Source organism: Aquarana catesbeiana, linkage group LG02 (assembly GCF_042186555.1).
Source record: "Aquarana catesbeiana isolate 2022-GZ linkage group LG02, ASM4218655v1, whole genome shotgun sequence".
Classification (NCBI taxonomy): domain Eukaryota; kingdom Metazoa; phylum Chordata; class Amphibia; order Anura; family Ranidae; genus Aquarana; species Aquarana catesbeiana.
The window spans coordinates 71,202,060-71,346,238 of NC_133325.1; the positions used below are offsets into that span (position 1 = coordinate 71,202,060).

General features: G+C 43.6%; 1 pseudogene; it reads right to left on the minus strand.

The window, feature by feature from the left end:
- Nucleotides 1–18,963: 18,963 nt before the first annotated feature.
- Nucleotides 18,964–103,052, minus strand: LOC141126956 (phosphatidylinositol-3,5-bisphosphate 3-phosphatase MTMR2-like; annotated as a pseudogene).
- Nucleotides 103,053–144,179: the final 41,127 nt, after the last annotated feature.

Below are 144,179 nucleotides of genomic sequence, written 5' to 3' on the forward strand. Positions count from 1 at the left end.
TAAACACACCTCCAAGACGACCACTGCCTTGCTAAAGAAGCTGAGGGTAAAGGTAATGGACTGGCCAAGCATGTCTCCAGACCTAAACGCTATTGAGCATCTGTGGGGCATCCTCAAACTGAGGGTGGAGAAGCGCAAGGTCTCTGACATCCACCAGCTCTGTGATGTCATCATGGAGAAGTGGAAGAGGACTCCAGTGGCAACCTGTGAAGCTCTGGTGAACTCCACGCCCAAGAGGTTTAAGGCAGTGCTGGAAAATAATGGTGGCCACCCAAAATATTGGCACTTTGGGCCCAATTTTGCCATTTTCACTTAGGGGTGTACTCACTTTTGTTGCCAGCGGTTTAGACATTAATGGCTGTGTGTTGAGTTATTTTGAGGGGACAACAAATTTACACTGTTATACAAGCTGTACACTCACTACTTTACATTGTAGCAAAGTGTAATTTCTTCAGTGTTGTCACATGAAAAGATTTAACCGCTTCCCGTCGAGCGTACGCAGATGTGCGTACTTGGCTTTCTGGGGTTATACCGGGATGATGTCCGCAGCTGCAGGCATTATCCCGGTACTGTTGTTTAGAGCAGGCGATCGGCTATCCAAGAATAACAACCGATGCGGCTAAAAGCCGCTCAGCTGTTATACCGGAGGAGCGGGAGGGGACGTCTCCGCCTCCAGCCGCTCTTACCGGGCCTCCCGTTCGATCGGGAGGCCCGGTGACCAATCGGCTGCCTCCGGTGGCCCACGCCTTTGTTCCAGGCTCCTAATCGTAAACATGGAAGCAACGTCATGACGTCACTTCCCGTTTACTCGGGGCGCCAATGGCGCCGGTTTTAAAAAAATACACAGTATTCAGAATCGCCGTTTTCGGCGATCTGAATACTTTGAAGTGCAAAGGAGGGATCAGGGGTCTTTGACCCCCGATCCCGCCATAAAGAGTACCTGTCACCACCTATTACGGTCACAAGGGATGTTTACATTCCTTGTGACAGCAGTAAAAGTCATCAAAAAAAAATTTTTTTTTTAAACACAATTTATAAATATATAATTAAATTAAATAAATAAGAAAAAAAATTTCTTTAAAGCGCCCCCGTCCACGCGAGCTCACGCAGCAAAGACAACGCATACAGAAGTCGCGCCCGCATATGTAAACGGTGTTCAAATCACACATGTGAGGTATCGCCACGATCATCAGAGCGAGAGCAATAATTCTAGCACTAGACCTCCTCTGTAACTCTAACCTGGTAACTGTAAAAAAAAAAAAAATGTAAGGACTCACCTATGGAAATTCTTAGGTACCGTAGTTTGTTGCCATTCCACGAGTGCGTGCAATTATAAAGCGTGACATGTTTGGTATCTATTTACTCGGTGTAAATCATCTTTCACATTATACAAAAAAAATGGGGTAACTTTACTGTTTGGATTTTTTAAAATTCATGAAAGTGTCCCTTTTCCCAAAAATTTGTGTTTAAAACACCGCTGCACAAATACGGTGTGATATAAAATATTGCAACAATCTCCATTTTATTCTCTAGATTCTCTGCTAAAAAAATATATATAATGTTTGGGGGTTCTAAGTAATTTTCTAGCAAAAAATACGGATTTTAACTTTTAAACACCAAATTTCAAAAATAGGCTTAGTCATGAAAGAGATAATAAAATATTTACAAAAATGTGAGGGGTGTACTCACTTTTGTGAGATACTGTAAGTGTTGGTGTCATGTAAAAATGCAGCATGTCTCCATTTTTATCACAGTCCAACACATGTCTCCATAGCACATGTAGCTGAATGAATTGTTTTTCAATAATATTGAGTGAATCTTAAAAAAAAAAAAAAAAAAAGAGAAAAGTAAACTGTGCAATGCCCTTCTATAATACATACCAGCAGGCACACATCAAATGGACCATAACGTGTGCTCACTGGTGTGAATGGGCTCTAAGTGCTAGTACCACCTTATTTTCTCTCCACCAGTTAAAGCATCTCCCACCCACCTCTCTCTCGCTGGCCACGGTGCCTCTCTGCCAACTACTTTACCTTAGAGATCACAGCACCTGAACTCAAACATCGCCTCCTTATTCCACCTCCATTCTACCCACCTTTTAACTCTCCAGAATTTCCCTCTTACCCATCTCCCCCCCACCCAATTTCATTACCGCCCCCCTATGTCATTCACCTCTCACCCCTCAGATCATAGCACATACCTTTCACCTCATATACCCTCTTCCCTGTAACCACCATTCCCCTTGAACCCCAACACTACCATCTCCCTTCCCTTTGGCAGAGGGGGGGGGGGACAGCTTGGCAGCTTCACCCTGGGCACCAGCTGACTTTGTCCCAGCACTGCTTCCTTTTCCTAATGCCGAGTCCTCTCTCTCACCGGGCTCAGCATAGAAGTTTTAGTTTGCCTCACCCGCCAGCTGCCCATAGCCAGTGAGGGGAGACAGGGAGTGCATAACCCGGCCCCCCTTTCTACACTGCCATTTAGTGGAAGTTCAGTACAGCTCAAATTTTCAATGCTGTGTGACGTCCTGCATGCTGCACCCCATCACATTATGAGTGCAACGTGAAGGCGGTACCAGTGCGACTGCAGACAAGTGAGGGGACGTGGGGAGGGAATAAACCCAGTTTGCATTGAGGAGGGGAGTGGGGTGGCAGGAGGATGGCAGTAGTGGTTGGAATGGGGGGGGGGGGGGGTTGTGGCAAATGCACCTTCGCCTGTGTGGAAAGAGATCCTTGCACTGGCCCTGCCTGGGTGGGCAGTTTCCCGTTTGGCGGGGGCCATGTTGGCTGTGAGAGGAGTCAGTTTCAGCTCTGTGCACTTGGGCAGTAATACCCTGACCCTGGGCACTGATGAGGTGGCATGGATAGGCTGCACTGATGGGCACTGATGAGGTGGCATGGATAGGCTGCACTGATGAATTCGAGCTGATGAGGTAGGACTGATGAGACTACACTGATGGGCACTAATGAGGCTGCACTGATAAGTTGGCACCGATGAGGCGGCACCGATACAAGATATACATTGAAAAGTTTTTTTCTCTATCTTATCGTCTTTTTTTTTTAATCTGATGGACAAAATCTGAGAAATACCGTATGTATCATACAATCATTCCATAAACACATACACTGCATATATATAATTTGCGGAAAATATGCTTATAAAATAGTAATACGGGACAATTCCCCCAAGGGTTTTTTTTAGCAGTAAAGTATTAACTTAAAAAAATAGTGATTTAGTAAAATCTTTTTATTTCACAAAATAGAATTCAAATACCAATGGGGTATTCATATGGATGGCAATTCTGTAATGTTCAATTTGCTCCACTGTATGACTTTCGCTATGTATGATGGAAAATGATTTTTAAGTCTGTAACCAGAGCGCATATATTTTGAATTCTATTTGTGAAATAAAAAGATTTTACTAAAATTACAATTTTTTTTTCCTTTAATACTTTGCTGCTAAAAAAAAACCCTTTGGGGGAATCATCCCATATTGCAAGTTCTATGGGGTGTGCAGCTATACTGACTCTAACATATGTGTTTTTCTACTTTTGCTTATAAAATAGTTTACTGTTTGCCAATAAAAAAATAAATATGTCCCCAGATTTTCTTTTGAAAATCCGATCACCTTACTTAAAGTGTTACTAAACCCACAACAGTAAAATCAGTCTGTATATGCAGTAAAGCATGCTGGTTATACTCAATGTAGAACCTAAGCGGTTAATCCTCTGCATTGTGTAAAAAGACTGTTTGATCCTGTCTTTGCTGATCCTCCCCTTCTTCCACTGTCCCCAATTCATCTGATCTAGCTGATAGTACAGAGCCCCCGAGACACTCTGCACATGCTCAGTTTGCTGTGTATTGCTAGAGTGTTTTTTCTTTCCTGGAAGAGTGCATGTGATCAGCACAGGGCCAATCAGCACTGTCCAGAGGGTCAGGGGTCCTGCAGCTTCATAGGACAATCAGGAGAATGAAAACTCCTCCTACAAGCTTTAAAGTGGTTGTAAACTCACATTTGTAGGTTTTACCTATAGGTAAGCCTATAATAAGGCTTACCTATAGGTAGTGCAAATATCTCCTAAACGTGCGCCGTTTAGAAGATATTTCCTGTACACTGCACCGATGATGTCATCCGTTCCGTTTCTTCACTCGTATGTGCTGTGACTGACTGCTCCCGCGCGCAGGGATGACACCACAAGGCTATGGCCAGAGCTGGAGTCTGCAGCCCCGGAAGTAGGAGGGCAGAAGATGGATGTGATGATGTGCAGGTGTGGGGTTGGTGGCGCTACCTACTGGCTAACTTATGAGGATGATTATAGTGGCAATGTGGATGCCAGTGGTGAATGCGTGTACGGAAGGGTTAGTTACCCGATAATGCAGGCTCCATGCATCCATACCAATGTGCAAAAAAATTAAAAAATGTGCAATACACAGATAAAAATAAATATTAAGTGAATCCCAATAAACCTCACATATACAGTGGGGACGGAAAGTATTCAGACCCCATTACATTTTTCACTCTTTGTTAAATGCAGCCATTTGCTAAAATCATTTAAGTTATTTTTTTTCCTCATCAATGTACACACAGCACCCCATATTGACAGAAAAACACAGAATTGTTGACATTTTTGCAGATTTATTAAAAAAGAAAACTGAATTTAACAAAGACGGAAAAATTTAAGGGGGTCTGAATACTTTCCGTCCCCACTGTATATGTGTGCATAGGAATAACCTTGAGAGATAAACCTCATGGGATCCATGTACCATCAAAAAAACCTTAATGTCCAAAAGATAAAAAATATATATAAATTATGTGCAAAAATGTATAAAACCCAAAACCAGCAAAATCCAGTGACACATATGTGTAGTCATAAACCGTAATAGAAAAATCAGCATGAAGATATAAAATATATATAAAAAATGATTTGTGAAGCTCCAAAAATTCCCAGTGAAAAACAAAAAAAGTCCAAAGTGCTCAAGTGACTCTTGTGTTCAGAGAATCGAGTGATTTCTGTGCTCCCCCTGATGGGTCCCCACTCACCAGCTCTCTGCACCCCTGCAGGGGTAATGGGCATGTAAAGACGGGATGGTTCCTGGTATCTCTCCTAGTGGTCCACACGTGGTATCTGTGGTCTGTAGGGCCTCAGCAGCTCACTCCACCCAGTAAGGGTATCCAAGGGAGTCTTCCTGGTCACTTTTCCCAAAGTTGATTCGTCAGCTGTTCATAGTTAGAGCCTCATAGAAAGAGATAGGGCTTCCATTGTGTAGTATTTTAAAAAAGTATTTATTAAAAGTTATAAGCAATAACAAAAGGTGTTCCAGTACAGGGAGACCTATAAGCACAATGAAACAGGCAATCTGTAAGGGCACTGGTTCACAGCCCCAGAAGATGGATGCGGCCACCAGTGGGGACACCACGGGCTTAGCTTGCAGGTAAGTGGCACATGATGGGCTAGTATGCGATGCACACTAGCCCATTATGCTTTTACTTTGCAGGGTTTGCAGGGGAACAAAGAGGAAGTAAAACCCATTAGGGTTTACTTACTCTTTAACCAGACACTGATAGAAGTCACAAGACTGCTCTAACTGACAATGAGAAAAGGTATTTAGCAGTTTATATTTACTAAAACTGTTGCATTTCTATGTTCTGTGTACCGTGGGAGAGAAGATATAGTGAATGCAGGGTCCTGGGTTTAGTAACATTTTAACTCACCACCATGGCTCTGGTCCACAATGTGTAGTTTCTCGCTCATGCAGATTCCCTATAGGCCAAGAAAGCTTTTACATGACGTGCATGAACAATCAGCAGCCTGAAAGGGGACATTTAGACAATCACAGGCTAAGATGTAGAATTGGGTCAGTCCAAAGTTGGCCATTCGCTGATGAAAATTCGACCAGTTCAGCAGAGACTGGCTCTATTTCTATCAGTGTGGCCATCCCTGCTCAACAGAAGTCGATAGTTTGAGCAACTCCTGTTGAATGGACATTCTGGATAACTTTTATTGATCAGCAGCTGCAGCCGCTGATTGCTGTATTCTTAAAACTAAAGAACTGGGGGGGGGGGGATTCCTCCACCCACCTCATTTGTGTGGATGGACCAGTTAGGTTTTTTTTTTCCTCTGCATTCAGTAACATGAACAGTGTATGGCCAGCACCACACTACTGACACCATTCACCTTTCATCCACTGAACACTGCCCACTATAGATCGCCATCAAGGAAGGCTGGATAACCGCAGCCCAGTGCTTCCCAAGGAACAGCTAGTTTCATGATCATCATATATGTAAACCTATATGCATACATACTGTACACCCATACATACATACAAAAATAATTCAGTCAACACAGAAAGAATATACTTTTTAGGATAATCAGTTGTAAATGGTTTTATTCTGGTTGTTTTTTCCATTTTAGAAAATCAACATTTCTGCTATATTAAAAATATATCATCATTCGTACATTATAAAAGTAATTACAGTATTTTTAGTTAATGTAATTACTACAGTACATTGTACAGTGCTATTTCATAAACATTCACTTTAGTGCTTTTAATAAATACCGAACAATTACCTTAAAGTCCAATTGAACATTTTTATTACTGTAATTTACCTGTTTTTTTTTTTACACTCTTATATAACTGGTAGCCCTATGTGAAGGCTGTGTTTACTCACAAGCGGATGCACAGGTGTTGCATGCAACGCAGTGTAGGCAATCCCATTCAAGTCAATTAGGACGCAGCTGCAGGACGAACACAGCCGCTGCTTACAATATGACAGCCATGTGGGTTCAGGTGCATGGCTCCAAACATACATCTGCGTTTTGGGACCATGCATTTGCACAGATTTTAAATTGGAAGCAGCGGATGTGTCTATGCAGTGCCTGCACCCCAACTGATATGAATGGGACTGCCTGCATGCATCTAGGTGTGGGAAAACACAGCCCTCACACGGGTGTACACTGTAGTATGCCCATGTTAATGAGGCCATAAATGCTGCAGTAATCTGGAGAGTCAGGCTGCCCAGCTCTCCTGCTATCCAATGTTCCCCACCTCCCCCCCTGAACGGTGCATTATTTAACACTGCTCAGGTAGTAAGAGGGGTTTGCTATGGGGCTTCTGTTGGATAGCAGGAACGCAGGGCTGCTGCTTTGTGTGAGAGAGCCGGGGTCAGACAATTGAAATATCGGCACTTTCCAATTAAATAAAGAGTAAAAAAAAAATTTAAAAATAATAATTACTGTATATGCAGCTTGTCTGACTTATGCCCCGTACACACGGTCGGACATTGATCGGACATTCCGACAACAAAATCCTAGGATTTTTTCTGACGGATGTTGGCTCAAACTTGTCTTGCATACACACGGTCACACAAAGTTGTCGGAAAATCCGATCATTCTGAACGCGGTGACGTAAAACACGTACGTCGGGACTATAAACGGGGCAGTAGCCAATAGCTTTCATCTCTTTATTTATTCTGAGCATGTGTGGCACTTTGTGCGTCGGATTTGTGTACACACGATCGGAAATTCCGACAACGGATTTTGTTGTCGGAAAATTTTATATCCTGCTCTCAAACTTTGTGTGTCGGAAAATCCGATGGAAAATGTGTGATGGAGCCTACACACGGTCAGAATTTCCGACAACAAGGTCCTATCACACATTTTCCGTCGGAAAATCCGACCGTGTGTACGGGGCATTACAGTAACAAATTGTGGGCATTCAATAGAGATTTACAGTGTACATATGGCCAAATATTTTAAAGTTTTGGATGGAGTAGGGAAGGGTTGTAAACCTAATTTTTTTCTGTATTTTGGCAACAAATGTCACCAGTTGTACCCAAAGCAAAGGTCCACATTGGAAGTTTTCCGCTTTATTTTCATTACGTGACAACTCAAAAGACCTGACAGAGGGTCTAACACTTCCCTATTCCATCACTATCTATATATATAAAAAAGTGGTCTCAAAATAATTATTATTTTTCTTGCAGTGTAAGGCACCTTGGGAAAAAAAACAAAGCATGCAGCTTTCTGTATCTTCTTTTAATCAGATATCAAAAACTTGCCATCACCCTCTGGCAGTTAAGTATGAGCAGTAAGGCCCCTTTTCACAATGGCTTTCCGATCAGGACCGCCTGTCAGTTTTTCTGATCAGAGCCTCCTTTCACTCCTATGGAGCGCTGGATGTCAGCGGTGACATGTCCGCTGACACCCGCTGCTATCTGATCCTGTCTGTGAAATCCAGACGGATGGAGACCCTATTTTCCATCCGCCTGTCAGATCGGATGAAAACGGACAGGTGGTCCATATTCATCTCATCTCCCCATAGAGAAGAGCGGCGCTCTGACAGGTCTGTCTCTGCACAGTGAGTGGAGACGGACCTGTCATCTGCCTGCTCAGAGGGGGATCAGTGGAGTTATCCCCCGCTGAGCAAGCAGAATCCGCTGGACGGATCGCCCGTGTGAAAGGACCCTAACTGAACAAAGCTCATACTTCCTATCAGGCATTAACATTCTGAAAGAATGTCCTTAACAACAAATCAGCTTCCAACAAATGTGAATGGAATGCAATTTGTTGATTAGTCCAGCACTGACAGTTGTTCTTTCATACACCAATAAATAAGGCCTATAATGGGTACCTCCTTGCATATTCATTCTTTTATCAAACATACCATACCGCTGTACATACTGGCAATTATAAGACATCTAACATTAAAGGATAAGTGCAATTTAATACAAAGTGCATTTATCCTTTTTGCCCTGACCAAAATCAACCAACTCTACTAACCTTACAGTGATAATTCCGCTGTTTGTTTACAACCGTCGCACAAGTCTTCAGTGTCCTGGCCTCGCATTACAGCCCCATTGACTTCTATAGGACTGTGAGGCTGGAGATGAAGGGAGATGGAAGGAACCAGCCCTGAAGAAGTCTATGGTGCTGTAATGCACAGATGTGGCCAGGATGTAAACAAACACCAGCAACCACGGCTGTCAGATCCGAGTATGAAGATGGGTTAGTTTACATCAGGGCAAAGAGGAAGGGGAGGGAGGGGGGAGATGCACATAAAAGGTTTTAAATGCAGAGAATGCATTAAGGTAAAATACCTTTAGCCTTTGCAATCACTTTAACCACTTAAGGACCGCCCCACCCAGATATACTGAGGCGGGGCGGCCCTCCTGCACGAAATCACGTATAGGTACAGGATTTCGTGCAGTGGGTCTGGGGCGCACACCGCCAGCGACACGCTCCCGCTGTGATTGGACGCAGTGGGTGGCAATCAGCAGGCCACCCGCGATCGTTCACAGAAGAGGCAGAACGGAGTTCTGCCTATTTAAACAAGGCAGACCGCCGTTTGTGAAGGAGGAAGATGGAGATCTTGTGTTTCTGCTAAGCAAAAACACGGATCTCTGTGTTCCTCCAGTCACAGGATTCCCCCCCCCCCCCCCAGTTAGAAAGCATTATCTAGGAGCACACTTAACCCTTTGATGGCCCCTAATGTTAACCCCTTCCCTGCCAGTGCCATTAGTACAGTTACAGTGTATGTTATTTAGCACTGATCACTGCATTAGTGTCACTGGTCCCCAAAAAGTGTCAGGTGTCTGATCTGTCCGCCACAATCCCGCTAAAAATCGATGATCACCGCCATTACTAGTAATAAATAAATAAATAAAAATTCCATAAAAATATCCTCTAGTTTGTAGACGCTATAACTTTTGCACAAACTAATCAATATACGCTTATTGCGTTTTGTTTTTTTTTACCAAAAAATATCTAGCAGAATACATATTGGCCTAAACTAATGAAGAAATTAGATTTTTTTACATTTTTTTAATTGGATATGTTTTATAGCAGAAAGTAAAAAATCTAGTTTTTTTCCCCATTATTGTCGCTCTTTTTTTGTTTATAGCCCAAAAAAGAAAAACTGATCAAATACCACCAAAAGAAATCTCTATTTCAGGGGAAAAAAAGGACATCAATTTTATTTGGGTACAGCGTCGCACGACTGCGCAATTGTCAGTTAAAGAAACACAGTGCTGCCGTATCGCAAAAAATGGCCTGGTCACGAAGGGGGGGGGGGGGGGGTTGTTGGGGTAAACCTTCTGGGGGGCTGAAGTGGTTCAGGTAAATGCTTAATGTATAGGGGGGAAAAAACGCGCTTATTAAAAATGATATGATAAATAAAATCCAATAGATCAAAAAAGAGCAGCAACTCTCATGTGTGATATCCCTAAAGGATCAATAAGTATAAAAACAGAATCGCGCTTAGACATTTAGTGAAGCATACTATTCATACACATATCAACATAATATTGAAAAAAATTATATGTAAGGAAGACGCTCTTCCATTTTTAAACAACTGTGTGTTGGATCTTACACTATGTGGAGCATCTTTTTTCCGAGTGGGATATCCCTGAGTCTATGAAAACGAGAGAGTGTCTGCAGGATTCTGGTTTACCGAGCATCCCAAAGGCCCTGGCGGGGTAAAACAGTCACAGGCGTTTTTGACCTTTTGCAGGTCAGATCTATCTGGTAAGCGGTAAGCAGACATCCTTCCTTGGGTGATGGTCGCATGCGGTGTTGATGTTATATGGGACTTGGAATAACTGGAATATCCTATGAACTGTGATTTAAGGATCTTAGTGTATGAGGTTTCTATTTTTGCACCATCCTTTGTCCTGCACCTGCCTCTCTTTACCCCACGAGACTGTGTCTAATTGGATGCTCATCCTCTCTTGTGAAAATTCACTGTTAAATGCTTAATGTGTCTGAGATTATTTTTAGTCTCACAGATGGTTTCACTGCTCCCACTACAAGAAGTGAAGGCACAGGAAAACAAAATTTAGAGTTCACTAAAACCCGTTATTTCAGGTCTTAGAAGGCACTGGTAGGTTCAATTTAATATCCTTTGCTATTGCACCTCAGTAGTTTAAAGCTATGCATCTTTGCAAAAGGCAGGAATCTCTTCTGCAGCTGGATTTCCCAACCGCTTTATTCTATGTACACACTAGCGAGAATCCTTCAGAGGACAGTAACACCCTCATCTCACTTTGTTATAGTGTTGGTTGTGTTGAGGTTAGGATTGTCTAATCATAAGAGTCCATGAAAGATGCACTAGAATGTCAAAAGTATGTGGACACCTTTTCAAAATTATTGAGTCCAGGTGTTTAACGTGAACAGTACTGATACAGCGTACAAATAGATTTTAGACAATCGTGCATTTCCAACCTTGTAGCAACAATCGGGAGGAGGTCATTTTCTGTTCCAGCATGACTGTGCCCCTCTGCACAAAGCCAGATCCATAAAGACATGGTTTGAGGAGCTTGGTGTGAAGGCACTTAAGTGGCCTAAAGCAGAGCCCTGACCTCAGTCCTAATGAACAGGAACACCAACTGTGAGCCAAAAATTCGGAGGAAATTAGTACTAAATTGAGAACAAATTCACACAGACACACAATAAAAGCATGGAGTGGAGGCTGTTACAGCCACAAAGGTAAAGTGCGGTATCTTCATATTAATGCCTATGGTTAGACTTTTGGCAGTGTTGGGGTTTAACAAGGTCATTAAAGTGGTTCTAAAGGCAGAAGTTTTTTTTTAATCTTAATGCATTCTATGCATTAAAATAAAAAACCTTATGTATGCAGCACCCCCCCACAGCCCCCCTAATACTAACCTGAGCCTCCTCCAATCCAGCGATGTTACACAAGAGACTTGGCTGACTGGCACTCTCCCTCCTGATTGGCTGAGACAGCAGCGGAGCTCGGTCAGTGAGCCAATGAGGAAAGAGGGAGCGGGGCCGCAGTTCTGTGTCTAAATGGACACAGAGCAGCGGCCCAGCTCGGACGCCCCCATAGCAAGCTGCTTGCTGTGGGGGCGCTCAGCAGGGGGGGGGGAAGTGCCAGATGCGCCAAAGAGGGACCCAAGAAGAAGAGGATCTGGGCTGCTCTATGCAAAACCACTGCACAGAGTAGGCAAGTATAAAAAAAAAAAATCTTTTTTCCATTAAAAAATAATAAACAAGACTTTAGTATCACTTTAAGTGTAATAGTAAGGTGTTCCCAAATTTGTGGCCACATAGGAAGCTAGCCTATGATTCAACTTGCTAGCAATCATTTAGAACTGAAACATATGTTTTGTGGAAGTTGTTTTTTTTAAGTGTTACCCTTTACAATTACAAAGAAAATAATTTAAAACACACAGAAAATTAGCAAACATTTTGGTAACTTTAAACTAGTAACTTCAAGTAGTTCAAACCTTGTAGTAATAAAATAAAATCACTCATTTGAGGCAAAGCAATTAAAGATAAAGCCCCAATAACCAAAACACAATATGTAAGGAGCAGCAGTGCTAAACAATTATTGCTCTTGTGCTAGTGCTAAAATTAAGGCTTCTCTCAATGTTACTGGTAAGTGATCCCATGCAAGGTGACTGACAAAGCACCTTTGAACATTAAGACCTTAGTGCTGCTATGAAACAGTCTAGCTTGATATACATGTCAATGCAATGATAGCCTCAGCACATTACAGCTGTACTCAGAAAGGCACATTTAGAAGTAGGAAAGTTATAGAATAGAAGCCTGCACAGGTACAGAGGTCTCCAATTTACTCACAGTAAAGTGGTTGCAGCAAAGGCCCAGTCTGGCCTTTTCAGCTCCTGCTCTATACTGCCCATGTCAACTACACGCAATGATGTCAAAACATTTTAAAGCACATTCTGTCTCTCAATTTTATTTCTCATTTGTCACATGCACCCCTGATGTAGACTACAAAAGGTCAGGAAGCCAGTCCAAAGCATTGATTGGCAGCAGATGCTGGATTAAATAAATGCATATAGACAAGAAGTTATTGGGAAAAAAAAAAAAGGATGGATAATATGCGAGAACAGTATTTCATAAAAGAACATGGCAGTTGTTTATGATATACTGTACACAGAGCAAATTAAATGTCATCCAGTTATTGTTTACATCTCCTTTAACCTAGGTTCATACAGCTATGCAGTAACCAGCGCGATTCCAGTTCCCACATCGCATCTCTCCCACAAGCAGTTCACACTGCCGTCTGCGAACCGCTGCGGGTGCCAATACAAAGTTAATGACACCCCCAGATCGATTCACAGATCGCAGTGCGAACTGTGAATTCGGACAGGAATCAGATCGCATGGGTGTGAACACCCATGCAATCCAATTCCAGTGCGGGAAAAAAAAAGTCCCTGTACCTTTTTTTGCAAATCCAATGCGAGTTCAGCCATACAAACTGTATGACTGAACTCCCATTGCACAGACATCGCATGTGATCAGCACAAAAATGTGGGTGAGAATCGCATGTGATGTCTGTGTTTGTATATGTGTGAACCCAGGCTTTAGGATGAAATAATAGAAGTACTCAACATAAAATACTTTCCTTAAGAGTCCACTGAGGGACAGAGAAAGTCTTAAATCTTTGGGTTATACTTCCACCCAAATGAAGATTAGCTAAAAAAAAAGAAAAAAAAACTGTAGGCCAGCCCAGGGTATTATCTCTTTTACTACTGACATGCCTTAGTTTTGTAGGAAAGCAGTACATGATCTTAAATCTTGGAGGGATGGAACCTGTGTCCCTTAATGGACTTGAAGAAATGGATTTTACACAGAAAGTTTTAAACTTTTGTGATGTCCGAAAGCAGTCCACATGTTGCTCAGCCCACATGTGTGGGCTGAGCAACGACAAACAATCTCTAACAGGCCCAACGTAATGATAAGAACTAGGGCCTAGCTGCAACTTAAACAGCTGCCTAAAAGGACCTTATGCCTGAAGTCGGTAAATCATGAGGCAGAAAGGCCCACCTGGTTGAACTTATGGAACGTGTGAACAGAAGACCAGGTGGCAGCCTTGCAGGTCTGGGAAACAGAGGCTTGAAAAGTCCAAAAGGTGCTCACAGCTCTAGTGAAGTAAGCCTTTACAGTAAGGCCCCTTTCACATGAGGCGGACTCCGTTTCTACGGAGCCCACCTCGGTCCGCCGGCTCAGCGGAAGATCTGTCCGTTGATCTCCGCTGAGCCGGCGGATGACAGGTCCCTCTCTGCTCACTGAGCGGGGAGGGGCTTGTCAGGCGCCGCTGCCGCCTATGGAGGGATCGGACGAAAACGGACAGCGTGTCCGTTTTCGTCAGATCTCACCCGATCCGATCCGCCAGCGACGGATCTGGACGTAGCGCCATCCGTCTGCTTTTAGCGGATTGGACGGGTCGGATGTCAGCGGACATGTCTCCGCTGACATCCGACGCTCCATAGGCTAACATGGATCGCCCGTTCAGGTCCGCCGTCAAAACTGACAGGCGGACCTGAACGGTCCGATCGTGTGAAAGGGGCCTTACTAATCCTTGAGACCATAACGATGGTCTGTCTGCCACCTGGAGATGGTGGAACAAGAAGCACCCTTCCAGGCTCATGTGGAATGACAAATGAGAATCAGTCTATCGGAAAGAAGCAGTGGCTGAGAGATAGATTTGCATAGCCTGAACCACATCAAGACAACAGAATTTCCTATTGATAAACTGGAGCCTGACAAAAGGACTGATCAACAATATCCTGGTTAAGGTGAAAGGCAGAGACTTACCATGACAAGATGGAAGTTCTGGCCTGCAACACCACCTTGTCCCCACGTAGAAGCGCTGTCCGGATGAATCCAATGGAGGGCCCTTCAAAAAGGTTGGTCCAAAGCTGAAGGGACAGCCAAATAGCCCAAAGCTCCAAGATTTTTAATCTGGTGACAAGATTTCTCTGACTACCAAGTCCCCTGTACCAACAAGATGCCCAGGACTCCCATCCCAGCCCAAAAAGCTGGCATCCATCCATCCATCCATCATAAGAATCTTCCAAAAGATGCAAAAAAGGACTTCCCCGACGCCACAGCTGGATTACAGAGCCATGAAACCAGGGGTAGCTTGTCCAGGACCAGACTAAATTTCTTTACAATGGCTGAAGATGGTGTTGCAGATGTCTAGAGTGAAATTAGGCAAAGAGAAAAGCCTTGAAGAAGGCTACTATCAGTCCACAGTTTCTCATACAAAAGCAAAGAATTGGATGTCTTTGATTTTGAAGGGTTCAAGCTTGACACGGGAAAGGCTAAAGCCACTCCTGAAGAAGGAACACTGTGGCCTGAGACGTGTCCAGGACTGCACCAAGCAATGTTTCAGTTCTAGCAACGATTTCTAAAAGTTCGGGATCCACCTGAACCTCTGCATTGTCTGGATATGTAGATACGATGTCCGACAAAACACTTGCGGACTGTTCCCCCACAATGGGGATATCCCGAGAACAAAATTGGAGCCAGCACTTTGTTGTACACACAAGGTGTAGTAGATAAGCCAAAGATTATACCCATGAACTGGTAGTATGGTAGTGTAGTGGCCCTACAGCATACCACAGAAAAGGTTGGTGCTCTGGAAAGATGGGTACATGCAAGTAAGCATCTTTTATGTCCATAAAAAGCCAGAAAGTCTCCCTTGTGAAAGGGGCCAATGAGAGAGCTTGTGGATTTCAACTGGGAATTTTGGGCCTGAATGCAAATATCTGGGGCTTTAGGGTGTAAGATAGGGCAGATGTCCCCTTTTTGGTTTTTGAACATTTAACAACTTGGAAAAAACAAAATAAATGGGGAATTATTTAATTTAGGTGTTTTAGACTAAATATTGATTGGTCTTAGTACCTTCTTTTTCTAGGTTGGGGTTTAGCAGTGAGAAAACAAGGAGGGGCAGGGGAAAAAAACTTGACTTTGTAGCCCTGGGACATTACCTATTGAACTAAGGCATCTGCAATGCAGGCTGTCCAAGTATCTTAAAATGTTAACCGCCACTGTGAAAAGTGTGTGTGGGGGTGGGGGAGGGGTACACTCTCTTGTGAGGAAGGCTTGTCTGAAGATTTGGCCAACTTGGAATGCTATATTTGCAGGTGATTGGACGGCCTTGCCACGTTAAAGGAGTGGAGAAATTAAAGGGATGCTTCTTGATGTTCAGAGAGAAAGATGATTTGACAGTCTACTTCTGAGGCTTCTTCCACTGGGGAAGATGAGTGCTTATCCCACCAGTAACATATTTAATGAGAACATCTACAACTAGAGGTACTGTCCTTGAAGGCCATACGGTTCAAACGCTTCTTACAAGGCAGTTCCACAGTCCCTACACATATGTACTGACATGAGACATATGCAAGAAATAAGCCAGGAGGCTTTCAGTAAGCCATCACAACTGAAATTAACTCCACAGCAATCTGCTCCATGCGTTGAACGAGCAGAGGATCCAGCAACCAAAGAAAATGAAGAAACTCCTGATGCTGAGCCCAACCAGTGTACAAACACAGGGCAAGCCCTGAGGCAAAGCCAGCAGCTCTGTGCCTGGAAAGCAGTCCACAGTCAAAGCGGACCTTCAGTCATTTTTTCAACTTTCCATCTATTAAATCTTCTGCCCTTGTTGTTTTAACTTTGGAAAGGTAAAACATTTTTTTCTGCCAGTAAAAACCTTATACAGCCCACTTCCTGTTTCTTGTCTGGTAAAAAGTCTTGGCTTATGACATCATGCACAGCTCTCACTCTCTGAGAGTTTGCCATGAATGGAGGGGGGATGAGTCATAAAGGGTGCAATGAGAGATGGCTGCAGATCTGGAGGTGTGTCTGTGTAAATCCAGGAAGTGAACAGGCAGCAGCTTCAGCTGCCCACAGTTAAAATGGTTGCAGCCAGACTTTTTTTTTTTTTTTTTAACAGAAGGAAAGGTTGCAGCCAGACTCAGTGGAGGGAGATTTCTGAAGCATATTTAGCAAGTACAGAATCACAGTATATATGAAATAATATGCAAAGTGGTTGGAGGGAAGCTTCAGAATGGCAAAGATGTTTTTATTACAAATTATGTGAGCAGACTGCAGTTCTTCTTTAATTTACCCAGCCTGGAAAACACCCCACATGGAACCCAGTGCCGGAAAGTCATTTCTAGGCTAGCCCCACAACATCCAGTCCAATGTGCTCTGTATACAGTATGGTCCAAAAGCCAGGCTGAGGACAACCATGTTGGATAGCTGAAATTTGGAGGTAAAACCTCCAGCAGCAGTGTAGAGAAGAAAAAATTTGTAGAAAAATGAAAAAAGTATTTAATACAATAGAGCGTATGAAAGGATGCCGATCCTCCTAAGACACTAGCAAAAAACTGAGGCGAGCTGGTAATTGAACGGGTAATACTCTGGGATAAACTACATTTTTTTTGTTTGTCAGTGTCCAACCCTTCTGTAGGCGGCAGCATAATTCAAAGGTTAAGACTTCTTATGTCCTTCAATGGACGAGAAAAAAAAAAATGGTTGCATACCAACAGTGCTTTGGGAAGAAAGTGGTTAAGTGTTATATAGAGTGATTCATGTAGAAATAACAGTACATGTATACACGTCTTCAAAAAGAGTAGAGCAAAGGGAGGCTCCATTCTAAACAGTACATACAGCAGCAACCTAATACCTAGACGTGTTTCATGCTGTTGCACTTAGTCGAAAGGCCTTGCAAAACTGGAGAGTCGGCAATCAAAATAGTGTAGTTGCATGTGGCAGCGGTCTTTGTGTCTCTGTTCTAGAAATAACAGTAACTGCTACCTTTAGGCATTCTATTAAAAGCATTGGTGTTGAGTGAATGACATCCTCTGGTCAGCAGGAAGAGGCAAGCCATTTGCACAGAACCTGAGGATCTGGAAGGCCACAGCTATCACTGTAGTAGCACCTACTAGTACAAATAATTTCCAGCTGCCCCAACTGTCCATCAGTTATAAGATTTGCATTTTTACAATGTGCCAAGATGGACCAAAGTAAGTATGCAATACAAATAATGGAGCTGAGCTTTAAGCAGCTCAGGTTCTCCTTCTTACCTGATGCTGATGGGCACACTGTCTGAAAAAGAATAATCAGTAGGCAGTGGGAAGAAGCTGCAAAATCTCTCTTTAAGCACTGATTAACTGATTCCCTGTCTCAAGCCCAGCACATGGGTCAGTTTTTTTTTTTTCCAGCCTGCTGGGTTGAACGAAAAAAAAAAAAAAAAAAACCTGAGGAGCTTGCTCTACTAATAATCCGATAGTAGTTCAGCAGTCTTCCTGCTGAGTTTTTGTATTCTGACATGGGGATTGCAACAGAAGCCACGGTGGGCAGTTCAGTTGCTGGTCTGCAGGATGCCCAGTGCAGAACATACAGGAAATGGGCACAGGATAGACTTGCACTTACTGTGCTGCACTGAAGTCCCAAATTCAGTTTTCAGCACACACGCTATTAGCATTGTTTGCAAGTTTTTCCTATGTTTGTTTGTGTGGGTTTACTCAGTCTTCCTTCTGCAACCAAGGGAGCGAGGAGAGATAGACAGAGTACATTATTATAGAGACATTCGATCGTAAGCTCCTTTCAGAGAAGGCTGAAGTAAATGGTCCATGTACTCTGTAAAACAGGATATACCGTATTTATCGGCGTATAACACGCACTTTTTTCCCCTTAAAATAAGGGGAAAATCGTGGGTGCGTGTTATACGCCGATCCCCGCTATTTTGTGATCTGTCGGAGCGATCGCTGCCGACATTCGCATAGCTTGTATTTTTAAACATGGCGCCGCGGAGTTCGGAGGGGCTCGGCGGCGCTCGTTCAGCTGAACGAGCGCCGCCGAGGACACAGTGACTGGGCGGAGCCGAGATACACATAGCCGAGGCTTCTCGGCTATTCTCGGCGCCGTTCACAGTCACGCCCAGTCCCGCCATTGGACCTGTGTTATGTCCATCATAGGGACTGGGCGTGACTGTGAACGGCGCAGAGAATAGCCGAGAAGCCTCGGCTATGTGTATCTCGGCTCCGCCCAGTCACTGTGTCCTCGGCGGCGCTCGTTCAGCTGAACGAGCGCCCCCGAGTCCCTCCGAACTCCGCGGCGCCATGTTTAAAAATACAAACTAAACGTTTGTATGTCGGCGGCGACAAGGCTGCACTGGGGCAAAGCTGAACTGGGGCAAAGCTGCACTGGGGACAAGGCTGCACTGGGGCAAAGCTGAACTGGGGACAAGGCTGCACTGGGGACAAGGCTGCACTGGGGACAAGGCTGCACTGGGGACAAGGCTGCACTGGGGACAAGGCTGCACTGGGGACAAGCTGAACTGGGGACAAGGCTGCACTGGGGACAAGGCTGCACTGGGGACAAGGCTGCACTGGGGACAAGGCTGCACTGGGGCAAAGCTGCACTGGGGCAAAGCTGCACTGACAAGACTGCACTGGGGCAAAGCTGCACTGACAAGACTGCACTGGGGCAAAGCTGCACTGACAAGGCTGCACTGGGGCAAAGCTGCACTGACAAGGCTGCACTGGGGCAAAGCTGCACTGACAAGGCTGCACTGGACACTGGGGAAAGGCTGCAGATGAACACTGATGAGGCTGCATTGATGGGCATTTAAATGTAAGTTTTTTTTCCTTAAACTTCCCTCCTAAAAGTTTTTTTCCTTAAAATTCCCTCCTAAACTTGGGGTGCGTGTTATACGCCGGCGCGTGTTATACGCCGATAAATACGGTAAATACTGAAAGTGATAACATTAGTTAACTTGCAAACAACTTACATTAGGAAGGTACAAAACTAGCATTAATCTGATTGGAAAATTTAAGGATATCTAAAGTCATATCTTCTTTGTAGGTTCAGACGGGAGTAGGGAGGGGTAAAACCACTTATGTTTTTTTTTTTTTTCCGTTTTTTTGTGTCACATTGGGGAGATTCCCTTTCACTCCAATAGACACATTAGAAACAGCAAGCCAGTTGTAACCGCAACAAATGTCCCAATTGAAAGACTCATTCCCCCTTCCTGTTCGGTTGACAACATAAAATTTAGAATTTTCCCTCACTTTAGGTCTCAATAACAGTGGCTATAGGGAAAAATTGGGAGGGTAAGAATCCCCAGTGGGGACACAGACAGCAGTACAAATTTGACAGAGTTCTAACCCCTCTATCCAATTAAAAATAAGTCAGGGCTTTAGACATACTTAAGTATTTCAGCACATCTTGAAATATCATTTAGTGAAAGACTGCTGGAGCTGTAGACTGTAAAGCTCACAACACATGTTACAATCTGACTGTACAACCTCCTTTAAACCTACCAACAACTCTGTAGTGTAAGGGCCTGCCTGACTGATACAAATTGAATAGTTTAGGTAGGTGCTCATATAACATGCTTTAGGTAAATCTAAAGGAAACTGTGCAGTCAGATAGTAACATCTATGGGAATAAAAAGCAGAACCCCAGGTATGGATTTTATTGTATAGTTATATTGGTCAAGCACGGACTAATGTAAGCATACACAGTCTATACCTGTGGGACTACTGTTGCTGTGGAAGTGGGGAATCACTGTAGTGGTTGCTGCTGTCTTCCAGGTCCCATGCTGAGCGGCTGCCCTGATGCGTAATAACCACAGCGGGTCACTTGCTTGGCACAGTCTCCATTCGCAACAGAGAAGACATTGTACTAATTGGGAAAAATGCAAGGCATTCTGTGAACAAGCAAGCGACCACCTGTGTTTACTATGCAGCCACTCAGCACAGGACCCGGAAAACAGCGGTGATCACTGTAAAACGGCTACTAGTGATTTTCTGCTTTCACAGTGGTCCCACGGGTATGGTATATGGATACCTTCATTAGTCAAAGCTGGACCAATATAACTATGCAATAAACTCTATACCTGGAGTTAAGCTTAAAGATTACCAGGTAATTCATATTTAAAGCCAACAGAACAAGTTATTTCCATTAAAGTCAATAGCTGATGATTAGTGTACACAATAATAATGGGGTGATCACTTCAAGATCTGAATTGCTACCCTTCATGTTAAACTGAGAAGATAAAGTCCACTGCAATTCCAGACATGAAGTCTAATCAGTGCATATAGAACTATTTTGGAGCACAGGACCCTACAGACAATGGTGAGCAACCTAACCACCAAATGCATGAGGTGCTCTTAAGACATAAGGTTATTATTAGTTCCAGATGAATAGAACAGGTTAAACGACGGTCTGGGTGACAGAATGCACAGACCCTCCCCAGTCAGAGGACAGAGAGCGGTTACTCATCTCCTGCTTGAGCTCTTCCAATTTCTTCTGTAGCTCCGCTCGCTTGACAAGCAAGTCCTTACACTGACTCTTGACAGCATCCTACAAGAAATAACCAGGTGCTCAGTGGCTGGGTTTCCAAGAAATATAGTACAAGGAGATAACAAAACCTATATATACATGCAGTAAACCAACCAAAACAAAGGCTAATGCACTATTATTTGGTGTATTTTATATAATGGAAAAAATAAGCCATATAATGAAGCATGTGTAATACTGTAGTGAGGGCACCCTGTCCATATTTAGCAGTGACCTCATTGTAGAAAGCACAAGATCCAAATGTTTCCTAAAGTCGGCAACCAGTCTTTCTATTCTGGCTCTAAAAATATTTTCCTTTGCAGAATGTTCCTAGTTCAGAAATAGGCTCAGGATATCTAGCAAACACTAAATTTCTGACAGCTTCCTACACGTGTTAAAAAAAAGTATATATTAAAAATTAAATATATATATACACACACACATACATATATATACATACATACTCACACACATATAGATATATCTATATCTATAAGCTTTTTTCATTTCCAGCATGACTTCCCCAATGCACAAAGTCGGGTTCATAAAGACATGGTTTGGTGTGGAGAAACTCGATTGGCCTACACAGATTCCAAACCTCAACCTTACTGAACATCTTTGGGATGCATTGGAATGCCTATTGTGAGTTAGGTCTTCATCAGTACCAAACCTCACAAATATTTTTTTTGCTGACCGCCAACACACTCCAAAATCTTCTGGAATACATTTGCAAAAAAGTGGAAGCTATTGTAGGTACAAAAGGAGGCCAACTCCATATTAATGTCTGTGGCTTTGGAATGGGATGTTTAATAAGTTCATAGGGCCAGGCATCCACAAACTTTTAGGGAAAATAGGATTTTTTTTTTTTTGTCATACTTACCTGTAAAATCCTTTTCTTTGAATACACACCGTTGGGCTAATATTCATTACCTACTGGGTTATACGCCATCTCTAGGTGAATGGACGCTGGTAGACAGGAAGTCCGCCCCTATATAACCCCTCCCATACAGGAAGTACTTCAGTTTTGTAGCAACACTGAATCCTCAAAAGAGGGGAGGGACCTCTGTGTCCTGTGATGTATGGGATTTTACTGGCAAGCATGACGAAAAAAATACTATTTTCTTTATCATACATCACGGGACACAGAGTTAGGCTAATATTCATTACCTACTGGGACATCCCAGAGCAATATCCTTGAGGGGAGGGAGACACCCTGCCAAACAAAAATAGCCATCAGACTTTAAACGGCAGCCAGTAGTACACTACAGCCAAAAGGCGAATCTTCGGCTGCTCTAACATCTACCTGATAAAATCGCGTGAACGTATGCACTGAAGACCAGGTAGCAGCCTTACAAATCTGAGCCACAGATACCTGATGCCGAAAAAAGCCCAGGAGGTTCCTACACCCCTGGTAGAATGCGCTCTCACCCTAAAGGGAGGAGCCTTACGTTTCAGACCAAAGGCCTGAATGACCAACTGGCAGACCCAATTGGCAATGGAAGCTTTGGAAGTTGCCTGCCCCTTCTGGTAAAACAAAAAAGGAGTCTGATCCTCGAATTTCCGCAGATCTAGACAAATAAACTCTGACTGCCCGAACGACGTCCAAGGAATGCAGTTATCTCTCTTCCGCCAAACGAGGCTGAGAGAAAAAAGCCAAGCAAAACAATGTCCTGATTTAAATGAAAGGCCGACACCACCTTTGGCAAGAAGGATGAAATAGGATGCAACACCACCTTGTCGTGGTGAAGAATTAGGTATGATTATAAAAGTGATTCCGCGCTACAGTGTAAAAGTGTAATATCAAATAAAATAATCATTCAATTAATAGATCATTAAAGCGTCAAAGCTTACTAAATGGTTAAATTAGTGTACATAGTGTTAAAAATAAAAAATATATATTCAAACAAAGCCAGGGCAGGTGATTTAGAGTATGTTCAGTCTCTTGACCACATTATCAAAAAGATAAAAAGTTTTTATCCACAAACAGTATTATAAAGAAGGGATTTGAATGTCTGATAAGATGCACAAGTAGGGGTTAAAAAAAAAAAAAAAAAAAAGGGGGTTGAAAAAAGCCCACAAGTATTGGTCACAGAGCCCTCACCTTCATACACTGTTCAAAACTGCATATATTGGTGATCTAAAGTCCGTTGTCTGACGTTATTTCAACTTCCACCACTAGGGGGTCCTCCGTGCCAGCATAAGTGAAATTGCAATTAGCCAAAGTGTCAGCATATAACCATAAATATAAATGTCATCAGTTATATTTATTTCCACCACCAGGGGGTCCTCTCCTTCGTCCACCAAATCTCTCAGATATTACTGCACATCCAACGTCTTCTTATACCTCGTATCCTCCGCAAAACGGGGGGGACGGCAGCAAACAAGGGTGGAAGAGAGAGAGAAAAAAAGCCCCAATAGTGTAGTAAGGTTAGAATACACAAATTTTATTATAAGGTTTAAAATGGACTCTTACAATGATAAAAAAGAAATAGGCATAAACAGTTGCTAAGGCGTCTGAGCACCGCTCTCACATCACTTCCTGGTATCGCTCAGTCTCTACGGCCACTCCCTACGCGTTACGTCATCACGTGACTTCTTCCCTACATGAAAGGGCCACCAATTCCGACACCCTTCTAGCCGAGGTGATGGCCATCAGGAAGGCTAGCTTGCGTGACAGCAAGGCTAATGGAATTTACTTGATAGGCTCAAATGGTTGTTTCTGTAACACAGACAGCACCAAGTTCAAGTCCGAAAGACACATAGGTGACCTAATAGGGGGTAGCAAATGAGTTGCCCCATGCATAAAGGTTGGGACCAGTGAATGGGATGCTAAAGGCCTTTGGACGGCCGAAATCTGACCTCCGATTGTACTCAAAGCAAATCTGATTTCTACAGCCGACTGTAGAAAAGAGTGAGAATTCTCCCAATCACGTATTTCCGAGGATGCCATTTTCTGGCTTCACACTAAGCCTCCCAGACCTTATAATAGATAATAGATGTTCCTAGTGACCACTTTCCTAGCATCCACTAGGGTAGACACCACTAGTCCCGAGATGTCACGATCCTTCAGCACCCTGGCTTCAATAACCATGCCTATCAAATTTAGAGATTGTAAATTGGGGTGGAATATAGGACCTTGAGATAGTAGATCGAGGCAGCGTGGAAGCATCCATGGCCCGGCTGTTGCCAATCTCACAATCTCCAGGAACGACTGGAACCCCCTCTCACCGAATCCTGCGCAACAAAATGTGGAAGGAGAGGGATCGGGGTAAAGCATAAACCAGGGAGTAATGGCTCCATGGAGCTACCAGATCATCTGGTCCGATTGCCAGGGGATCCCTTGTTCGGGACACAAACTAGTTTGTTGTTGAACCTGGATGCCAAAAGATTGACATCTGGCCATCCCCAATGCTGGCAAATTTCCTGGAACACCCTCGGGTGTAGGGACCATTCCCCCTTGCAGATCTGCTGGCGGCTGAGATAATCTGCCTTCCAGTTCTCTACCTCCGGGATATGAACCGCCGACGGGTTCAAATAAAACCCTGCGTCCCTTTTGGATACAGGAACCTATATAAATCACTCTCATTATGATCTAGTGCCTGAAACAATAAATTTCTCTTTGGAGGATCCGCGGGAACGCTGGGTCTCAGAAACCTCTGAGGGGGAGCTTGTAACCGCGGGATACTGTCGAGGTGACCCACTCGTCGTGAACCATTGTTCTCCAAATGTCCGCAAAGTGCAGTAGCCTTCCCCCCCACCCGATAGAGTGGGGGCGTTTCCTCAAAAGGAGGGCTTGGTGCCAGGTTTAGAAGAGTTTTGGACCCAGGGTTTCTTCTGGCCCTGTGACTTGCCCCCCGGCTCTAGCGCCCTGTTGACAGTGGAACTGCCTTGGCGCTGAGACACCTGAAGAAGCGGTCCCTGAGGTTTTAAACGAGGGAGGTCTGGTCCTTCTCTTCACAGGAAGTAGAGAGCGCATCCCTCTGGAAATCTTTTGGACATATTTGTCCAAATCATCACCAAACGTTCCTCATGAAAGGGGAATCCTGCCAATAACTTCTTGCAAGGAAGCTCGGCTGACCAGTTCTTAAGCCACAAAAGTCTGCATATGTGTACAGACAGGAGAGCCAAACGAGAAACCTGCTGCATTGAATCCTTCAAGGCATCAACATCAAAACAAAATATTTGAGGTATATATTCTCTGCTTTCAGCAGGACCATCCTCCTGGTTAGGCCTGTCAGGCCATGGGATATAAAAGGGATGGGATATAAAAGGAAAAACCTCTTAGGAAGAACGAAAATCCTGTCAGGATGTCCCCAATCAGCATACACCACCTGTTCCAATAGTGGGTGTAAGGGGAAAGCCTGTGCGGCCTGAGGCCTCAGGGACCCCAAAGAGAACCAAGGGGGCTCAGAAACCTCTGCAGGAGGCAACTTAAAGGCAAAATGAACCATCTCGGTAAGAGTCTGGATCAAAAGCCTTTGCGACTGAGAGGCTCATACCAACTAGACATCATCTGGCCCAGATTGCTCAGAAGCAGACTCATCTGCCAGGCCCTTCACAGAATCCTTGCCCTTTAGCTCTTCCCCATCCTTAACCCATTCCTGCTCCAAGATAGGAGGCTCAGAGGAGGGGGATCTGTCACGGTTCTTACCATCCTGCGAGATAGAGGCAATTATGCCAGCAATCCTGTCCTCTAACCCAGCTAGGGCTGAGGACAGGTCATCCCTGGTGATAAAGGCTGAAGCAGCAGCGTTGAATGTAGGCACCGTACCATACCAGACAGGCACAGCGGCTCAGATTGCCCGGAAGCCTCTGGTCTTTCAGGGGATACAACACCAGGGTTTCAACTAGGCTCCTCAGGAGCTACTGACGACATAGATGTGCCCTTCCCTGTAGTGTTAGTCCTGCTCCACTTTTTTGAAGCCATTGCAAGCCACAAAAAAGGGAGTACCTGGGTTTAGTATTTACACACCCCAGAAGGAAGACCCTTTAATAGAGCTCAACAAGCCCCTATGTAACAATCCTGCTAAGCACCTTAGCCTGCCAAGCAACTCCTGGTCACTCACATGACCCGGGTAAGGAGAAATGAACCACTGAAAAATGACTGGTTCAGAGCCTGGTCTGTGTCCCACAGCTGTCCCCTGGAAGCACCGCATGTCTGCAATACTCAGCTTAAATAAGCTGGCTGTGCGCTGGGACTTCTGCGCATACATGCGTGGTCCCAGCAAATTGGCGTGGCAGTATTGGCATATGACGCAAATCTGTGCACCAATATTAGGCTATGGCGCATGCGTAGCTTCATGTGCGCACAATGCCTGTGGAAAAGCTGCGTGCGCCATGGCCGCCAAACAGCCACGAACATTCGTGCACTTTGGTGAACCAAGATGCGCAATGGCGCACGCTCATGCGTGGACCAGCCATAAGAGAAAACAGCCAAGACAACAGGAAAAAAGGTACTCTTAGCAAACACCCACAGCTAGCCCAAACTCTCCCCCTGTGGTCACCGCACACAGGTGTCCAGCCTCTAGCTAGCTTGACATTGTTACAATCACTGGGGCACCCCACCATAAGTAAATAAGGGAGTTTCACTTACCCGACCGGGCGCAGGGCAGCCTTAGAAATGAAGAGCCCAATCTTCACCCATCACAGCGGGTTCCGTCACTTGGGGTCCTTCAAGGACTGGGTACCCTTTCATGTTTTAAGGTCCACTCCCTTGGATATGTACAGCACCCTGCAGGAATGCCTTAGCTCTGTGGTGTCCAGGATTCTACTACACAGTGACGAGCGCCAGAGGGTCGCATTAGAGGCAAAACCTCGCAGGATCCTTGCCTCTCCTTTGCAAGGCTCGGGTACCATTTAGGCATAAAAGCTTTTCTTCAAATGGATCCGATCGGTCAATGCCTTGATTCATTTAAGAACCGTTTTTGGCACTAAAGTCTTGGAGCTCCGACAGTTCAACAAACGTGCCCATCCACCTTGCAGACACTGGTAAAAAAAAAACTGAAGTACTTCCTGTATGGGAGGGGTTATATAGGGGCAGACTTCCTGTCTAAGACTTTGTCTACCAGTGTCCATTCACATAGAGATGGCGTATAACCCAGTAGGTAATGAATATTAGCCTAACTCGGTGTTCCGTGATGTATGATAAGGAAATAGTATACCCTGTGCTAATCTTATCAAGAAACACTGCAAATGTTTTGTTAGATTGTTTGTTAAATGGTTTCAATGATAACAAAACCACCCAAACATGCAATTTGACAGGCGTTTTCTAAACTTTGCATAAGACCAAAAAAAATAGTACATACGTACATGCGGCTTAGTCCTTGGGTTCCACCTTATGTAATATTCTGCCCAGAGCTGCAGCTGCCTAGTGCTGGTCACCGGGTACAAGACGTGGTCAGAGTAATCCACAAACAGTGGATTAGTAAAGTCTTCAAGTTGGCTGTTAATGTATGACCACAAGGAGACAGACTCTTCCAGAACGGACTAAATTCAGACACAACAAAAGAAAATTAAGATGAATAACTGTGAGGTCCACATTTTAACTTAACGCTGAACTCTAGGCAAGCAGCTAAATACATACAGTTTAATGGTTTCAGTTGGCAAAGGATTTGTACAGGCAAGCACAGTGGCTAAGTGGTTAGCACTTCTACCTAGTAGTGCAAGGTTGTCAGTTCGAATCCCAACCAGGTCACTACCTGCCTGGAGTTTGCATGTTTTCCCTGTGCCTGCGTGGGTTTCCTCCGGGTACTCCAGTTTATTGGCTCCTGTCTAAATTGGCCCTAGTATGTGTATGTACAGTATCTTACAAAAGTGAGTACACCCCTAAATATTTTATTATATCTTTTCATGTGACAACACTGAAGAAATTACACTTTGCTACAATGTAAAGTAGTGAGTGTACAGCTTGTATAACAGTGTAAATTTTCTGTCCCCTCAAAAAAACTCAACACACAGCCATTAATGTCTAATCCGCTGGCAACAAAAGTGAGTACACCCCTAAGTGAAAATGTCCAAATTGGGCCCAATTAAAGATTTTCCCTTCCCAATGTCATGTGTTACAAGGTCTCCGGTGTGAATGGGGAGCAGGTGTGTTAAATTTGGGGTTATTGCTCTCACTCTTTCATACTGGTCACTGGAAGTTCAACATGGCACCTCATGGCAAAGAACTCTCTGAGGATCTGAAAAAAGAAATGTTGCTCTACATAAAGATGGCCTAGGCTATAAGAAGATTGTCAAGACGCTGAAACTGAGCTGCAGCACGGTGGCCAAGACCATACAGCGGTTTGTTTACACACACAGATCCCCGTTCCTGCTCTGTCATGAGCGATCGTGGGTGGCCGGTGGGTATTGCGGCCGCCGGGCACGCTCATCGTCTCCTCAGTGATGCGGCGGCGCACGCACAACCTCTATACTTGCGGGAAGCTGAGGACGTCATATGACGCCCGCCCAGGATGGGAGATCCCATCTGCGGAGGTCATTTGACTATAACCGGGATGTAAAGTGGTTAATGGCTGCGTGTTGAGTTATTTTGAGGGGACAGCAAATTTACACTGTTATACAAGCTGTACACTCAGGGTGGATATAAATCAATGAGTTAAAAAAAAAAAAAAAACTGATTTTTTTGATTTGGACCGATTTTTTTGATCTGTATCAAATTTATTTTAATAAAATGCTTTTGGAGTGAAAAACTAAAAATCTGGTTTTCTATTTAAGATAAATTAATAACTTAGTTTATTCAGCATGAAATGGAGCTTTGTTGTGTAGCATGAGGCTGTATATGCTGCAATATTTACATTTTTGGTAAACTCATTCAATGAATCCAAGCTCTGCAAGCTGAGATAACATGCACTGCATTGATGTATAGTTTCACAGTAACAATGAGATAAACCAAAGTTCAGGAATATTCCTTTATCCCATTGTTTTGCAAATCTATGTACACTACAAACTGTATAATTGAATCGGTTCTTATATTGCTGTTTTACTGACCTGACAGCTTATTATTCTAAATAGGAAACCTTCATTTTGTTGGCAAATATTAAGGATTCAAACTACCAGCAAGAACGAGTCCTTGCATTTAAAGAGCACCTGTCATTTCAGATCCATCATGGCAGCGCCTGTTAACGGGCATTCACTCACCTGCTGCCGCCACGTACCTCACCTTGTTGTGTCACTGCCACATCACCAGCCTCCCATTAAAGTGAATGGGACTGTCGGTAAGTCAACAGCGGGTCAGAGGAGGAGCCACTGCGGGACAGAGATGACAGTTGCTCTTTAAAAATTATGATCTAAATCAAGCCTTTTTACTAGTGATTTAAATCAAATCCACCCAAGAGGTACTTAAATTTGCCAATGTACATACAGTACTGTGCAAACGTTTTAGGGAAGGTGTGAAAAAATGCTATAAATTAAGAATGCTTTCAGAAATAGAAGTGGAAATAGTTTATGTTTATGAATTAACAAAATGGAAAGTAAATGAACACAAAAGAAATCCAAATCAAATCAATATTTGGTGTGACCACCCTTTGCCTTCAAAACAGCATCAATTCTTCTAGGTAAAAATGCACCGAAATTTCGGCCGCTGAAAATTATCAGCCGAAAAAAGAGTTATTGGCATTTAGCCGATAGAGAAAAAGGTGCCGATAATAGCTCCGAAAACACACGCGATTTTACCGTGCTTACAGTGTGGTTTTTATAGGTCACGTGACTCAAAAACGGCAACAAATCTAACACAGGTGCGTTATTGATGCCCTCTTGCTGCATTTTTAATGCATTTTAACGAGGAGGTGCATTTTTGGTGCGTTTTTAACTGGCCAAAAATGCAGCAAGCAAGATTTTTAACACCACAACGGAAGTGCAACGCGGACCAGTGTGAAGACATACATAGAATTTAAAGGGATGCATTTTTCTTGAACTTTTCTTGCGCTAAAGGTGCAGATAATGACCGTCACTAAATTCATATTCATTTAAATTCATTATATTATTTTAAAAAAGTCGAATATAATACAATCATATATAAAAATATATATATATAATTTTAAAACTGTCATTTTCAGTTTCGGTCTCGGCCAAGTGAATCTTGAATTTTCATTTCGGTGCACCTTTACTTCTAGGTACACATACACACAGTTTTTGAAGGAACTCGGCAGGTAGGTTGTTCTAAACATCTTGGAGAACTAACCACAGATCTTCTGTGCATGTAGGCTGCCTCAGATCCTTCTGTCTCTTCATGTAATTTCAGACAGATTCGTTAATGTTGAAATCAGGGCTCTGTGGGGGTCAAACCATCACTTCCAGGACTCCTTGTTCTTCTTTACACTGAAGATAGTTCTTAACCAGTTGCCGACCGCCGCACGACGATGTACGTCGACAGAGCGGCACGGGCAGGCAAAAGGGCTTACCTGTATGTCCTTGCCTGCCCGCGGTTGGGGAACCGATTGGACCCCCCCCCCCGGTGCCTGCGGCGGTTGGCAAATCTCCCCCGGCGATCGGTGGTGAGGGGGAGGCCATCCATTCGTGGCCCCCCCCCCCGCGATCGCTCCCAGCCAATGGGATCATTTCCCTGCCTCTGTATTGTACACAGAGGCAGAGGAAATGATGTCATCTCTCCTCGGCTCGGTATTTTCCGTTCCGGGCCGAGGAGAGAAGACTGTAATGTGAGTGCACAACACTACACACACACACACACACACACACACAGTAGAACATGCCAGGCACATAAAACACCCCGATCCCCCCCCCATCACCCCCCCCCCCGTCACCAACTGACACCAAGCAGGTTTTTTTTTTTTTTTTTCTGATTACTGTATTGGTGTCAGTTAGTGACAGTTACAGTGTTAGGGCAGTGAGTATTAGCCCCCTTTAGGTCTAGGATACCCCCCCTAACCCCCCCTAATAAAGTTTTAACCCCTTGATCACCCCCCGTCACCAGTGTCGCTAAGCGATCATTTTTCTGATCGCTGTATTAGTGTCGCTGGTTAAGGACGTAAATATTTAGGTTCGCCGTCAGCGTTTTATAGCGACAGGGACCCCCATATACTACCTAATAAATGTTTTAACCCCTTGATTGCCCCCTAGTTAACCCTTTCACCACTGATCACCGTATAACCGTTACGGGTGACGCTGGTTAGTTCGTTTATTTTTTATAGTGTCAGGGAACCCGCCGTTTATTACCGAATAAAGGTTTAGCCCCCCGATCGCCCGGCGGTGATATGCGTCGCCCCAGGCAGCGTTAGATTAGCGCCAGTACCGCTAACACCCACGCACGCAGCATACGCCTCCCTTAGTGGTATAGTATCTGAACGGATCAATATCTGATCCGATCAGATCTATACTAGCGTCCCCAGCAGTTTAGGGTTCCCAAAAACGCAGTGTTAGCGGGATCAGCCCAGATACCTGCTAGCACCTGCGTTTTGCCCCTCCGCCCGGCCTAGCCCAGCCCACCCAAGTGCAGTATCGATCGATCACTGTCACTTACAAAACACTAAACGCATAACTGCAGCGTTCGCAGAGTCAGGCCTGATCCCTGCGATCGTTAACAGTTTTGGTGAACTGGCAAGCGCCAGCGGCCTAGTACACCCCAGTCGTTGTCAAACCAGCACTGCAGTAACACTTGGTGACGTGGCGAGTCCCATAAGTGCAGTTCAAGCTGGTGAGGTGGCAAGCACAAATAGTGTCCCGCTGCCACCAAAAAGACAAACACAGGCCCGTCGTGCCCATAATGCCCTTCCTGCTGCATTCGCCAATCCTAATTGGGAACCCACCACTTCTGCAGCGCCCGTACTTCCCCCATTCACATCCCCAACCAAATGCAGTCGGCTGCATGAGAGGCATTTTTATGTCCTCCCGAGTACCCCTACCCAACGAACCCCCCCAAAAAAGATGTCGTGTCTGCAGCAAGCGCGGATATAGGCGTGACACCCGCTATTATTGTCCCTCCTGTCAATCCTGGTCTTTGCATTGGTGAATGTTTTGAACGCTACCATTCACTAGTTGAGTATTAGCGTAGGGTACAGCATTGCACAGACTAGGACACACTTTCACAGGGTCTCCCAAGATGCCATCGCATTTTGAGAGACCCGAACCTGGAACCGGTTGCAGTTATAAAAGTTAGTTACAAAAAAAGTGTAAAAAAAAAAAAAAAAAAAACACAAACAAAAATATAAAATAAAAAATAATAGTTGTCGTTTTATTGTTCTCTCTCTATTCTCTCTCTCTATTGTTCTGCTCTTTTTTACTGTATTCTATTCTGCAATGTTTTATTGTTATTATGTTTTATCATGTTTGCTTTTCAGGTATGCAATTTTTTATACTTTACCGTTTACTGTGCTTTATTGTTAACCATTTTTTTGTCTTCAGGTACACCATTCACGACTTTGAGTGGTTATACCAGAATGATGCTTGCAGGTTTAGGTATCTTGGTATCATTCTTTTCAGCCAGCGGTCGGCTTTCATGTAAAAGCAATCCTAGTGGCTAATTAGCCTCTAGACTGCTTTTACAAGCAGTGGGAGAGAATGCCCCCCCCCACCACCGTCTTCCGTGTTTTTCTCTGGCTCTCCTGTCTCAACAGGGAACCTGAGAATGCAGCCGGTGATTCAGCCAGCTGACCATAGAGCTGATCAGAGACCAGAGTGGCTCCAAACATCTCTATGGCCTAAGGAACCGGAAGCTACGAGCATTTTATGACTTAGATTTTGCCGGATGTAAATAGCGCCATTGGGAAATTGGGGAAGCATTTTATCACACCGATCTTGGTGTGGTCAGATGCTTTGAGGGCAGAGGAGAAATCTAGGGTCTAATAGACCCCAATTTTTTCAAAAAAGAGTACCTGTCACTACCTATTGCTATCATAGGGGATATTTACATTCCCTGAGATAACAATAAAAATGATTAAAAAAAAAAAAAAAATGAAAGGAACAGTTTTAAAATAAGATAAAAAAGAAAAAAAATAATAAAGAAAAAAAAGAAAAAAAAAAAAAAGCACCCCTGTCCCCCCTGCTCTCGCACTAAGGCGAACGCAAGCGTCGGTCTGGCGTCAAATGTAAACAGCAATTGCACCATGCATGTGAGGTATCACCGCGACGGTCAGATCGAGGGCAGTAATTTTAGCAGTAGACCTCCTCTGTAAATCTAAAGTGGTAACCTGTAAAGGCTTTTAAAGGCTTTTAAAAATGTATTTATTTTGTTGCCACTGCACGTTTGTGCGCAATTGTAAAGCATGTCATGTTTGGTATCCATGTACTCGGCCTAAGATCATCTTTTTTATTTCATCAAACATTTGGGCAATATAGTGTGTTTTAATGCATTAAAATGTAAAAAAGTGTGTTTTTTCCCCAAAAAATGCGTTTGAAAATCGCTGCGCAAATACTGTGTGAAAAAAAAAAAAATGAAACACCCACCATTTTAATCTGTAGGGCATTTGCTTTAAAAAAATATATAATGTTTGGGGGTTCAAAGTAATTTTCTTGCAAAAAAAAATAATTTTTTCATGTAATCAAAAAGTGTCAGAAAGGGCTTTGTCTTCAAGTGGTTAGAAGAGTGGGTGATGTGTGACATAAGCTTCTAAATGTTGTGCATAAAATGCCAGGACAGTTCAAACCCCCCCCAAATGACCCCATTTTGGAAAGTAGACACCCCAAGCTATTTGCTGAGAGGCATGTCGAGTCCATGGAATATTTTATATTGTGACACAAGTTGCGGGAAAGAGACAAATTTTTTTTTTTTTTTTTGCACAAAGTTGTCACTAAATGATATATTGCTCAAACATGCCATGGGAATATGTGAAATTACACCCCAAAATACATTCTGTTGCTTCTCCTGAGTACGGGGATACCACATGTGTGAGACTTTTTGGGAGCCTAGCCGCGTATGGGACCCCGAAAACCAAGCACCGCCTTCAGGCTTTCTAAGGGCGTAAATTTTTGATTTCACTCTTCACTGCCTATCACAGTCTCGGAGGCCATGGAATGCCCAGGTGGCACAAAACCCCCCCAAATTACCCCATTTTGGAAAGTAGACACCCAAAGCTATTTGCTGAGCGGTATAGTGAGTATTTTGCAGACCTCACTTTTTGTCACAAAGTTTTGAAAATTAAAAAAAGAAAAAAAAAATTTTTTTTTTTGTCTTTCTTTATTTTCAAAAACAAATGAGAGCTGCAAAATACTCACCATGCCTCTCAGCAAATAGCTTGGGGTGTCTACTTTCCAAAATGGGGTCATTTGGGGGGGGTTTGTGCCACCTGGGCATTCAATGGCCTCCGAAACTGTGATAGGCAGTGAAGAGTGAAATAAAAAATGTACACCCTTAGAAATCCTGAAGGCGGTGATTGGTTTTCGGGGCCCCGTACGCGGCTAGGCTCCTAAAAAGTCCCACACATGTGGTATCCCCGTACTCAAGAGAAGCAGCAGAATGTATTTTGGGGTGCAATTCCACATATGCCCATGACCTGTGTGAGCAATATATCATTTAGTGACAACTTTGTGCAAAAAATAAATAAATAAATAGTCACTTTCCCGCAACTTGTGTCAAAATATAAAATATTCCATGGACTCAACATGCCTCTCAGCAAATATCTTGGGGTGTCTACTTTCCAAAATGGGGTCATTTGGGGGGGTTTGTGCCATCTGGGCATTTTATGGCCTTCAAAACTGTGATAGGTAGTGAGGAGTAAAATCAAAAATGTACGCCCTTAGAAATCCTGAAGGCAGTGATTGGTTTTCGGGGCCCCGTATGCGGCTAGGCTCCCAAAAAGTCCCACACATGTGGTATCCCCATACTCAGGAGAAGCAGCTAAATGTATTTTGGGGTGCAATTCCACATATGCCCATGGCCTGTGTGAGCAATATATCATTTAGTGACAACTTTTTGTAATTTTTTTTTTTTTTTTGTCATTATTCAATCACTTGGGACAAAAAAAATGAATATTCAATGGGCTCAAAATGCCTCTCAGCAATTTCCTTGGGGTGTCTACTTTCCAAAATGGGGTCATTTGTGGGGGTTTTGTACTGCCCTGCCATTTTAGCACCTCAAGAAACGACATAAGCAGTCATAAATTAAAAGCTGTGTAAATTCCAGAAAATGTACCCTAGTTTGTAGGCGCTATAACTTTTGCGCAAACCAATAAATATACACTTATTGACATTTTTTTTACCAAAGACATGTGGCCAAATACATTTTGACCTAAATGTATGACTAAAATTGAGTTTATTGGATTTTTTTTAGAACAAAAAGTAGAAAATATCATTTTTTTTCAAAATTTTCGGTCTTTTTCCGTGTATAGCGCAAAAAATAAAAACGGCAGAGGTGATCAAATACCATCAAAAGAAAGCTCTATTTGTAGGAAGAAAAGGACGCAAATTTCGTTTGGGTACAGCATTGCATGACCGCGCAATTAGCAGTTAAAGCGACGCAGTGCCAAATTGGAAAAAGTGCTCTGGTCAGGAAGGGGGTAAATCCTTCCGGGGCTGAAGTGGATAATGACATTGGCTGTATGTTTAGGGTCATTGTCCTGTTGCAGAATACATCTGCCCCAATTGCACGCCTCCCTGATGGTATGGCATGATGGATAAGTATCTGTCTGTGTTTCTCATCGTTGAGGACATCATTGATCCTGACCAAATCTCCAACTCCATTTGCAGAAATGCAGCCTCAAACTTACCAGGAACCTCCACCATGCTTGACTGTTGCCTGCACACACACTCATTATTGTACCACTTTACAGTCCTTTGGTAAACAAACTGCCTCCTGTTACAGTCAAATATTTCAAATTTTGACTCATCAGTCCAGAGCACCTGCTGCCATTTTTCTGCACCAACATATACATGTGAGCGCTAACATTCAACCAGTATGAAACAGCTGGAGCCCCCTAAAAGATACATATATTGCTCTAATACAAAGAGAATAAATGACTGAAGGGTGATTACATAACTTAAAATAAATCATACAATAACAATAAAAATTATGAATTTGTGCTGATCAGCTGGAGACTGAAATGCTAAAGTCCAAAATAAAACTAAACTGAAAATGAATTAGTCCATGATAAGCTACTGTAGAAGGCAGCCCTGTAGATCAGGATGAAGCAATCCTCTGGGTACTGAAGAAAAGAAACAACAATGGCGCCACTCTAAGTGCAGTATTAAAAACAGATTTAATAAATCTTTAAAATCAAGTACTCACAAAGGTACAAGTAAAGCAGGCGTACAAAGGGTGAGAAAATCATGCCAGGTGTCCCAGTTGAGGTGTAGAGTCACATCATGCGGTGGCGTTCTATACTGCTGACAGGATGCGCTGCTGGATACTCGCTGTGTCCTGTCACTGGAACGCGCTGTGTATAATCCGGGAAACAGAGTCACTTCCGGGTCTGTGTTGGGATAGGCGACGCGTTTGCGGAGCTACGCTCCTTCCTCAGGCCTAACGTGACCTATGATAGGTCGAAATATATGTAGTCTAAGGCGAGCCATGATTGGAGGGGGAAGAAGTCTGTCAAACTCGGACAAAGAGCTGTGTACTGCAGCTGCGTGCTGCAGTGTCAGATAAGAAAGTGAAAGAGATATTGTGAGCAACAATAACTGATTTACTTGAATGAGACAGGAGAAAAAGAAGAAAAGAAAGGATGATGTATGAATAAGCGTGCAAATGTAAGAGAGATGCTGGAGTGAAGGATAAGAGGACAATATTGATAATGAAAGTATTGCAGACAATGAAAAAAGTCATCATAAAAATGTTTTATGGTTGGGAAAGAGAGAGAGTGAATGTGTTGGGTCTATAAAGGGATTATATAGAAATAAATCAAATTAAATTTAAATAATAAAAATAATAAAAATAAAAATGAAATAGTTGGAAAATAAAAATAAAAATAAAAATAAAAATAAAATTAAAATTAAATTTGAATTTAGATACAAATAAAATTGTGAAAATAGTCAGATGACATTAAATATACGCAGGATCATGTGAAAGAATAAAAATATGTTTGAAGAACTATATGTGTTTATGTACAATTATGGCCATACAAATCAGGAGTACCCTGAAGATTGCTAAGTGGAGTTTTACTAACTGTTGTATGATTATGGGATCATGTTTGTAGGTTAAAAAATGTATTTAAAAAGGATAATGAAGGCGTAATACATATATATGTGCATATATATATATATATATATATATATATATATATACATACACACACACGGACACGCACACATGCAGGTGTACATGCAGCCACATGCAGCCACATGCACACACGCGCATTTACTATTTACTATTTTCTACTAATTATCCAACCTTTATTAGAAAATACACAAGAATGTCCATATATTTGGGTATGTGTGCATGCGCGTGTGTGCATGTGGCTGCATGTACACCTGCATGTGTGCGTGTCCGTGTGTGTGTATGTATATATATATATATATGTGTGTGTGTGTATGTATATATATATGTATATATATATACATAGTTGCTATGTTTTCATGCATAGTTGAGTCACTTAGCCTTGTTTTCATGTCCTATGCATGAAAACATAGCAACTGGGGTGCAGAAAAATGTCAAACATTTTTTCACACCTGCCTAAGACTTTTGCACAGTACTGTGCTGGGGGAAATTTCTGAGAAAAACTTTATCTCCACTGGAGCACAACCAATCATCTATTAAATGTTCATTTTACAAGCTGTGTGTAAAAAAAAGATAGAAACTAATTGGGCACTATAGCCCCCCCCCCCCCCCCCATTATGTGAGTATATAATTTCACCAATAAATCATACATAAAACCAACCAGAGGAAGTAATGTGAAGTAATGTCTTAAGCATACAGTACTTTAACCCAAAACCAGAAATTTGATATTTGCTATCATTTGGCCCGTTAAATATGCAATTGAAAATGTTTTGTTATATCTGTTTGAGAAGTTTAAAAGAATCTGTTGATCCTGCCATAAATTTTTTGAGCTGAATGTTGGCTTGCTAGGACAGGGAGGGGGTTACTGCCAAGATCATCAGGTGAAAAAAAAATTTAAAAAAGGTCTGAATAGGAAACTATTGCAGCCACCACATCTAAGGACTGCTAAGCTGCAATATAGAACGTTTTTGTTTTTGGGTTTAGATACACTTTAACTACCTATAAGCACAATGTATTTCCTAGAAAATAATAATATCCCAGCCAGGACACTATCTGCATGTAGTTTTCAAGTCGTTTCTGTGCCTGCGTGAGTTTCCTCTGGGTATGCCGGTTTCCTTCTACACTTTAAAGATATGCTGGTAAGTTAATTGACTCCTGTCTAATTTGGCTCTATTATGTATAGGAGATAGGGACTATAGATTGTAAGCTCCTCGAGGGCAGGGACTGATGTGAATGTACAGTAAGTACAGCACTGAGTAAATTGTCAGGGCTATGTAAATAAAGAAGAGGTACATAAGATACAGTAAATCACAGCAGTGGGTACATAAACTTTGGCCATCATAAACAAATACCTACTTTAATAAAGTTAGGAAACAATTCCATCAATATGACTATAGTCAGAGAGGACCGTCTTAGGGGACTTACCTCTTGTAGTCTTTGCTGCTCGCTGTCACACAGGAATGTTCCAAACAAGCAGCTGTAAAGGTGATCCAGAATAGTCAGCAGAAAATGTTCATTGAATTCAAATGCATGAGGAAACTGTGGAGAATATCGGCACAAATTACTTATAAACTTCACAAAGAAAAAGACCAAAGTGCAACAATCTAGAGGAAACAGAGGAATACGTTTTAACGTTTTTCCTACAATAAGAGAGCTGTTATTGAGCAGACCAAGACCTAACACCTAAAATAGAAAAAAAAAAAAAAGTTGTTTGCCTCTTTCTACTAAATCAGGCTGATATACAGCAGAATGCAGAAAGAGCCTCATCCATCATGGGAGTTTTTTTTCTAAAATAATATTGGGGATGTGTTGTCATTATGCCATATAAGAAATACTGAACAATATACAGTATAGCATATTCTAACACTAATGTATTTTGAGTTTCTAACCCAGAACAAGCATACATACCAGGGGTGCTAACCCTTTGACCGTGGGGCACATGAAGGACAGATCAAGTCCCTTCCTTGCCGACCCCTGGGACCTAGACAGGAGCAGGTTTGGCATTTACTGGAACAGATTCCCTGTAATTGCCTCCTGCAGAAAGGCGGCTTCTCCTTCTCTATCTCCCGCCAGCATTCAGCTGCTGCAGGAGGAAAATACAGGGAATTGGTTCCAATAAATGCCACCCCCACCTCCCCTCCTGTCCAGGATCCCTACCCCAAGTGCTCCCCAGATCCCCTCCTCTCATAGCACTACCAGTTTTCCCCCTTTTCTCTCCCGTCAGCTGCTGCAGGGGATCGTTTCAGATGAAGAGCGAGGAAAGGGGCCATTACTGGCCCCTCCTTTTCTGAATGAACACAGTAAATGGTCGGTAACGGTTACTGACACGATCCTCTGCCCTACTGACACCATCCACACACAGTCCACTGCCATACTGACACACTGTCCATTGCTTTACTGACTGACACTGTCCACTCTTAAGCTAGGCCAAGTTTATATTATTACAGTGACATTTGTTTTATTAAGTTTTTCTAAATTTTCCTTACCATTTAGTTAGGCTATGCCAATTTCCTAAATAAACAAATAAATTTAAAAAGTACTGAACCCTCTTTGACCTCTTTAATGTTGTTTATGTAGATCTCTCACAGGTTGCTACACTGACCTAGAGTCTCTCAGGTTTTATCAAATGGACCCTAAAGCCATACAACAAAGCATAGTTTTGGATCTCTCTCCACAAACACAGAATAAAAAGTCAGAACACTACTAACATTACATATTACTGAAGCTCTAGAATGTAATTAAAAACAAAACTTTTTTTTTTTTAAATCCTGCAAGGTAAAAACATAATGTGCCAATATGCATTGCATATTAGCATATTATGTGAAACTTACCTTAGAACGAAGCCAGTCAGCTAAAGGCGCACTGTCACTGCTTCCATCTTCACCCGGTCTTCATTCTGGGATCGCGGACTTCGGCTCTGTGAGTGGTCGAAGCCGCGATGATGTCACTACTGTGCATGCGCATGGGAGCTGCTGTTCATGGCACAGGACTCTGAAGGAATAGCACAGTATGCCGTTCCTTCAAAAGCGCATGTGTGGGTGACGTCACCGGCTAAATCCAAAGTACATATCTCTTAAACAGTGCACATTTAGGAGATATTTACTGTACCTATACGTAAGGCTTACTATAGGCTTACCTATAGGTAAAAGTCATGCATGGGAGTTTACTCCCACTTTAAGGAATTTTCCCCTATTTTGAGAGATTTCCTTTCACTTCCTGCTGTGTCTACTGCACCAAATAAAAGAGGGAATGTCCCAGTGGTGGCTGGTGCTGGATATTTAGGAGGGGGGGGGGGGCAAACAAACCTGCCACTCCCTCACTCGCACCACCACCAGCGATGCCACTTGCCGGGCTTCTGACTGGGAGGACCCGCTCCAACAGGCGTTGCTTCTCTTCCCAGCCCATTTCCTGATTGGCCAGGAGGAGAAGCAGGAAGACATTAGCGAATATTATTTTGCTAATGTCACACAAGTGGGTGGGCTCGGGGTGCAGTGCCCTGCGCCCCGAGCCCACCCTTTTTTTAAGCCAATTAGAGCCTCAGGCTCCAATCATGTTAAAAAAAAAAAAACCCATTGAAATCCATGCGTCCGTCACCCTGTATGTAGATTAGGGACTGGGACCCCTGCGCCCCGTATGGAGCAACTGCCACTGGAATGCCCCGAAATTTGGACAAAGAAGGGCAAAAAAAAAACAAAAAAATGCATTCACTCCCTGTATAAAAATGAAAACAACATATAGAAATCAATCTTTCTGCCACAGTAAAAAAAAGGAAAAAGTTAAATTGCTTGTGATACGATATTTTTCTAAGCTCATTTAATTCTTTGTACGAAACATCTTTTAATCACAGCTAAGTCTTTTTTCTTATATCTCATTCATTCAGATGAATGTACACACTGCCATTCTTTGGCTGAGTCAGTTTCCTGTTCCCACACTGCTACAAAAGGTACCCCTGTATACATTGCCCAACATTACAGGTGGTACTTAACATGTAACCCTAAAACTTGAGTCTGTATGAGCAGAACAACTTACCTGCTTCGTCATTTGCCAAACACAGTCAATAAACTGCAGGAACACCGGGGACCTGTCAGCGTCTGCGTGGTTCTTGTTACCATGGCCATTGGCCAACTCTCTTCAGTGGGAAAAGGAAAAAAAAAAAGTATTTAGGATTGTGATGTAACTATTATCAATACTAAATAAAATAAAAAAGTAATGGGCGCTGTACTGAATCTCTCTGAAATCAATCTTAAATGACCCACAGTGAAAAAAAAAAAATCATAAATCTACACAGTATTCTGATCTGATCAATAATATGAATACTGTACTGAAAAAAAAAAAAACAGCTTCCCACGAAAATTCTCACCACTCCAATCAGCTGTGGATACTGCCACAGAACTAATACAGCTCTCTTCCAACTCCTGCAGGTCTGTTCCTAATCTAAATCCTACCTTTACCTTTAACATATAAAAATCTTCAAAATGTGGAGCCCCTTCAGCAAGGAAAGGCATAAATGCTTTATTCAGATGTAATTGCAGCCTGAAACATCTTCCTTCCACTTTACTCACTTCTCATTCATACCTTTGGGAGCTCTCCCAGTTTGCTCTGTTTTGTCTGGGACTTCCTTCCACGTGCCATTAGGTTTGTGCACACTATTTAAAGCATATTTAAACCCAAAAACAGAAACCTCAACATAATGCAGCTTACAAATCCTTAGATGTGGTCGCTGCATTAGTTTTATTTTTTTTAAGCTTTTTTTATCTTTATTTTCACCTTGTGATCAGTCCAGTAACACACCTCCTTTCCTAAGGTGGCTACACTAACTCCTTCACTGTATCTATGGAAGAGAAACATAGCCGCATTGGCAAGCTGTGGAAAAGGTAGCGTTAGATGAACTTGTAGATTTAGATATATGGTACATAAGTGACTAACATACTAAAGCCCAACTCCACCTAATACTCTTTAAGCAGTTACAGAACATTTCATGTGAAGAAAAACCAACCATTGTAAGCCTAAGTGGGTAAGTCTTTAATGACCTTGGCTCTCAGAAAGTGGGTTAAACAATTCTGGGTGTCAGGGGCGGACTCACCATTAGGGCACTCGGGCACTGCCCGAGGCCAGTAGGGGGCCCTATGAGTGTACCTCCGTTCCAAGGCATCTATGTTTATCCCGGAGCCCAGTGCTGGAACAAGTTCCAGCACTGAGCTCCGGTAACTGGCCAGATAGGGGCACGCTAGTGCCGGACACTCAAAACACCTTCCCCGCATCTCCTGCGGGGTGCCCGGGCTGCCTCACGCATCGATCGCCCCTCTGTGGCAGCCGACACACTGGCTTCTCTCTCCCAAATGAGCCTGCACAGCACACAGATCTCACTGAGGATCCTCCTCCTCGGCTCTGATGTACACAGACAGGAGGAGGAGGAGCCAGGGAGGAGAGATCACACACTGCAAGAGCCACGCTGATCTCTCTGCTCTCTGAGGTCTGTGCATAGTTAATGGATATTCCAGGCCCCCCCCCGTCCTCATTCCAGGGGTCCCCCTCATCTGTCCTCATTCCAGGGGTCCCCCTCATCTGTCCTCATCCCAGGGGACCCCCATCTGTCCTCATCCCAGGGGACCCCCATCTGTCCTCATCCCAGGGGACCCCCATCTGTCCTCATCCCAGGGGACCCCCATCTGTCCTCATCCCAGGGGACCCCCATCTGTCCTCATCCCAGGGGACCCCCATCTGTCCTCATCCCAGGGGACCCCCATCTGTCCTCATCCCAGGGGACCCCCATCTGTCCTCATCCCAGGGGACCCCCCTCTCCTACTTGAATGGATCGCGATCACCCACCAAAAGCAACAGGGAATATAATTCCTGCTGCAGCAAGTGTACATCCTGAGCTGCTGCCTCTGCAGCTAAAGGGGGTAGGGGTGAACGTATGTAATGTGGGCAGTGAGGCTTGAGTGTGGCAGGGACACAGAGGGTCCCTATGATCTCCTATTGCCTGAGGGCCCGATGAGTTGTCAGTCCGCCCCTGCTGGGTGTCATTCAACCTAGTAGAGGATTCGCCCTGACACCTGTAGCATTGAAGCTTCCCGGAGAAGGGTGAGATTTGCAGTGAAAGCTGCTTTTATTATTTTTATTATTAAATTTTATTTTTTTAACTGTAGCAAAAAGGTGGCGTCAGGCTTTAACAGACTATAGATTAAAATGAACACTTTTACTGCCACCAACATGTGGTAGAAGAGGTGCTGTGGCAGCCTGGAGTGTGTGTATATCTCTTATCTTTCAGATGACAGCAACTAAGCAGCCCTATCATTTTCACGAACACCTGGAAGTGCACCACCCACCTACCACTATTTTATTCTCCAGGGTCTCAGCTTTCAGAAAATTATTGTTTTGGGGTTTTAGCTAATCTTCAGGCCTAAAATGATTTTTTTAAACGTGTGTAAAAAAAGCCACAAACATGTCTGGCAGTGAAAGGATTAAACCTTCATTGTCCTAAGCTGGAAAATGACAAAGCACTTACATTATTCACATTTTATGCCAAGGTATGGGGGGGACTATTGAACATATTTACAAATATCATTTGCCAAACTGTTATAAAAAAATAACATAATGGCTAGGATTACTGGCATTACTGAGCTTTGCTTGACAAGCTGGTTTCTAAATTTGCCATGTACTTAGTGCAATGTATGTTACCCTGGGCAATAACATAAACTTACAAGATAGAACCTGTGCCCAAAGCTGAGCCATTCTTTTTCTACAAGCACTTCGAAGCCGTGAATGGTGCGGTAGTAACCATCCAGCATCAGCATGGCAAGAGAGGTGAGCTGCGCAGTGCGGTCCCAGCCATCGCTGCAATGAACAACCGCTGAGGTCTTTCCAGATTCCACTTTGTCAGCAATCCGCAAGGCACCAGCCAGAATGGACTACAGGAAAAAGAAAGAGTGTAATGATAATTTAGGATTGGTACAGATGCCTGTTTGAAACATGCTGCTATCCTCTATTTAGTTTACTCTCTAAAAGAAGAGATAGGAATTTAAAGTCAACCTCAAATCAAAAAGTCAAGATTTGTCATGTTATAAGGGCAGGGGTGGACAACTAATTTTCCCAAGGGACCGGGTGAGAAACTGGGACTGTTGTGGAGGGCTGAACTTAAAGCGGACCTTCAGTCATTTTTTCAACTTTCAGTCTATTAAATCTTTTGCCCTTGTCGTTTTAACTTTGGATAGTAAAACATTTTTTTTCTGCCAGTAAATACCTTATACAGCACACTTCCCGTTTCCTGTCTGGTCATTAGCCTAGGCTTATGACATCATACACAGCTCTCTCTCACTGACGAAATAGGTCATGAAATAGGTCTCCTTAAGACAAGCAGTTTGGAGGGGTGGTATAAAAGGGCGACTGAGCCTTTTGTCTAGAATTTCTCCTGAAAAATAGCAGCAAACTTGCCGGTATGTGAGGGTGGCTAGGCATTCCTGTGCCTACAGTCTTATAGCTGTATAATTGCGGCGTGAGATCTAAAGCAGTCTGATACTTTTGCTCCTTGAAGCTACAATTTTTACTGTATGGAGTCTCAGCACTACCTCCTGAAACAGGTTTAACTTCTTCAGACCCGGAAGCTTTTACCCCCTTCATGACCAGGCCATTTTTTGCGATAGGACACTATGTTACTTTAACTGACAATTGCGAAATTGCGAGGTCATGTGAGGCTGTGCTCAAATAATAATAATAAAAATAAATAATCGCACAAATCCCACAAATAGAGCTTTCTTTTGGAGGTATTTGATCACCTCTGCGGTTTTTATTTTTTGTGCTATAAACAAAAAAAGAGCGACAATTAAAAAAAAAAAAAAAAACAAACAATATTTTTTTTTACTTTCTGTTATAAAACATATCCAATAAAAAAAAAAAAATGAAAAGATCAAATTTCTTCATCAATTTAGGCCAAAATGTATTCTGCTACATGTTTTTGGTAAAAAAAAATCCCAATAAGCGTATATTGATTGGTTTGTGCAAAAGTTATAGCATCTACAAACTATAGTATAGATTTATGGAATTTTTATTTTTTTAAGTTATTTTTACTAGTAATGGTGGCGATCAGCGACTTTTAGCAGGACTGCGACATTGCGGCAGACAAATCGGACACTAAGTGACACGTTTTGGGGACGACGTTTTGATGACACTGGCAGGTAATGCGTTAACATCAGGGGAGATCAAAGGGTTAAATGTGCTCCTAGGGAGTGCTTTCTAACTGTAGTAGGGATGCTTTGACTGGGGAAAGACAGAGATCCGTGTTCCTGGCTAGCAGAAACATAAGATCTCCATCTTTCCCTCTCACAGAAGGGCCATCTGTCTTGTTTACATAGGCAGTCCACCGTTCTGTATCTCTCGGGAACGATCGCGGGGTGCCGGTGAACATCGGGTCCGTTAGACCCGCTGATTGACTCCCGCTGTGTCCAATCTCAGCAAAAGTGGGTCGCTGGTGGCGTGCGCGCACGTCCCAGACCCTGAATTTGAAATCATGTACAGGTATGCGATTTCGCACAGAAGGGCCACCCTGCTGCAGTATATATGCGTGGAGTGGTCTGGAAGGGGTTAAACTCTTCCCACCCCTTTGCTGCAGTTCCTGGAAAGATGAGAAATAAATCAGGAAGCTACTAAGAGCATTCAGGAAATTTTGCAACTTTGCTACAATCTAAAAGGCCACTCACCTTACCTTAACATAACTTTACTGGAATCTACTGTAGCAAGATTAAATCAAGCTACTCACATGTGTTGTAAGGGTTTTTTCTACTGCACATGTGTCAAACACAAGGCTTGCAGGCCATTTCATGTGGCCCTCACATCTCTTCTGCAGCTGCAGTACCCCCCTTGTCTCAGCAGTCAGCAGCAAGAGGACAGAACTCCTCCACCAGATCCTGCACTTTTCCATGCAGCCGTGGAGAGGCTCGTCTCTACTCCCCCCATCTCAGCAGAAAGGATGACAAAACTCCTCCTACAGATCCTGCGCCTCTCTGCAATCTGTGCAGCTGTAGCACCCCCTTGTCTCTGCCCCCCCCCCCAGTCTTAGCATTCAGCAGACTCCAGCCCTCCTCCAGACCCTGCGCTTTCTGCTTCCCAGCTATGCCCCCAGCTTCTTCCCAGCAGCAGCACAAAGTAAGTGCACTGTGATGTAAGGGAGGGTGGGGAACTCTTGACTTCGGATAGTGGGGAGACTATTAACATCTGATGTAAGGGGGGGGGTGCTTTGGACATCAAATCTTACAGTTACAACCAGCCTTTTAAAGAGGAAGTAAACCCTGATGGGTTTTACTTCCTCTTTTTTCTCCTACAAAGTAAAAGCATAATGGGCTAGTATGTGTGGCATACTAGCCCATTATGTGGCACTTACCTGCAAGCGAAGGCCACAATGTCCACACTGGTGGCCGCATCCATATACGCCCCTCTTCCGGGGCCGCAGACTCTGGCTCTGTGACTGGCTGGAGTCGCATGACATCACGCCCGCTCATGTGCACAGGAGCTGTCAGTCACGGCACTTGCTAGTAAAGAAACGGCACGGTGGGCCGTTTCTTCACTGTGCATGCGCCAATGATGTCGGCGCAAGCGTATATATGGTAAATATCTCCTGAACCATGCAGGTTTAGAAGATATTTACAGTACCTACAGGTAAGCCTTATTATAGGCTTAACTGTAGGTACAAGTGCTGTAACAGGGTTTACAACCACAATTCTGAAGCAGCCCATAATGACATTGAGTTTGACACCCTTGGTCTACTGCCTGAACCCTGCCTACCGTATGGCTTTCAACAGCTCAGTTTTAATTCTGACTACATAAACACAAGCCACCTAACACCAGTGAGTCCAAAAAAAAGAAAAAAAGAGAAGACCTTTAAGCAGAGCTCAAACTCTGGCCACCTCTCCATTTCCTGTGAGCCCAGAGCATTAAGAATACAGCTTGGACTCACAAGAGCGATGCTTAGCACATCGTTCACGTTACTATATAAGCATCAGTCTCTACATTGTTCAGGACTGTCCACAGCCGATGCAGAAAGAAGAAGACGACTCCAGAACATCACATGATGGGGACTGAAGACAACTCCAAAAAAGGTAAACCTAGAATTGGACTGAAAAACAGGGTGAAGGTGATATACTAACCAACAAAAAAGAGGGAAGAAAACGAATCCTGCTGAACCAAAAACCAGTGGTGGTTATTAAGTTATAAAAACTTGGATATTTAATACCTGAATATGGTGCTCTTGCTGTAGCTAAAGGAACTAAGCATACAAAAAAAGGAACCCAAGTATTCCTACCAGGATTCAAAAGATGGCTACTTCCGCAACAGAAAGTCTAGGTCAATTTTGACCTAGACTTTCTGTTGCAGAAGTAGCCATCTTTTGAATCCTGGTAGGAATACTTGGGTTCCTTTTTTTGTATGAAGGTGATATACACTTACATGCATTCTGACATTTTCACAAACCATGTCTAGCATATAAAACTGACCTTAATGTGCTCCAGCCAGTGTGTGGACTCCAGATTAGACAGCCAGTGTGATTCCTGAATGATAGGATAGGAGATCTCCTTCAGTTTTCTTAGAGATTCCCTCATCACATGAATATTGTGGATGTCCAGAAAGATCAGCTCTGCGTTTTGGTATGCATCCTCACTTTCAAATCCTCCTCCTTTAGACTGTAACACCAAAAAGGAAATTGCTTAAATCGGTGATAGTGGATGACGCGAACACAGAAGTCATCCGTGTAACACACACCACTCTAAGTTCACACAGGACATTGCTCATTCCCATATTTGAATGGCAGGTAATGTATAGAGAAGCCAAACTACAGACTACTACAAACTAATTTTCTATGACCAAACTGAAGATGAAAGTGATTGCATGGGTTTGAAAATTCATTATTTTTCCAATAAACATTTGATACTAAACATTAATATATTGATACTGCCTAATTGCCATGTGTGGTACACAGAATGATCATTTGAAAATATTGATTGCTCAAGAGGAATGGATCAAACAGTTCATTGTGTGAAAAATCGATCTGTGTATAGACAGCATCATTTTTTTAAAGAAAAATTTAGCATAATATTGTTAAATATAGCTAATAATAATTGGGGATTGGGGGGCGTGACCAGTTGTGATCGAGGCTGGACGTGTCTTCCTAGAGTTCCATCTGACTCCTGTAAAATATCCATTCCTAGTGTGGGTATCTTCGCCCATTTCATCTCCTAAGCAGTGATCTGTGCTCCTGACATCCTAGAGATGCCCACTAGTTATTTCAAGCAGAAGGGGAAAGCGCAGTTAGATCAGTGCCAGTCCAGCTATACACAAGCCACGAGCTTAGGCTCCAACTCCACCATCTTGCTTCCTGTGACATCCTCTCCGTGCGCCAAGGCATCAGCTGCAGTGATGGAGAGCGAGGGGGGCGGCGGCAAAGAGCCCTGGAGTGCCATCCATGGATCCTGGGGTGGATGAAAAGGATGTGGGAGCTATCACTAAACCCATCCTGGAGGAGCTGGCTGCCTGCAAAATCGAATTGCTAGTCCACCTAGGTCACCTCACAAGTGAGTGCACCCTTATCAGGCATGACTTGGATAAAATCCAGGGCAGATTAGCAACGGCCGAGGATCGTATATTTGAGGTGGAGGATGATGCTCACACTCATGGCTCCCAGCTCTCTGAACTGCAGTATCTGGTAAGGTCGCTCTAAAATAGAGCTGATGACGCAGAGGATAGAAAGCGGCGGAATAATGTGCGGGTGTTGGGGCTGCCAGGAGGGATCTGAAGGCACCAAACCTGTTCGGTTTGCAGAGCAGTTTTTTAAACAGCACTTATCGCTTAAAAAATTGCTCCCAACTCATGTGGTTGAGAGAGCTCACCGTGTCCCCACAGGCAATTGCCCTCCAGGTGCTCCACCCAGGCCCTTTTATGTCTGGTTTCTAAACTATAAAGACAGGGATATGATCATGGCTGAAGCAAGGAAACATCAAAGACCTTCATAATGAAAATGCTAAAATAATGCTATTCCCTGATTTTTCACGTGAAACTCAGATAAGACGCTGTTACTTCAACAATATCAGAAAGAGGCTCAGGGCCAAAAGATATCCAGTACAGCATGCTGTACCCCAGCAGGCTCCGGGTTCAACACAACGGATCGGTCAAGTTCTTTGACACACCACAGGAGGCCTGTGATTGGCTGGATAGAGATCCCTGAACGCTTCTCCACTGCATCTACAAGCCATTTACAAGGTGCCTTGTTCCACTCTGTTGTTGCGTGTGTGGTTACACCTGAAGTGCCTTTTTGACTGCTATGGGGCCCAATATAAATGTTTTGATTCTGCCACGTTTTGCCCTATCTTGGCTTTTCACATCAGTTATGATAAATTTTGATGATCGCATGACTCATTGGTGGGTTGATCGGTACGGAACCTCACTGCTGTTACTCCTGCTTTTCGGATTTTCTCGCAGTGACACAGAAAATTCACTTGAGATGCTGACCTTTCGTGATCAGCGTTTGGACCTCATAGGTTTTCCTTTTTGGTTTTTGGTTTGGGAATAAGCTGCCAGACATTTTTTTCTGTTTTTTTTTCTAGGTTCTGGTATAATAGCAGGGTTATTTGTGCCACTAGCTCACCGACTCTCATATGATTATTGCATCATCTTCCATATCCATATCTTCCGAGTAAATGTGGGGTTTCCGAATCGTTCTGGACGGTATACTGTCTCCTGTTGGGTATTTTTCAATGGGATTATACAATGACTAATGCAGTTAGAATAGTTTTATGGAATGTATGGGGGATGAATGACAAATATAAGAGGGCTGCTGTATTTCAGTATCTCAATCCGCTCAAGCCACATATCGTCCTCCTGCAGGAAACACACTTGGATGGTAGCAGGGTGTTGGCGTTACGCAGGCCTTGGTTGCAGAGGGCTCTGCATGCTACCCACTCTACTTTTGCCAGAGGGGTCTCAAGCCTCATAAGTAAGAAGGTCCCATGCTACGTTCATCAGGTGATTTCCGATCCAGAGGGTCTGTATGTGGCTGTAGTGTTGGATATCTGTCAAAGTACATTACTTGTTGTCAACGTATACCTACCTCCACCATTTCACCCCCAACTAATGTTTGATCTGCTAAACTGGCTCCTTTTGTACATCTTCCTATGGTTTTGATGGGGGATTTTAATACTATTCTTGATGCTGCCTTGGACTCCTCCAACCCGAATAGGTTGGGTTCTTCTTTCCTGGGCCTCAACAGCTGGGCTTTCCGAGTTGTGGCGCTGGGAACATCCAATGACTAAAAGTTACTCCAATCTCCCTAAAGCGCACCGCTTAGCGGCCAGAATTGATCTTGCTTTTGGTAACGCTCCTCTATTAACATTATTGCAAGAGGCTGAATACTTAGCCGGGGGTCTGTTTGATCACAACCCGTTGGCCATTACATTAGCTTTCTCCTTAGGAACAAAGAGAGGATCCTGGAGATCGTCTCCAGGCTGGCTGCAAGTAGACCAGATATCCTCCCACCTCCAAACGTCTATAGCCTCATATTGGTCAACTAACACAGTTAGTGGAGCCTCCTGTGGTGTGGGATGCGTTCAAAGCAGTTGTCAGGGGGGCAATTAACTTCTTCAATCAAATCGGCCGTAAGGATCATAATGCCGAGATGACTACACTACAAGCTAGGGAGAGGGATTGTGCAGAGGAACACGCTGCGACTCCCTCGGATGAGTAATTTACATCTTTATTGGAGGCGCAGCATCTTCTCTCTTTATAAAAGTAGGAATACCGCGCTAACAGATTTGTAACAATAAGCGGCAGCATACAGTGCGATCACACCAATAATCAAAAATCTAGTAAAAAAAGCTGCGCTAAACATAAAATTAAAGTCCATACAAATGACATCAAAGGAAAAAATTATATGTCCTTCAAGAGCATAAACACCACCACCGTGCACCTATAGACAATAGTGCTAATCCACCGTAGTAGTTGATTCAGCTTACCAGATGGCAAGCATAAAGGAGCAAGTGGCTATAGCCCAGCCAAGGCCTTTCAGCTTGCTGCCGCTCCTGGTGTTCGTATGCGCAACTCTGCTAATTTTAATGTAAGTGACTACATGTTTTATAAATAAATATTTGGAGGATATTACACTATGGCCAGTCTCTCTTTCCTCTGAGCTATCTGGGTTTCCATTGCAACATGTGGACACCGTGAGTGAGCTTGGAGATTTACCCCCCGCCATTTGAACACCGGGAGCGGCAGCAAGCTGAAAGGCCTTGGCTGGGCTATAGCCACTTGCCCCTTTATGCTTGCCATCTGGTAAGCTGAATCAACTACTACGGTGGATTAGCACTATTGTCTATAGGTGCACGGTGGTGGTGTTTATGCTCTTGAAGGACATATAATTTTTTCCTTTGATGTCATTTGTATGGACTTTAATTTTATGTTTAGCGCAGCTTTTTTACTAGATCTTCTCTGTTTACACTACTCTGATCTGGCCCATACTGAATCTGGACATAGGGCAGAGTCTTTATTTTCCCAAGGAGATAAAAATTGCAAGCTTTTGGCCATGTTAGTGGCGGATCATGCACCTCCTCCAAATATTCCTACTATTAGAAGGTTAGGGGGTGACTTGGTTACAGATCCTTCAGCTATAATGGCAGAATTTATCCAGTATTTTTCCCTACTCTATGCACCTATCTAGCCCTGCGATACAGCAGGTTTGGATCAGTTGCTGGGAGAATTGTCCCTCCCGATCCTCTCAGATGAGGAGAGGGAAACCTTTGATTCTAGAATCACACGTCTGGAGAATGAAGCAACTATTTTTGCCTCCCCCCCATTAAGGTCCCTGGGCCTGATGGCTTTTCCGCTGATTTTTATAGGTCTTATGCTGAGCCACTGGCCCCTAGACTTTGTGCCTTGTTCGAGTATTGCTTAGGTCAACAGACCCTCCCAAATTCTATGCTTGAGCCTTATGTGATCCTCCTTCTCAAGCCGGGCAAGGATCCCATGGAGTGCTCCTCTTATCGTCCAATTGCTTTATTAACCACTTCAGCCCCAGAAGGATTTGCCCCCTTAATGACCAGGCCATTTTTTGCGATACGGCACTGCGTTGCTTTAACTGACAATTGCGCGATGCTGTACCCAAACAAAATTGGCGTTCTTTTTTTCCCCACTAATAGAGCTTTCTTTTGGTGGTATTTGATCACCTCTGCGGTATTTATTTTTTGCACTATAAACAAAGAGCAACACTTTTTTTTAATTTTTGCTATAATACATATCCAAAAAAAAAAAATATATATATATATAAAAAAAAAGGATTGATTCATCAGTTTAGGCCGATATATATTCTTTTACATATTTTTGGTAAAAAAAAAAAAAAAATATCACAGTAGGCGTATATTGATTGGTTTGCGCAAAAGTTATAGCGTCTACAAAATAGGGGATAGATTTATGTCATTTTTATTTTTTTACTAGTAATGGAGGTGATCTGTGATTTTTAGCGGGACTGCGACATTGCGGCAGACAGATCGGTCACTTTTTTTGGGACCACTGACATTTATACAGCGATCAGTGCTATAACTAGCCACTGAATACTGTGTAAATGTCACTGGCAGGGAAGGGGTTAACACTAGGGGGCGATCAAGGGGTTAAGTGTGTTCTAACTGTAGGGGGGATGGGCTACCAGGGACATGACAGATCACTGTTCCCGATCACTGGGAACAGTAGATCCCTGTCATGTCCCCTGTCAGAACGGGGAATCGCCTTGTTTACAAAAGGCAGTTCCCCGTTCTGCCTGTGTAATAGGCGATCGAGTCCGCCCAACCCACGGGCACGCTCCCGCATCGTGCAGCAGGAGCGAGAGAGCGCCATGTGCCCATTGTCGCGCCGCCGTACAGCTACGGCGATTTGCGCAGGAGAGCCGACCAAGTATGGTTAAACATGGACCTTCAAATCCTTACTAAAGTTTTAGCGTCTCGATTAGTCAAAATTATTTCCTCATTAGTGGATATAGACCAAACGGGTTTTTTGCCTGTTAAGTCAACTTATACAAACTTGCGTAGAGTATTCACCCATCTCCAAATTCCTAATACTGGCATGTCACCCAGGGTGCTAGTGTCAATCGATATTGAAAAAGCCTTCGCCTTCAATTGGCAGTTTATGCATAAGGTCCTGGAGCTACTGGGATTTGGGCCCAATTTTGGACGTTTGATCGCATTGCTTTATAGTACTTCCCGAGTGGCAATTAGACTGGATCTTGCTGTTTCTCCCTTTTTTAACATAGGAAGGGGAACCAGACAGGGCTGCCCATTGTCCCCCTTCCTTTTTGCTCTTATTATGGAGCCTTTGGCCCTTAGAGCATCAAAACCATCCGGGGCCATTTGAGTGGCATCCATTAGTGAATGTCTCACATTATATGCTGATGACTTAATTTTATTTCCTAAAAGACCCAGGACCATCACTTCAAATGTCATTAAAAATTTAAAACAAGTTTGCTTCCTTTTTTGGCCTTAGGGTAAATTGGGGCAAGTCATCTATTTTACCGCTGGACGACAGGGCCAGGAAGTGTCCGACCCTGACCTTCCGTTGCGCTGGGTCACGTCCCTCACTAACCTTGGAGTTCGGATCACAGCAAATGTTCATGGCTATATGGCCCTAAATCTAGCCCCATTAGTGACAAAATGTAAACAGAGTCCAGGCTTGGAAAAGCTTCCATTGTCATTAATAGTCAGAGTAAACCTCCTTAAAATGAAATTTCTCCCTGTTATCTTGTACTTTTTGAGACACGCACCGACTTGGGTACCTAAAGCATTCTTTAAAAAGTTAGATATACTCACTAGCTCCTTCCTTTGGTCCCCATTAGCCCCTCAAATAGGGATAAAAGGCTTGCAAGAACTTTGGGTTCAGGGAGATCTGGCTCTTCCCGATTGACAAAAATATTACTATGCCGGGCAAATGGTATTTGTCTGTCTTTGGCTCACGGCAGACGATGGGGATGCGGCCACGGTACTGGAGGCAGCACACTTGGGCTCCTATGAAAGCCTACGTCTGGCAGTCTTCAGGGGCCCTAGCTCTAGTCTTCCTCTTACGACAACCACGAAGGCCACTTTGAAGGCGTGGGATGCAGCATTGAAACTGGCTTGTCCGAGTCATGTGGGTGTTTCGCCGTCGTCTCCTATATGGATGAACCCTCGACCTCCCCCAATTTTATCACATACCAGATGCCACACTTTGGTCTACAAGGGGTATCAAGTTATTGGGGACATAACCAGAGAGGGAGAGCTTTTAACCTTAAAGCGGAGTTCCATCCATAAATGGAACTTCCGTTTATCCAGTTCCTCCCCCCCTCTGGTGTCACATTTCACACCTTTCAGGGGGGAGCAGATACCTGTCTAATCCAGGTATTTCCTCCTGCTTCAGGCGAAAGATCGCTGCAGAATCCGCTGTAATCTACGGCCTGTCCGGCCCCTCCTCTGTTCCCCCCGCTGTCTTCTGGGAGACACACAGGTCACAGAAGACAACAGGGACCACTCAGAACGCACAGCGAGATTTAGCGTTCGCAGTAGGGAACCAGGCTGTGAAGCCGCAAGATGCTGGCACCTCCACCTGGAGCCGAGGGACGGGTCGGCTTCGGTGAGGATATCGCGGGCGCTCTGGACAGGTACGTGTCCTTATATTAAAAGTCAGCAGCTGCAGTATTTGTAGCTGCTGATATTTAAATTTTTTTTTCAGGCGGACCTCCACTTTAAAGCAAGACATGACCTCCCTAATTTCCATTTCTTGCTTTTCCTTCAACTTCGTCATGCCTTTCAGGTTCAGTTTCGTAATATGGTGGTAGAGACTCTGCCTTCTGATCTTGTCAACTGAATGGTCCCAATTTACAGAGCAACCTATATTTACAGAGGGTGTGAATTTTTTTTTATAATGTCTGGCATAACTGATTATCAACAACTTCCAATGCAGGATGAATTAGTGTGGCATGATATTGGGTGATCCACATGTTCAGGAATATATATCTATGCAGGTAAAAAATAAATACTGCGCTTACACTGATTAGAGAAAAGCTGCGACTAGAAAGTAGTAAGCTGAAAATAGTGTAAGTCAAAAAAAAGTCGCGCTGACAACTAAAGTGACAAAAGGCAAATGCCTGAAAAATGATGTGAATGTGAAGATTGAATGTGGGTCATTGAGTGAAAGTGTCAAACACTATGAAAGAAATTAAAAATACTATTAAGTGAATAAAATATAAATGAGAATAATTGTGTATATGACAAAAAAAACAGATATTGCATATCACAATCAGTAAACAATATGTACCTCTAGTGTCAATATGTACATTAATACAGCTTAACTGTAACCACAGAGCCAAACCATAATAGTGCAACAACATAAGAAACTGAAAAGCTAAAGAAAGTCCGTGATTCAAAAAAGCAGTATTAAATAAAGTCCATCCATATTACATTGACATGCATAGATTAAAACTAATCTCCAGGTGCTCTGTGAAGTAATGTAACAGGATCTCGCTGTGATAGGATATAAGGTGCGTAGATAAACCTCCACCTCCAAGAAAAATTGCTGCCTCTTACCAGATGGAAATGGTCTCTAAATTACAGGAGACCCAGGAGGCAGATGGCTGTACCCCAGCCAGGGATCTTTAAGCAGGCACTCAGCGTACGGGACCTGGGACTCACTCCACACAGCCTCAGCATTTATGGAAATATTGCCATGTAAAAGATAAATTGCTCCACATAGTGTAAAATCCAGCGATTTATTGTATAAAAAAATATAAAGATTGCACTTACAAAAGCATCGTAAATTGCAGGTATGTAAAATAGAAAGCCGGCCGGCTCCAAGAAAACTCGTGTCCTACGAGTCTGTGTATCGCGGTGTCGTCGGGACGTAGCTCCTCCTCCCTACGCCGTTTCGTCACAACAGGACGTGGTCACGGGATCTAGGATCCAGGTCTAGGTATATTGCTCCTCTTAGTTAGAATATGAAGGTTTTATGTCTCAATCTCCCTGCGTTAGTCCCAATGGTTGTACCATATTATAAGAAAGGTTATCACATTAAACAAGGATAGGTGACGCACTCCTCATCCTACCACTAACGTCTTGGGTTGTCAGTTGAGCTAGTGTTTGGAAGGGGGAGGGGGGGTGAGACTTTTGGGTTGTTGTGTTAGAAGGTCTTTGTTAGATAGCAATCTTTGAGGTGTTATGTTGGCCCTGTGCAGCCTCTTTGGTGGCACTGTCATAACACAGTGTCACTATGTTTTGTATTCCTTTATTGCAAATCTAAATAAATAGAATTTATTAAAAAAAAATAAAAAATGGAGATTTACTTATAATATAACCAAGGGTGCCTAGCCATGCATCTCGGGCAGGGTAACTTTGTGTGTAAATAAATAATACTACCTTATTAGCCACAGCATTGGCACTAGCCCTAGCATCAAAAATGAAGATTTTGTGGGATTGCGCATTGGCATCCATGATGGATTGGAGGTACTTCTCATCTTCTTTACACCTCTTCCCAGTGACCCCTGGAGTGGGCTGACTGCATCGTGTGATAGTAGCCTGAGTTTCTGGATGAATCCAAGAGAGGACCTGTAAAAAAAAAAAAAAAAAAAAAACAGTTTAGTGACCCAGATCATAACAAACCGCTCCAACACATTAGAATTGAATTTAATTTGGGGGTCCCTTCATATCTCGAGGAACTGTGGACAATGCAGCACCAGAGTTACACTGGGACAAAAGCACAAAACCTGTTTGAAAGGAAGTGCAAGAAGGCTAGTTTACTGGCTGTGATTCCGACGCTCTGACTCTGCCAGAGTTGCTGAATGAGAGAACATAGTATAGAATTAAGTCTAATGCCCCGTACACACGATCGGATTTTCCGAAACAAATGTTGGATGTGAGCTTGTTGGCGGAAAGTCAGACTGTGTGTATGCTCCATCAAACATTTATTGTCGGACTTTCCACCAACAAATGTTGGCTAGCAGGTTCTCAAATTTCCGCTAACAAATTTTTGTTGTTGGAATTTCCGATCGTGTGTACACAAGTCCGTCGGACAAATGCCCGCGCATGCTCATAAGCAGATACAGCCGGTCTTGTCAACTAGCGTTCGTAATGGAGATTTAACATTCGTGACGTGGCAAATTAGGAAATCTCCAAATGAAGCGCACAATTCTCTTCTTCTTTAATGGGATAATAATGAAGCTGCTTTGCTGGTGATACTGATGGAGTTATTGCAAACGAATTTTCAAAGGCTTTTTTTTCAGGTGATATCAAGAATAATAATAGCGCTAAATGAAAAAACGCAAAAAGAAAAGTGTGAATCAACACTCACCAAACTAAAGAGCTGAAAAACCACGTAGTACGTCTAGTATGTCACTACGTTTGTAATTGTTGGCCAACATTTGTGTGACCGTGTGTATGCAAAACAAGTTGGAGCCAACAGCCTTCGAACAAAATTTCACGGTTTTGTTGTCGTAAAGTCCGATCGTGTGTACGGGGCATTACACTTTTCTAGCCCACATTTATAGGATAGTTTGTCCAACTTCAGTATGTCTCAGGTATGTTTCCTGGAACGAGTCCGAGTCACTTTAAAGTGCAGCTCCAGGATATTAGCGACCCCCCAACCTCCCCTTCCATCCCCTCTAACAGCTGGTATGAAAAAAAAAAAGGGGGAGTATAGTGGCACTTGGAGAGAGATGGATGGGTGGGAAACAAAACTATAGGTAAAGGTGATTATGATCATAAAATCCAGTTGTTGGGGGTAGCTTGGACCCTAGAAAGTTCAGGCTAGAATGGGTTAAGAACAAGTTCGATGGGTTAAAGATGTATATAGCACTCTAGAGGTGCAGCCAGCTGTGGAATAGGAAGCATCTCTGTAGATATATAATGTGGAGAACTCAGAGCTCTTCTGAGCGCAGTATATTAAAATGATTAATGATGAAATTATTAACAGGAAAAAATTAAATAAGAATTAACTTACAGGGTAAGGGTTAAAATGGCTAGTCACAAGGGGAGGCTCGCTGTGTAGTCCTGATCCAGATAGCCGGCGGTGTGGGATGCTGCTGCTGTCTCGCTAGCTGCAGGGGTTTCCAAGGCTTCGAGTCAAGGTGGCAGTCGTCTCCCCGTCACTGGATGTGGGGCACAGGGCCAGCAGGTGCGTGTTTGGAGCATGCGTGCTCCTTCTTCAGGCTAAAGAAGGAGCACGCATGCTCAGACCGGGTACCTGCTGGCCCTGTTCCCCACATTCAGTTACATCACAGACAGCTATCTGGATCAGGACTACAGAGCGAGCCTCCCCTTGTGACTAGCCATTTTAACCCTTACCCTGTGAGTTAATTCTTATTTTAATTTTTTATCTTAATAAATTCATCATTAATCATTTTAATATACTGCACTCAGAAGAGCGTCGCTGTTCTCCACATTATATATGAAAAAAAAAAAAAAAAAAAAAAACCTAACCAGATACCCATTTTACCTATCAGAAGCCACAGTCTTGCAATGATCCTTCTCTCTTCTTCTGTTTACTTCCTGGGTTGTCCACATCACATTACCTGCACAATGTGGACATCTCTTATTGATAGAGGTAACACTTGCTAAGACCAAGTCCACTCTCATAGGCTCCAGAGGCAGGAAGGAAAACCCACACGGGCAGTGAGGGGACCAGTGCCCAAGAAGATAATGAACAGGGAAAAATGTCTGGTCCTCAGGGCAGGAAATTAGTTTGGATCATAGGGGAAGCTGGGACTTTGATCCATTACATTGCAGGATGGCTTAAGCCTAGTACACACCAGTAGTTTTTTTTCGTTCAACCCAGTAGGGTTGAACAGAAAAAAAAACTGACGCCTCTGAAGAAGCCGCTGTACTAACTATCCGGTGTCAGTACAGTGATCTCTCCTGCTTTGCTACTGTGTTCTGAGAGGAGGACGCCAACTCTCCGAGAACACTCCGGTCAGCGCTGATCGGCAGACCTTTCGACAGACCGACTCTAGTACACACGGGCCAAATGTTGGGCGATTTCCATTGAACCGGCTGATGCCGCCGGATATTCGGCCTGTGTGTACTAGGCTTTAGGCAGAGGTGTTTGAAATCAAGACTGAGAAGTAAAGTAATTGATGCACAATGCACTATTTAAAGGATAAGGGGGGGAGGTTCCACCCTCTGGAACATGTTAAGCCGGCCATAGATGGCTTTGAACCAAGGGCAGGCTGATCCATCAATCATCTTGGGTACAACCAGTATGTCGTATTGTTAAGATGCAATTTATTGAGCAGTGGCTATAGCCGCTACCAATAATCACTGTGTTCTCCCAGCAGGGATGGCTCCCCATTTCCCCCCCCCCAACCTTGCCAGGAGGGATTCCCCCAACACTGTGTTTATGGGGGAATTTGAACAGTACTGTATAATTAACTAGAAGAGACACTGGTCTTACTGGTATACGCCCATCCTCCTTAGTTCATCATCAGACATAGTTACTGGGACGACCAGAGTGGCTGGGTAGGTGTCACAAAGATCATATCGGTCGTTTACTCTTGTAATTCTCCAACTCTCATTAGGCACCCCCTAAAAAATATAACATTGAGGCATTGTTACAAACTGATTAAAAAAAAAAGGAAATTAAACAATAGTGATGTTTAACTCCTGAACTGATATTCTGCATTTGTGTTTTAATATTGCTAGCGACTATATTAGCCATCATGTGAGATTAGAGGACCTATACAGGAGAACCAATACATTAAAAAGAGGTGAAGCGTTCACTGTGACTTTACCTTGACAGTTGACATATCATCAAGAGAAGCAAACATGTTACTGGGCTCTTGTGAGGACAAAGTAATACTTCAGCCCTCCTATTTGGTATGGAAACCAATGAGGATCCCCACCATAAAGGATCACCAGTGGTGGACGGTGGAAATTTTTTTTTGGGGGGGCGGCAAACTGTATGCCACCACCCCCCCTCCCGGTCTGTAGCACTTACCCCATTACCGGCGGCTTCCCTTGCTCGGCGGTGGCGGCCTCCCATTCTCCTGCTCTCCATGGGTCATCACGGCGACGGCTTCCATTTCCTCCCTCCTCCTTGGCGGCCAATCGGGAGTCTTCTCTTTTCAGACAATCGGAAAACGGGTCTCACACACGCTTCTGATTGGCCGGATTAGGGATAAGTGTTTCAACAGTATATTCATTTGCTGTTGTAACACACCTAGGTGGGCTCCGTTCGCATTTTCTGCGACCCGAGCCCACCCTATTTTGAATCCTATTAGAACCTCTGGCTCTAATCAGGTGTAAAAAAAAAATAAAAAAAAAAAAAAACAACCCTGGCCGCTGTAATTCACGTGCCCGGTGTTGTAATTATGATGAAGAAATAACCATCTCTCATAAGTTTAAAGATGGGAACATATGGTTGCAAAGTCAGGCCTCAAAACAGAAGTTAAGCCCAGGGCGGTCGCGTGAGAATTTTTTAAAAGTAGAACATGCTGTGTTCTTATCACTCAGTTATAAATCTGTACATAGATTGTCTGATCAAAAAGTATATTTTATGATCTCTAAACAAGATTCATTTGAGAAGCTTTGAAGCAACAATAAAGCATGGGAAACCCAGCAAACGCCATTGTTTTCCCAGGTGAGACGAGCCACTATCAAACAATGTCTTACAAGAAAATTGTGGAGGGCGTTTACCCAGCTGGACGCTTCTAAGAATTGTAAATGAGACAAGAGTTAATAGATATCAGGCTTGTCTACTTAAAATCCTAAACTATGTAGGAATCCAAATATATCACCTATATCTATGGACATTCTATAATGAATATCATAATGTGCCTAATATGCCTAAAAGGAATTATTACATTTTGGTTATATGTTTAGGGCAATTGTTTATTGAAAATCATACCATCTATGCAGATATCTAACGGAACCCATTGTTTAGACTCTAGGAATTGTTTATACAGCTAAAATCTATCTAAATATTCATTGAGACTGAACAAAGTTAATTTCAAACATTTCTGAGAGACAGCATTCTGTCTACTCAGTGATATTTTAAAATACATATGATTATAAGTCATTCAAATTATATATTATATTCCAGGTCATAGATACAATTATGACTTTAGTGTCTACTGACCTAATGATCATTCTGCCATAAGGTAAAAATATAACATTTTGATGTAGAACAAATTAGAAGTAAGAATTGTTTTAAGATACCAATCATTGTTATGAAAGACATAAATCGTGACTACATCTGCATAAAAATGTACATATAGTATGTGTCGTTCCAAGATAAATAAGTATTCATAGGATATACAAGAATTATACGTTTATCCAAATAGATAATCATTTTATGCGATATTGATTATTCAAAAATTATACTGAGTGTATTGTATATTGTATCGGTTACCAGAGTCCCTGAATAAATATTATATATATATATATTCATTCATCAGAACCAATATACAAACAGATACACATTATGAAAATAGAAAATATTATTTAACAGATAGTTCAGAACACGTTTTTCTGCCCTCAGACATGCCTAGTGGTTGAAGGTGATATTACCTGAATTCACAAAAAAGTTAATCATTAGATTTTTTTCCAACCAATGGAAAAGAAGTCATACCTTTTGGGCTGAGCCTATTATATTTTTTATGATCCTATTGTCTAAACATGGTATTTAGAAGCAGGATAGATGCCATGAGAGAACACTCAATCACACATGCAGACACACACACTCCACTCATCAACTCATACCTCTACATTCATGAAGATGCCTGAACACCTTATGTTTTGAAACTCGGAGGTCGCAAGAAGCAATACCTCTTTAAGAGTAGCCATCTTGAAAGCCACAGCAACCATTCTAAAAACTCTGGTAACCAGCAATTTAGACCAGTAGCTATTATTTTGGAACGGGTAATTATGTCATGTTGATTTTTACCTTATATACATTTGTGTTATCTTAAATATTTACTTATTGATTTTTATACAGTTGAATAACTATTTCCCTCAAATCAGTAACCGCCTTTTAGATTTTTCACTAAAAGATTCAATTTTCAATATTTTCCATTTGCACAGTTTCCGTTTTATTGGCATAACAAACGTCTAATTTTATTTCACGTTGTTAACCACTTACTTACCTGCAGTATAGCAACAGTTGAAATTGTGAAAAACAGACATTCTGTCTTATTGTCATTTTTATAAGGTTATTAATTCTACAGGGAAGTTTATCATTGCTGTGTCCTTTCAAAAGGTACTACACTCCCATTTCGCGGGTGTTTCAATTGATATTAAAGCTTTTATGTAGCACAATTATTATTTTAATTTTATGTAACATTTGTTTTGTCAACCAATCTATATATAACTATTTTGTATGGTTATATGTCTGGGAAGTTTATCATTGCTGTGTCCTTTCAAAAGGTACTACACTCTTAATTTTGTGTAGCACAATCAGTATTTTAATTTTATGTAACGTTTGTTTTTGTTAACCAATATATAACTATTTTGTATGATTACATGTCTGGTGAATGAATTTCATATTTTTAGACTGCGGTCATATTTGATTCATCCTGTATCTTAAAAATATTATCGTTTAAAAATTACTCAATCATAAATACCATGCAGGAAAATTATCCTCATAAGCACGACACCTGCAAAAGGGGTTGAACGCATGAATAGGGGATGGCCGCGGCGACCATAGATAGATTCATGCATCCATTGCATATAGGGGGTGACCTGGAGCGAGGGGGGCGGCACCCGGGCGCTCCTAATGGACGGGCTGCCACTGAGTATCACTTAAATGCAGAAGACAATTTCCCTTTTTCACCAACAAATTCTAGCCTAAATTATAATCTGTTCATAGACTGCAATTAACATCCGATCTAAATGTAGAAGTGTTGTCTCCCTGTGCACAGGGTTGCCCTAGGCCTCGATCACACATGGCGTACACCTGTGCAGAGCAGTGTTTACCCACACAGGGAAGCACAGATGTTTTGTGCATTCCTGTGCAGGCAGTCCCATTGATGCCAATTGGAATGCAGCGGCTGCACAGAGACAGCATGGATGGAGGATGCACGTGGGTCCATGTAGTTTCAAATGCACGTTAAGTAAGAGACAAATTAAAGTTTAACTCCAGCTAAAACTTTTAAGCAGTTATAGCAACAGCTTTTTTTTTTTTTCAAAGTGGAACTTCAGTCAGAAAAGTCCTACTAAAGACAGGTATAGCTATGTAAAACGACAAAAATAAGTCCCTATACTGTTTTAAATCCAGTAATGCACTGTCTTGTGTCTTGCTCTGCTCATACTCAGTTGCTCTCTATTTTTGGCACTGTGCAGAAGTTGTAGAGTACGATCTGCTGACAGCCTAAAGTATTACTGCTGTTCGAGGGGGCTCTGGGCTTCAGCAAAATGGCAGCTTTGGCAAGAAGGAGGCAAAGGACTGCCAAAGACACTTAGGGGTAATTTACTAACACTGGAAAGAGAAACATTTGAAAGTTAGAAGCTGATTGGCTACTATGCACAACTGTGCCAGATTTTGCACTCTCCAGTTTTAGTAAATCAACCCCTTAGAATTTCAGAATAATCAGTCTGCTCCATGAAAGAGAAAGGAGAATGTGTAGAAATGACTGGAGCTGCCACTTTGGACACAAATCATGTTTAGGAGTTTTTTTTGTTTTGTTTTTGTGTTTTAGACAAGAATATTGTGAATTTTAAATATACTACGTACCTGTCTTCTGTACTCTAGTATGGGGTCATACACCTTCCAGCCATTTTCCACAAAGGCTTCCTTGTATTCAAAGGCAAACATAGGCTGTGAAAGGCAAACAGTTACTATAATTAATGTATTTGAACAAGTCTATAAATACTAAAATACAAAAGAACACTACACTAAAGCTGACCATACATGGATTGAAATTGAGATGGTTTAAACAGGAACCGTGGAAAAAAAAAATGGAACCACCTTTGGTCAGCTTAAGAGAGCTTTCCTTACAGATGTTAAGTAATCTGGGCTTTTCTGGGCTATATAAGAAGTATCTAGGCTTACACCTCAAATAAAATGCCACAGACAGTGCTGAGAGGGGAATCCCTCCTTCTGAGACACTGTATTCTCCCAGTGGGCGGGGAGGAAGCCGTTCCAGCTGGGAGAAGAGAGTGATTATTGCTAGTGGCTATAGCAGCTGCTAGATATGACCGCCAGTGAATCCAGCAGGCTGGCTGTACCAAAGTTGATCAACCAACTTGGTACATTCAGCCTGCCCACACACGGTTTCGAATCTCAGCCGGTTCCTGCTGAACCGGCCGAAATTCAGGCTGGGTTCACACTAGTCCGGTGTGAATTGCAGCTCAGATTTCCCTGTAAAGATAAAAAGCAGTTGTTCATCGGTTCCTCTCTGTTGTAGCTGTGGATCAGCTGACCTGGGAGAGGGGGGGAGGTGTAGGAGGAGGGGGAGAGAACACATCTGCAAATCAGATGCATTGCCATTGAAGATTATGTGCCTGCAATTCGCACTGCACTACCTAGAAATTGCACACAAATTTTGTGCAATGTGGATGCAACGCACATATGTGAACCATACCCATTGAAAACTTTTTTTTTTGAATGTTCTGCGAATTGGATGCGGTGTAAGCCACATTCAATTTGCAATAGTGTCAACCCAGCCTCAAACTGTCTAAGGCTGGCCTGAGTTCACCTTTACAAAAAAAAAAAAAAAATTTTTTTTAAAACTACCTATGAAGATAAGGGGTGTTTGTAGATAAAAACAAGCTGTGCAGCCCTGACTAAAGTTGAATAATGCCCTTGCTGTAGTTGTAGGCCATTTACATATCTCCCGAAGCCTGACTGTAGTACTTCCAGGACATTGCTAAGGCAGGCCAAAGACGATGCAATTTTCAGGAAAGAAAATCGTTCAATTCTTTAATCAACACAGTCAGTGTTAATGGTGGAATCCCTGCCACGGAGCTATTGTGTTCTCCCAGTGGGGAGCCGTCCCTGCCAGGAGAATATAAAGATTATTGTTAGCGGCTATAGTCACTAGCAATAATCACATGTAAAAATCTGACATGCTGATTGTACTCAAGTCAATCAATGGATCGACTTGGGTACAATCAGCTTGCTCATAGATGGTTCAAATCATTGAACCATCTATGGCTGGCTTAAGTGAGGCCTAGTCATTACCGCTCACCTTCAGCATCACAGGAGTGAGCTCTTTCTCTGATTCACACCCCCTCACATGGGCTTTCTCTTCCCTGATGCAGTAGCTCTGAGCTCAGTGTTTGAGAGTTCACTCCTGTGATGGTGGAGGTGAGTAGTAATGACTAGGCCTCACTTAGTAACGTTCTGGGAGTATTCCAGTCAGGCTTCATAGGGTATGTAAATGGCCTACACCTATAGCAGGGGCATTATTAAACTTTAGTCAAAACTGCACAGTTTGTTTTCATTTACAGACACCCCTTATTTGCAAAGGCAGTTTTTTTGACAAGGGTGAACTAACCCTTTCAAGCGCAACCTCACCCAAAAGGGGAAGTTCCGCTCTACTACCTCCTCCACCCTCCCTGCAAAATTTGGCACATTTTATATTCTTTGGGCGGAGGGAGTGGGCGCCTGGTTTTGAAAGGTACCCGATTCCCACAAAGTTGCCTCCCCCCCTCCCTGCCCGCAGCCTTCTGAGACACATCACAGGTCCCAGAAGACTACGGGACCATTCACAAACTGTAGCACAGCTTGTGCATGCGCAGTGGGCAACCGGCTGTGAAGCCGCAAAGAGTAACAGCTGGCTACCCACAGTCAAAAGTGGTTGTAACCCCACGGTTTTATTTTCAGGCACTCACCTGTCTTCCTTAATGCTATGTGCCCAGTATATCGGTTTTATTTAAAAAATGCCGTTCTATACTGTATTTCAGAACGCCCCTCGGCGCTCACATGACCGTCTGCTGCTCCCTCTCTCCCGACCTGACAACTACAGCGGGAGGGGCCGAGAATCCCCCGCTGGCGTCAGCCAGGAGGAGGAGAAGAGAGAGGAGAGGAGGAGAGAGGCGGCCAGTCACGTGAGCGCAGAGCAGTGCTTGGAAATACAGTATAGGCATTGGAAATACGGCATTTTTTAAATAAAACAGATACACTGGGTACATAGCATTAAGAAAGACAGGCGAGTGCCTGAAAATAACAGTTATTTCTGCAGGGGGGGGGGTGACAGGCGGGGGGGGGGGAGAGGACAGAGGAGGGCTGTGGATGACGGAGGCATGTAAACTGACCACGGTGCCAGGGCTTAGCAGCCATGATAAACCGTGGTCAGTTTCCAGGGGGGGGGGGGGGCAAAACCCAACAGGATCAGCCAGGTTTTTTTACATGATACGGGGGGGGGGGGGGCAAATGACACAGCACAAGCACTGTGCTGTTATTCTTGCTTTAAGGGAACAGGATCAAGTTTTTTATCAAACACTTTAAGATGCCGGCGCCGGGGACTAAAGACTGGTGAAAAAGCTGGCTCGGGTGTGGACAGCGCTGGGTCCCTGGGAGAGTCTCCGTTTATTAACAGTCAGCAGCTATAGGTTTTGTAGCTGCTGACTTTTCATTTTCATAGATTTGACTGAAGCTCTTTAAAGCTGTAAATACATAACAGCAGTAAAATTACTTTGCTAGTAAAACTTATTACATTTAGTAATTTCAAAATCAAACTGAAAGACTTAAACCAGTTACACGAGTGCTTACAGTTTTGCGAACCCTTTTATTTTTCATAATTGTGCACAAATATGACCTAAAACAGCGTAAAAAACATTACACTTTTTATTCTTTTATAAGGGGAAAATGATCCAAAGATACAAGTTTGTGTGTGGAAAAGTATTTGAACCTCTAGGTTCAAATATTAGAAGGATAAATTAGGGTCAGGTGCTTCAATAGGATGATAATCAGGAGGGAGTGTGGGATGTTCTACCCTAATCTGGTCATACACTGAAAAACCAAAGGATTTGGCTGGAAATTTCTCAGTTGATAATCAGCTGTCAAAATACAACAGGTACAACAGGGGATGCTTCTATCATCACTGTGGTCAGCTTTAAGCCAGCCACACACCGTGCGAATCACTTTGGTTCCGCGGTAAAATCTGGCAGGCTGGTTGTACCCAAGTTGATCGGTTGATCAACTTGGCACATTTATCCTGGCCATACATGGCTCGAATCTCGACCAGTTCATGCTGAAGCGCCCAAGATTCGAACAGTCCATGGTTGCAGATACTACTTCCCTAGAGGGGCACACCAGTTAGCAAAGGTTTACATACAAATGTATACAGCAGTAGTTTTCCACTTGTCCTCCGGGAAGATTTAACCCCCTTTCATGACCAGGCCATTTTTGGTTATACGGCACTGCGTTACTTTAACTGACAATTGTGCAGGCATACGATGCTGTACCCAAATAAAACGTATGTACTTTTTTTTCCCTACAAATAGAGCTTTCTTTTTGTGGTATTCGATCACCTCTGCATTTTCTATTTTTTGCACTATAAACAAAAAAAGACCAACAATAAAAAAAAAAAAATGTTACTTTCTGCTATAAAACATAAATTTAGGCCAATATGTATTCTGCTACATATTTTTAGTAAAAAAAAAAATCCCAAGAATCGTATATTGATTGGTTTGCGAAAAAGCTATAGCGTCCACAAACTATGGGATATGTACAGGATTTTATTTTTTTATACTAGTAATAACAGCGATCAGTGAGTTTGATATTGCAGCGGACATTCGAAAACAGACACTTTTTGAGAACCAGTGACACCAATACAGTGATCAACATACATAAACATATGCACTGTCACTGTACTAATGACACTGGCTGGGAAGAAGTTAAACAGCAAGGGCGATCAAAGGGTTAAATGTGTGCCTAGCCAGTGTTTGTGTGTACTATGTGTGATGCTTTTACTAAGAGAAGCGATAGATTTTCTTTCTCTGCAAAGCAGGGGAAAAAAAGTCTATCACTTCTCCCCTGTCAGGACAGAACTCTGCTTTATTTACATAGGCAGAGCTCCATTCTGTGCGTTTTCTCAATAATCGACAGGTGCCGGCAGACATCCATCGTCCGGCACCCACTGATTGGCTTCTGCTGTGACAACTTGCACCCTGCACCCACCCTCTAGCAGTAAATCTGCTATTGAGCGTTCGGCAAACGGCTATACAGCAAATGAACAAGCATTGCATTTTTGACTCCTTAAATTGGTTCTCAATATTTAGTTTTAGAACATGAAAAACAAATCACACGGTCATATTCTTGCAGAATTATTAAATGTACAAGAGGGTCCGGAACTTTAAAGCACCACTTTATATGTATACAGCACTTTGCAATGCCCCGGGACAGGTCATACCAAATTGTGATTCAATGGGAAGGCATAGGACATGAGGCTCTCAAACACAGTTTTGCGAGGGTGTCCATCTTGCTTGTAGGCAAATCTCATGTTTCTCATGTCCTGGAAAATCAGCAGTAATGCCATTATTATTTGGAGAAGTAACATGAAAAACACAAAGCAAGTAGTACATCCAAACCACACATCGTTTTACCTTGCACACAATTTCTATCCCATATGAATTATCTCCTCGACTTGCAGCTCCTCCAATTCTTTCAATTCGACTTATGATTCCCAGAGGAGCATCTAATATCAAGCGGTGATCCTGCCAAAAAGATAATATGATCATTCTGGGCTCTAGAACCATCATTATTTATAAACAAGTAACAGCCGTTCTTAAAGGCTACATCTACCCAGATCACAACCTTCCAATTCTCAGAGTCCTACAATGAGAGGCAGTTTTGAGATGCTTTTAGTTCCTTTACTACCAGGCCCAGCTCCAGGCTAATTAATGTAGTCAGTCTTTCCTTTTTCTCTGCAATCAGAACAGATCAGATGTAACTTGACTACAGAATTTGGATTGGGGAAGAGTCCCATACAATGAAATCCTGGCGTCCATACTCTGATCCCGATCAGTTCTCTTCCAGAGACCTATTGCTTAAAGAGACCCTGTTGACCCATGCATTTATACAAAGAGTTCTTCATAAGATTATATGTATAGCCATGGCCAAAAGTTTTGAGAATGACACAAATATTACATTTTCACAAAGTCGGCTCCCTCAGTGTTTTTAGATCTTTTTGGCAGATGTTACCATGGTATACTGAAGTATAATTACAAGCATTTCATAACTACATGAAGTTCATGGAAAGAGCCAATATTTGCAGTGCTGACCCTTCTTTTTCAAGACCTCTGCAATTCGCCCTGTCAGTCAACATTTGGGCCACATCCTGACTGATGGTAGCCCATTCTTGCATAATCAATGCTTGGAGTTTGTCAGAATTTATGGGGGTTTTTTGTTCACCCTCCTCTTCATCATTGACCACAAGTTGTCAATGGGATCAAGATCTGGGGAGTTTCCTGGCCATGGACCCAAAATTTTGATGTTTTGTTCCCCAAGCCACTTAGTTATCACTTTTGCCTTATGGCAAGGTGCTTCATCATGCTGGAAAAGGCATTGTTCGTCACCAAACTGTTCTTGGATGGTTGGGAAAAGTTGCTTGCGGAGTATGATTTGTACCATTCTTTATTCATGAATGTGTTCTTAGGCAAAATTGTGAGTGAGCCCACTCCCTTGGCTGAGAAGCAACCCCACACATGAATGGTCTCAGGATACTTTACTGTTGGCATGACACAGGACTGATGGTAGCGCTCACCTTTTCTTCTCCGGACAAGGTTTTTTCCGGATGCGCTAAACAATCTGAAAGGGGATTCATGAGAGAAAATTACTTTACTCCAGTCCTCAACAGTTCAATCCATGTACCTTTTGCAGAATATCAGTCTGTTCCAGATATTTTTTTCTGAAGAGAAGTGGCTTCTTTGCTGCCCTTCTTGACACCAGGCCATCCTCCAAAAGTCTTCTCACTGTGCTTGTAGATGTACTCACACCTGCCTGCTGCCATTCTTGAGCAAGCTCTGCACTGATGGTGCCCTGATCCCACAGCTAAATCAACTGTAGGAGACGGTCCCGGCGCTTGCTGGACTTTCTGGGGCGCCCTGAAGCCTTCTTCACAAGTGCAGTGGAAAAGTTTTTTTATGGAATTAAGTTAATTTTCATGGCAAAGTGGGACTTTGCAATTAATTGCAATGTATCTCATCACTCTTCGTAACATTCTGAAGTATATGCAAATTGCCATCATAAAAACTGAGGCAGCAGACTTTGTGAAAATTAATATTTGGGTCACTCTCAAAACTTTTGGTCATAGCTGTACATTTAATGTATTTTATGCATGTTATTTACTTGCGAACCCCTCCCTTGTATAGACTCTGAAAGCCCTGCCAGCGGACTCAATAGTATTTCTCTTTGATCCTCCCTGAACAGCAACATAAAAGGTTATACAATATCATACACACTATAGTGAATAAAAGATTTTACATGCTTTTGTTTTTTTTTTGTAGTACATGATGCTGTTATACATTAGGCATATGGGTGCTTAATCCCAATTAAGAATTATCCTTCAGGAAGTCAACTACCATCTACATCAGGGGTCTCCAAACTTTTTAAACAAAGGGCCAGTTTACTGTTCTTCAAACTTTAGGGGGGCCGGACTGTGGCCAGTAGATATAGAAAACGTCATGTGTTAGTGGACGTAAACGGTGCTTCATAGCGTCAGTGGGAGGAAAAGTGCCCCATCATTGGTGTCAGTGGGAGGAATAGTGCCCCATCATTGGTATCAGTGGGAGGAATAGTGTCCCATCATTGGTGTCAGTGGGAGGAATAGTGTCCCATCATTGGTGTCAGCGGGAGGAATAGTGCCCCATCATTGGTGTCAGTGGGAGGAATGTGTCCCATCATTGGTGTCAGTGGGATGAATAGTGTCCTGTTGTCAGCGTTAGGAACTATGCCCCACTGTTGCTGACGGTGGGGGGAACAATGCCCAAAAAGCCACATAAAAGCAAGCAAAGGGCGGCATTCGGCCCCCCGGCCCGCAGTTTGGAGACCACTGATCTGCATTATAAATAATGAGTAAACACACCCAGAAATACAGCTGCAACTTCCCTATATTCAGATTATAAATAAGGTTTCAGCATTTTTTTTTTATTTTAATATATTTTATTATTATTTTTTTTTAACTTGATTGCTATCACAAGGAGTTAATAAACCCCTATGTGATAGCATTGGGCAGGCGACAGGTACTCTTTAGGGAGACATTGGGGGTCTGATAGACCCCAGTATCTCCCCTGCCCTTCACACCGTCTAACCAAGCACAGATTGGCTTGGTTAGATGTGTCTCCTGGTTGTGCTGGCCAGGAAAGGGTGCATCTGAAACTGGAAGTGACATCACTTTCGGTTCATCGATTGCATGTGAGCTCAGGGCATGCATGTGCCTTGGTCTCACAGCAATCTCTCTCCCCTAGCCGGCAGTTGTGTTCCCGGGCACTGGTAAGCGCAGAAGAGCCCACGAACCACGGGAGAAGGGTGGGCCGCTTGCGGGAGGGGGAAAGGCGCTGATGGCTCTGTAAAAATGATCGACAGCTTTGGAGCTGCTGTAAAATTTTCACTTTAAAGCTGAGAGGCAGCTGAACAAAACACACACAAGCTGATGGCTGCTACTGCAGCCATCAGCTTGTGATTAAAAGTTCACTCTTTGGATGTACATCGTACAAAGAGCTGCACTGGTTAAAATATAGATGGCTGAACACACTTGCCAGCACAAGTCCACAATCAGCAGTCTGTGTCTTAAGCCTTGTACACACGATCGGATTGTTGGCCAACAGAGCATCAGACTTTCGTCAGGAACTTGTCTTGCAAAGTAATGGCACACAATTGTCGGCCAACAAACACGAACGTAGTGACGTACTACGAGGGATTTCAGCTCTCGAGAGCCACCCTTTGGACACCTTCTGCTAATGTCGTGTTTGGTGAGCATTGATTCCGAGCATGCGTATTTGTACTTTGGACTTTTGTGTGACGGACTTGTGTACACACGATACGAAAATCTGACAACAGACCGTTGTCCGCCAAAAATTTACTAGCCTGCCATCCAACATTTGTTGGGGGAAAGTTGGACAATTGTCTGATGGAGCGTACTAACGGTCGGATTTTAGGAAAACAGTCTGTCATCACAAAATTCCCTGCCGAAAATCCAATCGTGTGTACGAGGCTTTAGAGTGACAATGCTGCTCCTGCAGAAGCACAGACTCTGTCAGTGTTGTCACCCCAGGACAGGAAGTCTGTTACTGGCAGGTCAATAGGTGAAAACTGAATAAGGCCTCGTGCACACTGGGTGTCAAAAGCCACTTTTATGGGCACTTCACTTTTATTCTGCCTCTACAAGCCCCTTCATGTTAATACTTATTCACACCAGCTGCTGCATAAATACGCAGTGACTGGTGTGCACACATTTAGCGGCAGAAAAAAAAAACACGCATCACTTGCTAGGTATTTTTAGTGCTTGAGCATTCATTCATTTCAATGGCCAGAAAAAAATTATATTCTGGCCAATGGAATGAAATAATACCCAAACGCTTGATGCACTTAAACGCGTTTGCAAAAAGCGACTTTAGGCACGTTTTAGTTATGATCCAGTTTAGAGAAGCTGGGCAATCTCCCCAGTGTTCATGAGGCCCAAAAGTGTGAGTGATAAAACAATTCCCTCAAGACAATGTAAGGCATGCTAACTGTATTTTTTCCTGTTTCAATACATTTTTCTTAACTACTTGCTGTCCGTAGGATGTCCTCGGGTTTCAGTAGTTATACCGGGATGATGTCTGCACCTACAGGTATCATCCCAGTACAGATCTTTTCATCCGGCGATTCCCAGTAAGGCAGAAGTGATCCGAGTGGCTAATTAGCCACTTGATCACTTCAGTGGGTGGCAGAAAGGTTTCCCACCCCTCTCCTACAGCCGCCACCACCTTTTCCATGCTCTACCGTCTCATCGCGGAGCCCAGGCGATATGCGTCTGGTGGCGATTGCTGCACTACACAGAGAGGAACTGAGGTTGTTCCTCAATCTCTCTGTAAGCCCGTGAAACGGGAGCAACGAGTAGTTTGTCATTTCCAGTTCCGCCTTTTAGTTTACCTGCCCACCAGTGTCTGATTGGCTGCATGGGAGGCTAGAGGAGAAATTTGGGGTCTAATAGACCCCAGATCTCTCCATTAAGGGGACCTGTCATGGCCCATGCCGTCACAAGGAATGTTGTTCATCCCTTGTGATAGCAATAAAGTTATTTAAAAAAAAAAAAAATAGTAAAATTTTTTTTTTTAGTATAAAATAAATACTAAAAAGAATTAAAGTGCCCCTGTCCCACCGTGCTTACGAGCAAATGCAAACCCATACGGTACTCCCGCACACATATGTAAACAGTGCTCCCACCACACGTGAGGTACTGTCGAAATCAGAGCGAGAGCAATAATTCTAGCATCAGATCTCCTGTGCAACTCTAAACTGGTAACCTAGCAGAGAGCCAGCGACCCCCCTTACTCAGGGAGATCAATATGCGCTTGGTTTAGGCTTTGGATCCAGTCGCTTTAGCTCGGATGACATCAAACATGGCTCCAAACAATCAGTATGCAGATATGGTGGACCAACAATCATGGAAGGGCATGCTCAATGGGCGAGGTATATGTAAAACATAAAGCTCCACATAGCGCAATACTGTATAACTCACAATTTTTATTTAAAAAAAAAAAAATAGTAGTGCACTTACACTTAAAACGACATAGTTACGCTTTAACATTGTCATTAGGAACAAATCCATTTCCCAAAAACAAGATCCAACTGGTCTCGGCCCATGAGATGTTCCTTTTACCATTACTGCCTCGCCAATGGGGGATGTATTTTTCCAGAGCAATAAGTGTAGAGCCAGAAATCTTGCTGATTGATAGGGGATCAAATAGTTATTGCACTCATTAAAATGCAAATCAATTTATAACTTTTTTGAAATGCGGTTTTCTGGATATTTTTGTTGTTATTCTGTCTCTCACTATTAAAATAAACCTACCATTAAAATTATCGACTGATCATTTCTTTGTCAGTGGGCAAATGTACAAAATCAGCAGGGGATCAAATACTTTTTTCCCCTCACTGTATATGGTTAGAGAACAAAATATCTAATCCACTCTGAGAATAACAGATAGAAGATATATGGGGTCTTCAAAAAGTTTCCGTACTTTTTTTATATTTTTTTTTTTTTTTTGCAAAATCTTTTTTATTAAATTTTTCCCCCACCCATTTCCTGCGGAGGGGGGACAACTCGGGGCCGGCAGCAACCAGCAGGGACCAGTAGAGCTGAGACTGAGCTCAAGGGTCAGTATTTTGTATTTGGCCCAGGCCTGTGGATCCGGGATGGTATTGAATTGTGATAGGTTAGGGTTCAGCCACAGGGGGGTGTGAGGAGACCAGGAGTTCGGCTGGGGTGCCCTCAGCGCCTCACCCACCTTCCATGCCCGCATAGTGGTACGCATAGAAGGGATGAGATGGTGAGGCGTTTTAGGCCCCCTGAATAGGGGTGAAAAAAAAAAAAATCGATTTGCTTAAATTTTGAATCGATTTGACCTCTCAACTCGATTCAAGTTTTAAATCAATTTTTTCCCCAGCCCTAGTACGGAGGTGTATATGTGATGCACTGTGTATACTGACATGTATTATGGATGATGTACTGAGCTGTATGTGTGCTTCAACTGTATTTTCTGATATGTAAACAAATAATGCATTCTGTATGCAGGCCATCTAATCGATTATGAAAATATTTAACAACTATTTTCGTAATCGATTATGCAGATTAGTTGTTTTAGCCTTAGTTGTGTATATTATTATATTATATTATATTCTTATTATAAATTCTCTTTTTCTATTTACATCACCTCTGTTCTCAGCTGCACAGAGAGGTGGTGGTGGAGACTGCAGGGGGATGTCAGCAGGAGGCCGAGAAACAGCAATACACTGATCTTCCCAGTCAGTGAAGAGCTGTGCAGGGAGGTGTTTCAGCACAAGTGGAGGACATGCAGGCTGTTCTCCCAGCGAAGCCAATAAACTGACCACGCTGAGATGGATGTGCTCTCATGCCTAGTGTGGTCAGTATGCAAAAGGAAAGCAGGGGGACCTCCTAGGATCACCAGGTATTTCACATAAAGGAAGCAATACAAAAGAGAACAAAATGATTCTTAACAGACATACATGGTACAACAGACACATATCAGGTATGAAATGTAGGGGTAACAAACAATTTAAATATATCAGCTGAATGAGGAATCTATTCACAAATACAAAAAAAAACAAATCAAAGAGAAATCACTAAATGGTCTTACCCGCTCCAAACTTTTAAAGTACAGTCTGTAGTTGGTAACTGTGAAGCTCCCCCGGATGGCCCCAGTAAATGGACAGATGTATGTGACATCTTTAGCTACAAAAGAAAACACAGAATTACCTCTGTGATACAAACATAATGTTCAATATAAACTCATTTTATAATGAGCAACATCATTTCATAAGAAACTGACTGAACTACATAAAACTCAGACCACCAATGATGGCACACAGATTAACCCCTTCACACTGACATAACACAAATGCGACCTCACTGGACTGGGCTTTTTGCCGTGGTGCCGCATATCTGCGTATCTGTACTTTGACACCCCCAGATCGGTTTGCATATCGCAGTGTGAACTGTCAATTCAGACAGGAATCGGATCGCATGGGTGTGAACACCCATGCGATCCGATTCTGGTGCGGACCAAAAAAATTGTCCTGCACGACTTTGGTCTGAATGCAATGCGTTCAGCCATACAATCTGTATGATAAAGAAAAAATATAGAGCGCCTAGGGTATGGGTGGAAAGAGGAGAAAATGTATTATGTAACAAATCGCTACCCCTCCAATTTTGGTATTAACTAAAAAGCTAATTTGAATGAAGATAGGTGGAGTGTGGCGCTGATCTCCAGTATTAAATTAAACTAAATAAATATTTGTGAATACCTAATAACTGTGCATAATAATCAATTATCACATATCACAATGTTAAACAAACAATATAATTGCTGAATAAAAAATTCTTTACCATACAAAATAATGTCTGTGCAATACATAAAAATAAAGTGCAAATGCAAAAAACTGTGCAAGTAATGGTAAAGAGCTAAGTAAAAGTTCAAAAATAGTACCAAAAAAACAAAACAAAAAAAACCTGTCTGTTAATATATAATGAGAACAAGCAATCCCAAAAGGAACGTAAAGTGGACCTTCAGTCATTTTTTCATCTTTCCATTTATTAAATCCTCTGCCCTTGTAATTTTAACTTTGGGTAGTAAAACATTTTTTTTCTTCCACTAAATACCTTATACAGCCCACTTCCTGTTTCTTGTGTGGTCATTAGCCTAGGCCAGTGATGGCGAGCCTTGGCACCCCAGATGTGTGGAGTGCACCTATTACATCGTTGACCATTGCCTGAGAAATATATTATAATTTTTTTATTTTATTTTATATTTATAATATTTTTTTACATATATATATTTTTTTTATATTTATACCTTATTCAACATTTTTTATCTTTCAGAGTAAACTTTTGTGAATAAGAGAGCTTTTTTAATAATTTTAAATTGTTGAGTAGTATATTTTACTGTGTTTGTACACCATCTGACTTGTGTCAGGTGGGTCTTCATGCGGAGTCAGCATCAGAGTGCCTCCTGCCTGTTTCTTCGCCCGAAACTTACGCTTTCCCACGTAAATGCTTCCTGTACGTGGAAATGACAAAGTAGTCTATGGGTGCAAACAGTGGGGTGGCCTATAGAGGGCAGCACAGGATTATCTTTGGATTGATTTGCGATGCTGTCCGCATTTTTGGTGCTTTTTTTTGCACCTTTTTTCCTAGTTTAGCCTATTTCTAGTGCTATATATACACCCATTAATAGCGTTATGTGTTAATGGGGCTGAGTTGAGCTAAAGATACAACACAAGAGGTGTCCAGTTTACCCTCATAGGGAGGTTTGCCCTGTATGGCCAATAAGAGGCTTGGTTTCTGTACTGAGTCCTCGGAACTCAAAACGAGGCTTGGTTTGTTTGCTTGTATATTTAAGGCGATGACGCAGCACATCCCCCGTGCCCCAGGACGACGTCAATCTGTGACGAAACTAGTCAGACGGACGACGTGCTGACGTCATCGCGACATACGAAGTCCCGAAAGGGCGGGTGAATGCTTTTTGTACCGGCCGGTATATTCTTTTATGTGATAGAGAGATGTTCTCTCCTTTTTACATTTTTAAACTTTTTGGAATAAAATATCGTTGGATCTTACACTATGTGGAGCCTCTTTCTTCTCTTTTGAGTGGGACATCCGTGGACAGTGGAGGTGAGAGGACAAGAGGGAGCACTCATAGGACTACTGTGTACCAAAGTTACTGCAGTCCAAAGGCCCTGGCAGGGTAATCAGCCACAGGTGCAGTTGACCTTTTCTATAGGTCTGATAATCTGGTAAGCAGGCATTTTGTTTTTGGTGATGGCGACACATGGTGATAACACATGGGATTTTGAAATGTGTGGAGTGCACCTATGAACCCTGACTGGGACTGAGGAGTGTTTCTATCCCTTCACCACTTTGGTTCTGCATCTATTTCTTTTTCTACTGCATAAGACTTTATTGAATATTCATATATACATCCCAGCAATTGTAGCAAGGACCTTAATGTTGTAAATATATATGCTGATGGTTTTATGAACATTTTGTAGTTTGAAATCATGAGAGGTAGGATGCTCCCCATATCCAGAAATACTTGGTGTTTTGCACGGGCTGAGACACAGGAAGGAGCAGGGTGGGAATCGCCAGATCCATGTTAATTGGTTGGAGGCTTAACCCCTAGGCACTTACAGCACACAAATATGCAGCGTCTTGGCGCCAAGCGACCGAATTATTGCGTGCAATATTGCAAAACAAGGTGAAATCGAGAGCGCACTCCCTGCACGCTCCCGGCACAGTTACTGGCGGCCAAGGGAAAGCTCCCGAACACTGCTTGCAGTCAGGAGCTTTCCAATCATTTGAAGTCACACGATCATAAACCCCGCCTCCCGGCATCTAAAACACCTTAAAGGGCCGGTGTTCTGCCGAGAAAGGTCCCCCAGCGGATAATGCCCCCTCTGTACTGCGCAGGCGCAGTGCTTGTGCAGTACGAACCACAACGGAGCCGCCGAAAATAGCCAAAGATGAACAGCTGTGAGTCAGCTGTACACGGCGCCTGCACAATGACGACGACGCTGCCACACGCTCCCGATGCTCATGCTACTCTGCAAGGGGCAGGTGTATTATTATTATATCGTGTAAGGGGCGGATGGCTACACAAGAGGGTGAATTTTAAATTGATGGGCAGAGCTGATAAGTTGGGATCAACATTGCAAAACCCGCCCTTCATTTGTTTAAACACGCCCCGCAAAGACGTGTGGTTTATTGTTAAAAGCACCCCTAAGTTACCAGCTCTGCCCATCAATTTAAAATTCTCCCTCTTGTGTAGCCATCTGCCCCTTACACGATATAACAGTAATATACCCACCCCTTGCAGAGTAGCACGAGCATCGGGAGCGTGCGGCAGCGTCTGGCACAATGTCGTTGTCATTGCGCAGGAGCCGTGCACAGCTGACTCACAGCTGTTTATCTTCGGCTATTTTAGGCGGCTCCGTTGTGGTTCGTACTGCGCAAGTGCTGCACCTGCGCAGTACAGGGGGGGCATTATCCGCTGGGGGACCTTTTTCGGCAGGACACCCCGGGAGGTGCCGGCGCCAGGGGCTTAACACAGACGATGTCACTTAACCCATTTAGGACAACGGACAATAAGGTTGAGATACTGTGCACTGCAATTGTAGTTGCTCTATATCTAGACTCAGGAGGGATGCTCTGCTGATTTCCATAATCCAATCATGTGCAAACAAAAACGCTTTTTTTTTTTCCCCCCTTGCATGTGATTGAGTATTCTTTGCAAAGTGAACATTTATCTAATTTACTGGTTCTGGAGCAAGTGCACTTGCAGTGCACAGTATATTTGCCTTTAGTAAATCAACCTCAGTGTTTCTTTACCCTGCATTTCCAAAGCTTTTTTAAATGTATATCCAAAAATCATAAACAATTATGCTAAATAAATCCAACATTAGCAGCACTCTAAATGTAATTGAAATGTATAAATCCATCTATTTCAATATAATTGTGTAAAGTCCATCCATATATTCACATATATTGGATTAATAAAATCAAAGTTAAAAGTCCATCCATATTATCCATGTGCGGTATAAATCCTAAACGATTAGCCGTCACCACACCTCCTGAGATCTCTCCCCCATGGTAATGAACTCACCGGATAAACAATAGGAATGCGCCTGTGTTAAAATCGATTCAAGGAATAGCGATCCGGCCGTTCCATCTAAGTGTCACTCTCGATGAATGGGGGATGACTTGGTTCAGAGATCCCGACCTCTTTATCTTCCTCTGGCCTGTCAAAGGTTGTTTCTGTTCTCTGCCACTACCTGTAGATCACTTGCCCAGCTACTTCTCCCTCATCAGGTGTGGCCTCGCAGGGCATTCCTATTGATTATCTGGTGAGTTCATTACCATAGGGGAGAGATCTGAGGAGGTGTGGTGACGGCTAATCGTTTAGGATATATACCACACATGGATAATATGGATGGACTTTTAACTTTGATTTTATTAATCCAATATATGTGATTATATGGATGGACTTTACACAATTATATTGAAATGGATGGATTTATCCATTTCAATTACATTTAAATTTGAGCGCTGCTAATGTTGGATTTATTCAGCATATTTGTTTACGATTTTGTTTTGATTATAGTAGTTTCTAGTATTTTCCTTTTGGTATTTTGGTTCATAAGCGCTGGGAGTGGAGTGTGCCGTTTACAACTGTTCACTGATTATTCGATACATTTTGAGTATATCCAAAAATATTGACTCTACATTCCCTTTATACATCTATCCTTGTATCCCTCAGTGCCTAAAAACAATATTCATTTGGAAGTATTGTACAACAGCATCTGACTGCCCTACAGTGCAGGATCTCCTGCTTGCAGTCAAATTTCAGTTGTACAGGAGAGTATAGGAAGATATTATAGAGTCAAATTTCTGATAGTTGTGCTACAAGTATTTTTAAAGAAGAATTCTAGGTATCAATATGTTTAAATGATTGCATTGGTCCAGCTTGCAATTATGCATATACAGTACCATACCTGTGGAATCCCTCTAGAAGCTGGAAATCACTGTAGTAGGCATCCCTACTACAAATTATTACCACTAGATTCTGGGTCTCGTGCTAAGTGGCTGCTCTCTTGCAATGGGAACACAAAAGGTTGGCTGTTGGGCATGGGTGCCATTCAGAGAATGCTTTGCAACTTCTCAGTAAATGCAAAGCATCCTCTGATTGGATGAGGCAGAGAGCGTGACGTCACTGCCCTGCCTTTTATACCTTGCCCAATCAGAGCACACTTTGCATTCACTGAGAAATGCAAAGTGATCTCTGAATAGCACCTGCGCTGAGCGGGTGACCTCTGGCTTTGAGAATGCAGCAGGTTAGCTGCTCAGCAGAGGACCCTGAAGTGAAGCAAGGGCAAGTGGAGATCACTGGAGTAGTGATGCCTACTACAGTGATTTTCCAATTTTAGAGTAGACTTCCTTGACCTTTTTACCCTTTTTAGGGCTTGGGGGACCCCAGATAAAATGTAAACAATTGGGGTCAGAGGAAAGAATGTCCCTTACAGTGCTGATCAGAATGCCACCCATACAGACAGCTAAATATATAATTGCGTCATGCTGCTGGCTCTTGCCAAGTGGAGTTGGACTTGGAATTATGCAGGTACCATCAGAAAGAATCGATCAGCCACAGTTCAAGGAACCACTAGTAACCTCTGGAGGTACCCTAGGATTCCATTGAACCCCTGGTTGAGAATAGCTGTTTTAAAGGGATCCCACAGATATGGTATGTGCAAAGTTACACTTATCCAAGCTGGTCTAATGTAACTATGTGAACATATCTATACCTAGAATTCTTCTTTAAAATTCTATCCTATTCCTCTTATAGTAGAAGTGTAAGTTCTAGTTACATTTCATCTCTGGGGAATTTGGTCTTAAATATATCTGAACACAGCATGCTCGAGCAGTCTCAGCACACCCATTAGTATATAGTTTGCCATTGTGGACTTGCTATTAAAGAAACTGGGTGTAAGCCACCACGTTGATTCTGGCTTCATGATCCAACGAGTCACTGATCTTCAACAAGTATGCAGAACAAGAATCACAACTTTGTAGAAGTGCACGATTAATCGTTAGAGAATCGAAATCGCAATTCTGCCCCCCTCCTGAACTTAAAACAGCATTTCCATGATTCTATCTAACTAGTGCAGAGTTCTCTTCTCACTTCTGACAACCAACAAAAAAAAAAAAAAATCCAGGCAGCCTGCCAAGTTTATCTCAACATCGGAGATAATTATAAACAAAGTAACATTTCGTTCTTAGATCCAAGGAATGAACTTTGGTCTGTAAATGAGGGAAGTTTAAACCACTTAAAGACTAAACCTTTTTCTGACACTTGTTGATTACAAGTTAACCACTTGACGACCGCCTCACGCCGATGTACGTCGGCAAAGTGGCACGGACAGGCAAAATCACGTACAGGGTACGTGATTTGCCTTCCGCGGGTGGGGGGTCCGATCGGACCCCCCCCCGGTGCCCGAGGCGGTCGTCTTTTGTCCAGTGGCGATCGGTGATGAGGGGGAGACCATCCGTTCGTGGCCCCCCCCTCGCGATCGCCGCCGGCCAATGAGAACACTCCTTTGCTGCTGTATGCTAAACAGCAGCAAAGGAAGTGATGTCATCTCCCCTCGGGTCGGTATTTTCCGTTCCGGCCCGAGGAGAGAAGACATCTATGTGAGTGCACCAACACTACACAACACAGTAGAACATGCCAGGCACACAAAACACCCCGATCCCCCCCCCGATCGCCCCCCGATCCCCCCCCAATCACACCCCCCCCCCTGTCACAAACTGACACCAGCAGTTTTTTTTTTTTTTTTTTTTTTTTCTGATTACTGCATAGTGTCAGTTTGTGACAGTTACAGTGTTGGGACAGTGAGTATTACCCCCCTTTAGGTCTAGGGTACCCCCCTAACCCCCCCTAATAAAGTTTTAACCCCTTGATCACCCCCTGTCACCAGTGTCACTAAGCGATCATTTTTCTGATCGCTGTATTAGTGTCGCTGGTGACGCTAGTTAGTGAGGTAAATATTTAGGTTCGCCGTCAGCGTTTTATAGCGTCAGGGACCCCCATATACTATCTAATAAATGTTTTAACCCCTTGATTGCCCCCTAGTTAACCCTTTCACCACTGATCACCGTATAACTGTTACGGATGACGCTGGTTAGTTCGTTTATTTTTTATAGTGTCAGGGCACCCGCCGTTTATTACCTAATAAAGGTTTAGCCCCCTGATCGCCCGGCGGTGATATGCGTCGCCCCAGGCAGCGTCAGATTAGCGCCAGTACCGCTAACACCCACGCATGCAGCATACGCCTCCCTTAGTGGTATAGTATCTGATCGGATCAATATCTGATCCGATCAGATCTATACTAGCGTCCCCAGCAGTTTAGGGTTCCCAAAAACGCAGTGTTAGCGGGATCAGCCCAGATACCTGCTAGCACCTGCGTTTTGTGCCTCCGCCCAGCCCACCCAAGTGCAGTATCGATCGATCACTGTCACTTACAAAACACTAAACGCATAACTGCAGCGTTCGCAGAGTCAGGCCTGATCCCTGCGATCGCTAACAGTTTTATTGGTAGCATTTTGGTGAACTGGCAAGCACCAGCCCCAGGCGTCAGGTTAGCGCCAGTACCGCTAACACCCACGCACGCAGCATACGCCTCCCTTAGTGGTATAGTATCTGAACGGATCAATATCTGATCCGATCAGATCTATACTAGCGTCCCCAGCAGTTTAGGGTTCCCAAAAACGCAGTGTTAGCGGAATCAGCCCAGATACCTGCTAGCACCTGCGTTTTGCCCCTCTGCCCGGCCCAGCCCAGCCCACCCAAGTGCAGTATCGATCGATCACTGACACTTACAAAACACTAAACGCATAACTGCAACGTTCGCAGAGTCAGGCCTGATCCCTGCGATCGCTAACAGTTTTTTTTGTAGCGTTTTGGTGAACTGGCAAGCACCAGCCCCAGGCAGCGTCAGATTAGCGCCAGTACCGCTAACACCCACGCACGCACCGTACACCTCCCTTAGTGGTATAGTATCTGAACGGATCAATATCTGATCCGATCAGATCTATACTAGCGTCACCAGCAGTTTAGGGTTCCCAAAAACGCAGTGTTAGCGGGATCAGCCCAGATACCTGCTAGCACCTGCGTTTTGCCCCTCCGCCCGGCCCGGCCCAGCCCACCCAAGTGCAGTATCGATCGATCACTGACACTTACAAAACACTAAACGCATAACTGCAGCGTTCGCAGAGTCAGGCCTGATCCCTGCGATCGCTAACGTTTTTTGGTAGCGTTTTGGTGAACTGGCAAGCGCCAGCGGCCTAGTACACCCCGGTCGTAGTCAAACCAGCACTGCAGTAACACTTGGTGACGTGGCGAGTCCCATAAGTGCAGTTGAAGCTGGTGAGGTGGCAAGCACAAGTAGTGTCCCGCTGCCACCAAAAAGACAAACACAGGCCCGTCGTGCCCATAATGCCCTTCCTGCTGCATTCGCCAATCCTAATTGGGAACCCACCGCTTCTGCAGCGCCCGTACTTCCCCCATTCACATCCCCAACCAAATGCAGTCGGCTGCATGAGAGGCATTTTTATGTCCTCCCGAGTACCCCTACCCAACGAACCCCCAAAAAAGATGTTGTGTCTGCAGTAAGAGCGCGGATATAGGCGTGACACCCGCTATTATTGTCCCTCCTGTCCTGACAATCCTGGTCTTGCATTGGTGAATGTTTTGAACGCTACCATTCACTAGTTGAGTATTAGCGTAGGGTACAGCATTGCACAGACTAGGCACACTTTCACAGGGTCTCCCAAGATGCCATCGCATTTTGAGAGACCCGAACCTGGAACCGGTTACCGTTATAAAAGTTAGTTACAAAAAAAGTGTAAAAAAAAAAAAAAATATGAAATAAAAAAAAATAGTTGTTGTTTTATTGTTCTCTCTCTCTCTATTCTCTCTCTCTATTGTTCTGCTCTTTTTTACTGTATTCTATTCTGCAATGTTTTATTGTTATTGTTATTGTTATTATGTTTTATCATGTTTGTTTTTCAGGTGTGTAATTATTTACACTTTACTGTGCTTTATTGTTAACCATTGTTAACCATTTTTTTGTCTTCAGGTACGCCATTCACGACTTTGAGTGGTTATACCAGAATGATGCCTGCAGGTTTAGGTATCATCTTGGTATCATTCTTTTCAGCCAGCGGTCGGCTTTCATGTAAAAGCAATCCTAGCGGCTAATTAGCCTCTAGACTGCCTTTACAAGCCGTGGGAGGGAATGCCCCCCCCCCCCACCGTCTTCCGTGTTTTTCTCTGGCTCTCCTGTCTCAACAGGGAACCTGAGAATGCAGCCGGTGATTCAGCCAGCTGACCATAGAGCTGATCAGAGACCAGAGTGGCTCCAAACATCTCTATGGCCTAAGAAACCGGAAGCTACGAGTATTTCATGACTTAGATTTCGCCGGATGTAAATAGCGCCATTGGGAAATTGGGGAAGCATTTTATCACACCGATCTTGGTGTGGTCAGATGCTTTGAGGGCAGAGGAGAGATCTAGGGTCTAATAGACCCCAATTTTTTCAAAAAAGAGTACCTGTCACTACCTATTGCTATCATAGGGGATATTTACATTCCCCGAGATAACAATAAAAATGATTAAAAAAAAAAATATGAAAGGAACAGTTTAAAAGTAAGATTAAAAAAGCAAAAAAATAATAAAGAAAAAAAAAAAAAAAAAAACACCCCTGTCGCCCCCTGCTCTCGCGCTAAGGCGAACGCAAGCGGCGGTCTGTCGTCAAACATAAACAGCAATTGCACCATGCATGTGAGGTATCACCGCGAAGGCCAGATCGAGTGCAGTAATTTTTCCAGTAGACCTCCTCTGTAAATCTAAAGTGGTAACCGGTAAAGGCTTTTGAAGGCTTTTAAACATGTATTTATTTTGTTGCCACTGCACGTTTGTGCGCAATTTTAAAGCATGTCATGTTTGGTATCCATGTACTCGGCCTAAGATCATCTTTTTTATTTCATCAAACATTTGGGCAATATAGCGTGTTTTAGTGCATTAAAATTAAAAAAAGTGTGTTTTTTCCCCAAAAAATGCGTTTGAAAAATCGCTGCGCAATTACTGTGTGAAAAAAAAAAATGAAACACCCACCATTTTAATCTGTAGGGCATTTGCTTTAAAAAAATATATAATGTTTGGGGGTTCAAAGTAATTTTTTTGCAAAAAAAAAAAACTTTTTCATGTAAACAATAAGTGTCAGAAAGGGCTTTGTCTTCAAGTGGTTAGAAGAGTTGGTGATGTGTGACATAAGCTTCTAAATGTTGTGCATAAAATGCCAGGACAGTTCAAAACCCCCCCAAATGACCCCATTTTGGAAAGTAGACACCCCAAGCTATTTGCTGAGAGGCATGTCGAGTCCATGGAATATTTTATATTGCGACACAAGTTGCGGGAAAGAGACAAATTTTTTTTTTTTTGCACAAAGTTGTCACTAAATGATATATTGCTCAAACATGCCATGGAAATATGTGAAATTACACCCCAAAATACATTCTGCTGCTTCTCCTGAGTACGGGGATACCACATGTGTGAGACTTTTTGGGAGCCTAGCCGCGTACGGGACCCCGAAAACCAAGCACCGCCTTCAGGCTTTCTAAGGGCGTGAATTTTTGATTTCACTCTTCACTGCCTATCACAGTTTCGGAGGCCATGGAATGCCCAGGTGGCACAAAACCCCCCCAAATGACCCCATTTTGGAAAGTAGACACCCCAAGCTATTTGCTGAGAGGTATAGTGAGTATTTTGCAGACCTCACTTTTTGTCACAAAGTTTTGAAAATTGAAAAAAGAAAAAAAAAAAAGTTTTTTCTTGTCTTTCTTCATTTTCAAAAACAAATGAGAGCTGCAAAATACTCACCATGCCTTTCAGCAAATAGCTTGGGGTGTCTACTTTCCAAAATGGGGTCATTTGGGGGGGTTTTGTGCCACCTGGGCATTCCATGGCCTCCGAAACTGTGATAGGCAGTAAAGAGTGAAATCAAAAATTTTCACCCTTAGAAATCCGGAAGGCAGTGATTGGTTTTCGGGGTCCAGTACGCGGCTAGGCTCCCAAAAAGTCCCACACATGTGGTATCCCCATACTCAGGAGAAGCAGCTAAATGTATTTTGGGGTGCAATTCCACATATGCCCATGGCCTGTGTGAGCAATATATCATTTAGTGACAACTTTATGAAAAAAAAAAAAAAAAAAAAAAAAAAAGTGTCACTTTCCCGCAACTTGTGTCAAAATATAAAATATTCCATGGACTCAATATGCCTCTCAGCAAATAGCTTGGGGTGTCTACTTTCCAAAATGGGGTCATTTGGGGGGGGGTTGTGCCACCTGGGCATTCCATGGCCTCCGAAACTGTGATAGGCAGTGAAGAGTGAAAGCAAAAATTTACACCCTTAGAAATCCTGAAGGCGGTGATTGGTTTTCGGGGCCCCGTACGCGGCTAGGCTCCCAAAAAGTCCCACACATGTGGTATCCCCATACTCAGGAGAAGCAGCTAAATGTATTTTGGGGTGCAATTCCACATAGGCCCATGGCCTGTGTGAGCAATATATCATTTAGTGACGACTTTTTGTAAATATTTTTTTTTTTTTTTTTTTTTGTCATTTTTCAATCACTTGGGACAAAAAAAATAAATATTCAATGGGTTCAACATGCCTCTCAGCAATTTCCTTGGGGTGTCTACTTTCCAAAATGGGGTCATTTGGGGGGGTTTTGTACTGCCCTGCCATTTTAGCACCTCAAGAAATGACATAAAGTAGTCATAAACTAAAAGCTGTGTAAATTCCAGAAAATGTACCCTAGTTTGTAGACGCTATAACTTTTGCGCAAACCAATAAATATACGCTTATTGACATTTTTTTTACCAAAGACATGTGGCCGAATACATTTTGGCCTAAATGTATGACTAAAATTTAGTTTATTGGATTTTTTTTATAACAAAAAGTAGAAAATATCATTTTTTTTCAAAATTTTCGGTCTTTTTCCGTTTATAGCGCAAAAAATAAAAACCGCAGAGGTGATCAAATACCATCAAAAGAAAGCTCTATTTGTGGGAAGAAAAGGACGCAAATTTCGTTTGGGTACAGCATTGCATGACCGCGCAATTAGCAGTTAAAGCGACGCAGTGCCAAATTGGAAAAAGACCTCTGGTCCTTAGGCAGCATAATGGTCCGGGGCTCAAGTGGTTAAAGTGATTTTTTGGTAGAAAATTACTTAGAACCCCTAAACATTATATATATATATTTTTTAAAATTAAAAACAAGTGTGGCGCTAAAAGAAAATGTCCTTTATTGGGCAAAGCCAAACAGAATGGTATCTGGAGGGCAAAATGCACAATAAAGATTATTAATGAAAAAAAGTCCTACAAGGACTAAGAATTAGTTCCAGAAACAATACAACATGGATGGCTGAAAAATGTGTGAATCCATAAATTATGTACCGTGAAAGGTATAACTAATATGTGCTATAAGGAAACGGGTAGTATGAAAAGAACCTCAAAATCCAAACAAAAGGAAAAGGTCTTCATAAAACACTGTGAAAAGTAAATATGATGTGCAACACTAACATATTGTACATGAAAAAACGGTATGTGTATGTGTGGGGGATTGTGCACAACACAAATAAATATAAGTTGGTATAAAGAAAACCAAATATGCTATTACAATAAAAAGTCCATCCAAATTGGAAAAATAAAGTGATGACACTAAGTCCAAATCATGTATTGGAAACAACGATCAGCAACCACTGAATCAACTGAGACAGGACCAATGGATCCAAAGATGGCATCCACAAGTTGCGATCTTGAACATCTGTGTAAATGATGTAGGCAAAAATACCCTTACCGGATAGGATGGACTCCCAGTCAGCGACTTGAGAGTCAAACAGGCTTGTGTAAAAATATGGAGGGTAGTTCCTGGTCCCCGACAGCTGGAGGTATTAGAAGAGTGGCGATGTTCACCGACCTGATCACTCCGATCTCACAGACCCGTCACTCCATAGGTTGCAATGGTAGGTACCTATTGGGACTCCGGCTCCATAGGAAGGATGTCACTCCTCAGAGATGATGGGAAAAGAAAAGAGGCTTCCCCATAGTATAAATCAGCTAAAAAACCAGCTTTATTAAAATAAAATAATAAAAGCACTCAGGCCCTTATATAGCAAAATAATGAAAGTAGCGCTAAAATACAAATGGTGGCAAGACAGGCATCAAAAACCCTACGCGTTTCGTCCGATAGGACTTCTACTGGGGTATATGCCCCCAGTAGAAGTCCTATCGGACGAAACGCGTAGGGTTTTTGATGCCTGTCTTGCCACCATTTGTATTTTAGCGCTACTTTCATTATTTTGCTATATAAGGGCCTGAGTGCTTTTATTATTTTATTTTAATAAAGCTGGTTTTTTAGCTGATTTATACTATGGGGAAGCCTCTTTTCTTTTCCCATCATCTCTGAGGAGTGACATCCTTCCTATGGAGCCGGAGTCCCAATAGGTACCTACCATTGCAACCTATGGAGTGACGGGTCTGTGAGATCGGAGTGATCAGGTCGGTGAACATCGCCACTCTTCTAATACCTCCAGCTGTCGGGGACCAGGAACTACCCTCCATATTTTTACACAAGCCTGTTTGACTCTCAAGTCGCTGACTGGGAGTCCATCCTATCCGGTAAGGGTATTTTTGCCTACATCATTTACACAGATGTTCAAGATCGCAACTTGTGGATGCCATCTTTGGATCCATTGGTCCTGTCTCAGTTGATTCAGTGGTTGCTGATCGTTGTTTCCAATACATGATTTGGACTTAGTGTCATCACTTTATTTTTCCAATTTGGATGGACTTTTTATTGTAATAGCATATTTGGTTTTCTTTATACCAACTTATATTTATTTGTGTTGTGCACAATCCCCCACACATACACATACCGTTTTTTCATGTACAATATGTTAGTGTTGCACATCATATTTACTTTTCACAGTGTTTTATGAAGACCTTTTCCTTTTGTTTGGATTTTGAGGTTCTTTTCATACTACCCGTTTCCTTATAGCACATATTAGTTATACCTTTCACGGTACATAATTTATGGATTCACACATTTTTCAGCCATCCATGTTGTATTGTTTCTGGAACTAATTCTTAGTCCTTGTAGGACTTTTTTTCATTAATAATCTTTATTGTGCATTTTGCCCTCCAGATACCATTCTGTTTGGCTTTGCCCAATAAAGGACATTTTCTTTTAGCGCCACACTTGTTTTTAATTTTATTTTTGTACAATTTGTCTGATTGTGGTGTTGGCTGCTTTGCTTTGTGGTTGGCGCATTATTAATTTTTGAATTTTTGCATATATATTTTTTAGCAGAGACCTTAGAGAATAAAATGGTGGTTGTTTCAGTATTTTATGTCACATTGTATTTGCTCATCGGTCTTTCAAATGCAATTTTTTGAGCAAAAATACACTTTAATGAATAAAAAAAAATAAAGGAAAGTTAGCCCAATTTTTTTGTATAATGTGAAAGATGATGTTACGCCGTGAGAATCGTGATCTTTATTTTTTCTAAGCAAAAGAATGGTGATTCTCATCTTAGCCAGAATCGTGCAGCTCTACAACTTTGTAGACTGTTCATTCTTGCTGAAACAAGGTGTCTCACTAGCTGGTAAAGCCAGCATAAGCATGACGTCTTCACAACACAAGCAACCACTTGCCTCCCAATTATCTACAGAATGTGATGGGACTGATAGAGAGACGATAATAGCGGGTCATTTTGTTTCTGTAAAGCAGCGTTTAGTTTTTATAATTAGCTGGGTGCTTTACAAAAGAAGTAACTACTATGTATACAGGCTTTACAGGTGACAGTGGAAGCTCCCATTTGCCCATCATTAGGATTAATCACTTTCGGTCCCTTTCACACAGGCAGACCAATCGGTCTCTCCATTATCCTCTATGGAGCAGCGGATGTAAGTGGACATGTGCTTGTTTACACCCGCCGACATCCGAACTGATCCGATAAAAACAGATGGATGGGGATCTGTTCCTTATTCGTCTAACAGATCGGATGGCAGTCGGGTGTAAATGGACAGGCAGTCTGTTTACATCTGACCGCCTATAGAGGAGAGCGGGCTGTGTCTGCTCTGCATAAGCATGAACCAGCCATCTGCTTGTTCAGCAGGGATCAGCAGACAGATTCCCTGCTGAGTAGGCAGACTCCTGGCAGGGTCCCCCCACCACGTGGAAGGGGACTTATACGTTATATATTATTTAATTTAGTGCCTGATCCCCTCCGCTACTATGTGCAAAAAATACATAAAAAAACAACTCAAAGTTGGGGTTTGCTGCTGTACACGTAGATGTGTTCCCACAAACTCAAATAGTACATGGTAAAGCTCTACCCCTCTAATATGCCATGTTAAATAAAGTGCAAAATAAGCAAATAACCTTAGAAGTCAAAAAATGTGCAGGAATAGTACCTAAAAGGGAATCGGATGTGCAAAAATATTGCCTGCTGACAAGGAATAAAACCTTAATGCATAATATGGATTATAAACATAGAAACGTGAAAAAATATCAAAATCTAATAATATCAGTCTATGTGATCAAAATAAATAAAAAATTATATACATAAAATCCGGGGAAAATCGTGCATGTTATACGCCGATCTCTGCTGATTGTGAGCGAAGCGGAGCGCCACCGATATACACATAGCCGAGTGTACTCGGCTCCGCTCACAGTCACCCCCAGCCCCGCCATTGGACCTGTGTTATGTCCATCATAGGGGCGGGACTGCGAGAGGAGCCGAGCTTAGCCGAGTACACTCGGCTTTGTATATGTCGGCTGCGCTCGTTCCTCTCCGCTCACAGTCAGCGGAGATCGGCGCCAATTTTAAATAATCAGCTTGCAATGAGGCTGGGCAATGCTGCAAAGACACTGGGGCAAGGCTGCAGATGGACACTGGGCAAGGCTGCAATGATGGACAAGGCTGCAGATGGACAATGACAAGGCTGCATTGATGGGCATTTAAATGTAAGTTTTTTTCCTTAAACCTCCCCCTTAAATTTGGGGTGCAAGTTATACGCCGGCGCCTGTTATACGCTGATAAATATGGTATATATAATATATAAATAAATCAGCCGTGACCAAAAGTTCATTGAATAAAAAAAAACTCCTCTGCGCATGTGGCGTTTATCACAAATCACCTCCAGTGCCTCTTCACCATCCAAACTATGCGCTCACCTCACATACAGACCTTCCACAGGTCACTGTAAGCCTTCCCCTTTAAGGGGTATATATTCCAATGGCTGGCAGCTGGGATCCTGTTCCAGGGACACTCGTTCCGTTATGCAGTATTCCTCATATATAAGGTGCTCATAAAAATCAGACAAACTGACACAGTGCTGAATTGTTTAAAAAACATTACACTTAAAACAATCAGGGTGTGTGAGCCCCTTATTCGTCACTTGGATATTGCCGTGTCTTGGCTCTGTGAAGCTAGTGATTTCCTGTTCATGCGCAATGACGTCACCAAGCCCCGCCCTGTTTCGTCACCCGTCTTGTGACTTCAAGGATTTTTTTTCACTTGATATGTTTATGATCCATATTATGCATTAAGGTTTTATTTTATGTCAGCAAGCAATATTTTTGCATATCCTTTTTAGGTACTATTCCTGCGCATTTTTTGACTGACTTATTTTGCACTTTATTTAACATCACATATGTCATGCCCCGATTTATAAATAGAAAGGTATTTTGCTTACCCATATCTTTTACCACCTCTCCAGGCAACAGGAGCAGCTCTTCCATTCCAGCAAGCATTTTGGGACCTAAAACCGCAGAAAGGTAAAAATCACAATAACGGAGCCTTCTGAATGCAGGGCCGCACCTGGCCTATAAAAACCCAGCTATTCAGGAGCAGATCCTTGGGACATGAACAGAGCACCAAGTCATTCACCAATCACAAGTTTTTCTGGCAGAATTCTGCATAATGCTTTCAGGGCACATTACACAATACAAGAGAAATGATATGTAAATGCAAGTGGGTCTGTTTCCACATTAAACAAGATTGGACAAGACATCTGCAATATCAGTCTACTGAAAGCAAGAGATAAAAAATGTAATCACAAAGTCCTAGAACTATCCAAATCCAGAGATTCTCAAAAAGTCACATTATTTTTGTGCAGTTATGAGTCTAGGTTGGTATGGCACCTAATCCAAAATCATTCCAGAAACCTTTGAGTTTCTGCACAGTTCCTGAGTATAGGCCTATTATTAATAGAGGTAACAGGTTCCCAGAAAAAAAAAAAAAAAAAAAAATTATATAAGCTTCAAAGTGTACTTCCACCTTTGTAGCCAATTTGGGATAACACCTTCGTTATATCTGGTTACATGTTCCTATTCGCATAAGAACGTTTAAAAAAATATTTAAAAACTGCTGCTTACCTTTTTAATTGCTGTTTTCTGAAAACTCCAAAATCCTACCTATCTTTCCTCTTGTATGTAATAAGGAGGGGGCTGGGGAGTTAAGTATACCATAATTAACCCTGTCTGTACTGTGCTGCCAGATCTTCACAATTTGTTATACCACTAGATGTACACACTGGGGGAAAAAAAATTAACTAAAAGGCTCGGTTCACACAGGGGCGGCACGACTTGCAGGTCGCCTCACCGAGGCGACCTGCACATGACTGCCACGGCGACTTGCAAATCGACTTCTGTATAGAAGTCTATGCAAGTCGCCTCAAGTCGCCCCAAAAGAAGTACAGGAACCTTTTTCTTGCGTCGCTCCGATTAGAACGGTTACATTGTACAGAACGGGACGCTACTTGTCAGGCGACTAGGTTGCCTGACAAGTCGTCCTAGTGTGAACCGAGCCAAACTGGAGAGTGCAAAATATGGTGCAGCTCTGCATAGAAACCAATCAGCTTTCAGGTTTTATTGTCAAAGCTGACATTAGAAGCCGATTGGCTGCCATATACAGCTGCACCAGATTCTGAGTGCTCCAGTTTAGTAAATCTCCTCCAGTGTCTTTCCTAACAAAAGTGTTAAGCCAACCATACATGGATTGAAATTTGGCTGGTTCAGCAGGGACTGGTCAAATTTCGATCCATAAATGGGCAGGCTGATTGTACCCAAGTCGATCTATCTATCAGACACTAACTGACACTTTTGAAACTTTGTGGGAACCAGTGACACTAATGCAGTGATCAGTGCTAAAAATATGCACTGTCCTAATGACACTGGCTGGGAAGGGGTAGAACACCTAGGGTTAACTGTGCGCCTAGCCAGTGTTTTTGTGTACACAGTGTGCTGCTTTCACTAGGGGAAGAGATCGATTCTATTCCCTACTTTGCAGGAACACAGGATCGTCCCTTCCCCTATGTCAGAATTGAGATAAGCCTTGTTTACATAGTAGAACACAGAGAACTGAGTAAGCCTAATGATCGCCGGGTGCTGGAGGACATTGGGCCCCCGGGACCCGCAGATTAGTTCCTGCTGTAAATTATCACAGCAGAAGTGGCCCGCCGGCAGCGCACGTTTTCTGCAGGCGGAAGTGTAGGATCACGTATATATACACACACGTGATCTTTCGGACAGCTGCTGCCCTGTAGCAGTAAAAGTGCTATAAAGGCGGTCAACAAGTGGTTAAAGTTGTCAAGGCTCGGGTGGTACATTGTATGTTAATGCACTTTCAATCCAATCTGTCTATAAATAAGCATATTTTAAGTTAGTCAGAACAACAGAAGCTGCCTAAAGAGTAGAAAAGGTAAGAAATATTTTTTGCAGTTATCATTTGTAGTGCTGTGTGAATGAGAACACATAACAAACAAAGTGGAGTTTCTAACAATTGGCTGCAGAGGTGGAAATATGCTTTAAAAGGGATTTCTGTATTGCTGCAGTTTTAAAGCCCCCCTCACCTCCCTCAGCCCATTGTAAAGAACAGAAGGCTAGTGTTTACCACGCCATTGTATTTTATGGTTATGGTATAACACAAGATTTCAACAGCAGGTGGCGGGCAGGTGAACACTAATTGCGTCTCCAAATAACCAAAAAAAAAAAAACTTAGAAGAGCTCTGGAAGAGAATTCACAAAAAAAAAAAAAAAAAGCGATTTTAAATTTTCTCATAAGCTTGGCCCAAACAAACTATTTAAAGTGATAGGAATTAGGATTTAATAAAACTCATTATATAAAAAAAAGTTACTCTTTAGACCCCTTTCACACTGGAGGCATTTTTCAGGCGCTTTAGCGATAAAAATAGCGCCTGTAAAGTGCCTGAAAAAGGCCTCAGCTGCAATCCCAGTGTGAAAGCCCGAGTGCTTTCACACTGGGGCGCTGCGCTGGCAGTAGGGCTGGGGGAAAAAAAACAATTTAAATCTTGAATCGAGTTGAGAGGTCAAATCGATTCAAAATTTAAGCAAATCGTTTTTTTTCGATTTTTTTTTTTTTTTTTTTTCAACGCGCCGGTCCCGAGGAGCTGCGGGCAGGAGTTTTTAGACGAGACCGCGGCTTTGGCCTAGTCCGTGAGGCCAGACGCCGTGGACTAGGCCGAAGCCACGGCCTCCCCTAAAAACTTCTGCCCGCAGCTCCTCGGGACAGACGCTGTGTCGACAAAAAAAAAAAAAAAAACTCGATTCAAATAGTGAATCGAGTTTTTTTTTTTTTTTTAGGAAAATCGCAGATTTTTTTATTTTTTTTTTTTAAAGAAAATCTCCCAGCCCTAGCTGGCAGGATGTCAAAAAAAGTCCTGCAAGCAGCTTCTTTGCAGCGATGTAGGAGCGGTAAATACACCGATCCTAAAAGCGCCCCTGCCCATTGAAATCAATGGGCAGCGCCGCCAAAACGCCCAACCCTTTTTCGGCCGCTAGCGGGGGTTAAAACCCCCCTGCTGGCGGCCCGAAAAGCTCTTTAAAAACTTAGCTAAAAATAGAGGCACTTTACCGACAACGCCCGGGCGCTGGCAGTGTGAAAGTAATTGTAAACTTATTTTTGGTTAGTCGCCTTACATATGGAAGTCAGGGGGTTAGCATGAAGGCCAGGCAACCAGTATTTTTAGTAGGAGAGCTCAGCAAGGAATATTTCTCTCATAACGGGTGGTCTATCCACAACATACTGTATGATACGGAAATATAAAATACCTTGGTAGTGTGTGTGTGTTGCTTTGCTTGCCTGCTCAGAAGATTGTCCCCGTGGGGTGTGGTCACATGATCATGACATCATCACAGCTGCGGAGACCGTGACCGTCCTGGTGATGCAGTTCCAGAAGTAACAAGGACAGCTCAGTTCCTCTCTTGTAATCCTCCACTCAGCATTTCTTCTGTTCATCTAGTGTCTTCTCTCTGCACCAAATAGAGATCACACTGTTCTACATAAAGCAGAAGATGCTGAACAAGACAACATTTGCTCTGGAAAGTTATATTTAAAAAGGGTGTTGCCAGCTTCTTTTAATAATTATATATGCATCAAACACTTTTGATTACCTGATCAATGAACTTACAAGAAGCCAGTAATTATATAAGACCTCTTTTGGTCTGTTAATACAGTGGGGGAAATAATTATTAGATCCCCCTGCAGATTTGGTAAGTTTGCCCACCTACAAAGAAATGAAGGATCTATAATTGTTATCATAGGTGTATTTTAAATGATAGAGACAGAATATCAACCAAAATCCAGAAAAAAAAAAACACACATGATACAAATGTTATAAATTGAAGTCCAGTGAGTAAAATAAGTATTTGATCCCCTACCGCCCAACAATAATGCTGGCTCCCACAGACTGTCTATAGCAGTGATGGCGAACCTTGGCACCCCAGATGTTTTGGAACTACATTTCCCATGATGCTCATGCACTCTGAAGTGTAGTTGAGCATCATGGGAAATGTAGTTCAAAAACATCTGGGGTGCCAAGGTTCACCATCACTGGTCTATAGTATTTGCTCATGTGGTACACAGATCAGTCCTGTCAATTCGTCAAGAAGGTGCTGCTAACAACAGCTCCTTATGTGTATAAAAGACACCTGTAGACAGAATCTCCTTCTTCTATTCAAACCTCACCATCATGGGCAAGACCAAAGAGCTGTCAAAGGACGTCAGGGAGAAGACTGTAGACCTGCACAAGGCTGGAATGGGCTACAAGACCTTCAGCAAGAAGCTTGGTGAGGAGACAACTGTTGGAGCGATTATTCGCAAATTGAAGAAATACAAAATAACCATCAATTGCCCCCCTGGTCTGGAGCTCCATGCAAGATTTCGCCTCATGGGGTAAGGAGGATCATGAGAAAAAAAGTGAGGGATCAGCCCAGAACTACACGGGAGGAGCTTGTGAATGATATCAAAGCAGTTGGGACCACAGTCACCAAACAAGCCATTGGTGACACAATATGCCGCCATGGATTGAAATCCTGCAGCACCCGCAAGGTCGTTCCCCCTCAAGAAGGACCATGTACAGGCCTGTCTGACGTTTGCCAATGAACATCTAAATGATTCAGAGAAGGATTGGGAGAAGGTGCTGTGGTCAGATGACACCAAAATTGAACTCTTTGGTATTAACTCGACTCACCTGTTTGGAGGAATTAAAATGCTGACTATGACCCTAAGAACACCATCCCTACAGTCAGGCACAGAGGTGGAAACATTATACTTTGGGGCTGTTTCTCCGCTAAAGATACCGGCTGACTTTGCCACATTGAGAGACCAATGGACAGGACCATGTATTGTAAAACATTGCATGAGAACCTTCTTCCCTCAGCCAGAACACCGAAGATGGGTCATGGATGACCTAAAACATACCGCCAAGGCAACAAAGGAGTGGCTCAAGAAGAAGCACATCAAGGTCATGGAGTGGCCTAGTCAGTCTCCAGACCTTAGTCCTATAGAAAATTTATAGAGGGAGCTGAAACTTCGAGTTGCCAAGTGACAGCCACCAAACCTTAAAGAGGAAGTAAATCCTGATGGGTTTTACTTACTCTTTTGCTCCCTGCTCAGTGCTAAACCTTTAGCCTTTCAAGATTAAACATGCAAACGGCATCACAGATGTCATTATACTATATTTATTTATATACGCTCACTTTATTGCTAAAATTACTGTGAAATTCAAGCGGTAGCTGGGTGTAGTAAGATGTCCGCTGCCTTCTTCTGATGCAGGTGTTCTGTCAGATTAGCAAACCTGGTAGCAGTGGAACGCATGCGCAGCTGACAGAACGTCCATTCCGTTACATTATCTAAAGGGTTCGCCAATCTGAAAGAACACCGGTGTTCTATCTGAAACCACTACCCATCAGAAAATGCAACCGAAGTGACGTTCCCTCATGGTCATCTTGGTACACCCTGCACTCTTCCGCAGTCCGATGGCAGCAAGCGGACATATTTTTACACCCCCCGAAGACTTGCATTTCACACTTATTTTTACCAGTAAATCCCGCTTATTTAGTGAAATACAGTATTTGGAAGTCTGTGACACTGTTTTGATGTTTAATTTTAAAAGCAGCGGTGTTCTGTCAGATCAGCAAACCTGTGAGATCAGCAGGCTTGCCGATGCTTTTAGTGCCGGTTTACACAGGGGCGACTTGTCAGGCGACCTAGCCGCCTGACAAGTCGCGTCCCGTTCTGTACTACGGCACCGTTCTAATAGGAGCGACGCAAGCCGCTCCGACTTAGAAAAAGGTTCCTGTAGTATTTTTGGGGCGACTTCAGGCGACTTGCATTGACTTCTATACAGAAGTCGTTTTGCAAGTCGCCGCTGAAGTCGTGTGCAGGTCGCCTCGGTGAGGCGACCTGCAAGTCGTGCCGCCCCTGTGTGAACCGGCACTTACATTTCAACATCAAAACAGTGCCACGGACTTCCAAATACTGTATTCCACTAAAAAAGCGGAATTTACTGGTTAAAATTAAGTGTGAGATGCAAGTCTTCGGTGGGTGTAAAAAGATGTCTGCTTTGCCGCCTTCTGACTGTAGGCTTACTGTGGACAAGTGCGGGGTGTTCCAAGATGGCTGCCACAGAACGTCACTTCCGTTGCCGTTTCTGATGGGTAGCGGTATTCTGATAGAACGCCGGCTCTAAAAACAAAAAACAAAACAAAAACATATGGTACCTGCAGGCATCATCCCGGGATAACCAGCAAAGGCCCAGCGACATACCAGAAGTGGTTAAACTCGGGCTAAAGAGTTTGACAGGTGGCACCACCCGCCACACTCACTTTCAAAGGGCAGTGAACACACCACCTATCTGAAAGGGACAATAAAGGGTAACTGAAGACACTAGTTCCAGTGACAACCAGGGATTCCCTTCACTGTGCAGGGATTTCCTCTCACTTCCTGTTTTGGTTTTGGGACAGGAAGTGAATGTAAATTCCCTCCCCCCAATGGGATACAAATGGCAAAAAGAAACCTGACAGGGGTTAGAACCCTCCCTTATGCTATCCAAAATGATATATAAAAAAAGTTGACCTTTAGTTCTAGTTTAACCACTTATGGACCGCCCGCCATCATTATATGGTGGCTGTTTGATAGCTGCCATAACCGCGGTATATTTTTAAACAGCGGGCGGTCCGTCAACAGATAAAAGTGGTCTCTGCGGGGGATTCGCCACAAGATCACTTTTATCGGCGGTGGGACAGGTGCCCCGCCCATCCCTGGTGGTTTCCGACGCTTACCGGAGATGATAGGGGTCCTTTCCCCTCAGAGACACAGAGTCGAGGGAGGGAAAGATGACCCCCACTCCGCTCCATAACACTGGATGACGGAAGCGACGTCAAACGTCAATTCTACCCAATGCTCTCAAAGGGGACATTTTTTTTATTGGAAAAAAAAAAAAACTAATTTTTATTTATTTTTTGCTTTTAAGTGTAAATATGAGATCTGAGGTCTTGTTGACCCCCCAGATCTCATATTTAAAGCGGGGGTCCACCTACATCATCTAAAAAAAAAAAAATATTAAAAGCCAGCAGCTACAAATTCTGCAGCTGCTGACTTTTAATACATGGCCACTTACCTGTCCCAGAGTCCAGCGCTGTTGGCGGGGGACGCCGAGAACCCGCTCGGTTCTCGGCAGCTGCCGCCGCCATCCTAGGTGAGGGAGTCAGGAAGTGAAGCGTTGCGGCTTCACTTCCCGGTTCCCTACTGCGCATGCGCGAGTCGCGCTGCGCGTCCCAAGTGGTCCCCGCTCTCTCTCCTGGGAGCTGTGTGTTTCCCAGCAGACAGCGCGGTCGGGACGGGAAGAGGCATAGACTCCCATGGGAGTGTATGCCGGAAGTGGGTGCAAATACCTGTCTTAGACAGGTATCTGCACCCCCCTCCCCCCTGAAAGGTGGCAAATGTGACACCGGAGGGGGGGAGGGTTCCAAAAAGCGGAAGTTCCATTTTTGTGTGGAACTCCGCTTTAAGAGGTCCTGTCATGCTGATTTCTATTACAAGGGATGTTTACATTCCTTGTAATAGGAATAAAAGTGACCCAAATTTTTTTTTTAAAAAAAGACAGTGTACAAATAAAAAATAAATAAGAAAAAATGTTTTTTTTAAAGCGCCCCGTCCCGCAGCGAAGGCATACGTAAGTCGCGCCTGCATATGAAAACCACACATGTGAGGTATCAACGCGATCGTTACAGCGAGTGCAATAATACTAGTACTAGACCTCCTCTGTAACTCAAAACTGGTAACCTGTGGAAAATTTTAAACGTCGCCTATGGAGATTTTTAAGGATCAAAGTTTGTCGCCATCCGCGAGCGGGCGCAATTTTGAAGCGTGACATGTTGGGCATCAATTTATTAAATTATCTTTCACAAGAAAATGTTTCACATTATCTTTCATAGAAAAAAAATTGGGCTAACTTTACTGTTGCTTTATTTTTTAACCACTTACTGGGCACTTACACCCCCCTCCTTGCCCAGACCAATTTTTAGCTTTCAGTGCTGTTACACTTTGAATGACAATTGCGCGGTCATGCTCAATGTACTTGAATGAAATTTTTATCATTTTTTTCACACAAATGGAGCTTTCTTTTGGTGGTATTTAATCACCACTTGGGTTTTTATTTTTTGCAAAACAAACAAAAAAAACAGAAATAGAAAAAAAAAAAAAAAAAGTTTCATAGTTTGTTATAAAATTTGGCAAACAGGTAATTTTTCTCCTTCATTGATATTCGCTGATGAGGCTGCACTGATGGGCACAGTAAAGGCGACACTGATAGGCACAGAAAAGGCGACACTGATGGGCACAGATAAGGCGACACTGACGGGCACAGATAAGGCGACACTGACGGGCACAGATAAGGCGACACTGACGGGCACAGATAAGGCGACACTGACGGGCACAGATAAGGCGACACTGACGGGCACAGATAAGGCGACACTGACGGGCACAGATAAGGCGACACTGACGGGCACAGATAAGGCGACACTGACGGGCACAAATAAGTCGACACTGATGGGCACAGATAAGGCAACACTGATGGGCACAGATAAGGCGACACTGATGGGCACAGATAAGGCGACACTGATGGGCACAGATAAGGCGACACTGATGGGCACAGATAAGGCGACACTGATGGGCACAGATAAGGCGACACTGATGGGCACAGATAAGGCGACACTGATGGGCACAGATAAGGCGACACTGATGGGCACAGATAAGGCGACACTGATGGGCACAGATAAGGCGACACTGATGGGCACAGATAAGGCGACACTGATGGGCACAGATAAGGCGACACTGATGGGCACAAATAAGTCGACACTGATGGGCACAAATAAGGCGACACTGATGGGCACAGATAAGGCAACACTAATGGGCACAGATAAGGCGACACTGATGGGCACAAATAAGTCGACACTGACGGGCACAGATAAGGCGACACTGACGGGCACAAATAAGTCGACACTGACGGGCACAAATAAGTCGACACTGATGGGCACAGATAAGGCAACACTGATGGGCACAGATAAGGCAACACTGATGGGCAGCGATAAGGCGACACTGATGGGCAGCGATAAGGCGACACTGATGGGCACAGATAAGGCGACACTGATGGGCACAGATAAGGCGACACTGATGGGCACAGATAAGGCGACACTGATGGGCACAAATAAGGCGACACTGATGGGCACAAATAAGGCGACACTGATGGGCACAGATAAGGCAACACTAATGGGCACAGATAAGGCGACACTGATGGGCACAAATAAGTCGACACTGATGGGCACAGATAAGGCGACACTGATGGGCACAGATAAGGCGACACTGATGGGCAGCAATAAGGCGACACTGATGGGCAGCGATAAGGCGACACTGATGGGCACAGATAAGGCGATACTGAGGGGCACTGATGAGTGACACTGATGGGTGACATTTATAGGTGGCACTGTGGACACTGATGGGTGGCGTTAGTGGGCACTGGTAGGCAGCACTGGTGGGCACAGAAGCCTCTGCAGAGGCTCTCCATGATCGGGACTGATGTCCCTCTCACAGCCGCCGGTGATCGGCTTTTTTTTTTTTTTTTCTCGCGTGAGGAGAAAAAATAATCGATTATCGGCTCTGTTTACATCACATGATCCGCTGATCAGGTGGTAATGTATCGACCACTTACTCCGATCTGCGATCAGCCGAGTCTCATAGACTCGCTGATCACAGAGCGGGGCGCGCAGGCCTGCTTGAGCACGGGAGAACGTCTATGGACGTCCTACTGACAAAGTAGGTCCGCGCTGCAGCCGTCTTTCGGCTATAGCGCGGACGGGAGGTGGTTAATTTAAGAAAAAAAAAAAAGTGCATTTTTTTTGTAAATTGCGCTTGTGAGATCGCTGCGCGAATACGGTGTGACATAAAGTATTACAACGACCGCCAGATGTTTTGGAACTACGTTTCCCATCATGCTCATGCACTCTGCAGTGTAGTTGAGCATCATGGGTAATGTAGTTCAAAAGCATCTGGGGTGCCAAGGTTCATCAGCACTGTCCTAGGGTGTCTGAAAAAAAAATGTATATGTGTATATATATATATATATATATATATATATATATATATATATAATGTTTGGGGTTCTAATAATTTTCTATAAAAAAAAAAAGATTTTACCTTGTGAACAAGTTTGAAAAATAGGCGTGGTTAACGTTGTCATGAGAGTGAGAACACTTCCAATGGGGACACCACCAGTTTAAGAGGGGACCCCCTCCCCCCACACTCTGGGGGACTTCCTGTGGTGTCCCTGGGACAGGAAGTGAAGGGAAGCCCCTCTATGGTATACAGACAGTACAGAACACCCCGGCAGGAACTTTAACCCTTAAATACTCCATCCGAATCTACAAAATACAAGTGTTTGTCTCTCCATACAGTTTATTCCGCCCCCACACACTGCACCTGTCACCTCCTACTGCACTACAAGTCCCAGCAATGCTGCCAGCCCTGAGTGGTGTCTGTGATCAGTGACGTCATGGACAAGTTCTATAAGAGGGACCCGAGTAGTTCTGACACCCCACCCCCCCACGCTTCCTCCTCACCTCTCCCGGAATCCTCCGACACTTCTCGCGAGAACTCGCCCCCCCCCGCGCGCTCACACACACACACAAGTGATTCAATGTAGGGGGCGCGCGGCAACGCACGGAGACGCGCCGGAGCGCGTGCACGCCGTAGTAGTATCTGGGAGGAGGAGGGGGAGGGACTGAGGTTTTCACCTGTATTACAGTCATGTTCACCTCTCCAACGTATTCCTAACCACACCCCGCCGGGCGCTCCAGCATTTCCATTGGTCACAAATCACACTTTTCTACGGATTGCTCTTACTAGGTCATGTGACCACTCCGCTTTGGTTTCTGAAGTTTTCTCCCAAATCCTGGAAATGGGAACAGCCCAGATGTGACCAGCAGGGGGCGCTTTATGTCAGGGAGGATGAAGTGTGGTGGGGGTATTGGGGATGCAGAGTGAGCTGTAATGAGGGTGCAGTGTGGGGTGTGCAGGGTAAGGGTGGAGGGACACAGGGTGAGATGTAATACAGATGGCTACAGAGAGAGCATATTGGGGAATTCTGGGAGTGATGTGTAATAGGAGGTGTGGGGTGTGCAAAGTGTTGTATTGGGGGTGCAGAGAGTTGGGTAATGGGGGTGCAGAGAGTTGGGTAATGGGGGTGCAGAGTATCCGGGATGCAGAGAGGTTGGGGAAATGGGGGGGCAGGGTGTAGAATGGTGGGGTATTGGGGATGCAGAGAGGTGGGAGGGGGAAAGAAAGTAGGGGTATTGGGAATGCAGAGTGTTGGGGTATAGGGGGTGCAGAGAGTTGGGTATATGGGGTGTAGAGTGTTGGGGTATGATGGTTGCAGTGTTTTAGGGTATAGGGGATGCAGAGTGTTGGGGATTCAGAGAGTTTGGGTATAGGGGGTGCAGACAGTTGGGTATAGGGGGTGTACAGTGTTGGGGTATTGGGAATGCAGAGAGGTGGGGTAATTGGGGGGAAGGAAGTTGGGGTATTGGGGATGCAGAGAGTTGGGTATGGGGGTGCAGATTATTGGGGATGCAGAGAGGTTGGGGAAATGGGGGGGGGGAATTGGGGGTGCATAATGTTGGGGTATTGGGGGTGCAGAAAGGTTGGGTAATGGGGGTGCAGATTATTGGGGATGCAGAGAGGTTGGGGAAATGGGGGGGGGAATTGGGGGTGCATAATGTTGGGGTATTGGGGATGCAGAGAAGTGGGGTATTGGGGGTACAGAATGTTGGGGTATTGGGGGTGCAGAGAGGTGTGGTATTGGGGGTTCAGAATGTTGGGGTATTGGGGGTGCAGAGAGGTGGGGTTGCAGAGGGTGCAGAGTGTTGGTGTATTGGGGATGCAGAGATGTGGGGTATTGGGGATGCAGAGATGTGGGGTATTGGGGGTGCAGAGAGGTGGGGTTGCAGAGGGTGCAGTATGTTGAAGTATTGGGGGTGCAGAGTGTTGGTATATTTGGGTTGCAGGGGGTGAAGAGTGTTGGGGTAAAAGGGCAGGGCTGCTGACAAGGCAGTACAGCCAGCCCTCCTGTACCAGGCCCATGCCCCAGCAGTTCAAAAGGGGGCCCAGGCACCTTATGAGTGGGAGGGCCGGCTGTACTGCCTTATTGCAGACACTGATCCTCTTGTACCTCCCCCATTAGTGCTGCCGGATCATCTTCTTCTTTCTCCCTCTGGCTGCACAGCAAGGGGATCAGTTCTAGAATTTGTGCCCCCATCCCCCTGCTGCCAACCCCCCACTAACACGGCAGTTACAAAAATGTAAAATAAACAAATAAAAAAAAACTTAAATTCTAAAAAAAAAAAAAATTTAAATTTAAATTCTAAAAAATAATAAAAAAAAAAATTAGGGACTCATTAACATATCCTTTGCGCTCTATCATTTCTGCCATGGCTGCAAAGCCACTGCCTCTGTTGCTAAAGGGGGTAGCGGTTGGTGCGTGCAGCTCAACCATAGCAGGTGGCAGGTGTGGGGGTGGCCCTGAATGCACACTGTGTTGGGGATTATACAGCCGCACACACACACACACCTGTCAAATTAGGACCTGCGGCTGTGTTCATACAGCTACTGCATCCCCATAGGGTAACAAAAGCTGCCTGCACACAGCTCCAGCCACATAAAAAAACATTGACTCACATTGTACAGGCCACAGCACCAGCCCCAAGACCTCATTCACATACAGAGCTTTTGCTGGAGTTTTGTTGTGTTTGTGTCTACTAATAATGATTTTAGTGTGTTTTTAGCGAAAATGTAATTTGATATATGTGAAGAGGGGGGGGGGACATATGTATAGCCGTGGCCATAAGATTTGAGAATGACACAGATATTATTTTTCACAAAGCCTGCTGCTTTGGTGTTTTAAGATCTTCTTGTCAGATGTTATTATGGTATACTAAAATATAATTACAAACATTTCATAAATGTCAGGCCTTTATTGACAATGACATTAAAGAGGAAGTAAACCCCTGATGGGTTTACTTCCTCTTTGTTTCCCTGCAAAGGTAAAGCATAATGGGCTACTATGCATCGCATAGTAGCCCATTAAGTGTCACTTACCTGACACAGGAGCCTGCAATGTCACCGCTGTCCCCTCTGCTACGGAGCGTCCATCTTCTTTCTGGGTATCGTGGCTCCGGCACTGTGATTGGCCGGAGCCGCGATGACGTCACTCCCGCGCATACGCACGGGAGCCGCCACTAACGGCATATCGCCGTCAGCAGCGGCATGCTCAGTGCGCCTGCGCGCCGCTGTCTACGGCGCATGCACCGTAGACAGCGGTGCCTGTCTTTTTGCAAATATCTCCTAAACCGTGTAGGTTTAGGAGATATTTCTTGGACCTACAGGTAAGCCTTAATCTAGGCTTACCTGTAGGTCAAAGTGGTCTGTAAGGGTTTATGCAAAGAGTCAATATTTGCAGTGTTGACCCATCTCTTTCAAGACCTCTGCAATTCTCCCTGGCATGTTGTCAATCAACTTCTGGGCCACATCCTGACTTATGGCAGCCTATTCTTGTATAATCAATGCTTGAAGTTTGTCAGAATTTGTTTTTTTGTTCATCTACCTCTTAAAGATTGGCCACAAGTTCTCAATGGGATTAAGGTCTGGGGAGTTTCCTGGCCATGGACCCAAAATGTCAATGTTTTGTTCCCCAAGCCACATGGTTATCACTTTTGCCTTATGGCAAGCTGCTCCATCATGCTGGAAAAGGCATTGTTCATCACCAAACTGTTCTTGTATGGTTGGGAGAAGTTGCTTTCGGAGGATGTTTTTGTACAATTTTTTATTCATGGCTGTGTTCTTAGACAAAATGGTGAGTGAGCCCACTCCCTTGGCTGAGAAGCAACCTCACACATGAATGGTCTCAGGATGCCCTACTGTTGGCATGACACAGGACTGATGGTAGCGCTCACCTTTTCTTCTCCGAACAAGGTTTTTTCTGGATGCCCCAAACAATCGGAAAGGGGATTCATCAGAGAAAATTTCTTTACCCCAGTCCTCAGCAGTCCAACCTCTGTAGCTTTTTTTTTTTTTCCATAAAAGTTTTTATTGAGGCGATTGTACATACAGCTTTTACATTTTGTTTAACATATATAACAAACAAAAGAAGCTTCCATGGTGTATACAAAAATACATAGTCTTATATCCAAAGTCATGGAAAATCGAACAATATGTTTTATTTGTAACCCAACCTCTGTAGCTTTTACAGAATATCAGTTTGTCCCTGATGTTTTTCCAGGAGAAAACTGGCTTCTTTGCTGTCCTTGACACCAGGCCATCCTCAAAGCCTTCTCCTCACTGTGCTTGTAGATCTAATCATATCTGCCTGCTGCCATTCCTGAGCAAGCTCCATGGGCGTCACCAGGGTGGGGCCTGAGGAGGCCATGACTCCCCCAATTTTACTGTGTCCCCCCCCCCCATGTTCCTCCCCCAAGTTAAGTACTGTCTGAATGTCAGTTACCATAATAACCGAATAGCCGCCTGCGGCTGTCCGAGTGCAGACAGTCCGCCCGCTTGAATGACTCACTAGTATGGCTGTCAGTCTCTGAGCCAGTAAGCGGGGCTAGCTATTAGCCCAGGTGACGCCGCACGACAGCCTCCGTCCGCTGCTGTTGTTTATGGGAGTTGTAGTGTAGTCCGCTGCGAGGCGGCGGCTGTGTGCTCAAGCTCCCTGCTCCTGCTCCCGGGGGGGTGGAGTCAGTCTAAGGAGAGGAGAGCAGCGCAGCCCGCCTGAGCCTGCGTGCTACATCAACTCTCATCGCGGTCAGATATTGCCTGGACACCACATCACGTGGCTGGCCTGGGCGCACCTGGTGGCTGCAGTAAAGAGTACTGTGGAGTGGAGTGGAGACCCTAGCCAGGAGCAACATCACTGACCATGACCGACCCCTACGAGCCACGACTGGAGGAAGCAGCAATGCAAGGAGGAAGGAGAAGGTGGAAGAGAGAGGAGGACCCGTCCTGTCCTGCTGACAGTGCTGAGCTCTGAGTCTGCCGAACAAGGTGGGAGACCCTGACAGACACCCCCCCACAGGATCGATCTCCCCCCCATACACCTGACCTCAACTATCTTGCACATCATGGCCTCCTGTGATTCCTGCTGGGGTGCATTCTATTCTTGAATTTATTTTTTAATAAAAATGTGTGTATATGTGTATATATATATTTGCGTTTTTATGGTTGGCCCCCCTACTTTTGTCCTTGTCCCCCCATGTGCCCCCCCCTAAATATGAAAGCTAGAGATGCCACTGTCCAGTGGGGGTATAAGTAACACCCAACACTCCCTGGGCTCCTCCCATATATAATCATGGATAGGAAACCAGCACTAATTGTTGCCTGGAAAAGTAAAGGGGGTGGTGAGTTCAAAGAGAAAGAAAACACACCATACAGGGAAAAAAAATAGAAAGGTGAAAAATCGCATGAGGGTCATGCAATTTCACAAAAAAGAGAGAAGGGTGATAAAAAGCAGGGGAGTGTGCGAGAGGTAAAAGAGCACCCACAAAAGTGGACTAACAGGACCAGAAAGTGAAAAGTGGGATGCAGAAGGAATGATATGGGGGAAAGGTAGCCTACCAACCAAAAAGGGAGGTAGGCTGTGTATAGTGTCTAAAGGAAGAAGCAGAAGCCAAATGCTAGAACCATCCAAAGATGGCGCCTAGAGGGGCATCGCCGCGAAAGTCCCATCAACGTCACACATATGCGAGCAAAGGGAAGGGGAGACGCCATCACCAATGCGGAAGAGCCACCTGGTGGTTTGACACCAAACCGGGTCCCATAGCGCTCGTAGGTAGAATAATCGTCGGCAAATGCAGCGCCACAGAAACTGATGCCGGCGTAGAAAGTGTGATGTCGGCACGCAATACGCGTGCACCCCCCCCTGCAGGAAGACAGGGAGGGAACGCCCGCAGTGCGCGTCGCAGCTCCCGGATCAGAGGAAAACCAAGACAGGGACAGCATAGACCACATCAAGACCGCCACCAAGCACACACAACCCTGAAGGATCCTATAGGGGAAAGGGGGATTAAAAAATTGTTTTTGGTGTATATAAAGGGCCATAAATTTTTTAAATGATGGTATCATAAAAAAAGAATAAAAAATATAAATACAGCATGAAATAATTACAAAGCAGGAACATGATGGTTAGAATGCATTCTATGCATTAAGATAAAAAGTCTTCTGTGTGCAGCAACCCCCCTAATACTTACCTGAGGTTCCTCTCTGTCCAGCGATGTCCACGAGTGTCTCAGCCATCCGAGATTCTCGCTCCCTGATTGGCTGAGACATTGGCTGCCACTGCTGTCAATCAAAGTCAGCTAGCCAATCAGGAGAGAGAGGGTCCAGGCTGGGGTGGGTCTCCATGTCTGAATGGACACAGGGAGCTGTGACTCGGCTCAGGTGCCCCCACAGCAAGTTTATGGCCATAGGGTTCGTGGTCAGTAGGAGGAGGAGTAGTGCCCCTATTAGTATGAGGAATAGTATTATACTGTATAGTATAGTCATTGGTATCAGTGGAAGAAATAGTGCCTCCCTGTTGGTGTCAGTGGGAGGAATAGTGCTCCATATCAGTGGGAGGAATAGTACCCCAACGGTCGGATAAAGGCTAGCAAAGGGCCACATCTGTCCATCAGGCCACAGTTTGGGGCCACTGCTATTCTAGATCAGTTGGAAAAACCCCCAAGCAATGTTTTGAGTCCTCACTGAATCAGAGGATGTAACTGAGTCTGATTTTACCCCCCCCCCCAATATAAAAACAAATCAAGTAAATTTCTTTCCTTCTCCAACTCCAATGTAAAACTATTTGTGGAAAGAGTAACCCAAGATATCCAGAAAGTACATGCAACACAAAATAACTAAACACACACACAAAGAGTAGCCTTCAATCAATTGAAAGCCAGGCAAGACATAATTATAAAACCGTCAGATAAGGGTGGCAACCTTGTCACACACAATTGATGGCTGTATGACAATGTGTCACAGAATTTAAAAAAAATCCATCATGGTACCAGAAAATACCAGCTTCCACAATTGTAGACTATCGAAAGGAATTTTTCAATATCATAGACAGGGCTTACTTTATTTACTCTATTACCAAAAATACCAGAGGATTTTTAAAAGTAAATCACCCAGTAACCCCCACGTTCTATGGCCTACTAAAAACCCACAAATCCCTTTCAGATTCAACCGAGAGACCCATAATTTCAGGCATTGGCTGTTTAACATACAAAGCCAAATCCCTCATTGATTATCTACGACCACACGTGGAGAGCCTTTCGACATATCTCAAAGATACAATTCATCTACTTACTATCTTGGAGGGACTATCGGTCCCCATGAATACAATTTTGGCCTCCATTAATATGGAGGCCTTGTATTCAAGCATCGCCCATACTAGGGGAATCTCTGTTACAGCAACATTCCTGAGTGAGAGGTACATAGGAGCCACACGCTTCTCCCCCCGAAAGATACCCAATCCCCCCGAAAGGTGCCAATTGTGACAGCAGAGGGGGAGGAGGCAGACAAGCAGAGTTTCCCCTTTTGGGTGGAAATCCACTTTAATATAGCCTTCTGGCACTTTTTAAAGATTCCCCCTTATATGCTAGACCTCCTCCCTCTAATTGGCACCCCAACCAGCCAATCTGGAGTAGGGTGGCACCTAACCCTTACAAGCACTAAAGAACAATGCAAACATAGGGATTAAAGGATAAATTCACATTTGTACAAAAAATAATAAATGCACATCTTTTTACAGGTAAAAAAATTTGAATCTATTATTTTTTATATCAGGAGCATGTAAAGCATTGTACCAGCGATCAGGAGATTGTTAATGCCATGCAGGTCTCCTGCACACTGTCAACACCGGGCGGGGGGGGGGCGGCTTATTTTACTCCCACTGAAACCATCAATGAGACTTATTTTACTCCTACTTGTCGCTGGCCTTGACAAGTTTGTAGCAAGTATAATCAGAATGAAAACTGTACTCCTGATCTGCATACTTGGTTGAGTGAGGTATTCAAAGTATTGAAGCCAGTAGATCAGAATTGTAGGCAGGTGTTAATATGGAGTCCTTGTGGTTTGAACTTAAAAGGGACAAATGGTAAACTAATTGTGGGGGTATGCTATAGGACCCCTAACCTTAAGGATGAGGATGAGACTCATCTCCTTTAACAGTTAGAGTCAGCAGGGAGGCAGGGCAATGTTATAATCATAGGGGACTTATCAGTTATCCCAATATTGATCTCAATATTGATTGGGCAGATGGAACTGAAAACTCATCTAAGGCAAATTTTTTTCTCGAACATGACGCAAGACAATTTAACAAGTCAAACGGTGAAAGCCACAACTAAAAATAATCCTCTGCTGGAGCAAAACAGAGCAGATTACAAATGTGGAAGTAGGGATAACTTAGAAAAAAGTGATCACCGAGTAAATACATTTGTTATCAATTTTATGAAAGGGAGACACGGGGAAGAATAAGAACACCAAATTTCAAAAGAGTGAACTTTACTAAGCTGTGCTCTATACTACATCACATCAAATGGGATCAAATTCTTGAAACAAAGAACACTGAAGAGAAGTGAGAGTGCTTTAAGGACATATTAAATGGTGACATTTGTCAGTGCATTACATTTGGAAACAAATTTAAAAGAACAAAAGTCAAACCTGGGTGGCAAAATATGAATGTAAAAAGGCACATACAGTGGTAGCTCGGTTCACGAACTTACTTTGTGAAACGACTCTGGTCACAAGCCGAATTGGTTGTGAACCGAAGCAAATTTTCCCAAAGGGATCAATGTACATCAGGTTAATCCGTTCTGAACATGTATATATATATATATTAATGGTAAAATGGTAAGGTCAGAACATATTGGCCCCATAAAAGATGATCATGGGAAGTTGGTAACAACTGACAGGGAGAAGGCAACTGTATTACATACATTCATTCATAGGGACCTTTCCTCCCCAGAGGGCCCTGTACATAGGAACCTGTCCTCCCTAGAGAGTCCTGTACATAGGGACCTTTCCTCCCCAGAGGGCCCTGTACATAGGGACTTGTCCTCCCCAGAAAGCCTTATTCATAGGGACCTGTCCTCCCCAGAGAGCCTTGTACATAGGGACCTGTCCTCCCCAGAGAACCTTGTACATAGGGACATGTCCACCCCAGAGAGTCCTGTACATAGGGACCTGTCCTCCCCAGACAGCATTGTACATAGGGACATGTCCTGCCCGGAGAGTCCTGTACATAGGGACCTGTCCTCCCCAGACAGCCTTGTATATAGGGACATGTTCTTCCCAGAGAGTCCTGTACATAGGGACCTGTCCTCTTCAGAGAGTCCTGTACATAGGGACATGTCCTCCCCAGAGAGCCTTGTATATAGGGACATGTCCTCCCTATTGAGCCTTGTACAACCATGGCCAAACATTTTGAGAATGACACAAATAGTAATTTTCACAAAGTCTGCTGCCTCAGTTTTTTTATGATGCAATTTGCATATGCTCCAGAATGTTATAAAGAGCGATCAGATAAATTGCAATTAATTGCAAAGTCCCTCTTTGCCATGAAAATGAACTTAATCCCGTAAAAAAAAAAAAAAAATTACACTGCATTTGCGAAGGCTTCAGGCCACCCAAAAAAGTCCAGTAAGCACCAGGACCGTCTCTTACAGTTGATTCAGCTGCCGGATCGGGGGAACCACCAGTGCAGAGCTTGCTCAGGAATGGCAGCAGGCAGGTGTGAGTACATCTGCATGCAGAGTGAGGAGAAGACTTTTGGAGGATGGCCTGATATCAAGGAGGGCAGCAAAGAAGCCACTTCTCTCCAGGAAAAACAGGGAGGACAGACTGATATTCTGCAAAAGGTACAGGGATTGGACTGCTGAGGACTGGGGTAAAGTCATTTTCTCTGATGAATCCCGTTTCCGATTGTTTGGGGCATCCAGAAAAAACCTTGTCCGGAGAAGAAAAGGTGAGCACTACCATCAGTCCTGTGTCATACCAACAGTAGGGCATCCTGAGACCATTCACGTGTGGGGTTGCTTCTCAGCCAAGGGAGTGGGCTCACTCACAATTTTGCCTAAGAACACAGCCATGAATAAAAAAATTGTACAAAAACATCCTCTGAGAGTAACTTCTCCCAACCATCCAAGAACAGTTTGGTGACGAACAATGCCTTTTCCAGCATGATGGAGCACCTTGCCATAAGGCAAAAGTCATAACTAAGTGGCCTGGGGAACAAAACATCAAAATTTTGGGTCCATGGCCAGGAAACGTAATCCCCTTAATCCCATTGAGAACTTGTGGTCAATCCTCAAGAGGCGGGTGAACAAAAAACCCCCATAAATTGTGACAAACTCCAAGCGTTGATTATACAAGAATGGGCTGCCATCAGTCAGGATGTGGCCCAGAAGTTGATTGACCGCATGCCAGGAAGAATTGCAGAGGTCTTGAAAAAGAAGGGTCAACACTGCAAATATTGACTCTTTGCATAAACTTAATGTAATTGTCAAAAAAAATCCATTATGAAATGCTTGTAATTATACCTTAGTATACCATAGTAAGATCTAACAAAAAGATCTAAAAACACTGAAACAGCAGACTTTGTGAAAATTAATATTTGTGTCATTCTCAAAACTTTTGGCCATGGCTGTACATAGGGGCCTGTCCTCCCCAGAAAGCCTTGTACACAGGAATCTGTCCTCCCCAGAAAGCCTTGTAAATAGGGACCTGTCCTGTATAAATCCTGTACATAAGGACCTGCCCACTGAGAGAGTCCTGTACATAGGGACCTGCCCCCCCAGAGAGTCCTGTACATAAGGAACTTGTCCTCCCTAGAAAGCTTTGTACATATGGACTTGTCCTCCCAGAGAGTCTTGTACATATGGTCTTGTCCTCCCAGAGAGTCCTGTACATAGGGACCTGTCCTCCCCAGAGAGTCTGGTACATAGGGACCTGTCCTCCCCAGAGAGCCTTGTACAGGGCTGTCTTAAGTGGGCAGACCTGGGCACTGCCCAGGGGCCCCAGCTGCATAGAGGCCCCTGCACTTTCCCCAAAGCAGCTGGTCCTTGAGCCCACGCTGCCCCAAAATTGGGGGCCCCATGATGGCACTGAGAGTGATGGATACCTGGGGGGGCAGGCTGGCAACGGTGCACTGTGCTGTGCAAAACGATACCTATTATTTCACAGCCAGCAGGGCCGGAGCGCCAGTGATGCTCTGACCCCACCCCATGCAGCTTGAATGCTCGGGACTTGGAGGCCGCGGGGTAGAAGCTGGAGTGGGAGCTGCTGAGTCAGCAGCACTGAGAGCCCACCTGCCAAAGTAGCATTGTGGATGGTGTCATGGGGAGCCCAGCTGTCCAGCACTGTTTTCACCGAAGGGCTTGGAATGCCCGGAGGGATGCTCCCTCCTCCGCCCCTCCTTCTGCCTGCTTGATTGGCATAGGTGAGTCCAGTGCTGGAGGTTGGCACATAGCCAAAAGTTTACATGCACTGTATCTCCACTGGAAAAGGGGGTACTACATGGATGGAATAATGGTGCTGGGGGATATCAAGGGTGTATGGGGGAAAAAAATGCTGAGGGCGGATCTGGGGTGTAAAGGGGGTAGCAGTGTTTGGGGTAGCTTGGGTGGATATAGTGCTAGAGGTATCAGGGATGTAGAGAGGCCACAGTGTAGGGGGTATCAGGGATGTAGTGGGGTCACAATACAAGGGGTATCTTATGGTATATGGTAACAGTGCTGGGCAAATATCTAGGGTGTAGAGGGGTCAGAATGCTGGGGGGGGGGGGATATCTGGTGTGTAGAGGGGTCAGAGTGCTGGGGGGATATCTGGGGTGTAGAGGGGTCAGAGTGCTGGGGGGATATCTGGGGTGTAGAGGGGTCAGAGTGCTGGGGGGATTTCTGGGATATAGAGGGGTCAGAGTGCTGGGGAGTTATCTGGGATTTAGAGGGGTCAGAGTGTTGGGGGGATATCTGTGGTGTAGAGTGGTCACAGTGTTGGGGGGATATCTGGGGTGTAAAAAGGGGTCAGAGTGCTGGGGGGATATCTGGGGTGTAGAGGGGTCAGAGAGTGGGGGGGGATTTCTGGGGTGTAGAGGGGTCACAGTGCTGGGGGGATATCTGGGGTGTAGAGGGGTCAGAGTGCTAGGGGGATATCTGGGATGTAGAGGGGTCAGAATGCTAGGGGGATATCTGGGGTGTAGAGGGGTCAGAGTGCTAGGGGGATATCTGGGGTGTAGAGGGGTCAGAGAGTGGGGGGGGGGGTTCTGTGGTGTAGAGGGGTCACAGTGTTGGGGGGATATCTGGGGTGTAGAGGGGTCACAGTGTTGAGGGGATATCTGGGGTGTAGAGGGGTCAGAGAGTGGGGGGGGGGGTTTCTGTGGTGTAGAGGGGTCACGGTGGTGGGGGGATATCTGGGGTGTAGAGGGGTCACAGTGTTGAGGGGATATCTGGGATGTAGAGGGGTCAGAGAGTGGGGGGGGGATTTCTGTGGTGTAGAGGGGTCACAGTGGTGGAGGGATATCTGGGGTGTAGAGGGGTCACAGTGCTGGGGGGATATCTGGGGTGTAGAGGGGTCAGAGTGCAGGGGGAATATTTAGGGTGTAGAGGGGCCATAGTGCTGGGGAGGCATCAATTTAGCAGATATATTATATGTACAGGACAGCTTTGTTACTTTATGTATGTAGTATTTCCCCACTGTTTCTTTGCTGTACAGAATGATTGTTCATGTAGTTAATGCGGAGCTCCACCCAAAAGGGGAAGCTCCGCTTGTCTGCCTCCTACCTACTTGATGTCTGTTTACCTGCCATGTCTCCATTGTAGTGGCCCCAGAGCATTCATTTGCCCAGGGGCCCATGATGCTATTAAGATGGCCCAGGCCTTGTACATAGGGGCCCATCCTCCCCAAAGAGCCTTGTACATTCCTCCCCACCCCTCCGGTGTCACATTTGGCACCCCTTCAGGGGGGGGGAGCAGATACCTGTCTAATACAGGTATTTGTTCCCACTTCCAGCGAAAGATCGCAGCAGAATCCGCTGCGATCTACGCCATGTCTGGCCCCTCCTCCGTCCCACCCGCTGTCTCCTGGGAGACACACAGGGACCAGTCAGAACGTGCAGAGCGACTCGCGTATGCACAGTAGGGAAACAGGCTGTGAAGCCGCAAGGCTTCACTTCCTGATTCCCTTACTTAAGATGCCGGTGCCTCCACCCAGAGCCGAGGGACGGGTCGGATTCGGGTGAGGACATTGCGGGCTCCCTGGACAGATAGGTGTCCTTATTTTAAAAGTCAGCAGCTGCAGTATTTGTACCTGCTGACTTTTAATGTTTTATTTGCAGGCGGAACTCCGCTTTAAACTCAATGCTGGAAGGATAACCTTCAACCAGAGAAGGTGGAAATAGTGTGGTTACCTCCCAGGCACCACCTACAGCTGCTACCATAACGAGGGATGGTGTGTCAACTCCCAGTGGGCGCTAGAAAAAAATTGCAAGGATCTACTGTCATGTTGAAACCAGACATGATATAGAGGTAAAAGGTGATTGATCCATCACTAGGACTCTGTCCAAGGTGCACCATGTTGGGCAATGTGGATTAAATACCACCAAAAGAAAGCGCTATTTGTGTGAAAAAAATATAAAAATTACAAATGGGTACAGTGTTTCTTGACCGCGCAATTGTAAATTGAAAAATTATTTATACAACATTAAATCATCAGCCTTTCCTGTCTGCAGCTCTGATAGTGTCATATTGCAGACACTGTTGGTTAATTATTGCTGGTTTGTTTGAAGTTTAGGGCCCTTTCACACTGATGAAATTTCCTGCATTTCTACCTTGCAAGAAAAACGCAATAAAAATGGTTCCTTTTAAACCCTTTGGGACTCTTCACACCACTGGGTGCGGTGCATTTTGAAAAGTCCTGCATGCTGCATCTTTGGTGCAGCTTTCAAAACCGCAGCTTCCCACTGAATTGAATGAAAACTGCTGCAAAAAAGCACTAAAAATGCACTGCGTTTGCATTTTTGGTGCATTTCATGAGTTACACGTCCATTTTTCATAGATGCAGTCAACCAAAAAAAGCACTGGAAATGTGGCACAAACACAATGTTGCTACAGAGCAGTGTGAATGTAGGCCTAGACTGCTAACAGAGTTCAAAAAGAGCTCAGACTGATGTCAGGAGGCGGGGTTTTGAGACTACTAAAGAACTACTGGAAGGATTAGAAAAAAAACAATTTATTTTGGGTAATAATGATAAATTGTGATAACAACTGATGCAGCTAAAAAGCCTTTCGGCCTTTATCACAAGCAGCGGGACTCTGGGCCGCTGATAGGGCAGTACAGCCAGCCCTGTTGTACCGGGCCCAGCCACCGGGGGGGGGGGGGGGGCGAGCAGATTTCTAGCTAAAAAACAAACAAATTAGCTAAAGAACTTTATTAACCTGCACCTACTTGATTGGCAAAGTATATAGTACCTTCCTGGGCCCATCAGGTTAATAGAGGGGCCCAGGAGGTGCGAGCAGAAGAGGGACTTTTTCTCCATTTTTGGGTGGAAGCATACAATCCCTGCTCTGTATCAGTGAGGGGACTTTGTGCTCACTGTATGCTTTCCTCGGCGGATGGATTCAATTGTAATGCGGCTCCCTTCCCTCAGTAAGGGACGTGCTGCAGCCTGAAGGAGACACTGAGAGTAATCCCGACGTTGGTCCACAGACAAGCAATCCCCCTCCACACTGATATATCACACATCACACAGGCCGAGGCTCAGTCCCCACACTCCCCATTGTGTACTCATGGTCATTATGATGATCAGCAGGTTCTCTATGGCTCTGTCTATCTATTTACTCTGCGCAACATCATTTTTCACAATATACATAAAAATTGGGCTAACTTTATTGTTTAGTTTTCGCAGTGCGAATGTAGGCCTAGACTGCTAACAGAGTTCAAAAAGAGCTCAGACTGATGTCAGGAGGCGGGTTTTGAGACTACTAAAGAACTACTGGAAGGATTAGGAAAAAAAACAATTTATTTTTGGTAATAATGATAAATTGTGATAACAACTGATGCAGCTAAATAGCCTTTCGGCCTTTATCACAAGCAGTGGGAGGGGGCGTTCCCCCCGGCCACTGCATTCCACCGCTCTGCCCGTGTCTCCCGTCCCACCGGGAGACCCGAGCGACTAGCAGGCGCGTCCACCAGCTGGCCGGAGACCCGAACAAAGCCGGAATTGGCTTTGATGGGGTCTCCGATATACCCTGTTTCCCCGAAAATAAGACCTAGCGTGATTGTCAGTGATGGCTGCAATATAAGCCCTACCCCCCAAATAAGCCCTACCCTGAAAATCAGACCTACAAGGACTCTAACTAGAGCTTATTTGGGGGGTAGGGCTTATATTACAGTCATCACCGACAATCATGCTAGGTCTTATTTTCGGGGAAACAGGGTAGTAACCCGGAAGCAATGTCACAACGTCACTTCCAATTTACTCTGCAGCCAACGGCGCCAATTTAAAAAAAAAATGATTATTTAAAAACAGCGAATTGCAGAGAAAGATTTGGAGTCTTTTAGACCCCAGATCCCTTCATAAAGAGTACCTGTCACTGCCTATTACTGTCACAAGGGATGTTTAGATCCCTTGTGACAGCGATAATAGTGATCAGAATTTTTTTTTAAGGGACAGTGTAAAAGAAAAAAAAAAAAGAAAAAAAAAAAAAAAGAAAATGTAATTTTTTTTAAAGCGCCCTCATCCACGCGGGCTTATGTGCCAAAGAAAACGCATACATAGGTCACGCCCACAAATGTAAACAGTTGTAAAATCACACATGTGAGAGAGCAAGAGCAATAATTCTAGCAAAAGACCTCCTCTGTAACTCTAAACAGGTAACTGTTACATTTTTTTAAAACATCGCCTATGGAGATGTTTAAGTACCGTAGTTTGTCGCCATTCCACGAGTGCATGCAATTTTAAAGCATGACATGTTAGGTATCTATTTACTCTGCGCAACATCTTCTTTCACAATATACGAAAAAAAAATTGGGCTAACTTTATTGTTTAGTTTTTTTTTTTTATTCAGTAAAGTGTATTATTTTCCAAACAATTGCGCTTGAAAGAGGGCTGCGCAAATACCATGTGACATGAAATATTGCAACTACCACCATTTTATTCTCCAGAGTCTTTGCTTAAAAAATATATATAATGTTTGAGGGTTCTAAGTAAGTTTTTAGCAAAGAATACTGATTTTAACGTGTAAACAACAAATGTCAGAAAAAGGTTTAGGCATGAAAGGGTTAAAAGATGATTTTAAAAAATTAAATAAATAAAAGCAGGACAGAAATTAAAATATCTGACCTACAGGAAAGCTTTTATATGAAGTGATAAGACTCAATGCACAGTGCTAACATAGGAATAAAGATCTTTATTTAAGCCATGGGACTGTAAATTTTTTTTTTAACAGAGAAAAATGGGACTGTAAATTTTAAATATCGAACAAAATAGCTGTCACTTTAATTTAAAAAAATAATCATTTGGTATGTGAGATCTGTATACTGAGCCTAGAGGCTGAATTCACAAAGCTACCACACCAGGAGAAACGTCAGTTATTCCTGGCTCAGTGCCAGAGATCTAAAAATAGAACGTCAGTTAGTCTTGGCTCAGTGCCAGGGATGATGATGTCATCAACTGCCAACATATAACACAGCTCTCAGCAGGATCCTGCCAGTCCCAGAGTGATTGCTGAACGGTGCAGACGTGCTGTTTTGTTTCTGGCGACCTTTTGCTTGCGATTTCATTCTACTGATTTCGTTTGATTCTATTGTATTTTAATTTCATTCTCCCGCGCTTAGAGCGTGCTTGGATTATTCTTCAGAATGAAATTTTTTCAGTGTAAAAAAGCTGTTTATCATATTAACACCAATGATAAACAGACCACTGGAAGACCACCTATGGAAGGAGGTATCATTGAACAGCTTGCAGATACCCCAATGAAGAAGCCCGCAAAAATGAAGCGGGCACGAGATTTTATGCGCGGCTGCTTTAGAGCCGCAGCTGGATGCTTTGGTCTCGGCTATAAAGTCTATGGCCCAACCCAGGAGATCAAGGATTGGAATGGTGAGTACTGTAAATATTGATAGATTCGTTTTCTACTTTTCCCCATTGATGACAGGTGACATTCCCATGTGTATATATGTATAGGGATGGCCATGGACAGGGCACAGTGACTGGCACACATAATCCTAGACAGACATGCATTGGAACAAGCAGTGTGGGGAGTAAATCACATGGTGGGGTGGGAAGAAGACAAGCCTGGTCCACATTAGAGTTGCTGTGTTGTGTCTTGTAAACACCAATCTGCAGATTTTTTTTTAAATTAAATTATAACTAAAGGCAACACTTTTTTTTTTTTAGTTTTGGATTGAGTGGAAAGGGATTAGAGCCCCTGTCAATTTTTATTGCTGTATGTACCCCCATTAAGGCAATTCCCCCTCTCTTTTTTGCTGCGATTTTGCCACGATATATACACACACATAACAAGAGATTTTATATATATATATATATATATATATATATATATATAAACTTCGTGTGGGTTACTGCCTTCTCTTTAGTCCTGGTTTCAGCGGGAGCAATGTCAAGGTGGGCTCCCTGTCTTATATATAAAATCTGCACAAAACAAGGGATACCATTTACAAATATTATCTTTTAAAAAAGTAATTACCTTTTGCAGGAGCTTTTTATATTTCTAGATTTATAATCTTTGTAAATGTAGATAAACTTCCTGGTCTCTGGAGGGGGAGGAGAGGTTTCCATAGCTAAGGGGCGACCTCTGACACTGCTGTTGCTATGGAAACCCAACCTACAACCTATTACACTGCTCGTGCTGGTCCACAGACAAGCAATCCCCCTCCACACTGATATATCACACATCACACAGGCCGAGGCTCAGTCCTCACACTCCCCATTGTGTGCTCATGGTCATTATGATGATCAGCAGGTTCTCTATGGCTCTGTCTATCTATTTACTCTGCGCAACATCATCTTTCACAATATACATAAAAATTGGGCTAACATTATTGTTTAGTTTTTTTTTTTTAATTCAGTAAAGTGTGTATTTTCCAAACAATTGCGCTTGAAAGAGGGCAGCTGCACCTGGGTGGTCAGTTGCTAGGTGACCATCACTCAGTGCAGCTGCACCTGGGTGGTCAGTTGCTAGGTGACCATCACTCAGTGCAGCTGCACCTGGGTGGTCAGTTGCTAGGTGACCATCACTCAGTGCAGCTGCACCTGGGTGGTCAGTTGCTAGGCGACCATTTTTCCCTGTGATGTCACCAGCTGCACTACATGACCCCTTTCACACTGGGGCGTTTTTCAGGCGCTTTAGCATTAAAAAAAGCGCCTGTAAAGCTCCTGAAAGAAGCCTCATCTGCAATCCCAATGTGAAAGCCCGAGCCCTTTCACACTGCCAGCGCCCGAAAAACGCTGGTAAAGCGCCGCTTGAGACCCTTTTCACACTGGGGCGTTTTTCAGGCGTATTTCGGGCGCTGGCAGTGTGAAAGGGCTCGGGCCATCGGCACACCCAGCCCGGTGGCAAAAACAGGAAAGCGCTGCAAAGAAGCTGCTTGCAGGACTTTTTTTGACGCCCTGCCAGCGCAGCGCCCCAGTGTGAAAGCACTCGGGCTTTCACATTGGGATTGCAGATGAGGCTTCTTTCAGGAGCATTACAGGCACTTTTTTTAACGCTAAAGTGCCTGAAAAATGCCCCAGTGTGAAAGGGGTCTCAGTGTGAAAGCACTCGGGCTTTCACATTGCGATTGCAGATGAGGCTTCTTTTCAGGCGCTTTACAGGCGCTTTTTTTTAACGCTAAAGCGCCTGAAAAACGCCTAAAAAAACTCTACTGACTCTTGAACAAAGAGGAAGCGAGTTGTGAAGCTCTTGCGATTTGTAGCGTTTAATATTAGATTATAATGAAGCGATTTCGTAAGCAAAATAAGATACATCCTCTGGTCATAAAAGAGGAATCTACAGAGCAGAAAAGGAATTCCTCCCCCGAGGATCTCCAGCCTGCTTTACAACATGATACACAGCCCAATGTAGCTGCCCGGCAAAGGGGTATTGGTAGCAGCATTTTGCGGGGTATTAGGGCAGCTGGGCGCAACATCAGAAGGTTTTTCAAACCCAAAATGGTGGTTGAAAAAGCAACAGAAGACCCATCAGGAAATCATAATGATCAATAGTGTATATATAATATAAGGGTGCTGTCATTCCTATACACATACTGGGATCAGCGCTTTATACCTGGATTAGAGTCCCCCCTATATACACAAATCTCTGATTATAAATGAACACATATTAGGCGCACTGCACCAAGCTGGAGCACAAGTGGCAGTTATTTTTCAAATCTCAGTGGCCTCAGCTAACAATAAACTGCCACTTTTTCAAACAAAAAGGATGAAATCTATCCATTTAAATGAGTATTAAACGCAAATCCAAAAATGTATTATATTGCAGCTTACTGATCATTAGTGGGACTGCTTCAGCAGTCCCACTATTGTTATTTGTTTTTATTTATTCGTTTTTTTCATTTTAATTTTATTCCGTATGTTTTTTGGCTCTGCGTAACTTCTGCATACTTTCAGCTATTAAAACCATTCAACTTTTAAAATGTTCAGCGCTTTCATCTTATCATGGGACTTCTTCAACTTTTTTTCTACTATTTATACTTTTTAAAATATTAAGCTTTTTAACACTTTTTTTAAACATTGAAGTCAATGAGAGCATGCCCTTTTCATTTGGACAGGTTTAGAACTGTTAGCAGCTCTCCGGTCTCCTTGGACTGTAGAATGATGTCTCTGTTCATTTCTAACAATAAAAGCCTCTACCACGGAACATCAACAGTCACTGTCAGTGGGGGAGGGGGGGTGTCAGTTAGGTGGCTCAGTAACTGGACTCTCATTGGTGGATATTTGTGTCTTCCATGATTTCTATATCCTCACTGATGACAGTCTGATATGGCACTGAGAATTACACTCAATTCCTGATGTTGGGTGTCATTGGAGTCCCGGGTATCATCGATCAGAGCTGTATACAGGGAGCCAAGTCTCAATCCCTCCACTCACCCCCACCTCTCTCTTTATTTTTTAACAAGCATTGCATGCCCCTTACTACGGGGTGGGCTGAAGACCTCAGTGCCAACCAACAAGATGGTGGTGCCAACCAGCCACCAGTAACATGCAACTTGGACATGAAAGAAACCCCACATACAATGCAATGTTTAAAAATAATTAAAGCGGTATTACACCCATAACCAATAATGTGATGTAATGCAGCTGCATTCGTTTTTTTAGCCTTCTTCCTACTGTTTTTACATGGTGATCTGGCCAGTAATATATCTCCTGTACTAGAGTGCCTCCAGTCTGATAAAAGGAGCACAGGGGCACAGCAGACAGCAGCACTGTCAGTCTAGGGGGAGGGGAGTGTTAGATATACTTTCAGATTTAGATACACCAACACATTGAAGCCAAACTCCACATCACACTGTATTTAAACAGTTACTGTGACCCATCTCCTGTCTGATCTTAGGGATAACATGCACACTTTCTGAGCAATATTATCAGTTAACAAAGCCTTTCCTTTTCTTTTAAAACACATTTGTCATTTTTCATAGCTGGTCCGATGATTTACCAACCCCTGCCACAATGCACAGCCAGGCAGGTGACACAACTACTTCCTGATGCAGCTTCGCAACTTCATTTGTGACCTGCCTTCTAATTTAACTCTAAATTATCACATCACTCAAAATACTTGTTGGCGGCTTCTTGACTCACTGACTTGTAGAAAGTATAACATCTAGTGGGCCGGGATACTTGCCAACCGGCATTTTTATAAGAAGAAGAAAAATAGTAGTCCCTGTCATGGTGGGTTTATTAATTGTCCCTGGCAATTGAGTTTTGACCTTTACTTCCTATAATTGTATGTTCTACAAAGAAAACTGTATCAAATGTAGATGAAGGTTTTAAATCCAATTTTTTTTTATTGCAGATGTACGCGGTATTTACCGCAGATGCAGCTCACACGGCAGGCCTGCCTTAGTGAGCGAGACCCAACGTGAAATCCACATCGAGATGCCACCAACAAGTGAAGTCCACATTGAGACTCCACCAACATGTGAAGACCACGTTGAGGCTCCACCAACATGTGAAGTCCACGCTGAGACTCCACCAACATGTGAAGTCCATGCTGAGACTCCACCAACAAGTGAAGTCCACGCTGAGACTCCACCAACGTGTGAAGTCCACGCTGAGACTCCACCAACATGTGAAGTCCACGTTGAGACTCCACCAACATGTGAAGTCCACATTGAGACTCCACCAACATGTGAAGTCCACATGGAGACTCCACCATGTGAAGTCCACATGGAGACTCCACCAACATGTGAAGTTCACATTGAGACTCCACCAACATGTGAAGTCCACGCTGAGACTCCACCAACATGTGAAGTCCACGCTGAGACTCCACCAACATGTGAAGTCCACGCTGAGACTCCACCAACATGTGAAGTCCACGTTGAGACTCCACCAACATGTGAAGTCCACATTGAGGCTCCACCAACATGTGAAGTCCACATTGAGGCTCCACCACGTGAAGTCCACATTGAGGCTCCACCACGTGAACTCCACGTTGAGACTCCACCAACATGTGAAGTCCATGCTGAGACTCCACCAACATGTGAAGTCCACGCTGAGACTCCACCAACATGTGAAGTCCACGCTGAGACTCCACCAAGTGAAGTCCACGCTGAGACTCCACCAACAAGTGAAGTCCACGCTGAGACTCCACCAACATGTGATGTCCACGTTGAGACTCCACCAACATGTGAAGTCCACATGGAGACTCCACCATGTGAAGTCCACATGGAGACTCCACCAACATGTGAAGTTCACATTGAGTCTCCACCTAAAAGTGATATTCACATTGAGACGCCAACAAAAAGTGACAGTCAGTGCCCCAGCACTAAGGAGATAATCCCAATGTCATTGGATGGCTTCAGATTCTTTAGCCTTCTCGGAAAGGGGAGTTATGGAAAGGTAAGTGGTCAGATATTTTCTCTGGTTTAAAATGTTCAGATATAGTGTGAAAGGATTTCCCCTCACTTCCTGACCTGCTGACAATGATTTCACCAGGCTGGAAGTGATGGAAAACTGCAACAAGGACACAGACAGCTATCGCCTCCCTCTACTCTACTAAAGAAAATATTTTTATTTCTGTCTGTGTGGCTGTTGCAGAGCTGGGCATACACTTTAAAGCCCAAAATAAACCTTTCATTTTATTCAGATAATTCCATTCCAGGTGCATTAACATAAAATGTGTTTATAGTTATTTTTTTCTTTAGCAGCTAAGTATAAAAGCCTGTTGTTTGCCAGCATTTTACAGAGCAGAGCCTCTTGGAAAGCAGTGGTCTCTCTACAGTGGTTCAGCATAGCCCCTGATGAGTCAGCGCTAGAGCTCTCCAATCATCAAAGCTCACATTCCAAGCGGATTGGAGAGCTCTGGGTTCTGCTTCAGAAAGACGTGCCAAAGTTCTGTAAAGAGATCACTGCTTCAGGGGGACAGGGGGCAGGCTTTCTATTCTATCCAGGTCGCTGCTGCTGCTTTTTAATTAAAACAAATTGTAAGACTTATATTAAACATATTTTGTTTTGATGCATCTGTAGTGTATTTAGCTGATTTCATCTTCAATGTTTAATTAGACGTAGAGAAGGAATCAGGGTGGTGAAACTTAGTTTCAAGAACAACTTCTTCACGAAGGAATGAGTTGTAGTGAAATGAGATGATCTCACTTTTCTTGGTGGATTCTTCATTGACTTATCTCCAGCCAGGAGTGAGAGAATGTCCCATAATTTCAGCTGTTTCACCATTGTAGACCCTGTGATGATAAAAATGCCATTATAATAATTCTACCATTATTGTGGACCCATAAATAAAGTATTAAATGGCAATGAATATCTCTAATTTTCAGCTATAATTTCTCTCCTTCTGTTTCCTCCAGGTGGTTTTGGCATCACACACCACCACTGATGAACCGCTGGCTGTCAAAATCCTGATTAAGGACAGGGAAGACTACGAAGAAGTCCTCAAGGAGAGCCGCATACTGAAGGAAGTTTGTACCAGTCCATTCTGCGTTCGTGCATACGGTACCTTCCAGACAAAGGTAAGTGACTACCTTATATTTATTTTGTGAAAGAGGTTGGTGTTAAATGGTTATCCTCTCAGAATACAACTGTGACACCTACCATTCTCATTATCTACCCAAAGCTGCATAGTGATTAAAGTAGCGAATCATTTCTATAACCTGGATCTTTCTTTCCTTTGCACAGGATCTCTTATTCTTCGTCATGGAATACCTGAGTGGTGGAGACCTTGAGAACTTCTTACAGAAAAGGGCACCATTAACTATTGAGATGATAAGGTAAGGCAGTGGGGTACTAAAATAATAGGAATGGGGGTATAACATAGTGCTGTATATAGAGCACATCAATGTGTAGCCTTGTTCTAGATATGAGATAGATAAGACAATAGTGTACCATCATAATAGGGATGGAGGTAGAACATAGTACTGTACATAGATGACATTAAAGTGTAGGCTTGTCTTAGATACGAGATTGTGGCAGGAAGGTCTGATTTTCAGTACATCTGTCCTACCAAAGCTCTGTCCATACATGTACAATCACACACTCAGCAGACGTCCCAGGCACCAGACATATCATAGCAAGCATCTAGTGAGACTGATTCCAGACAATAAAGTTAGTTTGTAAATGTAAAACTTTTTTTGTAGTTTTGGATGGAACGTGGAAGCTTTTTTAATGCTTTTTGTTTAGGCCTTACATACACTTTAGGAAAGACTGTACAATTTCATTCAATCATATCTGAACACTTTTACTATCATAAAAAAAAAAATTCATGAGATTTCACAAAGCATATTTGTTAAATATTTATCAGCGATGTCAAATATCCCTATAAAACACTTCTATGTATCGTGCTAAATTCTGCCATTACCAGTGGCGGTCCATCCATACAGGGCACAGGGCGCCGTCCCCCCAATCCATGCGCTCAACCCCTAATTTACATGCAGGGCGCCGGACGCATGGATTTTAATGTGGGGTTTTTTGTTTTTTTTTAAGCACCTGATTAGAGCCCGAGGCTCTAATTGGCTTCAAAAAGGGTGGGCTCGGGGTCCAGAGCACTGCACCCTGAGCCCACCCAGTTGTATGACAATAGCAAATTAATATTCGCTATTATCTTCCTGATTCTCCTCCTGGCCAATCAGGAAGCTGGTCCTGAGACCCAATTGGCCAGGGGGTCTTAGGAGTATATAATTTGTTAAGATTCTGCGCTTTGGAGTGAAAAGGGCTGCTGCCTCCCCTTTATATGTATATAAAGAGGTAGGTGGCCCTGCCCTATATCTAAACCGACCCAAAAAAGTGAATCACACTCTTTAGTGTGCTGAGTGTAGATGACAAAGTAAAAAAAATGTGTATAGGTGCATCAAGGCGAAAATCAAGATAGATCTTCAAAAAACCGCATCATAAACCAAATTCTGTAGATGCAGTGTGCAATCAACATAAATAGAAATAAAAAATAAAGTGCAAAAAATCCCAATGACTAATATGTACCACACCTATTGGTGCACTGCAAGTGCTTAAAACAGAGCACTCCATATGCTCAGTTAAAAATGTATGGGACCAAGTCCATAGGTCCCATACATTTTTAACTGAGCATATGGAATGCACTGTTTTTAGCATTCGTTTTAAATACATTTACCCATTCGGATTCACACTATGAGTGCCTGTTCTTATTGTCCATATGTGGATATCCCATGTTCTGACACACCACGGAGGATGTGACCACTTTGAACACCACGATATCGAGACCAAAGACAGACCTGACTACATGTGCTTTACCCCTGCAGGGGTGCAGAGATCTGGTTAGCGTGGACCTGAAGGGGAGCACGAGTGTCACCTCACTTTCTGCACAGGAGTTGTGATAAAGTGTATGCACCAGTCACTTTGGATATCTGCACAAGTCACTTTTGGAATATTGCATACAAGGACACTTTGCACTAGCACGTTTTACTAATTTAAGGACTTTTAAGTTTTCACTATATATAATTCAAGGTTCATTATCATATTACATTGATTTACACTTGAACTAATTTGCACTTGCAGTGCACAAATAGGTGTGGTACGCTTTATTTTTTTATTATTTTTATTTATGTTGATTGCACACTGCATCTATAGAGTTTTGTTTATGATGCGTTTTTTTGAAGACCTAGCTTGATTTTCGCCTTGATATACACCTATACACATTTTTCTCACTTTGTCATCCACACTCAGCACACTAAAGAGTAGTGTGATTCACTTTTTAGGGACGGTATAGGTATAGGGCAGCGCCACCTACTTCTTTATATACATACGGGGGTCTTAGGACCCACTTCCTGTTTGGCCCGGGAGGAGAAACAATGGCCCCGGAGCGAGGAACAGCAGCCCTACCCCGAATCCTCCTCATCTGCCTCCTAAGGTAATGAGGCCTCTGATCACCTCCTTCCCATCTGTCTCCCGTGGAGGGGGAGGTTGATCGCCGTCTTCCCGTCCGCCTACTGTGGGGGGATCTCCACCTGCATATCCGTCTCCCACGTGTGGGGGATCGCCGCCTTCCTATCCATCTCCCGCCGGGGAGGGGGGATGGTGGTGTTGGTTTGCTGCCCCCTTCAAAATTTTGACCACCAGCCGCCACTGGCCAGTATCATAATATTTTCTTTCAACACAATTTAGTTATTGCAAGTATGCATGACTATGCCTGATAATTGGATCGTTAGAATCAATGATTTCCTATTTTCTGGCTTAAGTTACCATAAAAATAATGCTTTATATCAACCTTTTCTATCTCTCCATTAGATTCCTCACCGCCGAGATCATTTGTGGCCTGCAGTCCTTTCATAACCAGGGAATTGTACATCGGGATATCAAACCAGAAAACATTCTGCTGGAAAGCAGTGGACATGTTAGAATCGCTGATTTTGGCGTGTCAGAAACGGATGTGCATTCCTCCCAGGCCCTGACGTCCTATGTCGGCACTCCATTCTACATGGCACCAGAAGTGAGTATTGGATCATTTTGCTATTCCCTTCTTCTTGTCAGTAAAGCAACCAGTAATGACTATTCTACTCTTTTTTGATATTTCTACAGGTCCATTTGGAAATGCCACACGGATTTGCTGCTGACTATTTCTCCCTGGGAGTTATGGTCTATGAGATGGCGACTGGAAAATATCCATTCGCCTACTCCAACTCAGACACCGTTTCGGGCACCAGCTCAGAGACCGGTTCAGACAACGACTCGGACAGCGACTGGGCCACCGACTTGGGCACTGACTCAGACATCGATCAGGTGCTCAAAGACTCAATCTGCAACGATTTTCCAAGTTTCCCTGAGGATTTCAACACAGATCTCAAGGACCTCATAGCGGACAAAGTAAGTAAACACCATCTGTAGCCAGCCAGAAAATGTCTATTTTATTAATATTTATTAAAGAAGAATGGCATAGTTATTGCCTTTGTACCAATGTTAACCTTTGTTTTTTTTATATTATTACAGCTTCTATGCAAATGTCCAAACGTAAGAGAGATGCATGTTAAGGATCTACAAAGCCACCCATTTTTTAGCGGCGTAGACTGGGTGAAACTGAAGGCTGGGGAAGTAAGCCCACCATTCGTCATGGAGACAGTAAGTATACAAACCACACATTGGTCCTTCTATATTCTAACAGCACCTGAGTGTGCATAACCATTTCAAATAGAAAGGCTATCATTGTACATATTCTTCAGTAATAATGTTTCTTCTCTTCACAGAACCAGATCACAGAGCTGACGATTGAGGAAAACGAAGAACTGGATGCTGAAGTATCAGAAGAGGACCAGGAGCTTTATTGTGGATTCTCTTTCACCAGCAGCAGATGGGGAGAAATACAAAGACCAACATGTGAAGTCCACGCTGAGACTCCACCAACATGTGAAGACCACGCTGAGACTCCACCAACATGTGAAGTCCACGCTGAGACTCCACCAACATGTGAAGTCCACGCTGAGACTCCACCAACATGTGAAGTCCACGCTGAGACTCCACCAACATGTGAAGTCCACGCTGAGACTCCACCAACATGTGAAGTCCACGTTGAGACTCCACCAACATGTGAAGTCCACGCTGAGACTCCACCAACATGTGAAGTCCACGCTGAGACTCCACCAACATGTGAAGTCCACGCTGAGACTCCACCAACATGTGAAGTCCACGTTGAGACTCCACCAACATGTGAAGTCCACATGGAGACTCCACCAACATGTGAAGTTCACATTGAGGCTCCACCTAAAAGTGATATTCACATTGAGACGCCAACAAAAAGTGACAGTCAGTGCCATAGCACTAAGGAGATAATACCAATGTCATTGGATGGCTTCAGATTATTTAGCCTTCTCGGAAAGGGGAGTTATGGAAAGGTAAGTGGTCAGATATTTTCTCTGATTTAAAATGTTCAGATATAGTGTGAAAGGATTTCCCCTCACTTCCTGACCTGCTGACAATGGTTTCACCAGGCTGGAAGTGATGGAAAATCTGCAACAAGGACACAGACAGCTATCCCCTCCCTCTACTCTACTAAAGAAAATATTTTTATTTCTGTCTGTGTGGCTGTTGCAGAGCTGGACATACACTTTAAAGCCCAAAATAAACCTTTCATTTTATTCAGATAATTCCATTCCAGGTGCATTAACATAAAATGTGTTTATAGTTATTTTTTTCTTTAGCAGCTAAGTATAAAAGCCTGTTTTTTCCCAGCATTTTACAGAGCAGAGCCTCTTGGAAAGCAGTGGTCTCTCTACAGTGGTTCAGCATGGCCCCTGATGAGTCAGCGCTAGAGCTCTCCAATCATCAAAGCTCACATTCCAAGCGGATTGGAGAGCTCTGGGTTCTGCTTTAGAAAGACGTGCCAAAGTTCTGTAGAGAGGTCACTGCTTTAGGGGGACAGGGGGCAGGCTTTTCTATTCCATTCAGGTTGCTGCTGCTGCTTTTTAATTAAAACAAATTGTAAGACTTATATTAAACATATTTTGTTTTGATGCATCTGTAGTGTATTTAGCTGATTTCATCTCAATGTTTAATTAAGCATAGAGAAGGAATCAGGGTGTTGAAACTTAGTTTCAAGAACAACTTCTTCACGAAGGAATGAGTTGTAGTGAAATGAGATGATCTCACCTTTCTTGGTGGATTCTTCATTGACTTATCTTCAGCCAGGAGTCAGAGAATGTCCCATAATTTCAGCTGTTTCACCATTGTAGACCCTGTGATGATAAAAATGCCATTATAATAATTCTACCATTATTGTGGACCCATAAATAAAGTATTAAATGGCAATGAATATCTCTAATTGTCAGCTATAATTTCTCTCCTTCTGTTTCCTCCAGGTGGTTTTGGCATCACACACCTCCACTGATGAACCGCTGGCTGTCAAAATCCTGATTAAGAACAGGGAAGACTACGAAGAAGTCCTCAAGGAGAGCCGCATACTGAAGGAAGTTTGTACCAGTCCATTCTGCGTTCGTGCATACGGTACCTTCCAGACAAAGGTAAGTGACTACCTTATATTTATTTTGTGAAAGAGGTTGTTGTTAAATGGTTATCCTCTCAGAATACAACTGTGACACCTACCTTTCTCACAATCTACCCAAAGCTGCATAGTGATTAAAATAGCGAATCATTTCTATAACCTGGATCTTTCTTTCCTCTGCACAGGATCTCTTATTCTTCGTCATGGAATACCTGAGTGGTGGAGACCTGGAGAACTTCTTAAAGAAAAGGGCACCATTAACTATTGAGATGATAAGGTAAGGCAGTGGGGTACTAAAATAATAGGAATGGGGGTATAACATAGTGCTGTATATAGAGCACATCAATGTGTAGCCTTGTTCTAGATATGAGATAGATAAGACAATAGTGTACCATCATAATAGGGATGGAGGTAGAACATAGTACTGTACATAGATGACATTAAAGTGTAGGCTTGTCTTAGATACGAGATTGTGGCAGGAAGGTCTGATTTTCAGTACATCTGTCCTACCAAAGCTCTGTCCATACATGTACAATCACACACTGAGCAGACGTCCCAGGCACCAGACATATAGCAAGCATCTAGTGAGACTGATTCCGGACAATAAAGTTAGTTTGTAAATGTAAAACTTTTTTTGTAGTTTTGGATGGAACGTGGAAGCTTTTTTAATGCTTTCTGTTTAGGCCTTACATACACTTTAGGAAAGCCTGTACAGTTTCATTCAATCATATCTGAACACTTTTACTATCGTAAAAAAAAAAAAATTCATGAGATTTCACAAAGCATATTTGTTAAATATTTAACAGCGATGTCAAATATCCCTATAAAACACTTCTATGTATCGTGCTAAATTCTGCCATTATCAGTGGCGGTCCATCCATACGGGGTGCAGGGCGCCATCCCCCCAATCCATGTGCTCAGCCCCTAATTTACATGCAGGGCGCCGGACGCATGGATTTCAATGTGGGTTTTTATTTATTTATTTTTTAAGCACCTGATTAGAGCCCGAGGCTCTAATTGGCTTCAAAAAGGGTGGGCTCGGGGTCCAGAGCACTGCGCCCTGAGCCCACCCATTTGTGTGACAATAGCAAATGAATATTCGCTATTGTCTTCCTGATTCTCCACCTGGCCAATCAGGAAGCTGGTCCTGAGACCCAATTGGCCAGGGGGTCTTAGGAGTATATAATTGGTTAAGATTCTGCGCTTAGGAGTGAAAAGGGCTGCTGCCTCCCCTAAAAAACCCCACAAAGTGAAGTATGTAGTAGTATGTATATAAAGACGTAGTTGGCGCTGCCCTATATCTAAACCGACCTAAAAAAGTGAATCAAACTACTCTTTAGTGTGCTGAGTGTAGATGACAAAGTAAAAAAAATGTGTATAGGTGCATCAAGGCAAAAATCAAGATAGATCTTCAAAAAACCGCATCATAAACCAAATTCTATAGATGCAGTGTGCAAGCAACATAAATAGAAATAAAAAATAAAGTGCAAAAAAATCCCAATGACTAATATGTACCACACCTATTGGTGCACTGCAAGTGCTTAAAACAGAGCACTCCATATGCTCAGTTAAAAATGTATGGGACCAAGTCCATAGGTCCCATACATTTTTAACTGAGCATATGGAATGCACTGTTTTTAGCATTCGTTTTAAATACATTTACCCATTCGGATTCACAATATGAGTGCCTGTTCTTATTGTCCATATGTGGATATCCCACGTTCTGACACACCACGGAGGATGTGACCACCAGGATATCGAGACCAAAAACAGACCTGACTACATGTGCTTTACCCTGCAGGGGTGCAGAGATCTGGTTAGCGTGGACCTGAAGGGGAGCACGAGTGTCACCTCACTTTCTGCACAGGAGTTGTGATAAAGTGTATGCACCAGTCACTTTGGATATCTGCACAAGTCACTTTTGGAATATTGCATACAAGGACACTTAGCATTAGCACGTTTTAATCATTTAAGGACTTTGAAGTTTTCACTATATATAATTCAAGGTTCATTATCATATTACATTGGTTTACACTTGAACTAATTTGCACTTGCAGTGCACAAATAGGTGTGGTACACTTAATTTTTTATTATTTTTATTTATGTTGATTGCACACTGCATCTATAGAGTTTTGTTTATGATGCGTTTTTTTGAATACCTACAGTAGCTTGATTTTCGCCTTGATATACACCTATACACATTTTTCTCACTTTGTCATCTACACTCAGCACACTAAAGAGTAGTGTGATTTACTTTTTAGGGATAGTATAGATATAGGGCACCTACTTCTTTATATACATATAGGGGGTCTTAGGACCCACTTCCTGTTCGGCCCGGGAGGAGAAACAATGGCCCATGAGCGAGGAACAGCAGCCCTACCCTGAATCCTCCTCATCTGCCTCCTAAGGTAAGGAGGCCTCTGATCACCTCCTTCCCATCCGTCTACCACGGAGGGGGAGGTTGATCACCACCTTCCCGTCTGCCTACTGTGGGGGGGATCTCCACCTGCATATCCATCTCCCATGTGTGGGGGATCGCCGCCTTCCCATCCATCTCCCGCCGGGGGGGTGGTGACCACCAGCTGCCACTGGCCAGTATCATAATATTTTCTTTCAACACAATTTAGTTATTGCAAGTATGCATGACTATGCCTGATAATTGGATCGTTAGAATCAATGATTTCCTATTTTCTGGCTTAAGTTACCATAAAAAAAATGCTTTATATCAACCTAGCAGTAAGAAGGGTCGCTGGTTCGAATCCTGACCACGACACTACCTGCCTGGAGTTTGCATGTTCTCCCTGTGTCTGCGTGGGTTTCCTCCGGGTACTCCGGTTTCCTCCCACACTCCAAAGACATGCTGGTAGGTTAATTGGATTCTGTCTAAATTGGCCCTAGTATAGGTATGAATGTGAGTTAGGGACCTTAGATTGTAAGCTCCTTGAGGGTATAGGGACTGATGTGAATGTATAATATATATGTAAAGCCCTGCGTAAATTGACGGCGCTATATAAGTACCTGAAATAAATAAATAAACCTTTTCTATCTCTCCATTAGATTCCTCACCGCCGAGATCATTTGTGGCCTGCAGTCCTTTCATAACCAGGGAATTGTACATCAGGATATCAAACCAGAAAACATTCTGCTGGATAGCAGTGGACATGTCAGAATCGCTGATTTTGGCGTATCAGAAACGGATGTGCATTCCTCCCAGGCCCTGACGTCCTATGTCGGCACTCCGTTCTACATGGCACCAGAAGTGAGTATTGGATCATTTTGCTTTTCCCTTCTTCTTGTCAGTAAAGCAACCAGTAATGACTATTCTACTCTTTTTTGATATTTCTACAGGTCCATTTGAAAATGCCACACGGATTTGCTGCTGACTATTTCTCCCTGGGAGTTATGGTCTATGAGATGGCGACTGGAAAATATCCATTCGCCTACTCCAACTCAGATACCGTTTCAGACACCTGCTCAGAGACCAGTTCAGACAACGACTCGGACAGCGACTGGGCCACCGACTTGGGCACTGACTCAGACATCGATCAGGTGCTCAAAGACTCAATCTGCAACGATTTTCCAAGTTTCCCTGAGGATTTCAACACAGATCTCAAGGACCTCATAGCGGACAAAGTAAGTAAACACCATCTGTAGCCAGCCAGAAAATGTCTATTTTATTAATATTTATTAAAGAAGAATGGCATAGTTATTGCCTTTGTACCAATGTTAACCTTTGTTTTTTTTTATATTATTACAGCTTCTATGCAAATGTCCAAACGCAAGAGAGATGCATGTTAAAGATCTACAAAGCCACCCATTTTTTAGCGGCGTAGACTGGGAGAAACTGAAGGCTGGGAAAGTAAGCCCACCATTCGACATGGAGACAGTAAGTATATAAACCACACATTGGTCCTTCTATATTCTCCCAGCACCTGAGTGTGCATAGCCATTTCAAATAGAAAGGCTATCATTGTACATATTCTTCAGTAATAATGTTTCTTCTCTTCACAGGACCAGATCACAGAGCTGATGATTGAGGAAAACGAAGAAGAACTGGATGCTGAAGTATCAGAAGAGGACCAAGAGCTTTATTATGGGTTCTCTTTCACCAGCAGCAGATGGGGAGAAATACAAAGACCATAGGTGCCATCAGCTCCAACGTAGATTTTTATAGGAAGAAAGGAAGAAAGGAAATCAGCGCTGTAAATGTGTGGCGGCAGTGGGGTCCTATCCGACGCGTTTCATCCTCTTAGACGTCGTCTGGGGGGCCAACGTCTAAGAGGACGAAACACGTCATGTAGGACCCCACTGCCGCCACACATTTACAGCGCTGATTTTGCAAAGACAAGAAAGAAAGAAAGAAGGAAAGAAAGAGAAGGGGATGGAGAAATAAAGAACAACAAAAAGAATGGTAATGAAGGAAGGAAGAAAAGAAAGAGAGGGGGATGGAGAAAGAAAGAAAGAGAAAAAGAATGGAAAGGAATAAAGGAAGAAAAGAAAGAGAGGGGGATGGAGAAAGAAAGACAAAAAGAATGGAAAGGAAGGAAATATGCCAAATAATTCTGCGCTGCCTAGAAAAACAAAACGAATAAACAGCTAACACGGCCAATAGGATATATGCATATGGAAAGAAAACAGAATAAGTGTAGCGCTAAAACAATCTTAAATGTCCAACATAGAGACAATGTAGTCCAAGAGATGGTGAAAACATCTTAAGTGAGACTTAGAAGAAAGTCCTCCATGTTTATAAGACGCATAATAACTGATAGTCCATAGAAATTACGTGACTTTATGTGAGGAACAAATCAATAAGTGTGTGACATCTGGAGTGAAGACAAAAGAAGCACACCACCACCGACAATAAAAAGGCTTACTATTGGACCCAAAGAGACATACGCCCAATTGGGTCAAAACAGGCTTGGGTGGTGGGTGGTTGTAGGTAATCCAGAGGGGTTTGTGAAGATGGAGATCCTGGAATGAACCGTGGACTGGTGTGTCCCTCAGGATGATGTTAGGAAACAGATGGTAATAGTATAAGGTGGAGAGGAAAAAAGGAAGGCCACATAGTGTAAATCCATAAAACAAGTCCTCGTTTCGTCCTCTTAGACGTCGTCTGGGGGGTCAACGTCTAAGAGGACAAAACGCGTCGGGTAGGACCCCACTGCCGCCACACATTTACAGCGCTGATTTTGAAAGATTTACATGTGAGTGTATCTCTCATTTTTAATAAATTTGATACTTGTTTTATGGATTTACACTATGTGGCCTTCCTTTTTTCCTCTCCACCTTATACTATTACCATCTGCTTCCTAACATCATCCTGAGGGACACACCAGTCCACGGTTCATTCCAGGACCTCCATCTTCACAAACCCCTCTGGATTACCTACAACCACCCACCACCCAAACCTGTTTGAACCAATTGGGCGTATGTCTCTTTGGGTCCAATAGATCCGGTAAGCCTTCTTATTGTCGGTTGTGTGCTTCTTTTGTCTTCACTCCAGATGTCACGCACTTATTGATTTGTTCCTCACAAAAAGTCACGTAATTTCTATGGACTATCAGTTATTATGCGTCTTATAAACATGGAGGACTTTCTTCTAAGTCTCACTTAAGATGTTTTCACCATCTCTTGGACTACATTGTCTCTATATTGGACATTTAAGATTGTTTTAGTGCTACACTTATTCTGTTTTCTCTGGAAAGGAAGGAAGGAAGAAAAGAAAGAGAGGGGGGTGGAGAAAGAAGGAAGGAAGAAAAGAAAGAGAAAAGAAAGAAAAGAAAGAGAGGTGGATGGAGAAAGAAGGAAGGAAGAAAAGAAAGAGAAAAGAAAGAAAAGAAAGAGAGGGGGATGGAGAAAGAAGGAAGGAAGAAAAGAAAGAGAAAAAGAAAAGAAAGAGAGGGGGTGGAGAAAGAAGGAAGAAAAGAAAGAGAGGGGGATGGAGAAAGAAGGAAGGAAGAAAAGAAAGAGAAAAGAAAGAAAAGAAAGAAAGAGAGGGGGATGGAGAAAGAAGGAAGGAAAGAAAGAAGAAAGGAGAGATGAAAGGAAAAAAAGAAAGAGAAAAGAAAGAAAAGAAAGAGAGGGGGATGGAGAAAGAAGGAAGGAAAGAAAGAAGAAAGGAGAGATGAAAGGAAAAAAGAAAGAAAAGAAAGAAAAGAAAGAGAGGGGGATGGAGAAAGAAGGAAGGAAAGAAAGAAGAAAGGAGAGATGAAAGGAAAAAAAAGAAAGAAAGAAGGAAGGAAGGAGAAAGAGAAAGAATGGAAAGATAGAAAGAAAGCTAGGGGGTGGAGGAGGAAGGGAAGGAAGAGCATCCCCTACATCAGTGTACTCACTGGGAGGCAGGAGGGACTGGATAGATGGATCAGACTCCCCTTGTCCTTTTCTGTTTGCTGGGCTTCAGCTTGAATCTTCTTGCCCACACATCCCCTTCTCTGAGGCAGAACAGAGAACACTGCCGAGGAGAGTGGGCGGGGCAGACACAGGAGGAGAGGGCGGGAGGAGGAGGAGCAGAAGCTCTCTCTCCTCTTCTGTCTGGCTGTGCGGGCAGCAGGGGGAGGGGGGAGATCTGTCAGAGCAGGCTCTACTGAGCGGCTCTCCCTGTCTGTGATCCGGAGATGTACGTGAGCTCCGATCACACGTCTCACTCGCAGCCTGTATCTCTCCCTGTAGCAGAGCGAGGGGACTCGGGACTGTGTGATGGCGGAGATCTCTGCTGCTGGAAGAGGCGGCTCTATAATTAGGTAAACTAGCAATCTGTGCGAGGCCCCTGTGACTGTGAGGCCTGAGGCTACCGCCTGTTTCGCCTAATTAGAGAGCCGCCTCTGCTGTCCTCCAACCTCCCCCTATAGCTGGCCCATTAAATGCTTGAAAAAAAGTACCAACCTATAGGGGAGGCCGAAGGCCAGTTTTTTCTTTTCAAACGTGTGTTGGATCAGCTAAACTAGGAAGGTTGGAGACAGGTAATATTTTTTGCAGGCGTGTTTTGGACCAGCTATAGGGAGAGGTTGGAGGACAGTACTTTTTTTAGGCGTGTGTTGGACTGGCTATAAGGGGAGGTTGGAGGCCAGTATAAGGGGAGGTCGGAGGCTAGTGTTTTTTTCAGATGTGTGTTGGACCAGCTAAAAGGAGAGGTTAGAGGTTGGTACTTTTTTTAAAGCATTTAATGGGCCAGCTATAGGGGGAGGTTGGAGGACAGTACTTTTTTTAGGCGTATGTTGGACTGGCTATAAGGGGAGGTTGGAGGCCAGTATAAGGGGAGGTCGGAGGCTAGTGTTTTTTTCAGATGTGTGCTGGACCAGCTAAAAGGAGAGGTTAGAGGTTGGTACTTTTTTTCAAGCACTTAATGGGCCAGCTATAGGGGGAGGTTGGAGGACGGTACTTTTTTTAGGCATGTGTTGACTGGCTATAAGGGGAGGTTGGAGGCCAGTATTTTTTTTTTCTTTTTGCCATTTGGCACTAGATGTGTGCAAACCAGCAATAATATATTGACTGGAATATTATAACGTTACTCTCACAATAAATGGTAAAAATAATCCTTTCAAGTGCTAGTGACTTTCCAAACTTTATTAACACCATCCGTTGTATCACTACAAGCACCCAAGGCTTAGAATAGATTATGCGAGGTCTCACTGTGATCAAGTACAAGCCATAAAGTAGATCCACGCGCTCTGCTGTGGGAAAGCTGTGTACGTTCACATATGTTTGCAAATATATGCAACAAAAACCTCTGTTGTATCAACATTTTTGCACTAGTTTAGCTGCTAAATGTATTTATTGCTATAAATGTCTCAATTTGGAAATGACATTAGAGTAGAGTTAGGGACTGCACTTTGCAGAGGGGCCTTGACGTGGCAGTGTGGCTTTACATATATTTGCAAATATACATACAATGTAAACCTAATACAAATTGTTGAAACAGTTTAGACTTGTTTTATTTTGCTGGCTAGCTGGTAAGTGTGCCAGGGAATTTTGTATTTTTTTTACTATGAGCTACCATGCATAAAGGGGTTGTAAAGGCAGAAGGTTTTTTATCTTAATGTACAAAATAGAACAGGGGGGCGGGACTTTAAAAGAAGTACGCGGAGTGTCAAATGTTGTGTGGCATTATAATTGACATATCTATAATATATGTAAAGGAATTGGACATTTGTCTCATAATTCATATTCGATAGAAAATTGATATACTACACATATAATTAAATACCTGTATGGAGTAAGATATTAAATGAAAGACTTTATTTCATACAGCAATACATAATACATAAATAATCCAAAAAATGGATGGCACATAATACATATAGAAAAGCCCAAATTGGATAGCACATGATTGGAATATAGTCAAATACATAATGCATGAACAGAGTCCACAATGACGTGGTAGGATGAAGTATGCGATTTGAACATGACATCTGTTAGCTCAACGCGTTTCGTGACTTGATGTCACTCATCAGGAGCAAGCGTGTACACGTGCAAGATATCTCTGTAATGATATATTGTTCATTTCTTTTTTTTTTTTGAAAAAGTTTTTTATTATGCACAACAAAAGTATACATACCGCACATATTACACATATTACATATGTTCCATCAGTATACAAATTCCATAAACATAACAATCATATTGCAGGCTTAGAATATGCCATTCCCATCATCGATTCTTTCTCATGTTAGCATACACGTGCATTTAAAAAAACAAAAAAAACAAATAACAGTAAACCTCCCAACCCCCCTCCCCTCCCACCCTCTTCCCCTGGGATGTCAACATTTCAGTATTACTGCCCAGTCTCAAAACTAACATACCTGGCCCATCTAGGAGAAAGAAGCAAAGCAATCAATATCTAGCTCTCCAGAGTTTTATTTACCACTCATGCAACAGACTAGGGCTCTCCCTCATCCAGAGTATTCTCAGAGTCTATTCACCGGAACCAAACCTTCCTAAACTTCTTGGTAGCCCCCCTAGCCTCGTAAGTCATTTTATACATCATCAAATCTGCGTTTATTATTTTAATCCACATCCCCAGCGTCAATTGTTCCTCATGTATCCATCTCCTTGCTATGAGCTTTTTTACACCAAAGTACAGGATCCTTAGGAACAATTTAGTGTGGGCATTTAACTCCTCTTGATCAAAAATCCCAAGCAAACGCCGCATAGGAGAGCAAATATTTGGTAAAGCAAACTTATCTGATATAAATTCAGTGACCTGAGACCATAGCGGTCTCACCTTTATACATTCCCACAAAAGTGCCCTCCTTTTTCCCACATTTATGGCAAGTAGCAGAATCCCTCCCATGCATTCGATGTAATCTGGTCTGTGTATAATACTGTTGGTGCAGATATCGATACTGAATCATTCTGTCCGTGGAGGAAATAACAGACACCAAAAATGTGTCCAATACCTCCTGCCACAGTTCCTCCGACAACTCCGGGACAATCATCTCCCATCTCCCCCTAGCTCTAGAGGTCAAAGTTACCTGCCCCGGGCCCACCGCCCCGTAATATCTGGAGATCCTTTTTGATACATCCGGGTCAATCAGAACCCTTTCTAGGTCTGTGTTCTGTACCCGAATCTCTGACCCTCCAAACTGAATGTATGCTGCATGCCTCAGTTTTGCATATCGGAAGAGCCAAGACCTCGGCACTCCAAATTGCTCACGCAACTGGGTAAACATACACAAACGGCCATCCCTGCAAATTTGATGTAGATATTTAATACCATATTTTGCCCATGTCTTTGGACCATCAGAAAGTTTCATAAACTCCCCCAATGAGCGGTTGTACCATAAAGGACTGTTAGGAGATAGCCACAAGGGGTCATCCCCCCGTCGTTGAGAACACAGGTGAAAAACCTTCCACTTTAACGCCATTACCGAACCCACCTTCCTCCCCCGGAATCCCCCTTCTATATAACACATTCTGAAGGGTCTCCTGTGAAGTGGCAATTGCGGCCTCCAACAAGATAGTGGCATTGGGTGTCTGTGGAGACAGCCGCCAGTGCAAAAAAGAGAGCTGTGCCAAAAAATAGGAGCGCAAATCCGGAAGGGCGAGCCCTCCCAACGTAACTGGTAGTTTCAAGATCGTTAAAGAGACCCTGGGAGCTTTGGATCCCCACAAGAAACCTACAAAAGACCTGCAATGTCACAAAAACCGGGGAGTTTGAGAGGATATATAGAAACTTTGGCAGGAAAATCATCTTAAACAGATTTATCCTTCCCATCAAGGTGATCGGCAAATTCTGCCACCTTTGAACTTTTTCCCGAAACTTCCCCACAATCGGCGACAAATTGGCCTCTAGGAACTTAGAAATGGGAAGTTGAATCTCAATTCCCAAATATCTAAAAGATGTAGACAGTGGAATGGGGGACCCCAGTGGGACATCCACCCCCTCATCAATAGAGAAAAGGGAAGATTTTTTCCAATTTATACGGAATCCAGAGTAATCTCCAAACTTCTGTATGAGTCGGAAAGCCTCCAGGAGCGAGGGTCCAGGGTCCTGCAGATAGAGCAACATGTCATCTGCATAGAGTGACACTCGCTCCTCGAATTCCCCTATCCTCAAACCAGTCAACTGTGAACTAGACCTCAGCTGTACCGCTAAAGGCTCTATAGCCAGGGCAAACAGGAGGGGTGAAAGTGGGCACCCCTGCCTGGTGCCCCGAAATATAGGAAAGGGATCTGATATAATGCCATTGACCCGTATTCTGATCAGTGGATCTGCATACAGCAACCGCACCCAGGAAATGAATACCGGGCCAAAGCCATAGGACTTCAGCAACTGAAACAAATACAGCCACTCTACCGAGTCAAGGCCTTCTTTGTATCCCGGAGTTGTCACGAACAGTCTGAAGATTCAGAAAAAGCCTCCTGATATTCATTTGAGTGCACCTACCCTGGATAAATACTGTTTGGTCTGCATCCACCAGTTTAGGGATGACTGACTGCAGCCTACCTGCAATTATTTTGGCCAATATCTTTGTATCAACATTCATCAGCGAGATCAGGCGGTAAGAGTCACATTCCCGAGGATCCTTCCCCCCCTTAGGTATCAGGACCACCAAAGCTTCCCTTATAGAAGGGGGCAACCCACCGTCCGCCCTGGCCGCATTAAACACTCTAAGCAAGCGGGGAGCTAATCCATAGCGAAAGGTGCAATACCACTCTGATGGAAAACCATCTAACCCAGGGGATTTTCTAGGGGGGAAGGAGGCAATCGCCTCCTCCACCTCCTCTACCATAATGCCAGCCTCCAAAGCGGTGCTGTCATCCTCCGCCAATCTAGGGAGATCAATGTCGGCTACATAGGTTTCCACTGCTTCTGACCCCAGCGGAGCACAAGACTTATATAATTCTTTATAAAAAATGACAAAAGTATTCAAAATATCCACCGAGTCATAGACCTCCAGCTTACAGTCATCAAAAACCGATTTGATATGGACCGGAACGTAATCCGGCCTCGCCAAGTATGCCAGCAATCTGCCATTCTTGTCGCCACATTCAAACAGACGCCTACGTTGAGCCAGGCCAAGCTTCGTAGTATGGTCTGTTAGTGCTGTCTTGTACTCCCTTGTTGCCATCCGCAATGTCAGCAGCCTATCCTCAGTGGGATCCTTAACATATTCTGCCTCCGCCAGAGATACTTCTGTTTCCTTATGCTGCAATGTGGAAGCTAACTGTTTCTTAAATCCCTTTACTTCCGCCATGAACACCCCCCTCAACGTGGCTTTAAAGGCTTCCCATTGAAGCAGAAAGGACCTGGAACCGGCATTGTCAGCCCAGTAATGTTTCATAGCCTCTGTGCACTTAATTGTAACATATTCTTCCTGAAGCCAGCTAGCCTCCATCCGCCAGAGTCGCAACCCAGGCCTCGGTCCCGGATTAAGCTCCAGCAGCATAGGGGAGTGATCAGAGAGAGCTCTGGGTAGGTAAGACACCTTCTGAACTAATGTCATTCCCTCCCCCTCGGTTAGGATAGCGTCTATTCTGGAGAGCGTCTTGTGCGTTTCCGAGTAGCAGGAGTATTCCCTAGTATCAGGATGGTGAAAATGCCAGACATCTCTGAAACCATGAGCAGACATCCACCCCGCCAAGGGGGCAGGTGCTCCAACCGTCCCTCCCAACCTGTCCAACACTGAATCAGAGACTGAATTAAAATCCCCCAATATGAAGATACCTCCCCTCCGCTACCTCATATGTATCCTTCATCATATCATCCAGATGAGTTAGCGCAAAGGGAGGAGGAACATACAGATTCACGAATGTTAATGTCCTATTCATCACTTTCAAAACAAGTATAACATACCACCCTTTAACATCTGTTCGTACTGTTTGAATGGATATGGGCATGGCCTTGGTGACCAAAGTAGAGACTCCCCTCGCATAAGAGGAATAGCTGGAATGATAAGCCCCAGCAATGTGAGCCCGTTTTAAGGAAAGAAGCCTGGAGCCCTGCAGATGAGTCTCTTGGAGGAGTATCAGGTGAGGTTTGTATTTTTTAATATACTCAAAAACCAAAGAGCCAAAGACAATCCCATCCGTACACTAACATAAAACCCTTGCCCCAAAGAACATCCCAACTTACCCCACCCCCCTCCCCGCACCCAGCCCCAACTTGCCAAGCACTTTATTCCCATAACCTGAATTTGAGTAGGTAACAGAGGTGCGACTCAAAAAACTGTCACATGAGACCAGTCGCCAAAAGGGCGGCCGGCTCTAACCGTATATTTCAATAACTGTTCACCTGTTATTGTACAAAGAGGTAAAAGCAATAGACAAAGTTCAATAATAGGTAAATGTAGTGCCTAGAGCATCTTGCAGACTTAGCATATATTGCTGGCAATTGACATAAACAGTCCCAATATCAGCAAAAAAAAAAATAATACTAAGAGATAATGGTAGAAAATTAAATAAAACAAAAAATCGTTCAGTTCCCCAGGTTGTGTGTCCCATGGGAGGATCATCAAACTGGTATATCCGTGCCAAAGTAAGTGCATCTTCCATAACTGTGCATTATCAAGCACAACTCATCACAATGTCATCCCTGAGAAAATAAGGCATGGAACAAACAAACCAAAAAAAAAATTTTTTTTTTTTTTTTTTATCTCAAACTACTGCAAATG